This window comes from Glycine soja, chromosome 14, assembly GCF_004193775.1.
Source record: "Glycine soja cultivar W05 chromosome 14, ASM419377v2, whole genome shotgun sequence".
Classification (NCBI taxonomy): domain Eukaryota; kingdom Viridiplantae; phylum Streptophyta; class Magnoliopsida; order Fabales; family Fabaceae; genus Glycine; species Glycine soja.
This window is the reverse complement of record NC_041015.1, coordinates 6,266,140-6,410,318: the sequence shown is the minus strand read 5'-3', so window position 1 is coordinate 6,410,318 and position 144,179 is coordinate 6,266,140. Positions and strand designations below refer to the sequence as shown.

The following is a 144,179-nucleotide window of genomic DNA, read 5'->3' as shown; positions in this document are numbered from 1 at the left end:
ATATTGAGGTGTCACAGTCATCAACAACATTGGTCCGTGAGCATATGTTGGTGATACAACAAAAGAATACCTCTGTAGCACCATGGCAAGTACAATTTTCATTTCAAACAAAGCTAAGTTTTGACCCACACAATAGTTAGGGCCTAATCCGAAGGGAAAATATGGAGCTAAATGCTTTCGAGGCTCCACAAATCTCATAGGATTGAATCCAAGAGCATCTTCTCCCCATAACTTAGTACATGATGAGCTGTTGTGATAGATAAATATAGTTGTGTACCAACAGGAATCTAATTGTTCCCTAACTGTACTCTTTTAATTGTTTGCCTTGCCAATGTCCCTGGATTAGGGTAGAGTCGAAGTGTTTCTTGAAGTATCAAGTTCACCTATATTGAGTAAAAGCAGGAGCCAATATTATTATTTTCTCTAATGATTATAAAAGGGACAAAAGTTAGATCAAATTGTTTAGGCATTTTTCATATTATTCGATTTCTAATTAAAATTAGAGTTTTATTTTTATAATTTATATTGACCTTTAATGCAAGCTTTTTATTATGTAATTTATCAAAATAAAACTCGAATTCTAATTAGAAAATAATGCCCCAAAAAACCTAAGAATTTGTATATAAATTTTGAGCTTATAAAAGTATTTAGAAAATAAGACAATAATAAGGCATACACTTACAAGTTTTAGGTCATTTAATGTTTCTGAAGTTGGGGAAGTATTAGGTCCTAAAAAACTGAGTACTTCCTCACGTGCCTTGCTTTGCCATTCTTGATTTATCCCTAAAATATTAGTTAAGTGATATGATAGGAAAATGTGTATAGACATCAAAATATTAGTTAAGCAATACCATAGGAAAACAAATGTGTAGAGAGAAAGTGAAACGAAATGTAACTCCTAGCTCTCTTCAAAGTGCACCAAAGAGAGTAATTAATACACTCTATAACTACTTTCTTCAACCAACTCACACCTCACTCACATCCTAAAAACTATCCAATATTATTTTATTTTATTATTTTTATTTTTCAAAAAATTAAGAAAGGAATAGAGTGCCTTTTCCCCACTAGTAATAAATAGAAGGTTTAAATATGTATTTAGTTCTTTAAATGTGAGTCATTTTTACAATCATCCACTATCTCAACTATCCTTAACTTTTGTGTGTCATTGTTGATAAATTTGAGAGAAGACATCAACAAAGAAAGCAAGTTCTCTGAATTTTGTTCTGCTTTATGGCTGTCCTCAATCAACACTTGAACTGATTTGCAGGTTTTCTTCTCTAATCTCTTTCTTTCTCTGTTTTTCTTCGTAGGCAAAAACCTGCATGAACATATTGTTTCAGTTTATAATATTATTGTTAACATAAAAGGAAAGATGAAACAATTATACACGGTGAATTGGAGGTGGTTGGATTTTATTAGAGATGACAAAATTGATATGGTCCGATGACTCTTCAAAAAAGCCAAACGAAGCTGCAAAAAAGCTGGCCTAAAAAGAATTGGGTCAATTTGACCCTGCTTAAAGGGCCAAACGGGTCAGGCTAGACCCATAAATTCTTGGCAACAATTTTTTTTCCTTTTAAAATTTTTGTAAACTTAATAAAAAAAAAATAAAGTAGGCCAAGTGGGGCCACAAAAAATATGACAGCCATGTGAATTTCATCAGTTGGTCCAACGAGCCATGCGGAACTGACCCATTTGAGAGTTCTAGTTTTTGTCATATGATAGACACTTCTGTTTGCAAGGGAGACAAGATGGTAATGTTCTAGTAAATCAAAAATCTCTTTTCCTTCTTCATAGTTACTCCCGAAAGCGACTTTGGATATAATATCAGATGTAAGGTCGTGGAGATCTTTACTCACTTCAATCTCAAATTCATCAACACCTTTGTTCTCATCTTCCCACTTGTAAAACATTGCTTTTTGTGCTATCTATAATTTGTGGAATCCAATACTGATACAAATACATTTTAGTCACGGAAATGTTAGTTTTATAGAATTCCATCTCAAAGACTATACAACACTATAAATGGTAACTATTATGCCATAAAATCCTTGAAACTCATTGGTTGGAAAGGAATCATCGTGCAAAGTTAAAGAAAACGTTTGCCAGATAAAGGTTAAGTGAGAAGGGTTAACGTTGTATTTTCTATCACACTCTTTCTAAAGTACTTTTATCTTATTGATTAAAATCTATTAGAAGCTCTGAATCAAGAGTAAAATTTTATTAAATAAGACATGACCTATAGTTTGTTAAAAAATGTCACTAACATTTTTCAAGGTTATTTAACTTTTAACTAATAACAAATAGTTTGTTAAACAATGTGGCTAATATTTTTTAAAGTTAATTTAAACATATTTCGTATGAAAAGAAATTATTGTATAGTAAAAAATTATGTTTCACATAACATATCTATACAATTAATAAAGAAAATATCTCTTTTTTATGTCCACAAATTTTAGACAATTTTATCCTTTATCAATTTTTAAACTTCTACTTTCTCCTAATAATTATTCACTATTCTCATGTTGTAACTTTCTTTTTTTTACTTCTAAATATTTTGTTTTTCTTTCTATTTTTGTACTCCCTAGTAATATATAATAACATTTTTTTTTCAGTTTACAAGGAAGAGTATCAATCACTTATAACCTAATGATATTTTACAATAAAATAAATTCTCATAGATGTGAGTATAAAAAGATTACCTTAACCAGCTATTGCTCTATGCACAGTCCATTCCTCTCCTTCTCCATAAAACGGTTGCCGAAGGATTCGGGTCTATCCTCTCAAACCATTCACCCGTTTTCAAAAGGATCTCCTTAATCATATCCGGGTCGGATAGTACCAGCTTTGGTTTCGACCCGTGCCAATACAGAACAGTTTTCCCATACGTGCGTGACCACTTGTGATAGAATAGACACACACGCTCGAGGGTGTCGTGGCACAATGCCATTGGACGTGCGATGACCCATGGCACCTAGATGATTGAATAGGCAACTCTGGCAAGAAACACTAGAAGCAGAACAAGGATCACAAAGTAGAAGATGATGATGCATAATTGTGGTTCTTAGCTAGAGTATTGAGGAGTTAATCAACGTTTCTTAAGGTTCTGGTATAAAAATCAGTGATGATGTTATGTTTGGTACATATATCATGATTATTCCTATATTCTGAATCTTTATAATTTATATTTTGATGACACTAATTATAACTCGCATTGCATTTATTATAATTAGTGAAGTACAAATCATGTGATATAGACCATGTAGATTTATCGGGAACTCTTAGGAGGACATGTAAAGATGTTGCAATTGGCTAGTGAGGCATATGTCTTGCCATGATAATTATTAATTATTTATTATCCCCATGTCTTGACATCTTGAATTCTGATGACACAAAGCAATTCCTTTTAATTGAAAAAGACACTAATCACATATAAAAGGCCACATGGGTTAACGGAAAATCGTAAGATATGTGACAATGATGCAGTGAGTGACGACGTATCAATCCGGGTTCATAAATACAAAGATTGAAATAGCAATTTCACACACGTAAGTAATAGTTACTACTTGCTACTCTGGCATGGAAAATGTTTACATTATATCAAACATGTCTATGTGTGAGAGATGAAGGTGAGTAAATATTTAGCTTATACTTGCAGTAGCCATGGAGATATCTGGCAAGTTGGTCAAGTTGACACATGACACAATCGATGTAAGAATGACAAAGTAAATTAATACAATTACTCATGATGATAAATTCGTCTTAGAATATTTGCAGTTACAATAAAAGAAAAAAAAATCAAATAATAAAAACCTTATATATCTATTCAATTTTTAACTTAAAAATCTAACAAATTAAGTATTAATATTTGTTGATAAAAAAATATTTATGTTTTTTCCCGTATTTTATAAGATGATTGGTTCCTCACACTTTGTTACTACTAATGCATCAAATCTCTCTCCAAAAGGAAGTGAATAAATTAAGAAAAATTTTGTTTTATGCTGAAATAAGGAGAATAAAGACCACGGATGCTTAGAGCATCTTTAGTGGTGAATTTCAATTTAGGATCTTCAAACATTTTTTCATAGATTCCATAATGTCATATGTGATTTAAGATTTTTTTTATTTTTTGTTCTAATGATAAATCTCATTTTAAAATCTTAAGTCGGCTTTTGTAAACCTCAACTTTTGACAACAAGTTCATTTTTTTTTAATATTTTTAATATTTTTTCTCTCAACTCAACAACCAACACTCAACCTTAGTCTTTCCTTACTTTTTTTTTTTCACTTTCTCTTTCACTCTCCACACACTCTCATGTTTCCTCCTCCCTCTTCACATTTCTCTTTCCTCTTCTCCTCCCCTTCTTGTTTCCTCCTCTCTTCCTCTCCCTTCATGTTTCCTCCACCCCCAACCACCACCGTCCTTCCCCTTCTTTGCCCCCAACCACTACACCCCTCTTCTTCCTTTGCCCTTAACCACCATGTCCCCCTCCATTTCCTTTGTCCCCAACCACTATGAGTCCCCCCTTTTCTTTTCTTTTCTCCACACATCTCGACGTCACCACACATTATCTAAACATTGGCAAGGGTCATCCCCCATACCTCGACGCTGTGACGACCTACATCTCTTCAGATTCTATTTTTTGTTCCCTTTCCCGTTTGTTCTCACATGAAACTATTAGGGAGAGAGAGTAAAAAATATTTTATTTTGATAAATATGTAAATCTTCAAGGATCTTATAGAAGATCCCTTCTCCAAACTGGAGATCTTGACTTCTCCTTTATAGGAAGATCTGCTGAAGACAAATCTTGAGCTCAAGATCCTTGTTAAAGATTCTCTTAGATGACCAAGAAGTTATATCATTTGTCAAGGGCTCCCATATATATGCTAAACCGTACTGATTCTCTAGCTTAATTTGCATATTTATTATTATTATTATTATTATTATTATTAAGGGAGAACAAATAAAATAATTAAAAAAATACAAGTTAAATACATTTAATAAAAAAAAGTGATAGAATAAAAAAAACTAACAATATAGAAGTAGTGGAAAGTTCCACGTGGTAAGAAAATTTTGAAAATTTAAGAAGTAGTTTAAAGGTAAAATTATCCAATAAAATGTGGACACAAAATGAAAGTATCCTCTTTATTTAGACTTAAATATGTTTTTAGTTCTTCAAAGTTTCATTTTCTTTTCATTTCTCCAAATTCAAAGTTATTTTTTTAGTATGTAAAATCCATAAAATATTCTTTTTAGTCCTTGTGTATAGCACGGGCCAAATATAGAATAATAAATTTGTCACTTGCAACAACTTTTGACTATTAAAATTTTATTTTGACTATCACAATCAAGTCAATAAAAAAATTAAAAACTTATTCATCGCTTTAAAAACTGTTTTATTTTTTTATTGACTTAATTTTGACAATTCCAAATCATCAGAAAATTTTACTTTAAAGTATAAAATAGAAAATCAAATTATGGCGATAAAAAATGCCAAAAATTGTGAATTTTTTATTTCCTGTTTGACTTACACTTTGGAGAAAGACCAAAAAAAAGACTCACATTTAAAGAATTAAATACATATTTAAGCCTTTTATTTATTACTAGTGGGGAAAGGCACTCTATTCCTTTTTGAATTTTTTGAAAAATGAAAATAATAAAATAAGATAATATTGGATAGTTTTTAGGATGTGAGTGAGGTGTGCTTTGGTTGAAGAAAGTAGTTATAGAGTGTATTAGTTAATCTCTTTGGTGCACTTTGACCAGAGCTATGAGTTACATTCATTTCACTTTCTCTGTACACATTTGTTTTCCTATCATATCACTTAACTAATATTTTGATGGAAAGAGGTTATGTTATAATTGAGGGATAAAAAGTTTAAGAAGTTGAGACTAAAGGACAATTGTTAAACTTCATATCCCCTTTATTAATGGTATAGATTAGGGGAGAGAGACACTTCATCATGTCTCTATATATTTCAACTAAAATAAAAAAATATCTAAAAGTTTAAAAAGGAGTAACAACATGAGAGTAGTGAGGATATTTAAAAGTTTAAAAACTAATAAGGATAAAACATTCTAATGAAATGTGTACATCAAATGAGGATATTTCCTTTATTATTAGTATATAATTACTACTATTATGGGACAGAGGCACTACGTGTCTCTCTAAATTTTAAATAATAAATAAAACAATTAAAAATAAAAGTTAAATGCATTTAATAAAAAAGTGATAGAATAAAAAAATTAATAATATATAAGTGGTGGGAAGTTAAAGTACGTTAGAAGAAAAATTTGAAAATTTAAAAAGTGATTTAAGGATAAAATCTATCAAATGGAAGTATATCCTTTGTTATTAGTATAAATTATTACTGGGGAAAAAGGTACTTCATGACTCTTTAAATTCTTTGAAAAGTAAAAATAAAAATAATAATGAATAATTTTTAAAATGTGAGCGGGGTGTGAATTGGTTAAAGGGAGCAATTATAGGGATACAAAAAGAAATTTGAAAAGAGTTTTAGGGATAAAATGAAAAAAAAAAAGTGTATATAAAACATTATAATTCCTTTATTATTATTATTATTATTATTATTGTTCCACTGTAATGTGGTAGCAATGATGCCTATGATCATGTTGAAGAGAATATGTTGTTAAGCCTAAACGTCGAACTCGAAGAAGCAACAATGCATTGGATGGTGTGGCACCCATATGATAGTGATAGGCATATAGTACGTAGATGGGCATGAGATTAATGCAGATTGATTAAAAGAAGCAAATATGCTTGCAAAAACTTTGGTATATTTTCTATTAATTGAATTGGGGAAAAGGTGCATGCCGGGTTCCAGCATTGTTCACTGGATTGTCCAGAGTTCCTGAATGCTATATGTATATAACAATTCATTACTTTGTATAACAAAAAAATCTAGGAGGAAAAATGATTGTTGAATGGAAAAAAGATACAAAATAAATAATAGTAATATATAAAATGTTATTTTATATAGAAAACTGTTGTAAGATTTCAAATTTTTTTCACCAAAATTAGTGTTTATTTTTTTTAATAATTAACTTTCTATATAATTGAATATGAAATTGCATGTTTCAGTATAGAAAAATTATAATTGAATCAATGGTGTTTTTTAAAAATTGCAGTAAAAAAAACATGGTTTTTTATTTGATCTCTATTTTTAAAAGGATTTAATTTTATTCTCATGAGAAAATTTCCATATTATCCCTGCGTTAGTTTATTTATTTATTTTATTAGTTAAATATCCATAGATTTTGACACATTGTGCCATGATTTTGACGATGCTCGCTGTTCTTTTTTTCTTTTTTAGTTGGTGTATTTATTTATCATGTAACCTGTTTATTTATTCCTCTCATGTGACTTTGTAATACTATTTTATGCAGAGTAATACCCCTTGTACTCCATTTATTAATAAAGTTTTACTTGTAAAAATGTTAAATATCTAAGTAATTGGAGACAAAATGAAAACATAATGATATTAAATAATTAATATGAAGTTTAAAATAAATAGAGGAATAAAAACATAATTAAGTAATTAAAATTCAATTTTAATAATAAATATAAGACTTAAATACTATTTTAGTCCTTCTAAAATGAATTTTAATTTTTGTTTTTGTAATAAAAATACAATAAGTTTTTATCATTTGAAAATATAAAATCACTATTTTTTATGATTGAAAAGTTAGTAAATTTTGGTATTAGTCCTTAATTATAAAAATTATTTTATTCTTAATTTTTTTTAAATATGAAATTGTTATTTTTGCTCTCTATTAATGTTCATTGTAAGTAAATAAATAAAATTTATTTTTAAAATATTTAAAAATGAAGGTTTCACATCCTCCTAATGATACTAGGTGCATACACTAATAGGAGTCAATAGAGAATAACTTGACTTTCTATAAAGAAAATAAGCTATTAATTAATGAGTGTCACATGATAGGTAAAACCAAAAATAGTAATTTTATATTTTTAAAAATGAAGCCTATAGAAGATTTTTTCCAAGGAACAAAATTAACTAAAATTTACCCACTTTCTAGGAATAAAAGTACCCAATATGTTTATGTTTTGTGTTGAATTTAGGATCCATTTGGCCGAAAGAAAGATGAAAAGTAGAATAGTTGAAAATAAGAGAACAATACCTAAATGGAAATAAGTGAAAAATAAAGTAAAAAAATGTGTTTTAGTTTTTTATCAATAAAAAGAAATAAAAAAAATAGAGTATGGAAATAACATTGATTATTATAATATCAACAAACTTATCATATATCATATATGACAATCTAATTGATGAAAATATAAAAAAAAATACATTAAAGTGCATAGACTCATAACTTACATTTTATTAATAATTGTTAAAATATCTCTTCATAGGCTACATCAAATGGGTTGGAGTATAATATTGCAGGAAGTTTGGTGTTTTATGTACTTCCTTCGGTTTTAAATATAAAAAAAATAATCATATTTTTTTAAAATATAAGCAAATTTTAATTAATTTGATCTTATGTAATGATATTATCTCCTAAATACACTTTATTTAATTGATGTTGTGTTTTCACTAAATTTTTCTATTATTAATATCAAGTTCCAATGAAGTATAGTGTAGGTAAAAGATTATTTTTTTAAAGGAGATTGACACAATTAAATGATGTTTAACTAAATTTCTTAATAAGCATAAAAGTATTTTTTTTTATTTGAGACTATACAGATGGAGTGAAGTGTAATATTTAAATAAGTTTGGAGATTGGAGTTTAGTGTCATTCAAATAAATATGAAGGTAATATAATATAATTTACTCTAAATAAAAAAGAGCAAAGTACCTAGATTAGTTTGTTGTTATTTGCATCTCAATCCAATTTAAAATTGAAAGAGCGCACACAGAATAAAAATTGGATACCATGTAATGACATCCCATTGGCTGGTTTTGGAAGACATAGATTACCAAACAAATAACTTGAGTCATTGATAACATCAAATCAAATGGTTCACATTTTTTTGTGCTAGTCTGGTTGGATCCTTGTTGGGTTAGTTTTGTTGTTGTTATCCACATCTCAATTCAATTTAAAATTGAAAAAGTGCATGTTGAATAAAAATTGGATACCATATAATGACATCTTATTGGCTGGTTTGGAAAGACACGGATTATCAAACAAACAATTGTGGGTCGTTAATAACATCAAATCAAACCGTTCACATTTCTCTATTCTAATCGTGTTGGATCCTCCTTGGATAGTTTTTTTGTTGTTGTTGTTATCCACATCTAAATTCAATTCCAAATTGAAAGAACTCATATCGAATAAAAAATAGATACCTTAAAATGACATTCCATTGGTTGGTGTGAAAAGACACGGATCACCAAACAAAATAATTATGAGCCATTGATAACATCAAATCGAACAGTTCACATTATTTTATGCTAGTCTAGTTGGATCCTCGTAAAGGCTTCCAAAACTTTATAATGTGGAATCGTGCTAACACACTCTCCATCTACATCTTACCATCACTCTCACTTGTGATTATTCCTACCACATGAAATCCACACTATAAAATTTATCACCTCTTATTGTTCTCACCAATTAGACTATTAGGCTCTGGAAGGTTCAAGACTGACCTTCTCCACACTTTTAATTATTTTTTGTTGCGTTGATATCTTTTCTTGTTTTTAAAAATTTTGAGTTCTTTTTGTTTATGCTAGGTCCATGAGTTGGGCAACATAGCTTCGTTCATGAACCTTCTCTACAGATATACTCAAATGGAGTTTGTTGACCATGTCATCTATTTCTCTACCCTCTCCTTTATTCTTTGCCATACTCTTTGTTTCAATTATGGACACTAAACATCTTCAACGATTGTGATTTCCTTGATTAATGAAATAAGGTAAGAGTTCTAACTCGTGTTATGATAAATTAACTTATATAATAGTCATAGTTAAATGATTAATATACATCATTTATAAATTTACAAATATAATTTATTTGATAATCACCCTTATTTTTTATTCTTTATTAATCAATAAAATAAAGTTAATTATGTTTTTAATGTTTCAAATTTTATAGTTTTCCACTTGATCTTAATTCTAAACCCGATGAGGAGGAGGAACCAATTTCTTGCTCCGAGGAAGCAAGTGCCAATGTTGGTGGAAAGTGTGAAACCAGAGCCGCAACTTCTGCATCAGATGACAACATTCGAGGTCGAGCAGAAGCTGCTATCATTGACAGAGTCAACGTTGTTGAACGAGGATCTGACTTTGAGAATAAGTTTTATTATTTGGAACTTACTAAATGTTCCATGAGGATATAATTTAATTTATCGATTTTAATATGACACATACATTATATGTTTTTAGAAATTAATAAGGTGTTAAATCAAAATTGGTCATGACAAGGTATACTTGGTGGTGGTGATATATGAAAAAAATTGAGAATTTATATTTTTGTTAATTAATTTTTCCATGTTTTGATCGATTTTATTTTCTATTACAAGATAAAAAGATCTGATAAATGAATTGGAAACATTTCATGAATTTTATTTTCTTGAAATTTAATAATTAATATTAACTACTCATTATAACCATTAAGTCTTTAAAAAATAAATAATAAAATAAAAAATAGCTCAAATAATTACTTATAAACTAAATTAATATTTTCTATATATATATATATATGGATGAAATCTGTATGGGGAAATTTTATCCCTCAATTATATGTGCCAAAAAAGTAACCGAACCATACAAAAGTTGACACTTGTGATTTCATGAGCTATGACAAAAAAATTAAATTAGATTCTTTTGTATTTAAGTATTCAAAATATAAATATATATTATATAAAAAAGTAGACACATAATTCATTAAAAATTATATCTTTTTCTTAAATTAAATGAATAAATTAACTTTAATAAATCTCAAAATAGTATATCACATTTAATTACTTTTGTATAACAAAAAAAAATGTAGGAGGAAAAATGATTGATTGAATGGAAAAAAGATACAAAATAAATAATAGTAATATATAAAATGTTATTTTATATAGAAAACTGTTGTAAGATTTCAAATTGTTTTCACCAAAATTAGTCTTTATTTTTTTAATAATTAACTTTCTATATAATTGAATATGAAAGTGCATGTTTCAGTATAGAAAAATTATAATTGGATCAATGGTGTTTTTTAAAAATTGCAGTAAAAAAGATATGGTTTTTTTTATTCGATCTCTATTTTTAAAAGGATTTAGTTTTATTCTCTTGAGAAAATTTCCATATTATGCATGCGTTAGTTTATTTTTTGTTGGTTAAATATTCATAGATTTTGACACATTGTGCTATGATTTTAATAATGTTTGGTGTTTTTTTTTTCTTTTTGAGTTGGTGTATTTATTTATCATGTAACCTGTTAATTTATTCCTCTCATGTGACCTTGTAATACTATTTTATGCGGAGTAATACCCCTTGTGTTTATTAATAAAGTTTTACTTATAAAAATGTCAAATATCTAAGTAATTGGAGACAAAATAAAAACATGATGATATTAAAAAATTAATATGAAGTTTAAAATAAATAGAGGAATAAAAACATAATCAAGTAATTAAAATTCAATTTTAATAATAAATATAAGACTTAAATACTATTTTAGTCCTTCTAAAATGAATTTTAATTTTAATTTTTGTAAAAAAATATAATAAATTTTATCATTCGAAAATATAAAATCACTATTTTTTTATCATTGAAAAGTTAGTAAATTTTGGTATTAGTCCTTAATTATAAAAATTCTTTTATTCTTACATTTTTTAAATATGAAATCGTTACTTTTGCTTTCTATTAATGTTCATTGTTAAGTAAATAAATAAAAATTATTTTAAAGAAATTTAAAAACAAAAGTTTCACATGCTCATAATGATACTAGGTACATACACTAATAGAAGTCACCAGAGAATAACTTGACTTTCTATAAAGAAAATAAACTATTAATTAATGAGTGTCACATAATAAGTAAAATCAAAAATAGTAATTTTATATTTTAAAAAATGAAGCCTAAAGATTTTTCCAAAGAACAAAATTAACTAAAATTTATGTACTTTTTAGGAATAAAAGTACCCAACATGTTTATCTTTTGTATTGAATTTTGGATGCGTTTGACGGAAAGAAAAGAAAGGTGAAAAGTAGAATAGTTAAAAATAGGTACGAGAACAATATCTAAATGAAAATATGTGAGAAATAGAATAAAAAAATGTGTTTTAGTTTTTTATCAATAAAAAGATAAAAAATTAGAGTATGAAAATAAGAAACTGATTATTATAAATCAACAAACTTATCATATATCATATATGACAATCTAGTGGACGATAATATAAAAAAAATTACATTGAAGTGGATAGCCTGATGACTTATATTTTATTAATAATTGTTAAAATATCTCTTCATAGGCTAGATCAAATGGGTTGGAGTGTAATATTGCAGGAAGTTGGAGTTTTATATACTTCTTTCAGTTTTGAATACGAGAAAAATAATCACATTTTTTTCAAATATAAATAAATTTCAATTAATTTGACCTTATGCAATGATATTATTTCCTAAATACACTTTATTTAATTGATGTTGTGTTTTCACTAACTTTTTCTATCATTAATATCAAGTTCCAATGAAGTATAATATAGGTAAAAAAATTATTTTTTTAAAGGAGATTGACACAATTAAATAATGTTTAACTAAATTTCTTAATAAGCATAAAAGTATTTTTTTTTGTATTTGAGGGTAGAGAGTTTGTAGACAAAGCTCGAGGTAGAGGTGTAAATTACTCTTAAAAAATATGTTATCAAGTTTATAAAAATGGAGAGAAGTGTAATATTTAAATAAGTTTAGAGATTGGGGTTTGTGTCATTTAAATAAATATGAAGGTAATATAACATAATTTACTCTAAATAAAAAGAATGCATTACATGGACTAGTTTTGTTCTTATTCGCATCTCAATCCATTTTAAAATTGAAAGAGCGCACACATAATAAAAATTGGATACCATGTAATGACATCCCATTGGTTGGTTCGGGAAGACATAGATTACCAAACAAATAACTTGAGTCATTGATCACATCAAATCAAACGGTTTACATTTCTTTGTGCTAGTCTAGTTGGATCTTTGTTGGGTTAGTTTTGTTGTTGTTATCCACATCTCAATCCAATTTAAAATTGAAAAAATGCATGTTGAATAAAAATTGGATACCATATAATGACATCTCATTGGCTGGTTCGGAAAGACACGGATTATCAAACAAACAATCGTGAGTCATGGATGACATCAGATCGAATCATTCACATTTCTCTATGCTACTCATGTTGGATCCTCCTTCGATAGTTTTTTTGTTGTTGTTGTTCTTATCCACATCTGAATCCAATCTAAAATTGAAGAACTCATATCAAATAAAAAATAGATTCCAGAAAATGACATTCCATTGGTTGGTGTGAAAAGACACGGATCACCAAACAAAATAATTATGAGTCATTAATAATATCAAATCGAACGGTTCACGTTACTTTGTGTTAGTCTAATTGGATCCCCGTAAAGGCTTCCAAAACTTTATAATGTGGAATCGTGCTAACGCACTCTCCATCTACATCGTACCATCACTCTCAGACTTGTGATTATTCCTACCACATGAAATCCACACTATAAAATTCATCACCTCTTCTTGTTCTCACCAATTAGACTATTAGGCTCTCGGAGGTCCAAGATTGACCTTCTCCACACTTTTAATTATTTTTTGTTGTGTTGATATCTTTTCTTGTTTCTAAAAATTTTGAGTTCTTTTTGTTTATGCTAGGTCCATGAGTTGGGCAACATAACCTCGTTCATGAACCTTCTTTATAGATCTACTCAAATGGAGTTTGTTGACCATGTCTTTTATTTCTCTGTCCTCTCCTTTATTATTTGCCCTACTCTTTGTTCTAATTATGGACACTAAACATCTTCAACAACCGTGATTTCCTTGATTAATGAAATAAGGTAAGAGTTGTAACTCATGTGTTGTGATAAATTAACTTATTTAATAGTCATAGTTAAATAATAAATATACATCCTTTATAAATTTATAAATATAATTTATTTGATAATCACTCTTTTTTTTATTCTTTATTAACAAATAAAATAATAAATTATGTTTCTAATGTTTCAAATTTTATTTATTGTTTTTTGTAATTCATTAAAAACGCACTTGCAATTTAACATTTATTAACGTATGTGAATTCAACATTTTCTGTTTATAATAATAGCTTAGTGGCAATGGGAGGGTGGCGATTTCTAGCTCTAGCAATGGATTTGTGAAATGCGCTCATCTTCCTCCCACAAAAGTTGCTGAACAAATGCACTCTTCCAATAATGAGAAAACGGTGAAGTTCTCCATTTGATCTTAATACTAAACTAGATGAGGAGAAGGAGGAACCAATTTCTTGCTCCAAGGAAGCTCGTGCCAAAGTTGGTGGAGAGTGTGAAACAAAACCCGCAACTTCTGAACCAGATGACAACATTCGACTAGAAATAACTATTATTAACATAATCAATGTTGTTGATCGAGAATCTGACTCTCAGAATAGGTTTTATTTTTCGAAAATTATTAAATGCTCCATGAGAATATAATTTAATTTATCAATTTCAATATGACACATACATTATATTTTTTGGTGGTGATATATGACAAAAATAATTTGAGAATTTATATTTTTGTTAGTTCATTTTTCCGTGTTTTTATTGATTTTGTTTTCTATTATAAGAGAAAAAGATCTGATAAAAAAATTGGAAACGTTTCATGAATTTTGTTTTCTTGAAATTTAATAATTAACATTAATTACTCATTGTAATCATTAAATCTTTAAAAAATAAAAAATAACTCAAATAATTACTTTTAAACTAAATTAATATCTTCTTATATAGATATATTTGAATGAAATCTGTATGGGGAGATTTTATTGTTCAATTATATGTGCCACAAAAGTTAACCGAATCATACAAAAGTTGACACTTGTGATTTCATAAGCAATGACAAAAAATTAAATTAGATTCTTTTGTATTTAAGTATTCAAAATATAAATATATATTAGATAAAGAAGTAGACACTTAATTTCATTAAAAAATATTTTTTTTTCTTAAATTAAATGAATAAATTAACTTTAATAAATCTCAAAATAGTATATCACATTTTTTTATTTAATTTTCTCTTATTTTATTATTTATTTCTAAAATAATTAGATACATAAGTATCTATACATTACATGAGAATGGGACAATTGTAATTTATAACTAAATATTATAAAATTGAATTCTTATTAAATTAAATTCAAATAATTTATTTTATAATTAATATAATTTTATAATTAAATATTTAAATTAATTAATTTATTTATGTTTTGTCGATCTATGTGAGAGGGTGAGTAAATGTTTAACTTATAACTGGCAGTAGTGATGGAGTTATTTTGCACGTTGGTTGCATTGACACCTGACACTACCAAGGCAAGAAAGACAAAACATATTATAATTACTGGAATTCATCTTTAAAGAAAATTGATGAAACACATTTTTCATTTGCAGTTAATTACAATTAATGACTTAAACAAGCCTAAACCTTATCCATTGATTTTTCAAAAAAAAAAAAACCATCCTATCCAATTGAACCTTTCAAAGCCAAATTTGTGAGCTATAATGAAGTTTGCACCAAAAACATATTTAATTAACCCTGAATATTATCATCATCGTCATCATGTATGCTTTGTTTGAATTAAAGTACAAAATATGTTATGCTTTGTTTGGACAAAGAGATAACTTGAGAAAGATACATGCTTTCCCGGTTCTCTAGCTTTTCATGTTTAATATTATTATTGTTATTCTATTAAACGTGGTACTATTTCCGTTTTTTTATCCATCTACAAACAAATAAAATAAATTTTCTCAATCCTAATAAAATTGTTGTAAAATTTCATATTTCATCCTTTTCTCTTTCTACTCCACAATAAATATATATATATGTAAATTAATTAAAAATAAGGAAACAAGAATGTAATTGACAAAAATGCAGTATTAATATGATCAAATAAATAGGAAAATAAATTCTTTAAAAATCAGACAATTAAAAAACAACGGAGGGAGTATTAATAATGTTGCTATGTTGAAGATGCTGTTAAACCTAAACCTCGAACCCGAAGCAACGATGCATTGAATGATGTGGCACCCGTATGATAGAGATAGGCATAGTAGTTGTACATGAGATTATTGCATACTGATGATGATTGAGAAGAAATTAAGCCATTGTAGAAGGTGCAAATATGCTTGTAAAAACCTTGGTATATATACTTGTTGAATTGTGGAAAGGATGCATGTGGGTTCCAGCATTGTTCACTGGGTTGTCCAGAATTCCTGAAAATGCTGTATATAACGATGAAATAGGTTGTATAACAAAAAAATATTGTAGGAAGAAAAATGATTGATGCAATGTAAAATGATAGAAAACAAACTAATAGGAATATATAAAATGTTATTTTATATAGAGAAGTGTTGTAACATTTCAAATTGTTTTCACCAGAATTATTGTTTTTTTTTTAATAATTAACTCTCTATAATTGAATATTAAAATGCATGTTTCAGTATATAGATAAATTAAAATTGGCTCAATTGTATTTTTTAAATAACATTATTTTTTATTTGATCTCTATTTTTAAAAGAATTTAATTTATTGTCATAAGAAAAAATCCATATTATCCCTGTGTTAGTTTTTCATTTATTTTGTTAGTTAAATATCCATAGATTTTGACACAATGTGCTATGATTTTGACAATGCTTAGTATTCTTTTTTTCTTTTTTAATTAGTGCATTTATTTATTATGTAACCTGTTTATTTATTCCTCTCATCTGATCTTGTAAGACTATTTTATGCGGGGTAATTAATATCCCTTGTACTCCATTTGTTAATAAAGTTTTACTTGTAAAAAATGTTGAATAGGTAATTGGAGAAAAAATAATGATATTAAAAATTATATATAAAATAAAAAATAAATATAAGAATGAAAAGAATACTTATATAAACCACTAAAATCCAATTTTAATAATAAAAAATAAATACTATTTTAGTGGTTCTAGAATGAATGAGATTTAGTTTTAGTCTTTCTAAAAAAATCTCATAGATTTTTATGTTTTTTGAAAATTTAAAATCATTATTTTATATCCTTGAAAGTTAATAAATTTTGGTTTGGTCCTTAATTATAAAATATTTTTTAAACCTTTTTTTAATATGAAATCGTTATTTTTGCTCTCTATTATTTGTAAGTAAATAAATAACATTTATTTCAAGAATTTTAAAAAATAAAGGTGTTACGTGTTCATAATGATACTACGTACATACACCAATAGGTTACCTAGATGGTCACTTGACCTTCTATAAAAAGAAAAGCTATTAATTAATGACGGTCAAATGATAGAAAAAACCAAAAGTAGTAAATTTATATTTTTAAAAATGAAAACTAAATTTATTTTCCTAGGAACAAAATTAACTAAAATTTAGTTACTTTCTAGAAATAAAAGTATCCAACATGTTTATGCTTTGTGTTGGATTCAGGACCTCTTTAGCACTAAGAAAAAAAACAAACAAAATAGTTGAAAGTAGGTAACACAGCCATTTGTAAATGAAAATAGGTAAAAAAAAATAGAGAAAATATTTTTATGTCGGCATTTGTTATGTTAGGTAGTATTTTTTTAAATAAGATTGACACAATTAAATGATGTTTAATTAATTTTTTAATGAACATAAAAATATATATCTTTTATATTTAAAACTAGTGTAAATTTATAAACAAAGCTCCTTCCCCTTCTTTGCCTCCAACCACTACACCCCTCTTCTTCCTTTGCCTTCAATCACCATGATCCCCTCCAATTACTTTGTCCCCAACCACCATGAGTCCTCCCCCCCCCCCCCCTCCACACACTCGACGCCACCATGCATTATCTAAACGATGGCAACCACCATGAGTCCTCCCCCCCCCCCCCGCCGTTTTCCTCCACACACTCGACGCCACCATGCATTATCTAAACGATGGCAAGGGCCATCGCCCCTACCTTAGCACTGTCATGACCCCTTTTTTTGTTAGTTAAATATTGATAGATTTTGACACATTGTGCCATGATTTTAACAATGCTTGGTGTTCTTTTCTTCTTTTTGAGTTGGTGTATTTATTTATTAGGTAACCTGTTTATTTATTCCTCTCATGTGACCTTGTAATACTATTTTATGCGGAGTAATACCCCTTGTGTTTATTAATAAAGTTTTACTTGTAAAAATGTCAAATATCTAAGTAATTGGAGACAAAATGAAAACATAATGATATTAAAAAATTAATATGAAGTTTAAAATAAATGGAGGAATAAAAACATAATCAAGCAATTAAAATTCAATTTTAATAATAAATATAAGACTTAAATACTATTTTAGTCCTTCTAAAATGAATTTTAATTTTAGTTTTTGTAAAAAAAATATAATAAATTTTATCATTCAAAAATATAAAATCACTATTTTTTTATCATTGAAAAGTTAGTAAATTTTGGTATTAGTCCTTAATTATAAAAATTATTTTATTCTTATCTTTTTTAAATATGAAATCGTTATTTTTGCTCTCTATTAATGTTCAATGTAAGTAAATAAATAAAATTTATTTTTTAAAAAATAAAAATAAAGGTTTCACATGCTCATAATGATATTACATGCATACACTAATAGGAGTCACCTAGAGAATCACTTGAGCTTTTATAAAGAAAATAAGCTATTAATTAATGAGTGTCACATGATAGGTAAAACCAAAAATATTAATTTTATATTTTAAAAAATGAAGCCTAAAGAAGATTTTTTCCAAGGAACAAAATTAACTAAAATTTACGTACTTTCTAGGAATAAAAGTATCCAATATGTTTATGTTTTGTGTTGAATATAGGATTTGTTTGATTGAAAGAAAAGAAAGGTGAAAAGTAGAATAATTGAAAATAGGTAAGTGAACAATACCTAAATGGAAATAAGCAAGAAATAGAGTAAAAAAATGTGTTTTAGTTTTTTTTTTATCAATAAAAAGAAATAAAAAATTAGAGTATGGAAATAACACTGATTATTATAATTCTACAAACTTATCATATATCATATATATATATATGAGAATCTAATTGATGACAATATAAAAAAAATTACATTGAAGTGCATAGACTCATAACTTACATTTTATTAATAATTGTTAAAATATCTCTTCATAGGCTACATCAAATGGGTTGGAGTGTAATATTGCAGGAAGTTTGGAGTTTTATGTATTTCTTTCGGTTCTGAATATAAGAAAAAATAATCACATTTTTTTAAATATAAGAAAAATTCAATTAATTTGACCTTATGTAAGGATATTATCTCCTAAATACACTTTATTTAATTGATGTGTTTTCACTAATTTTTTCTATTATTAATATCAAGTTCCAATGAAGTATAGTGTAGGTAAAAAAAAATTTTTTTAAGGAGATTGACATGATTAAATGATGTTTAACTAAATTTCTTAATAAGCATACAAGTATTTTTTATATATATTTGAGACTAGAGAGTTAATAGACAAAGCTCGAGGTAGGTGTGTAAATTATTCTAAAAAAAAAATATGTTATTGAGTTTATACAAATGGAGTGAAATGTAATATTTAAATAAGTTTGGAGATTGGAGTTCAGTGTCATTCAAATAAATATCAAGGTAATATAATATAATTTACTCTAAATAAAAGAGTGGGACTAGTTTTGTTGTTATTCACATCTCAATCCAATTTAAAATCGAAAGAGCGCACACACAATAAAAATTGGATGCCACGTAATGACATTCCATTGGCTGGTTCGAGAAGACATAGATTATCAAACAAATAACTTGAGTCATTGATAACATCAAATCAAACGATTCATGTTTCTTGGTGCTGGTCCCATTGGATCCTTGTTGGATTAGTTTTATTGTTATCCACATCTCAATTCAATTTAAAATTGAAAAAGTACATGTTGAATAAAAATTGGATACCATATAATGACATCTCATTGGCTGATTCGGAAAGACACGAATTATCAAACAAACAATTGTGAGTCGTTGATAACATCAAATTGAACCGTTCATGTTTATCTATGCTAGTAGTGTTGGATCCTCGTTGGATAGTTTTGTTGTTGTTGTTATCCACATTTGAATCCAATTTAAAATTGAAAGAATTCATATCGAATAAAAAATAGATACCGTAAAATGACATTCCATTGGTTGGTGTGAAAAGACACGGATCACCAAACAAAATAATTATGAGTCGTTGATAATATCAAATCGAACGGTTCATGTTTCTTTGTGTTAGTCTAGTTGGATCCTTGTAAAGGCTTCCAAAACTTTATAATGTGGTCATGCTAACGCACTCTCCATCTACATCTTAAAATCACTCTCACACTTGTGATTATTCCTACCACATGAAATCCACACTATAAAATTTATCACCTTTTCTTGTTCTCACCAACTAGACAATTAGGCTCTTGGAGGTCCAAGACGGACCTTCTCCACACTTTTAATTATTTTTTGTTCTATTGATATCTTTTCTTATTTCTAAAAATTGAGTTCTTTTTGTTTATGCTAGGTCCATGAATTGGGCAACATAGCCTCGTTCATGAACCTTCTTTACTGATATACTCAAATGGAGTTTGTTGACCATGTCTTCTATTTCTCTGCCATCTCCTTTATTCTTTGCCATACTCTTTGTTCCAATTATGGACACTAAACATCTTCAACGATCGTGATTTCCTTGATTAATGAAATAAGGTAAGAGTTATAACTCGTGTTATAATAAATTAACTTATTTAATAGTCATAGTTAACTGATTAATATACATCATTTATAAATTTACAAATATAATTTATTTGATAATCACCCTTATTTTTTATTTTTTATTAATCAATAAAATAAAGTTAATTATGTTTTTAATGTTTCAAATTTTATAGTTTCCCACTTGATCTTAATGCTAAACCCGATGAGGAGGAGGAACCAATTTCTTGCTCCGAGGAAGCAAGTGCCAACATTGGTGGAGAGTGTGAAACCAGACCCGCAACTTCTGAACCAGACGACAACATTCGAGCAGAAGTTGCTGTTATTGACAGAACCAACGTTGTTGAACGAGGATCTACTCTGAGAATAAATTTTGTATTTGGAACTTATTAAATGCTCCATGAGGATATAATTTAATTTATCAATTTCAATATGACACATACATTATTTTTTTTAGGAATTAATAACGTGTTAAATCAAAATTGGTCATGACAAGGTATACTTGGTGGTGGTGATATATGAAAAAAATTGAGAATTTATATTTTTATTAGTTAATTTTTCCATGTTTTGATCGATTTTATTTTCTATTACAAGATAAAAAGATCTGATAAATGAATTGGGAACATTTCATGAATTTTATTTTCTTGAAATTTAATAATTAATATTAACTACTCATTATAACCATTAACTCTTTAAAAAATAAATAATCAAAATAAAAAATAACTCAAATAATTACTTATAAACTAAATTAATATCTTCTCATATATATATATATATATATATATATATATATATATATTTGGATGAAATCTGTATGGGAAATTTTATCCCTCAATTATATGTGCCAAAAAAGTAACCGAACCATACAAAAGTTAACACTTGTGATTTCATGAGCTATGACAAAAACTTCAATTAGATTCTTTTGTATTTAAGTATTCAAAATATAAATATATATTATATAAAAAAGTAGACACATAATTCATTAAAAATTATATCTTTTTCTTAAGTTAAATGAATAAATAAATTTAATAAATTTTAAAATAATATATCACAATTTTTATTCAATTTGCTTTTATGTTATTATCTATTTTTTAATTTATTCCTAAAATAATTATGTACATAAACATCTATATATTGGATAGGCATGAGAATGGAACAATTGTAATTTACAACTAAATATTACAAAATTGAATTCTTATTAAATTAAATTCAAATGATTTATTTTATAATTAATATAATGTTTTTAATTAAATATTTAAATTAATTATTTATTCATGTTTTGTCGATGTGTGTGAGATGGTGAGTAAACGTTTAACTTATAATTGGATGTAGTCATGAAATTATACGTTGATCAAGTTGACACTTGACACTATCAAGACAAAAAAGATAAAACAAAATACAATTACTCGAATTCATCTTTAAAAGAATTGATGAAACACATTTTTCATTTGCAGTTAGTTACAATTAATGACCTAAAAAAGCCTAAACCTTACTTGAGAAAATATGTTATGCTTTGTTTGGATAAAGATATAACTTGAGAAAATATATATGTATGTTTTCCCAGTTCTCTAGCTTTTCATGTTTAATGTTATTATTGCTATTCTATTAAACGTGGTACTATTTCCGTTTCTTTTTATCCATCTACAAACAAATAAAATAAATTTTCTCAATCCTGATAAAATTGTTGTAAAATTTCATATTTCATCCTTTTCTCTTTGTACTCTACAATAAATATATATATGTAAATTAATTAAAAATAAGAAAACAAGAATATAATTGACAAAAATGTAATTAATATGATCAAATAAATAGGAACATAAATTCTTTAAAAATCAGACAATTAAAAAAACGGAAGGAGTATTAATAATGTTGCTATGATGAAGATGCTGTTAAACCTAAACCTCGAACCCGAAGCAACGATGCATTGAATGATGTGGCACCCGTATGATAGAGATAGGCATAGTAGGTAACAGAGCCATTTGTAAATGAAAATAGGTTAAAGAAATAGAGTAAAAATATTATTATGTCGGCATTTGTTATGTTAGGTAATACTTTTTTAAATAAGATTATTACAATTAATGGTGTTTAATTAATTTTTTAATAAACGTAAAAATATATATTTTTATATTTAAAACTAGTGTGAAATAGGTTGTATAAAAAAAATATTGTAGGAAGAAAAATGATTGATGCAATGTAAAAGGATAGAAAACAAACTAATAGGAATATATAAAATGTTATTTTACATAGAGAAGTGTTGTAACATTTCAAATTATTTTCACCAGAATTATGTTTTTTTTTACTAGTTAACTCTCTATAATTGAATATTAAAATGCATGTTTCAGTATATAGATAAATTAAAATTGGCTCAATTGTGTTTTTTAAATAATATGATTTTTTATTTGATCTCTATTTTTAAAAGAATTTAATTTATTGTCATAAGAAAATTTCCATATTATTCCTGTGTTAGTTTTTCATTTATTTTGTTAGTTAAATATTCATAGATTTTAACATATTGTGCTATGATTTTGACAATGCTCAGTGTTTTTTTTTAATTGATGCATTTATTTATCATGGAACGTGTTTATTTATTTCTCTCTGATCTTGTAAAACTATTTTATGCTGGGTAATTAATATTCCTTGTACTTCATTTGTTAATAAAGTTTTACTTGTAAAAAATGTTGAATAGGTAATTGGAGAAAAAAATAATGATATTAAAAATTATATATAAAATAAAAAATAAAAATAAGAATGAAAAGCATAATTAAACCACTAAAATCCAATTTTAATAATAAAAATTAGAGTTAAATACTATTTTCGTCCTTCTAGAATGAATGAGATTTAGTTTTAGTCTTTCTAAAAAAATCTCTTAGATTTTTATGCTTTTTGAAAATTTAGATCATTATTTTATATCCTTGAAAGTTAGTAAATTTTGGTTTGGTCCTTAATTATAAAAGATTTTTTAAACCTTTTTTAAATATGAAATCATTATTTTTGCTCTATATCAATGTTAATTGTAAGTAAATAAATAACATTTATTTTAAGAATTTTAAAAAATAAAGATTTCATGTGTTCATATTGATACTACGTACATACACTAGTAGGTATCACCTAGATGATCACTTGACCTTCTATAAAAAAAAACTATTAATTAATGACCATCAAATGATACTAAAAACCAAAAGTAATAAATGTATATTTTTAAAAATGAAAACTAAAGATTTTTTCCTAGTAACAAAATCAACTAAAATTTAGTTACTTCCTATAAATAAAAGTACCCAACATGTTTATGCTTTGTGTTGGATTCAGGGCCTCTTTAGTTGAAAGTAGGTAGCAAGCAATTTGTAAATGAACATAGGTAAAAAAAAAATAGAGTAAAAATATTATTATGGCTTTTGTTATGTTAGGTACGTAGTATTTTTTAAATAAGATTGACATAATTAAATGATATTTAATTATTTTTTTTAATAAACGCAAAAAGATATATTTTTATATTTAAAACTAGTGTGAATTTATAGACAAAGCTCAAGGCAGCAGGGATGTACATTACTCTAAAAAGTTATGTTATTGAGTTTATAAAAATGGGGTGGAGTGTAATATTTAAAAAGTTTGAAGTTGTGTTATTTAAATAAATATGAAGGTAGTATAATATAATTTACTCTAAATAAATAAAAAGAGTGTATTAGAAGAACTAGTTTTATTGTTATTCACTTCTCAATTCAATTAAAGATGGGAAGAGCACGCGTTGAATAAGCAGGGAATACGCACGCGTTGAATAAGTAGGGAATACCATGTAATGGCATCCCATTGGATAGTTTGGAAAGACACGGATTACAAAACAAATAACTTGAGTCATTGATAACATCAAATCAAACGGTTCACATTTTTTAATTTGTACTAGTCCTATTGAATCCTCGTTGGACTATTTTTGTTATTGTTATCCACATTTCAATCAAATTTAAAATTAAAAGGATACGAATAGAATAAAAAATGAATAATGTATAATGACATCTTATTGACTGATTCAGAAAGACACGGATTATCAAACAAATGATTATGAGTCGTTGATAACATCAAATCGAACCATTCATGTTTATTTGTGTTAGTCTCGTTGTATCCTTATAAATACTTCCAAGGCTTTATAAGGTGGAATTGTCCTAACAGAGCCTCTAACTCCCCATCTACCTATTATCATCGATCACTCTCACGCCTTTGATTATTCTTATCACATAAAATTTACACAATAAAATCCATCATCTCCCCTCGTTATCATCCAATAGACTACTAGATTCATCAAAGGTCTAAGATTGATCTTGCCCACAGTTTATAATTATGTTTTATTGTGTTGTCATCTTCTCTTGTTTCTAAAATTTTTGTACTTCTTGTTTTGTTTATGGTAGATTCATGAGTCAGGCAACAAAGTTCCATTCATGGACCTTTATTAGAGATCTACTCAAATGGAAATCATTGAGCATGCTTTATATTTCTTCACCTTCTCTTTTATGCTTTGCTCTATTCTTTATTCTAGCCATGGACAACAAACATCTTCAACGACTATGATTTTCTTGATTAATTAATTAAGGTAATATTTCTAACTTTCAGAATTACATTATTAATGTACATCCTCTATAAATTTACAAATATAATTCATTTATTAATCAATCTTTTTATTCAATATTTACACATTATTAGGCTTAATTATGTTTTTAATGTTTTTAAATTAGGTGGTGTATTTTTTTTAATCCTCCCAATAAAGCACCGTTAATATTTTGTAAACATATGGCTAAGAGTATATTCAAAAACTGCAACCAACCCTGACTTTTCAACCTCCCAAGTAAAAAAAAAAGTAACTTTGTTTCATAAATATATAGTGTCTTAATTGATTATTGTGTGTGTATACATACAAGTAGATAGGTATTGCAGCAGGTGAGCTGCCACAGAAACTATCACAGGAACCTTGCTGACGGACTGAAAATAGCAGGTACGTAAAATCATGAATATATATCCAACTCTTGTTTATTTTTACAGAATTGTCCCAGTTCGTGAAAATTAATCTTTATCTACAAAACATGGTATACGTGGTTGTAGGAAGGTGGTGGTGCAACATCAATGTGCTGGAGATGAAAGATGAGCTAGTGCTTTTTAACAAAAGATTAACATCTCCGAACGTTGTAAAAGCTCACTTAGGAGCTGAGTGGGAAGCAGAACGTTGTTCAACAAAAGATGCTCTTTCCTGCTGAGTGGGTGCATAAATTAGTTTAGTGTGAGTGGCTGTATGACAAGTTTCTGGTCATGGAGGTTCTCCAAAACAACCGTGTTGGAAACGAGGTTCAACATTGTCACCAACGCTCAACTATCTTTGCACTCAAAGCTAGCTTGCTGCACTTGCTGTGATGGAATTTGTGAATGCTATATACGTAGTACTCATATCAGCTTCGAAAAATAGTGATATATAAAAAATTGTAGGAAGAAAATGATTATGTAATGGAAAACGATAGAAAATAAAATTATTGTAAAATATAAATTAAAATGTTATGTGCAAGTTTGTATCAAATATTAAGATCCCAACTCAATTCATCTCTATAAATAAATTCCATTGAGAGAAATAGGCTGCATATTTGTTCATTTCAGTTCAATATACCTATATTTGTTTCATTCCATTGAGAGAAATAGTGCAAGTTTAAGAGGATGTGTTTCTTGTCATGGTTAGAGACGTGATTTTGATGACGTTCTTAGATTCATTAAGAGTTCTTCGTGTTCATTTCCTTGATCTAATGCGTGTTATTCAGACTTCAAAGTCAAACCAATATATACATAAGCTTAAAGTGAATTAAAAGTAATTTTTTCACAATGCAATTATGATTAGCAATTTATTCTCAAACAGAAGCAACTCAATGACATTAATACATTTAATACAAGATTACCAAAATTATTGCCCCATTGCCCAGTCAAATTTCACAATTGTGCATCCTTAGGAAACACGAATTGCTCTATTTTCTGCAGATAAAAAAAAATCCAAATCATATTAATCTAGCTATTAGTGCTACTAAGCTAGAAACAAACAACTATTATGACTTCATTTTAAATGATTTATGTGCTCTTAAAGAAACTGTCTTGAAGTAGGAACATAATAATTTTGTTTTTGATATGATATAATTTATTGTGAAAGGGTTTAATATCTTTCATTTTTTCACAAATTGATTTAAAACTAAGGAATGATCCAAGCAAGGATCGAACTTGTGTCTCCTGCATTATTAATAGAACAGCTAATAGACACATTATATTGTAAACAAATAATGTCACTATATATAATAGACACAAAAATTATATAATGAGTTTTTTAATATATAAAATATATTTTTCAAATATTTTTAAAATTTAATAATGTTGTACTTTACAATGCCAAATCAACTATTAAAATTTAGTTTTTTTCATAAAAAAAGAAATACCCATTAAATCTAATGATCAACTACTAATGGTGATAGTTGAAAGACACCTAAAATTCTAAAATATATAATGTTTGAAAATAAAGTATTACATTTTTACAAAAATATCCTTAATTTAGTATAAACTCTTAATTATTAATTTTTTAAAAATTATTTACAAATTTCTGGAACTCCACAAAAGCAAGGCCTTATTTAATTTTTTATTCATTTAATTTATTTACAAAATTTGATAATTAAACAAATGATGTATTTAGATGTTTATTATAATAATTAAAAATTAAATAAACATGATATTTAATTGAATGATGCATTTTTTTTATGGAAATTGATAATTAAATAAATTTGATATTTTTTTACATATGTAAATACTTATTAAACTTATGATTTTTATTTACAATTTATATATGTAAAAAAATTAATTATTAGATAAAAGATAATCACCACAAAATTTATTATGTTATATGTACATTAAATATAAATTAAAATTTTTAGTGTTATATATAGCAATATTTTTTTTATATTAGCTCAATTAATTTGAATATTCTATTAATAATAGAGGAGGGTACAAGTTTTAATTTTAAATTGAACATTTTAATCCTTCTACTGTGTTGGTAGGTGCTCAAAACAAAAATACGGGTGGTCCTAAAAATTCTCTAACTTGTTATGTGGGTTGTGCCGTAAGTCCAATCCAAAAACACTAAACATTAATCCTTATTATTTTCTCAAAGTAAAAATGGTTACAAAGAGTTCTTCGTAATTGGAAAGCATTACCAAGAAATGTGTAACTACATAATGAAAAATATCTAGTGGCATTTATTAGTAGAAGTCAATCTTTCCTGAAACTGAAAGACCATGGTAACGAGATACATAAGAATATGATCATCTCAGTTATAAACATCACACACTTCCCTCTGTCCTAATTGGGCGATTTTCTGAACTTTGGGCAGCTTTAGGTACACAGTGCTATGCATGAAGTGATAACCTCCTTAGTCCCTAATTAATATATAGACGGATATATCTTTTCTAAAGTGATGAAAGTATATTTTAGAAGATAAAATATATAATCAGGATATGAGTTATTGGAAATCTTTTAATGCTGTCTTTGATATCTACGAAAAAAAAGGGATAAAATATATAAATATTAATTAAAAAACCAACTTAGGGTGGATGACTCCTTTATATTTGAATCCATCGAAATAAAACAAAAACATTAGTGTGATAAATTCTCAAAGTGCCACTTAAAGTTTGTAGAGGAATATTCACATCCCCATGGGCAGAGAGGCATATGCTTTCAAGTTTTAACAGCTGCATAAATTCTCTATCTATTTTATTAACACTCTTTTCGTCAATATTTTGGAGCAACATAAATTCTCTATCTTTCTTTTAAGATTCTCACGCTTTTTTGCCATCAAGAATACTTATAATATTTTCCCTTAGAAGTTCATGAAGCACACAACTAGACATCACATATTTTAGGTTCCATTGCTTCAACAAGTATTACTGTCAATACTTCTTTCCTACTATTTTTTATTTTCCAGATACTTAGGTGCTTATCTGAAAATCTCTCCCAACATTATTTTTTCACACATTAATTCTTAGATCAAACTCAGACTACATGTATAAAGATTCTGAAACTCTTCCACTCCAACTAACCCATTTAGACACAAATTTAGCCAAGCGAACTTTACATATCCAAAGTTAATACTTTATACAGCTTGAATGTGGTAAAATCCTATCTTAAACCAGTCCTTGCGACATTATATTTCTCATATATGGACTTAACAAAAGGAAAACTTGAAGGACAACAAAAATATATGGGAGAAGAAAAGACTTAGAAGTTTCTCATTATAATTTATTTCTCTCTTGTGTGCAACAACTTGAAAGCTAGAAGACTGCGAGACCAGATAGCAAAGTGATGCATAAGATTAAAAGCTAAGGAAATCTGAAACTAGTTAGAGAAAAGCCCATAACATGCAATTAACTCTGCCACTCAACTGTGGTCATTTACAACTTGATTGCCTACAAACATACCATCTCTTCTTTTAGGAAAACCTGGAGGGTCCATGGTGGAGGCCCTAAATTTCAGCTCCGAGGCTGCACGAAAATCTGGATCAACTGAAGCTGGCCTAGCATTGTGATCTGCAGACGCACCACCAAGCCTATAGGAAGTTGCAGCCCCACCGGGATACCTTGAAGGAGAGCCATACCTTCTCGGTGGAGCTCTGAGATTTCCACCTCTAAGATCCATAACTTCAGAACTTCTCGAAGAAGAGTCTGCAAAAGATCTGTCTCCAGAGCCAGATGCCAATGGCGCACTGGTGGTAGCTGACGTGGAACTAAATGGATCATCTGGTCCCCATGATGTAAGTGCTTCCTTCTTCTTGGCGAAAAAGTGCCAAGCCCCAAATAGGAAAAGTATGAAGAACAACACAGGACTAGTCCATAGCATGGTATTGAATTCCCCTTTGAAGATAGGTAGATTAGAATGATACATTCCAACATACCCACCTCCAAGACCAACAATAACAAGCTTTTCGCGGTCACTAGCTATCAAGGGTGTCACTCTTGTTTCCGCATCCAAGCTTGGGGTTGGATTATTCAAGAAGGATGATCTAAGCTCATCAAGACCTGAGGAGAAAACAGGTCGAGGCACACCAACTCTCACATAATGCGGAGATGAAACATTGTACACGAAAACCTTCTCCGGGTTAACAATCAGCAAATACTCCTTAATTGCCTGCAGAGCAAGAGGCTCATCCACATCAAACTTTTTCTTGTATCTAACCCTGCATTTGAAGTTCATCACATCTCCAAGCAACAAGACATAAATCAGATCCCCGTCTGAGGTAAACCCATAAGCCTTGGAACGCTCCGTGGCATCAAAAACATAAGTTCGAGCAACAGAGTGGTTCAAGCCTTCACATTCAGATTCCCTGATTTTCATGCCCCTTAAATCCAATGAACCTGCCCCAGTTTCTGTCAAGAACATAAGCCGTTGCTTCAAAAAAACTAGCGGCCTACTAGAGGGCGTGGCAGAGCCATGTAACGAACCATTCTCCTTAAAAACCCTGATCTTCCCACTTGTATCAGCTGACAGAATGTACTTCATCCTCCCTACATAATGAACTTCCAAGAGAGTCACCGGCAACCCATCTTCCCAGTTTTCAGGTGACAGAAACTTACCAACATTCTCCATGAAAACAGAACTATAATCCTCTCCACTAGACCCTCCCTCCCAAATTCTATGCATCAAGATTTCCCCATTTTGATGACCAGTTACCACAAAACTCTCATTCTTATAAACCGAAGTATACGAAACCATTGCTGTAATAGGGGACTCCAATGAGGTATCAAACTCAACCAACACATCCCCATTCCTCGTGAACACATACACTCTTCCCCTCTCATCACTAACCGCCACATACTTACTCAGCCCCTCGTGGTCCCTAAAAGGCAAAACATTTATACAAGTGGCCTCAGAATCCAACTTCAAAGCAGATGCAAACTGGAACCTCTCTGACCAAAAAGGTGTGTACTTTGTCACAGACGTTCCCCTAGCTCTCTCCCCATCTCGGATTTTCCCCTCAAATTCACCATCTTCAACTCCTTTACTACTTGATCTTGCATCTTCATCATCATCACCAATTTTTTTTTGAGTAAACCTACCCTTTTCTTTTGGAGGGTCAGGTAGCTTTGATTCCAATCTTGTAACTAAATCACTAAGGTTTCTCACTAACTCCTCAAGCCTATCCAACAAAACTTGCTGATTCAAATGATTAGCTATTTGGGGTTTTTCAGGATCATGTTCCTGGCATGAATCGTGGTCCAGCTTGGATTGTATAGAACATGATTCGGGGTCTAATGGGGAACTGGAAATATGAAGAGAAGAGAAAAAGAAGAGTAAAGAGAAGATAAAAAACTTGCCTTTATGCGACCACGCCATTGAATTCGAAGAAGAAAATTGGAGGGTGTGTCGAAGTTGATGGATCTGGCAATAGAAAATTTAGCAGAAATCTATGTAAGATTTGGGACAGGGTATTGACTTGGGTTGAATTAGGGCAAGCATGTGGATTAAGTAACAGAAGTGGACACAAAACCAGGTTGAGATCACTTCAGTTGTACTGTAACTAAGGATATATGAACTGGTCAGATTGCTTTGTTTGAGCTATATGTACATCAGATAATCCTTTGGATATTGACTAATTGAGGTTCTACACACTTGTTCCTGGGGAAATTTATAATCCCACATTTTTTTAAGGTAAGAATTTATAATTTGTTTAACATAAATCTTTATAATGATTTGTACTTTTTAATATAAAAAGGAAAATATTATCCTGCTTTCTTATACACGGGCCTTACTTTTCCCACTTTTTTTTTTAATCATGTAAGCATATAAAAACTATATACATTGTGAATATTTTTACAATTTTAATGTGTATATTTTTAATATCGAAAAAAAGTGTATACTTTTACAACTGATCATCTTTATAAACACGGACTATTTATTTATTTTCTGATTATGGGATTGGAAAATTTATTCTCACATTTATTATAAGATAATAAAATAATTATTATAAGATATATCACACATTCTTTTAAAATATTTGTGAATAACATTTCTATGTCATAGGAAATATATTCTCACAATTAGAAAAATAGTTGGTGAAATAAACTTTTCATAAAATTTATTTAAGCCTCATCCACTTTTTAAAAAGCTTTTACATAAAAAATCCATTTTTTTTATAAAGCCCAACTTTCATACACCAGTGAATTATAGGACACATTATCGGTTGTAAAAATATACACATTAGAGAATTTTTAATTTAGTCTAATGTTTTTTTTATATTTTAATTAATTAAATTATTTTTTAATTTTATCTTACGTGAATATATTAGGTATGTGATTTAATTGGATCAAAATAAAATAAATAAAGCATGCAAAATTGAAAAATTGATCAAAATTACAAAAAATTTAAATAAAAAACTAAAATTGCCATAGAAAAAAAAACCAAAATTATAGGAATTAAAGCTTATATTTAAGCTTAATATCTGGAAAGTGTTCAGCCTAAATCTAGTAAGTATAGTACTAAGTATCAAAGCACATACAGTCAAAAGCTTCTTTAGATTTGCTGCCAGTACCATTTCCTTATCTTTCAGAGAAGATATCAGCATATTCAACTATTTATATCTATTTTTACTTGCTTTTGATGTCTTGGATGTTGAAGCTTCCACCTATGTACAACAAGTCTGATGTTACGGGATGAATTTGTAAATCATCCATCATCACGTAAGTTTTTTCACCATATTTCTTCTTTGGAAAGAAATTACCCTCCACATGGGCAGAGTATTTCATAACTCTAAGAGGTGACAGTAAGGACATACAATTCTCTTGGCAAGAGCCACATACCTGACATCATATTTTCTTTATGTTTCTTACATTTTAAATATTAAATCATTTTTTGATGGTACGATAAATGAATAAATTAGAATTAAAATTCATTAGAATAAATAAATAAATATATGTAAAATTGAATATTGAATTAAAATAATTTATTTTAAAAAATTAAAAGATTAAATGTCTGTATTTTAAAATGAAAGAAATGAAAGGAAAGTTATATTTTAACCTAAATATAATATAGTACATGCACATTGATGCCTACACCTTTTCCCCATTTAGGCATATCCTTGAAGTGGTGTCATATAAGCATCTAATTTAAGATGACAATGGATAGGGTATTATACTATTCATTCCTATACTCAATTAAAAAAGAAAATCATACCCGTCCCATACTTGGGCAAATAGTAACTTTAATCTCATTCTCTATCAGCAAAACAACAGCGCACTTCATCATAGTTGGCCCAAAACCAGAATAGAAGTTCCAGCTCTAGAATAGTTGTGTATTGTATGATTTGTGAGCTGTATTTTGACCGCAGCTGACACCCATATGCTTTTTTTTTTTGCCATTTTTGTCCCCTAGATTCGATCCTATCCATTCTGTGTAATATTTCAGGCTATATATTCCTCTGCATAACCAATGGTTAATTAATGAAAAAGTGGTCCTTCACTCAACAATTGTCTTAGCTTTTGTCCCTTCCTTTCTTACTTTTTATTTCATGTCATGGAGCTCTACAATACTGTGTAGCGCCTAACATGGTTGACAATTGAGTCAATAACCAAGACCCTACTCAAAAATCCATCGAGTCCTTATTATGTACATCCAAATAAGAGTCCTACCTCAGTCATTGTTACTCCTGCACTGAGTGGTAACAACTACCACTCCTGGTCACGCTCAGTTAGGATGGCTCTCATATCAAAGGACAAATGGCCTTTCTCACCAGATCTATTCCTACTCCAGCTCCCACAAATCCCTTGTACTTTGTAATACACTCACTATGTCTTGGCTTTTGAATTCATTGTCTCAGTTAATATCACAAAGTGTTTTATACTTTGATCGTGCTATTAATATATGGAACGATTTTCCCAAGGAGATTTGCTTCGTATTGTAGAACTTCAAGAGGAAGTTTATGGACTCAAGCAAGGATCACACACTGTAACAGATTACTACACAAAGCTAAAGTCAATTTGGGAGGAACTCGACAATTACCGTCCCATGATTCCATGCATGCACCTGCTCAGCCAAAGTCTACCACGACCAGGATTTCATTATTCGCTTCCTTAAAGGACTTGCTGAGCATTTTTCTGTTTCTCATGGAACCACTGCCTTCAACCAATAGAGTCTTCTCTATGGTCATTCAATATGAAAGGCAACAACTACCAGGACAAGCTATTGTGGAGGAGCAAAATAGCTTTGCCAATGCTGCTGAGAAACGTCACTTTTCTAACAAAGGACAAGGAGTTTCTTATGATGGTGCTAAGGGAAATCCCACTCACAAAAGTGGAAATCAAGGCTCAAACAAAGAGTGGACACACAAGTCACACTGTGGGCGTTTGTTACAGCAAGCACGGACAACCTCCTAGGCATCCTCGCTATCCCGAAAGGCCAGGATACCATAATCATGCATCCAGTGGAGCTGCTGCCAACAACATCACTGCAAATGCAGTCCATGAAGCAACAAAAAACAATGGAAATGAGGAAGATTCATTTGGACTAAGTTTGAATGTCGCACCAGCATAATATCAACGTTTTATTGCTCTTCTCCAACAAACTGGTAACTTTAACGGGCCAAGCTCAGATGGCAACTCTCAGCCAAGTCATGTCAATCTTTCCCATGTCCCACGTAATGGGCCTTCAGGCCCAAGTATTGGTAACAATCATGTTTTAAATGTCTCCGCTTATTCCACACAATTATCAAGCACTGCCCCATGGATAATAGATTCGGGGCCACAGATCATATTGCATCTTCCTTGGATTACTTTTAAGTCTATTTTAAAATAAAACCTATACACATTGGTCTTCCTAATGGTCCTTGATTACATCACATTTGTTATCCATGATGTTCTCTATGTGCCTGAGTTTAATTTTAACCTCATATCCATTTCAAAATTAATTTTCACTCTTCCATACTCAATAACTTTTTCAATGTTTGCAATATTCAGGGAATGAGCTCCTTGAAGATATTGGCTTGCCTAAATTGTAGAGGGTCTTTATCACCTCACCATCAGCAGACATAACACAGTTACTCCAACTAGACCATCTTACATGAACAACATCACCACAACTCCAGTCACCAATTCCAACATTTGGCATTTTAGATTAGGGCATTTGTATGAAAATTGTTTAAATGTTTTGCATCAACAATTCCCCTATGTTCCAAAGTTTATCAATGAAACATGTGATGTTTGTCATTTGGCTAATCAACGAAAGCTACCATATTCTCAGTAGAGCTTCTAGGATTTTTGAACTAGTACATATGGACATATGGGGACCCTTGTCCAAAGTCTCAATACACTGTCACAACAATATTTTCTAACTATCCTTGACAATTATAGTGGTTCTACTTGGATCGTGTTACTAAAATCAAAAGGAGAAGTCCAATCACATGTACAAAATTTTGTCCATTTGATTGAAAATCAATTTGAAATTAGTGTCAAAATTATTCGTTTCAGCCTGAATTTTTCTTAAAAGATTTTCTTTTTTTGCTTCAAAGCGAATTTTGCATCAAACAAGTTGCATTGCTACCCCTAACAAAATGGGAGAGTTGAGAGGAAGTATCAAAATATTCTCAATGTAGCAAGAGCACTCATGTTTCAATCACACATCTGATGTCGAAGCAATCTCCAGTTCACCATCCAATCATCCTCAAAGTGTTTATATCCGCTTCACTTAGTTCTCACCTACTCTTGTATTTCACCATCCCATCATCAATACCTCATGTTGTTGACATCTGAGATTGAACCGAAAAGTTACCATGAAGCTCTTCTCCAATATAAATGTTGGTGAGAAGCAATGAAGATTGAGATAGAGGCCCTGGCTATGAATCAAACCTGGGAGATTATTGAAACTACTCCAAGTGCTCGACCAATTGGCTGCAAATGGGTTTACAATCAAGCATCACCTCGATGCATGGTAGTGTAGAAGCCTACTAGGCACGCGTTTGTCGCCAAGGGATTCGTTCAGATTGAGGGGTAGAATGCTTCGAAACATTTTCTCCGGTGTTCAAAATTGCAACAATTAGAATTGTTTTGGCTTTGGCTTCCATTAATCGATGGCAACTTAAACAGTTAGATGTTAGTAATTCTTTTCTCCATGGGGACCTCATGGAAGAAGTTTTATGGCTCTTCCCCATGGAGTCAATGGATCATAGTCTCAATGTTGCAAACTGCTTAAATCCTTGTATGGATTGAAGCAAGCTAATCGAACATCGTATAAGAAACTATCACTTCTTCTTGTATCATGTGGATACTGTCAAGCACATGTTGATCATAGTCTTATAATCAAGAAAGAATAGTCCAATTTTACTGCAATCATTTTTTATGTTGTTGACATTGTTCTGACTGAAAAAAATTATGTTATAGATGATTAACATCAAACAAATTCTTCTTTCTCATTTTCGAATTAAAGACCCTTGGTGTTCTGGAATTTTCTTGGTATGAAAGTGGTTGATGTGGAGGGATATCTTTGTGATGCTATATTTGAATATGGTTTGTTGGGATCAAAACCAGTTTCTACAATTGTAGATAGTTTTCAAAATGTTGTTTGGTGGTCGTCTAGTCTATTTCACCAACACCCACTGATGCTTTTGCAACACAACAGTTAAGTGTTCATTTATTTCTTGAGACAACTCAAGTTCACTCACCCTCCGGTTACTACTACTTGTACACTATACTAACCTCAACCATGTGTAAGTTGCAAGTTGCAGTGGATTACATATCTCCTCAAAGACCTTCATGTCTCTTGTTCTTGATCAGTGTTATATTGTGACACAACTAAAGCTGTCTTCCATGGAACCAAACACTTAGACATTGATTGTCATATTGTTCATCAAGGATTGATGCGACTTCTCCGAGTGTCATCCTCAAATCAGCTTGCAAGGGATATCAGAAAAACATATCACACAGACATTCAATTGGCCAAGACCAGAATAGAAGTTACAGAAGGCTCTAGAACAGTAATAATTTGTAGTTTTTTTAATTAATTTATCGAAGTAAAGTGTTGGTGACGGGAGACGTATGGGTATACACTTGTACAAGAATCAAAGGAAATAAAAAATAAGAAAGAAAGCCACAAAAACTAGAACAATTGTTGAATGAAGGACCACTTTTTCATTCATTAGTCACTGGGTGTGCAGAGGAATATATAGCCTGAAATATTACACATAATGGTTAGGATCGAATCTAGGGGACAAAAATGGCAAAAAAAAAATGCGCATGAGTGCCTGCAATAAGGGTCAAAATACAGCTCACAAATTATACAACACACTAAAATTATTCTTAAATCATCAAAACATAATTTAAAAAACATCCAAAAAAATAACCTGAAGTTTTTTATATACTAAATTTTGTATACATATGGGTGCATTTATACTTTGATATAGCTTATATTAAATTTTGTATACATATGTGTTGAAGTTTTATATACTAAATTTTATATACTATATCTTAGATAAGTAGTTGTGTTATATACTAATAAAATAGGTGTGGGGAAGACAGTGGAAACTAACCCGCCTCCCATAAGCAAACATTTATTTTACCTATTTACAGATATTTTTGCATGTACTCATAGATAGAATCTGGGTACAACTTGTGATCCTTAATCTTGATGGACAACAATTATTTAATGCTCTTGATATGACATTAACGGCTGAGAATTGAATCTCATATGTGACAAAAATTATAAATCTATAGCTCATGTAGATTCATAGGGCTATTTCAAATTATATTTGCATTAACCCATAGGATATTAATGAGAAAACAACTCAACAACAAGAAATAGGAATTTCATGTGATTCATATTCTTGAGACGTTTAATGAAAATTGCATGACTTTACTTAGTTATTTGGGTTTATCAATATAGGAAAACATGAGTAGGAAAACATGACAACATTTGGATAAGAGTGATTTCTCAACTACAAGGACATAAAAGAAGCACCAAAACAAAAATGAAGTCCAAAAGTGCGCAAGGAAGAATAGTCAAGTTGGCGTCCAATGGAGATAAATTGACACCCACTTTAAACCAACTTTAAGTTTTTGCATAGACCAACATTGACTAGTAAAGCCATAACAGGATAGCCACTTGAAAATAGGCAAGTTAGTCTATTCATGAACTGTTAGTCCAATGTTATACTTGTCATTGTCCAATGTCCACTTCATCAATAAGAGCCGCAAAAAAGAAGCAGTTGTCATATTTTAAACTTTTTTTTGGTAAATAATTTTTGTATACATAAACTTAACTTTAAAATCTAGGTATCATCCATTGTGACATAGTTTCACTATTATGATATTGCCATACTTGCAACTTTACAACAGTTTTTTGCAATTCATTATCTTTCTTTGTTAGATTATTCATTTTAGGCTTTTAAAGTCCACCTATTTTGTCAAATCTATAATTTGATTCTCCTATTTCAAAATACAAAACTTTGATCTCATGATTTAAAAAAACTAACAATTTTAATATGATCCTAAATTTTGCTTAAATTTATTTTTTACTTATTACATTTTAATTAATTAAATCATTTCTTGACGGTATCTTAAATAAATATGTTAGATTTAAGATTTAATTAGATTAAAATAAAAGAAATAAAACATAAATAAGATTAAGGATTTGATTAAAATTGTAGATTTTTCAAAGTATAAAAACCAAATATTAGAATAAAGTGACAAAAATTACGAATTTAGTAAAATAGATTGAAGAAAATTATGTTTAAACGTTAATTCTGTTACACGTCTCTTTTTTTTTTTTCCTCTCTTTTTGAAAATTTTAAGAATTAGTTAAAAAAATTGTGCTATTAGCACTTATCTTTTCAATATCAATCAATGCAAAAATTACAAACATGATAATGCGTTTATTTTAACTTTTCTGAAGTAAGAAAAAAAGGGTATAAAGTACTTTTAAATTGTTCTGTAAACTAAAGTCATTATATATATATATATATATATATATATATATATATATATATATATATATATATATATATATATATTCAAAGGCAAAATATGCCCAATGATATAAAAACTTAACACAGTAAATTAACCTATCGAGCTGTTAAATCACCAAATTGGATGTAAAGCTACGTCTCAAAGTTCCATGTAGTCGCAGCACTAAGTGTGGGAGCTTTCAATTTGTCAACCAATTCAACGGATGTTGCAATATGGAATATAAAGTTAAAAAGTTAGACAATTTGAGAATTTGTTTGAGAAACAAAAGAGATACAACATGTGTTTCATACGTATGTAAAAAAATATAATTTTACATTGTTGTTCAATTATAAATTATTATTTTAGTTACTTTAAAAAATTATTTTAAAAACTAATAAACTTATCCTATATAATAATTAAGTTGTAATTTAATGATTATATTAAATATTTTACACTTTGGTGCATAAACTTTTTTTTCTCAAAATACACACCACTCTGAACCAACATAAATAAACCACATGCAAAATTGTTACAAAGTCCCGCGTGTTCTCAGCCATGTCATAGGTAGGTTCAAACGTTGTCAGCTCCTCGTGAACATAAGTGCATGTACTTCAACTTGCAGATTTTTGAGTCAAACGCGTAATAATTAACTGAAACCTTGTTTGCAGGGTCCAACTCCGGATTGGCTTATTTATTGTGTCGTGTGTTGTTTCATTAAAATAATAATACATAATAATTATTAATATTTAATGGTAATATGATGATATTTAATTTTAAAAATCATAAAAATCATATTTTAATGGCACAGCAGAACCCTAAAGAAACCAAATCCATCCAACTCAAAGGTTCCCTCCAAAACGGTCGTATTATACTTAATTTTAAAAATCATAAAAATCATATTTTAAAGGTTCCCATCGCAACCGTGTTCATAAACTTAAACCGCAAGTCCTACACGCATGTATATTTGGATAAGGCATAAGAAATAATTTTATCTCATAAAATTATGGTGACACCGTAAAATAGTAGAAATAACTTTTCTTATTTTACGTTCACCATGAAAAATAATTGATTATTTTCTACCATTAATCTAATCCAAATACACTAGCAACAAATTGAAACTGTTTCATAACAATGTTTAATTTGTTTAGATAAATTTTTCTATTAGTAACTATATGATAAAATAATTTAAGTTGTTCTTTTAAAGTAAAATCAATTTATGTATATACTTTTTATAAAAATCTCTTACTTATCTTTTGTAAGAGCTGAAGTATTTCTAGAAATTAATTGATAGTAATTTCTCCATAGTATTAACCTCCAGGTATTCCTAGATGTATTGAGACTGGTTTTAAAGAATTCATATTTCTCAATAAAAGTTCTCATGTACACAAATTTAAAGATTGAATTCTTACTGTAGATATAAAATAATCTGTCAAGTCATGTTGATAACTTATTAATTTAATTGTATATTTTATTAGTCAATTATCATTATTTCATCACCCAAGTTTTTTTATTTATGGCATTTTATCATGCTTCCTAATTTTTCATATTTTACTGATTTGTTAAATGTGAAACGAAATGTTAACATATATATCCTTAAAAAACGAAGCCCTTTTGTTATAAATATAGTAGTAAAATAAAAAAAGTTAAATAATAAAATGCATAAAAATTACAAAACATAATTGTAAAATGCGCATGCAGAGAAAAAGGAGTCGATGAAAATAAAAGTAAAAATTAGGATGATAAAATGTGTGAAAATTAAAAAAACTTAAAACATACCTTTTCGAGACTTATGTAGTCCATGATGAAGGAGTCGGGTTTCTGGACAACGAGAGTTAACCGTTTAGCCTGGGACTGTTTTTGAAAGTGGCTTCCGTTATGGAAACCTTGAGCTTAACGTCGCTGGTGTTGACGGCGAGAGTGGCAGCAGCACCGGCGTTTTTTCCGATGTCGTAGCTGCCTTTCAAAGTAGCCTTCATGCTAAACAATGGAACGGAAACGGATGCATAAGCCAAGAGTAGAGAGAAAGAACTACAAAAGCGGAATAAATCTAGCTAAGTTATATTCACGCACCCTTTTTCTTTTTCCATCTTTTTCTCTTCCATTATTTTGCCCCTTATCTCTCTCTCTCTTTTTTTTTTTTTTTTTTCCTTTCATTATATCACGTCTTTTACTTTTTCTTTCTTTCTTTTCTTTTCTCCGACATGCATTTGTAATTGACACTTGACATTGGTGATAAAAGTAACTAGCCCAGCTGTACATGTGTCTCACCATGCATATTTGCATGGTTTTGTGTTAAGCACCGTAATATGGTTCGTGATAATTGTTGCATTTTAAGCTCATACATGGAAGCTGAAGCTGAATTTGAAAAAGTCTTGGGAGGAGTGTGTGAAACCTACCATGATGAGTTATATACAATAAAATTCTCGAAATTATTCTGTTGCCATTTAGAGGTACATATGGATTTTTGTAATTTTTCAAATATTTAATTTATTGAGTTACCCAAATATATAAATAGAGGAGGCTGTAATATAAAAATCCTTCATTCCATTGAAACTCCGCATTCCTCACTTAGAAATTCTCTCTTATACACAGTGGCTAATATTTGTGGTTTTGGTCTATTTTTCGCCTTTTTCAGCTTGATAAATCAAAGTTGTATAGATTTGACTACTGATGCAATAGTGTTGTTGCTCCGGATCTTGGCTTAGGCTAAGATCCGTATAGAGCTAATGTTCCAAACCCCCTTCATGAAGATGATAAAGACAATACTCTCAACATAAAGGTTCTCTCCACAGCTCTCGGAGAATGTTCTTATCTTCTTATCAAATACTCAACCACGCAGTGATTTAATAAAGGACAGACTAGAAGCTCCCTTATATATACATGATAGCACCAACACCAAAAATCTCTCACCTCTAGACGCAAACTTCAATTGAGAGTGTCAAAGTCCTTACAAGAGACCTAAATCAAAAAAGTCTACCTAAGGTACATTCAGTTGAGTAGAATGAAATAGAAAGAAATATAATTGAGATGAAAATTTTGAATTAAAATAAAATATAAAAGTATATGCCCGATACCAAATTTTGAAAATTTTCACTCATTTCTTAACTACCTTTCACACAACCGAACACTACCTAAGATTGTAATTAATTTACCTACTATGACAATCGATTTCTATTGCTATCCATGGAGTAAATTTGATATACCAGCTACCCTTGTATATAATTACAGCACATTTAAATCTGTTATAGGCAATAAAACTGCCAAACATGTTATTAGTGATACAACTCACTCTGCAGTTTTGGGTGCATAACTATAACTCAACATGCTATTAAACTTATTTATTTTGTTCTAGAGAAGCCTTTTTCAAATGCTAACATACAAGTTGAAAATGCAAAACAAAGTGATCCAAATAAGTTGTACACTTCAAACTTACAATGAAACAATACAGCTCCAAATAGAACAAGATATCCTTCAAAATTCAAACCATTCTCGAGTGCATGCATGGAAAAAGATCAAACAGAAAAGCTATATAGAATAACCTTTGTGAGAATAATTGAGCACATTTTATAGGCAAGCAATTACAGGTTTTTGTAATGTGAATATGAAATAGTTTAAAATCAAACGGGAAGTTGTTGGTGGACAATTAATGCCAGAGTTGCTCATAACATGATCAAAACACTTCCAAGAATATAATATTCAAAGGCAAAAATATGCCCAATGGTGACCAAAAAGCCTTCAAAACTTGACAGTAAACCTATCAAGCAATTGAACAATATATTGGAACCAATCTACATCTCAAAATTCCATGTGGTCTCAGCAACAAGTTTGGGAGCTTTAAATTCCTCGGCCAAGTTAACAGATGCTACAATCTGGAAGATAAACCTTAAAGTTAGACAATTTCTGAGAAACAAAAAGATGATAATCAGGAACAACTTAATATAATGGGGAGGGGGAGTCAACCAAATTTCATGCAGAAAAAAATTATAGCAGAATCCTCAAAAGTGAAACCTCCATGGATTAAGTTACTAATAGAAAAACAGACAAGGCATCTACAACTACAAGTCAAAATGAACAAGTTCTAACTTCTAACATTTATCCAAGTCTGTAAAATATATTTTGAAGATACAGAGAGAAAGACCACAGCACTGACAAGTAACTCGTTGTATGCCCCACATATGTAACTGATTAAGGTTAACGATTGTAAGGAATAATGATGCAAGGGAAAAATCAAGACTACCAATGAAGCATTAGTAACTTTGTCATAAGATCAAATGAGAATGAAAATAGATATCAGTACCCATTGCAACCCTTTAACAAATTCTTATCCATTTAGGATTCTAGATATATGATATGAGCCTTACATAAATAATCCAATACATCCTTTCCTTAGATTCTTAGCACCCAAGAAAGGTGAAATCATTTTCCAAACCCCCCTTGTCCCATCTTCAGGAAGCAATTTGCACCTCCTCCCACATAACCAACTTCACAAAACCTACTAGCTTCATATTTTCAAACAAAACTCCTTCCCACGATGAATGACTACATTCTCACTCTAACAGTCTTTATTCATATGCTGACTCATCAGTCAACTCAGAACCCTTCCCTTGGTAAATGAATGCTTGAAGTTTCTACTATTAAAAATCAACTATGAATGAACCCTCTAGCAAAATATAAAGCAACCAATTTTCTAACTCTAAGCATATAGGAAGATTGGTTCCACCAATGTCCAAAATTTCAAGCGTTTGTGGGAAGAGATTAAATATACACAACACACTAACAAGCAAAATGTGTCATCCAAAATCAACTCAAGCAAAACACAAAAACATGAAGAAAAAAATAATAACAATCTTAGATTTTGGATTTAGGACTAACTTAATCTCAAAAGCTAGCTCATGAAGTGAGGGAGTTGCCCCTACTTATACACATTATTTCATCCACACCACTAGTTAATTTGAGATCACCAACACACCTAACTAGACATTTGTAGGTGATCTAATAACAGTCTGATTATGGGTGGCCTGATTGGCTTACAAACAACCATTAAGGTAGACTCTGATAACATATTAGAATTAGGAATTGGACCTAACTCAACTCCCAAAGTTACCTCATGAGATGAACGCATCCTGCTTAAATAGACTATTCTGACTATATCACTAGTCAATATAGGATCTCCACCGCAATTCTATAAACTCTACCAAACAAGCTAAACTTAAACATCAAAATTATCACACAAATGTATAAACCCTACCACCATACAGGTTAAACTTAAACATCAAAATCCTCACAAAAGAAAACGCAAGTCAATCAGCCACAACTAGCATCAAAATATTGACATTCATTAGTAAACTCATTCACCTTGAAGCCAGCAGTGTGTTTGGGATTCCGCGACCACTCAACTCCCAGAACCCTGCTGGATGTCTGGTAGGAGGCCCTCAACGTGTCGTCGCCGCCGTAGACCCTCCGCGAGACGGCGAAGTCCCACGTGTTCTTGGCCACGTCATAGGCGGGCTCAAACGTGGTCAACCCCTTGTGCACATAGGTGTACTTAAGCTTGCAGTTCCCTGAGTCGAGCGCGTAATTGGCAGAAACCTTGTTCGCAGAATCATACACAAAGGTTCCATCCAAGACAGTCCTGTTGTCGCCCCTGCTGTGCGCGTAGGTCAAGTTCAACGGCCTCTCCCCAACCCTAACCGTGTTCATAAACTGAAACCGAAAGTCCTAAAAAAAAAAACAACCTCAAACAGTTTCAGAAATAATTTTTTATTTGATTTTTTTTAATCTTATAAGTAACTAGGATTTGGGAAAGTAGCGAACCTTTTTGGGAACGTTGTAGTCGACGATGAAGGAACCGGGTTTCTCGACGGCGAGGGCCAAGCCGGTGAGGCTGGGGCCGTTAATGAAAGTGGCTTCCGTTACGGAGGCTCGGAACTTGACGTCGCCGGCGTTGACGGCGATGTTGGCAAAGGCAGCGCCGTTTTTGTCGACGTCGTACTTTCCCTTCAGAGTAGCCTTCATTGTAAACAACGGATGCAGTTGCAAAGAGACAAGACAACAAGGTTGCTGCCAAAGGTCTTCAAATAGCGGAATAATAAATTACTACGCCAATGTCCACTTTTTTCTTTCTTTCTCCTGTCATTTGGGCCTCGGTACTGGGTTTGGTACTCTTAGTAATAGGCCCATTGAGAGTCAGTTTTTTTTAACGTTAGAGTCAAAGTTGGTTTTCAACCTTTTTTTTTAAAACAAATTATACTGGGACTATTAATGGAGAAATTATTTAGTATATCACCTCGACCAATCTTTAAATACTATACACAATCAAGTGTTTTCTCGTAAATTAAAAAATTTGTTTACCTTCTAACTCTTTGGCAGTATCGAAACTGGACAGAAGAATCAAGAATATCCTAATGGAGAAAGATAACAAACAAGTAACACATAAAGGTGCTCAAATTACTTGATCAAATATAGTTATTGTCTCAAATGTTTAATTGGTGCAAATGATTTGACACTCTCATTCCTTAATTAAATTCGAGAAATCAATTCTTTCTTGGAAAGAATTCATAATATTTAGGAGTATTTTATTCTTTGATGGGCAACTTAATATGAATGGAGATTAGTCAAATCAACAATTGTAGGCTGTTTATAAAAAAGTATAATTATTTTCATTAAGTTTTAGTCGATATAAAAAAATTATTTCCTTATATAGAGACTAAAACTTAAAATGTGGATAACAATAGAGATTAAGTGAATAGTGTTTTTTTCCCATTCTAATCGGGTATAAAAAAAACTCACAAAACTTGGATTTTTTTTTAAGTTAACAAATTTTGGAATAGTTTTAATATTTATTGGGTGTGACTACAGTCAACTATCTTAAAAGTGAGACACCGTGAACCACTCCTCTTTATCTGTAATAACAGATTAGAGGTCAGTTCAACTTGTTAAAAACTTGTTATACTGACTTACATTTTTTCTGTGATTAAACGTATTGACACAGACTAAAGGTAAAAAATAAATAAAAATAAATAAAAAATTATTGTTTATGGTAGAATATTTTAGTGCATGTTAAAATATAATTTCAGAAAACAAACATAGACAACAATATTAAAAAGGACACTAAAACATAATGTTCAAGTTTTATTAGTTTCATTTAAAATAAAATGGTTTATTTGGACAACTTCTGAAGGAAAAAAAATGATTAACATGTTATTACGTATTAAAAAAAAAGTGAGTAATCTACTATTACATGTAAAGATAAGTGGTCTAATTAATTACTTTTGAGATAATTGTAGAAAGTCAGACACCCACTTCTCTTGACCTGAAATAGCAAGTTACATGTCAGTTCAACTTGTTAAACACTCATTGTATTGACTTGCATTTTTCTTGTGGTTAAACATATTGACACATACTAAAGATAAAAAATAAAAATATGGAAAAAAATATAAAATTATTGTTTTATGATAGAATATTTTTAGTGCATGTTAAAATATAATTTGAAAAAACAAATATAGACAACAATATTAAGAAGGACACTAAAACATAATTCTCAAGTTTCATTTATTTTATTTAAAATAAAGTAATTCATTAGATAACTTTTGAAAAACAAAAAGTGATTAACCTGTGTTAAAAAAAGTGAGTAACATGTTATTACAGGTAAAGAGGAGTGAATCACTCCTTGCTTTTGAGATAATTCATTCATTTTCTTCATTCATAACATTAAATTTAGAAATCTTATGTAAACTTTTATTCACCCAAAAAAAAAATTGAAATCTTTCATATACAAAGAAAAATTGAACTCCTTAAGATATTACCACATTTTTTAGTGTGAAACAAATTGAGAGATATATAGATTGTCATAATTAAACCCAATTAAGTTATATTCTTTAAGGAGTGTCTGCTTTTTTATTTGTGTTTTTTATCAGCAGAAATATAAAAATAAGTATAAGAAATTTACAGTAATTTATACATATTTCTCAATCAATTAATTTAAATCCCTTAATTTTTTTTTATTGAAGTTTAGTAGACATTTCGTCAAACTCAAAGGAAAAATAAAATTCCCATTTTCTTAATGGGAACGTGTGCAACAACTTCCTAATAATTAACCACAACTTTAGTCAAATTATTTTATCTAGATTTTTAATGAAACATGTGATAAGAGAGGTATAAATCTTTACTTGTCTTTCATCTAATTCTTAAATTTAAGTATGACATCGTTAAATTTAAGGTGAACTATACACGTATTTGAATTGGTCTATTTTGAAGACATTTTCATTTTTTATTTTTTAGTTATTGAGAAAACTTTTTTTTAAGAATGAAGTTAGAGTTCTTTTTAACTAGTAGTTCTTCTTCTTCTTCTTTTTACTGTAACTAGTAGTTCTTTATTATCAGGGGAAAGAGCTTCTGAAATAGACTATTAAACTTTGTACTTGCTAATATATCTTGTGTCATTTTAAGTTGAGAAGAAGAATCTAGCTAGCTCGTTTTTAGATTGAAGAAAAGTAGACAATATTATGGATTATCTTTAACAAAAGAAAAGGGGAACTAACTATAACATGTCACGTAATATTATAATCAAGTCTTCCAAGATTTTGAAAAATACTACAAATTATAAGTTTGCAATGCAATGTACGATTACAAATGCGGAAAATCCGTAATAGTTTTTGAACTTGCCTTTGAATGGAATTATTAGATTAAGATCTGACGAGTTATATTTTATTTTAATAAATCAAACTTGTCTTTATTTAATTTAATCATATAAAATTCTTGAGTATGTAAAATGTGAATGCATGGCCGAAGGAATCCCTTTTGTCTATAATTGAATTAGTGCTAGTGTGACACTTGTCTCTCTCTTCATCTAGTTGACGAGTTTCCTGATTTCCTCTCACTTAGCCAAACCAGTAAGAGATCCTGTGACCCACTCGCTGCTGACTATTGATTGAGTGTTTTCTAAGTTTGAACATACAAAGGAAAATACAAACATTAACTGATGTTTTGAGGATATTAGTTAAGAAATTTAAATTACCCATAAAAAAAATTACTTTTCTTCTATCGGTATATTGTTTGAAGTTTGAACTAAAAATAAAATATATCCAACGGCTTGGTATTCGGTATGAAGTGGAAAATGTGATGTTTTTTAAAAGTCAAGATATTCGAGATTTGGGGGCACTTGATAATGTTGGTGTTTTATATTTTTTTATGCTGGCATTTGATGCGGCTAACTTTTGAATTTTATTGTTCAATGAGTAATCATAATATTGATTCAAACTTACTTAATTTGTAGGTCAAAACTCTAATTATCTTAATTTGATTTCATCTAGTTTTAATGTCCTTTTATGTTTGACCAATAAAGTTTAGACTAGTATCTTATGGTGACTTACATACCTTCAAAATGGCTTCCTAATTTATCCTATGCTTTATAAGAATTATGCGTAATTGACAAGTCGCTTTGTAAAGAAGGTAAAATACCACCATCATAAACGAGTAAACAATTAATTATTTATTCCTCCCATTGGAAGAAGACTTCACTCATAAATTGCTATCTTTCCTTTCTTAAAACCCAGCTCCTCAATCTTCTGAGCACTTAAATCAAACCAGGCTAATTCAGAGTCTCTTTTTCTGAAGAATATATCGCCTCTCTTCCCTGCTCCCGCAAGATAGTCAATGAATGGTAACGGCTCGACCTTGAAGAGTTTAATCCATGATTTTCACACACCAACTTCCCCCAAAATTGATGTGACAAATAGTTGTGTATATGCCATTTAGCACCATCAAGTGCCTATCAAAATATCTATAAAGAAAACTATCAGGAGTATTTTTCACGTCTGAGGGTAAGAGTGTGGGCAAAAACACCTCATTGCTCAAGTCAAATGACATCAAACATTCTTTTTTATCCCAAAAACCCATGAAACAGAACATGATAGTCATAAGACACAGACCCAACAGGACTGGGAGGAATGACCTTGAATTGTTTAGTAGCTGTGTTTCACAACACATGTCTTCCACCGAGGAGGCATTGGTAGAGACAAAAAACTCCATTAGTACTAGCAGAATTCCAAATAGTAATATACTTGACATTCACTAGAAGTGGAGAAGACCAATCTAATTTGACAATTTTCATTACAGTTGTTACAGTCATTAACAACTGTAACAGATTTTTTTATCTAAATAAATTATAATCGTAAACAATTTTTGCATTCCTTTTTCCGGTGGGTGGTGGCACCATCTTTTCAAATGGTTGAAAAATAAATAAGAGAGGAAAATCAACTATTGGGTAATGTAACTACTTGGAGTGATTTTGTTTACCGTTGCTTGATCTCTACATTGTTTTTAAACAAATGCTCATTTAGGAAAAATAAGAGATTAAAATGCTAGAAATCCATTCATCAATTACATTTTGATTATATGTTGTACAATCTTACAGCTTTATATGCTAGAACCATATATACACTCAAGCAACAAAACAATATATTATATGTTTGTTCTCTCAAGAGGGGAAAACAAGGGAATACAAGATACTAATCACAAATTACAATAACTGAATCAGAATAACCAACTACTAGTACTAGTATACCGATCTTTATATATGGTTATAGAAAACAGCGAAGTAAGACATATATATGAAAGTAAGTAACGTGAAACAACATGCAAAATTTTAATTTCCTGACAAAATCACGGATTAAGAGCGAGGAAATGAAATCAAGTGGGATCCAACGGATTTTCATCATTTTTTTCGAAAGAAACCAAATATAATATATATATATATATATAACTAAGAAAGACAAAGAGTTGATTAAACCATAAGAACTCCCATAATACTTGACCATCATCATGCACGTGAATGAACAACCCCCATGTGAAACGTGTTCCTCAGGCTCTGAAGTTGGCCCCGAAGCAGCTACCTATTCCCCAATTCTTCATCGACGACCAACTAGCTTATTCACACATGCAAAGAAGAATTAATAATGGTTAAAAATATTTTCTGTTAGTAATAAAAAAATAAATAACTGAGATCGAAAATCCCATTATAACATATATTAGCTATTTAGTAGCAGATATATACGCATGTTAACAAATATTACCTCTCCAGTAGAAATCGGCATAAGATTTGTTAAATGAAACTAGACTCTCTTTATAATAACCAGAATAATTGGATTCAAGAACGGTTTCTTCACCCTAATCTTCTACTTCCCCGGGAAGTTCCATAAAGACTCCCGTGTGTATATCCAGTGAACGCAGTGAGATCTCTTCTTAGTCCAACTCATCCAACTCTGTAAATACAAAAAAGAAAAAAAAAACATTTGACCGATGTTCCTATGACAGAGCTAGTGGCACATGTTGAATGTCGTTATCGAACTCCATTAGCTGAGTCCAGAACTGAGCCTGCTTCATCACCCAAATGCAACATGTATATGACTGCTGCCCAGCATATATACTTGAATGTTAAGAAAGAATTTCTTACACAGGAAGGTTGGCTAGAGATTTTTTTTTGTAAAAACACTAGCCTTCTTCAGTTGATAATGAGAATACTGCAATCTCATGTTTCTGGAGATGTCGATCAGCTCAATCTGAAGGAAATTATGCGGAAGCTTTAAAGAATTATTATGAGGCTATGCTACTGGAAATTGATCCCTATGATCAGGATTCACTTCATACACGGTGAGAGTTTCCTGGTTGCCCCTTGGAATAACAAAGACAATAGCAGAAGAAAAACCCTTCCAAAAATTCAAGCGCGTCGAACGTGTCATTCTGTCAAATGTGAGGATAATGTTTCTTTGTGCATTTGTGTTTAGAGGGAGCTCAGAGATCCTATATTACCATTTGTGCATTTAACCATTATCGCAATCAACGAAGGTGCGATAATGGTTCTTTGGGAGTTTTTTTCCCTCACATAACGAGACGTTTGGCGCACTGGAATTTTTTAGAGGGTTGTCTCGTCTCCCATTTTCTTCTTCAGCTATTGTCTTTGTTATTCCGAGTGGCAACCAGTAAACTCTCACTAGCAATCCTTTGGATTTAACATCCAGTTCGACAAAGAATATTGGAAATCACCATTCACCAGCAGCCTTATTCCATTCCCTGTATTTTCTGCAACATCTTGTCTATTCCGCTTTCAATTTCTGAGAATATCAAACGAGATTTCAAGATACCAAACTTTTTATGATTGGCTTGGTTCTCAAATTCTGGTTGTTAAGGAATTCCAATGGTGCATGTATTATCAGTTTTGGAATAACGATTATGAGGTTGGATGGATATTGGGAGTTGTGTAAGTACGTTGCTACAAAGGTTTATTTTTCTCATGTGGTAGTAATAGGGAATAACAGGTTACATTCCTAGAGATATTTCCTATTGATTTTGATGTTTGTATTATTAAGAAACTGGTGTTAGTAACTCTCTGTTGCCTCTTCATTTGCAATTATTTACCATGATTTTTGGGGCTAAAATCGATTTTACTTGGTATCCAAAGATGTACTTAATGTTAATATGGGAGTGTACATTTTGAAAGAGGACATCTTTTAAAAACAAATTGAAAAGAGTGTCTAAGCAATGAGGGGAGTGGAAATAGCAATAGCCCCCCCAAACAATGTTTTGTTGTCCGCCTGACCCATTCATGACGCGACTTTCCGTGTGAAGCCACCGCCAGAGTGGCAAACCATTGCCCCTATCAATCCACACACCTATAATTTACCCTATGATAATTGGCTGTGGAGTCAGCATTATTGAGTAAGATATGCTTAATTTAACTGATTCTTTTGTTTCACACTAAATTTATACCAACTTTTTTCTAACAAATACATTTATACCAACTCAATTTGAACGTAACACTGTAATTTAATCAAATATTATTGTGTATGGTAAATTGTTGATTTTATAATAATTATCTTCAAAATTATATTAATTAGTAGTTGGTAGTGTAAATTTTTTTATTAAAATTACATAAAAATTAAACTAGAAAAATTATCTTTTGTTATTAACTTTTATAAGTATTTTAAAAATTTGTATGTAGACTAATTTTTAATTAATTAACAATATAAAAATAATACATTAATAATATATCGAAATTAAAATCTTATTTTAGAAAGTTAGATTAAAAATATTTTTAATTGATTAATCATATAAAATCCTTTTACTAATATTACATGAAAAATAAACTCAAAATTATATTATTTTCAAAGTATTATACATGAACAAATTCGAAAATATGGGAGTTAAACTTAAAAAAAATATGCATGCATATAAAATGATCAAAAAAGAGTGTTATTTAGAAAGTTTGAACTTAGAAAGTGTCTACTAACAAAACTAACAAGGAATGTTTGACACTTTCTAGTTTCTATCTAATACTCTTTTTTATTAAGCTACAATTTATTAAAAAAATATCATTAAATAAAAAATGAAACTCATTAAAATTACTATTTTATAATCAATTTCAATTAATCATAGTGTCTAATACAATGTAATTGCTAGCATTCATCGTATATCTGTTCCTGAAGATTCGTACTAAAATTATACTCAATTGTTAAATAAACAGTCGTATGGTTTACACTGATTATGTATGATTAAAAGAGTAGGGTGTTGATAATAGTGTAAATTTTAATAATGAATAATTGATTGATATTGGCATAGCTACAGGTTAATAGTAGTATGAATAAATAATTGAGGAGCGGGCCATAATGCTACATCACCCACCAAATACCATTTATGTTTGTCTGTTTAATTTAGTGAAAGTGTTTTTTTTTGCTTTGGTGGAGAGTGGTGAGTAGTGACCAAAGCAAACGCACTCACTCTATTATTGAAGGGAAGATGAAAGATGAAGATGGCACACCCCAAAGTGCAGGTAAGGGACAGTACAAGTTGTGGGTGTTGGGTGCTATCATTCTTCTTGCTCTTTGGTCCATGTTCACTGCTTCTCTCACTCTCAAATGGTCAGCTGGGAACCTCAACCGTGACTTCGATTCTGCCACTCTCAACGATTTCGATGTCCTGGTATGTATGAATCTATTCTTGGTCCTCTATATGTGTGTTTGATTCAGTCTTTTTGCAAAATTGATCTTGAAATCACGTGATTCATGTTGAAATGTTTTTATTTGGTTAAATTATTCATTTGGTCTAGTTGCTTCTAAAACACTTTTGTGTGACGAGTTATCACTGTTAAAAGCTTTTTTTGCAGCGGTTTTTCATTGTTGGCAAATGGATTAAAAGCTTAACTTTTATCGATAAATAAGGGTTAAAGTTTACATATTTTTATATAAAGATTAGATTAAAGCACCATTGAAAATTTTAATTTAATCTCTAAATGTTAAAAAAATATAACAATTTTGTAGTGCCATTAATTTTATGAAATTATTTTTTCTATAATATTTAAGGATGAAATTGAAATTAAGTTGTATATTTTAAAGAATAATTTGAAATTAAATTATAAGATCTAAGGATTAATTTTTGATGTAGGTTGTTAATCAGATGCTAACATGGATATTTTTTTTTTCTGTTTTGGAATTGGGAAAAAATAGGAAGTGGAGGAGAGGGAGAAAGTGGTGAGGCGCATGTGGGATGTGTATACTCAAAGCAAGAGTGGCAGGGGAAGTGGCTTACCTCGTTTTTGGAGTGATGCTTTTCATGCGGCTTACGACCACTTGGTCAGTGATGTTCAGAGCGTCCGAGATGCTGCTGTCTCCGAAATTGCCAAGATATCCCTCCATTCTCTTCCTCTGCACCACCTCAAATCACATTCCGTAAGTTTTTTTTTTTTTTAATAGGCAAATATTAGTCATTAAGATGTTAATTTTTTTAGCAGGAAATCAAACTCGCCACTTTTCTTCTTTTTTCTTCTCTGTTAACCATCCAAAACACCCCTTATCTCCTTAATCCGAGTTGTTTGTTCTTTCTAAAACTTCTTACTCCCAACACCAAATCAGATTTTCACCGATAACTCTCCTTCCAATGAAAATCTCAACCATACATTGGATCTAATACAATGGCTCAATTCATCTCTACAAATATTGATTAATCTTATGGATTGGGATGAATTGACTTGCCAGACACAGACTTGCTTACTTGCTAAAGATAATACTCATGTTTTCTGATCAGATTGTGCAGAATATCATGGGATCACGAAAAATGAAGCAAGCAGAGAGTATTGTGAACACTACAATTAGCAGTGATCAATAACAAGATTCCTTACTTTTGCTGTTCAACTTTGGAACCCATTTAGCATTGATGTACACACTTCGCCAGACTGAAATTGATCATTTAAGAGCAGTACACATCAAAACACTTCCTCGCCCGTCTGAGTATTACTTTCCAAGTTAATAAAACTATTTTGTATAGGTTTCCACATTGGGATATATACAGCAAAATAATTGTATAAATATTATGTATCCCATCTTGTATATTACGTATTTACGCTAGCAATGTCATTGAATGAATGTTCCGAAGACAATTGCTTTCTTGGACAGTTATCAAAAACTCTGCTATAACGAATGGCACGAAGAAAATGGTCTGTGTAACATAACCTTTGCCAGGGAATAATAGCTGTGCAACATAACCTTTGCCAGGGAATAATTGTGTAACATAACCTTTGCCAGGGAATAATTAATCAGAGAATTATAATTAAACTAGACCAGTAGTCCACAATTTCTTATATTCTGTATCTTCATTATGTTTCAAATCAACCGTGATATTTTTTAAACAATTTTTATGGTTCAAACCATTAAGAAAATGTAAAGAACTTTCTGCCAGTATACTTAAGAACTAACTTGAGCCATTCAACATGATTTTCCATTAATCCTCAAATTTGTTATCCAAGACAAATTTCAACAGTTAAACATGCAAGAGTTGAATAATTACCAAAATTGAAATTATTAACAGCATTCGCAAAACAAAAAATGAACTGAAATTATTAACAGCAATCACAACACGAGAAGTTATTAAAAATGAAAAATGAACTGAAATCATCAAAAGCATTCACAACACGAAAAGTAATTAAATGATGAAAGATGAATTGAAAAACTCGTTAAGATTGACATGAGATAAAATCATTGTCAACGCAATGAAACGTCAAAACAACTACATTAGATAACAAAATTGGTTAAGCAGATCCAGTCAATACTGCTAAAGTTTCTGTATAAAAAAGAACATATAAAACACCTAAAACGGAAAAAACCATTTACAAAGTCCGACCAAAATGTATGTACATCTACGATAACAACCTCATCAACTCAATTAAATTAATCTTCTACAGACTGGATCTCACCCATCATGATCCGGTTACTCACAACGTTAAATCCCAAAACTGATGGGCTGACCTTTTTCCCCTTTTTACCTTTCTTCTTTCCACCTCCTTTAGAGGATCCTTCAGTGTAGTCCACATCCAGTATATCTGCACTAACCGATGCCGTGCCTTCCACACCATATCCAGTAACTTTCTTATCATTCCTACTCTGAAAAGCTATGTCCAAAACGTCTGACGGTAACAACTCCTTGTAATTGAGGAATTTATCAATGAATTGATGGTCAGGATCATATGATCCAAGGTTTTCTATAAGAAGCATCTCAGCTTCTGATCTAGATTGCTTCAAGCAAAATTCAAGGAAACTTGTATCTGCGATGCCACACAAAAATATAACAAGGAGTTAAAAAAAATAATTGACTGTATCTAAAGAATAAAATACTTTCAACCAAATCAGAAGATTCAAGCAAAGTGATTATCATATAGGCAGCCTAATCCATGGTGTCATATTTTAACTGTTCAATTCAAAAACCAATATCTGAATGATATACATACCTTTTGTCCCAATAAGCCTAACGCACTCATTCTCACACCAATCTCTGAAGTCCGTGGCCTCTAAAAATTTATGAAATAATTTGTCAGTATTTAAGAGGATTGTCAAAAGATCCAGACAGTGGATTATATTATGCACTCAACAAGTAGAATAAAGAAATAAATAAACTATAGCTTTTTACCAGAATGCCTTGTCATGGCATCTTTTTTCAACTTCAGCACTGATTGAGAAGAGGCAGGTGATGATGCTAAAAACCGCTCAGTTGGTTTGCCACTCACTGATTTTTGTCTTGTCAATAATCCAGGAGAATTACCTTTCAAGGGAACATTTTTCGAACCCCGGCTACCCTGGCTCACAAGCTGAGGGAAACCTGACCTGCTTAAAAGGAAAAACAAATAAATAAGCCAAAGTTCATCAACTGTCCACCAAAACTAGATGTTTGTGGAGACAAGACAACGAATACTCAACTACTGTTGGATAGGGTACACTTTATAGAGTATTCGAGTTTTATAATGAAAACCACACTTTTATAAGGGAAGTGATTACAACTACAATGCTACCACAATATTGTCAAAACAAAAATGTTTCAAGACTAGCTTATTTTGCCTTCAAAGAAAAGCTTATAGACAAAAATTCAGAACAAAAGTTCTAGTTGAGAAGTTTGACTGTAAACAGTCAAAACCAAACGTGCATATAGAAAACATACTGCTTAGTATCTTGCTTAGATTGATCCATTGGACCCCAGAACAAGTCATCGTCCCCTTTGTGCTTTGATTGAGAAGCTTGGGAATTTATCTGAATTGGAGAAGCAGCTTTAGATGGAGAGGATGCTGAAATTGACCGTGACGAAGCACTGCTCCATGTAGACTGAGGAGGCTGAGATTTCTGAGGGGGAGGCATTGGGCTCACAGGAATTGCAGAAGAGCCTTTTCTCTCCTGCTCCTTCAGAATGTCCCTTAATGAAGTTGGTTTTGGAACTCTACCAGAATCAGTAGACCATGCTGGAGAAGGAGATGGTATTGGTGGTTCTCGCTCTCCTTTCCATAGTACAAAATCTCCCAGAGAGGGTCCTGCTGGGATGGCAGGCAATTCTTCTTTCTCTTGCTGTGCTGAACAGGAGTTTTTTCCCTTTTCAATGGGGCTTGAAACTATAGGTGCCTCAGAAGATGCAACTGGCAATGAAGCTTTAGTTCCCGAACCCTTTGATTTTCCTGACTTTTTTCGGCTTCTTTTAGTATCTTTTGCCTCAATAAAATTGCCATCATCCACGGATTCTGAACGTACAGCTATATTATGTAAGGGCAATATACTATCTAGAACCTCAGCTTCTATTTCATTAGATTTCTTTAAAACTTCTTCTGCTAATAGATCATGTAGATGACTTTTCTTGCTTTTAAGATTTTGAGAAGTTTCAGATTTAACAGGATATTCTGTATTGGCTCCTTTGTGACTTTCACTAGAAACTTTCATAGAGTCTGGATTGGACACAACCCCAGCCCAGGGACTTACCAGACTCATTGAATTGACAGAAACAGCAATATTAGATACAAGCATTTCAGTCTCTGCCTTCCTCTGTTCTTCCTGTTGAATTTCTAAGAAAGATTTTGGTTTGACACCAGGAGCAGGTTTCCAAGCTCGTCCTGCAGGTACTTCAGCTTTCTGCATCACAATAGAGCTAGCTGCCTTGGCCTCACCCACATCAACTGATCCAGTGACGTTGCCAGTAACATTAGCAGACCAGCCACCAGCTTGTTGGTGATCAACTGCCTCTATGACTGCACTTCCAATCTGAGTTCCCTTAACTCTTGTTTGTTGCATGTTTGTTTCATGTAATGATTCAGCCCTGTTGGCTTCCCCCAACTCACTTAATTTTGGTATTTCAACTTCTGCCTGATTTGCTGGCTGCGAAGTGACACTCTTTAGCACTCCCTTTGTTTGATCAGAAGACTGAGATTTGGCTGATTTTTGCTTCTTAGATTTCTTCTCGGTAGCCTTTTTGGGTTCATGAGATTTAATGCTTCGTATGTCTGCTGGAGAGGGCTCGGATACTGAGATGTCTCTTCCAGAATGTTGCTCTTCATGCACAATATCCAATTTGGTCTTCACCTCCATACCAGGACCACTCACAGGTGGTAACTCAATCCTGTTAGATCCAGCTGAAGATAAGGCAATGGTGGGTGCAACACAATGTAGATGTCCAGAGTTCTCATCAGGCTTAGAAATTGAGGTCACGACAACATCAGGTGTAAAATTGCTAGGTGGCAACTGCTCCACTGAGTTAGCAGTGTAATCAGAAACAGAATGGGGTTCCAGCCCAATGTGTGGTTCCTCTCTGGGTCTGTTCTGATCAAGCAACGGAGAACTCTCAACAAGAGTTGATATGGGGAAGGTTTTGTTCTGATACTTTTCACTAATTTGTTCAGTAAGATTAGGGCCCCAATTTTCCGGACAACTATTACCACCAAATAATTGGTGAGGCAGACGTATAGAAGCTTCACTGCTTACATTACCAATTGTGTCTTGACTATCTTTCGGTGGTAAATTCAAAGAATTAGAACTATGGTCATTATGCACACTGGGAATTGGCATCTGAGAGCTCATGGGAAAGATCTCTTGTGGTGGCTGAAGTTGAGAAGGATCAACACACAAATTCCCCATGGGTATTACACCTTGCAACTGTCCAAAAGATGAATTGTTAAAAAGCTGGCTAGACTTTTCACTAATTTGTTCCGTAAGATTAGGGCCCCAATTTTCTGGACAACTATTACCACCAAATAATTGGTGAGGCAGATGTATAGAAGCTTCACTGCTTACATTACCACTTGTGTCTTGACTATCTTTCGGTGGTAAATTCAAAGAATTAGAACTATGGTCATTATGCACACTGGGAATTGGCATCTGAGAGCTCATGGGAAAGATCTCTTGTGGTGGTTGAAGTTGAGAAGGATCAACACGCAAATTCCCCAAGGGTATTACACCTTGCAACTGTCCAAAAGATGAATTGTTAAAAAGCTGGCTAGACTGTTGGTCTTGCAACACTTGTGAAAGCAGTTGTTGCTGTTGTCGCAGTAACTGCTGCTGCTCCTCCTGCTTCTGTTGCTGCTTCAGCAACAGGAGTTTATCAATCAAGGGCATCTGCTGTGCTTGAGCAGCTGCTTGAGAATGCAGTTGCAACAAGTGTTGCTGTTGCAGCATATTTAATATTTGTGGATCTTGTGATAAACCTGTAGAAAGTAGCTTCTCCGCTGTCAAAGTGTTAGACGGGTTATCAGCAGCTTGAGCCAGTAAATTGCTTAAAGACAATTGGTTTTGTATCGGCAGTCTTTGTTGAATCCCAAATGGCATTTGAGGAAAATTCTGATCATGAAGCAAGGCAATTTTATTCTGTAGGGGATCCAATGCACCTTGCAAGGGATAATTTGGCCATCCCGCAGCACCATTATTTAAGCCTGCAGACATCCTATCGGATAATCCTTGGATGATTGACATTAACTCCGAACTTTGGGACTGAGGTTGACGGGAGTTATCACTCACTGAATACAATAATTTTGAATGCAATGATGCATCTGGTACAACATCCGTTTTTGGAGCAAATGAAGCTGCTGCATCACGCCCCGGCCAATATGGGTAGGGATTGGGTAAGGACCTCTGCCGTTCAAGCGCCATCCTCTTGGCAAGCAAGTAAAGATTATTTCCACTATCAACTCCTGATGGGCCCATATTACCAGGATTACTTCCAACAAACCCTTGTAACCCTGAAATGAATACATCAAGAATAATGTTAAAAAACCTAAACATCTGAAAGCATATTACAGTGTACGAAAATGATGGGAGGTTACAAAGGGAAAAATTATCAATGGATGGAATAAATTTATATGTAAATTAACAAAAAAAAAGAGGAAAGTAACTAATAATAACAGTTAAGAACCTTCTGATAATGTCAGGTTATCAAGGGGGGGACTGTTCTTGCTACCAGACATAAGTGACTCCAGAAACCTATTTTCAGCTTCAGTATCCGAACCCTGCCTATGCCCAGAATCACTTCTCAAAATGTCAACCTCATTCAAACCAGCAAGGGTATTCCCAAAAGTACTGGAAATTTGCTGGCCAGGAACATCTGTAAAGTCATTCGCTTTTGGTGCAGAAAACCCAGGTGGTGGTCGGGCTTTAGCTCGCAAATGAGGCATAACATCACCAAGAGAAAACCATGGTGAGTCCACCGCTGAATTTTCCAGACGAACAGGTAAATCAATACCAAAATATCCAACCTCAAACCATCCAATAATATCAATTCCTTTAAATGGACCTTGGATTAGACCCTTAGGATCTTTATATAAAAGGGATAACTCCTCTGGAGCAGTCTGTGGAACTCTTCTGGTTTCAAGTTCACTGTCCAAAATGCCAGACAACTGCCTCTTAATGACAGGATCTTCGTTAGCTTGCCACTTAGCTACTTCTTTGGGGTCAGATAAATAACCCAAATTATTCTCCCACTGATTATGAGGATCTTTTGGTTGGGGTGAGTTCAGATCTGCTTTTCTGAATCTAACATCACTAATTACATCTCTGCTATCGTGAAACTGGGCGGTAGCATGTTCTCCCATCGGCATTGTTCGCCATGGAGCACCAGGATGAACAGAGCTATTTCCTTCAACGGATGAATCTCTATTGCTGGATACCTCATCAGGCACTTTGTAAGAACCTCCATCTTCACCTCTATCTGTTCATAAAATATATTAGACAATCTCGTTGTAAGTGGAGACACAGGAAATTATACTTATGAAAAGCCAAAAAGTATAGTGCAGTGGACTATCTCATGAAGAGGATTAACTCATTAAGTTGAAAGAGGAAACCAAAATAATGTGATATTTAACATGGTTAACACAGTAGAAGTGAAATAAATAAATTGGAGGTGAGAGGATCATTAGTTGAGTTTGTTTGAGACCATGCGATAATACGTACTAGACCAATAAATCTTCAGAACTGTAGACTATTAAACAATGTGTTATGGAAATGAGAATGACCTTAAAAAACCAAAGAGAAACAAGACTGTTATCGAACAATGATATAGAAAAATACCCTATTCACAGGGTTTCATTTAATTCTGCCATTACCCATTCCTTCATTATTCACCTGTTGGAGGATGACCTAAGATCCTGTATTTCTTAAATTAATTTGGGAGCCATAATTGAGTGTTTTCATTTCATATCAAGAACTTTATCAACAATTCATATAACCAACTTTCAAAGTGTCAAAAATCATGCTGCACCCAAACCTATCTGTGAGTATATAAATATATATATACTGATTGTTACATTGGAAAGGTGCACTACCAGGTTTCATTCGTCTTGTATGAGTAAAATCTGTTGAGCTCCTTCCATCTTTTGGCACCTGAGGTGCATTGCTGCTAATTATCTCCCCTTTGTCAATACCCTTTAAGACAGTCTGTTCAAACAGAAGAAAAGCGAACACTAAACCACTGGAAAAGACTTTGCATTCAGTAATTCAAAAACAAAACAAAGACACCAATTACCAGTTCCTCAGAATTTGGGGCCAGAAAAGCTAGAGGCTCCACTGGTTCATCCTGAGTAAGATTAGGTACTTGCACAAAATCATCAACTAGTTTTCTATCTGTACCCATACCAGTCATTCTGTACACATCAAGCAATTTTGTCCGATTATATTTAAAGGGGCGATTTTCTTCACGGCCACCTTCGACTTTTTCCAATGCTGTTCCTGGGTATGTGCTACTCAAAGAACTACCAAAAGAACCAGCCCGGCCATGTCCAAGACTAGAGACTGGGGGTGTATTATCCCCACGGCCACGCCCATAGGAAAATGTAGAGGCTGGTTTGTTTGGGGTCGTATGGGAAGGATCTACCCTTCCACGACTCTGTGAGTAGTTAGGTCTCCATGGCCGATAGTGATCTCCCTCCTTCTCATCCTTTCCCTGATTGGAAATGTTAAACAAACCTTTTTCCAAATATGAATCACCATCTTTGCCAGAGTCGCTCCATTTTTCACGAATGCCTTCTGGCTCCTTGTCATCAGGACCCCAGCGTGTGTTCCACTTACTTTCACGCCGCTGGTCAAAGTTAGTTTCTCGATTTCCTGAATCATTCCATCTATGGTTATCAGATGCACCACGGCGTGCTTCTGCAAAGTTCTTTGCAGACAAATTATCTGTCCGTCGATCCACTCTTCGAGAATCACCTAGGTCTTTGTCTCCATCCTTCCAACGATCCTTCCGGATGGAGGACTTAGTGTCTCTCTCCTCATCACGCCAACGGTCACGACGTCCACTTTCCGAGTCAAACATGGATGGCCTAAAGACATCCTTTTTCTTATGGGTATCAAGAACATCCTCTCCATTTCCAGATGTCTTAACAGTCTCTGAATGATGGCCAAATGGTGAGTTTGAGACCACATGGTTCTCCTGAGTAGTGAGAACAGGAAAAGGAAAAAACTTAAGCAGTTAAAAATTATTTCTGGAATATTATGGGTTCCCCTAAGTCTAATTTGCAGACAACAATTAAAAAATTAAGAACAAGTTAGCACACACCACAGATCCTGATCCAGGTTTACTCTCCCCTGGCTTTGGCAGAAGCCACTGTGGTGAGAGTGGAATGGGATTGTCAGATCCTTGGACATCTGCACAGAATGGATAGAAACTTCAGTTATTAAAAAAGAAATTGAAGATTTCAACGAATCTCAAAAAAAACCCCAATACCATTACCGTTAGTTCCAAAAATATAAAATACACAGAAAGCATATAACAGAAGAAAAACTAAACAATATATGAACATGAACCAGAACGTGACATGTATAATAAAAATAGCAATCAAAGTGCTAAAATAGGAGCAGAAATATCAGTCAGTATATCAAGCAACATGAATTAGAATCACGTGGCAGTAACCTATATTTGAAATCATGTTTTTTTACTTATTTTGGTAAAAAAAAATGAGGTGCAGAAGGGATTAACTCAAAAAACCATTTTTCCCGTTTCAACCATAACGAAACAATATCATTAACGTTAGTTCCAATATCATTAAATCCAAAGTGTTTTTTTCATGAAATGTTAAAATTGCCCAATATCATTAACGTTGGTTCCAAAAATATAAAATACACAGAAAGCATGTAACAGAAGAAAAACTAAACAATATATGAACAACATGAACCAGAATGTCACATGTATAATAAAAATCGCAATCGAAGTGCTAAAATAGGAGCAAAAATATCAGTCTTAGGCAACATGAATTAGAATCACGTGGCAGTGGCCTATACTTGAAATCATGTCTTTGTACTTAATTTGGTAAAAAAAAATTGAGGTGCAGAAGGCGGATTAACTCAAAAAACCATTTTTTCCCGTTTCAACCGTAACGAAACAATATCAGTCAATATAAAACCTGAATAGCGGATTCTGGCTAAAAAAAAAATATCGACTTCTAAAATTGGCGACGTTTACTGCAGTGTAAAACTCCAACCTCCTCAGTTCACTAATAAAAAAACCAGAAAAAACGATTTTTTTAAAAAAAATAAACAAATTAAATTTAACTTCAAAGGTAGTTCAGAAAAGAGTAGAATGCGGTACGCAAATCCCGTAGCAGCAACGAATTCGTGAATGTCACCTCCATTCTGCCGCCGCACACGAAGCAAAAACAAAACCCTAAACTCGACCTCGAAAACGAAGTGCATTTCAGTTGTTCAAACAACGGAAGAAAAAAAAAACAGGTTCGGGGAAGCTAGGGTTTAGAGAAGCAAGTGATAAACCGCAACTGAATAGAATCGAAAGAAGAAAGAAAAAAAAAAAAAAAAGCGGCGAAGGAGAAGAAGAATTGAAAAAATAAAACAATCGAAGCTGAGGCACATAAATCAGAAGATTTAAATTCATAAAGCGAGAGAGGAAGAAAAACCTTTGGAGATCTGCAATGGCGGTGTGACGGCGAGGTTGTTGGGGCGAGTATCGGAGGTGGCGCGTTGTTGAGCCATGGATGATGATCAGCGAGAGTAGGAAGGGAACGAAGCGAGTGAGCACCGTGCGAAACGTAAACCCTTTTTTGCTGTGCGAGAAAAAAATAACCAAATGGGGAAGGCCAAGGGGGGAATATAGGTTAACCCTTCAACACACTTTCATAATGTGTTTGTTAGGGTGCACGATAACCCCGTGAAAACCCATGGGCGCACGTTAGCGCACAACCCTCTGATTCTCGGGAAGAAACTAACCACGCGCTTTGGAAATGTCCCTCCGACCGTTATATTTAGGATGTCTCCGGCTCTGTTTTTTTTTTATTTTTTCGTAAAAAGTCATCAACAAAATTTAAAAGCAAGTTAGGTCTGATTTGATTAGATTTTTATTTAAAATAAAAATCAAATTAAATCAAATAAATATTTTATCTTTTGATTCAATTTAATTTTTGTGATTTTTATTGAAATATTATTTTACTAAAATTTATATATATTTTATCTTTTAAATTAAATTACATTAAAAAATTTAATAACAATCTATAAAACTTATTAATACATTAAGCTTTTTATAATAAAAATTTGTTATATTTTCATTCATTTTTAATCAAATATATCTTAAAAAAATTATCCAAAAAAAGTGTTATATATTTCATAAATTTTATATAGATAATATTATAAAATATTATAAAACTCAAATAAAATATAACATAAAATATATTACACTAAAATAATATAAGTGTTAATAACTTATAATAAGTGTTACATTAGTTTGGGTTTCAAAATTATAAATCATACCAAACCAACCTATTGATTTGAAGAGGAAAAAAATCTAAACAAACCCAAAAAAATTAATTTGATTTGATTTTCAGACTTTTTGAGCTATTTTTATTTTTATCGGTTTAAATATGAATATCTTAATTGTGTTCAAAGAACGTGTCTCTCACGCGCCTCGTGAATTACGAAAGGTTTTATGCGCTGTTGTGAATGCAATTTCCCTCGTATTTTTTCGATTAACATCATTGGATGGTGTGCGCACTTCTCCACAACCCGATTAACACGAAACGACTACATACCAAGTCGTTTCGGGTGCGGTACTGTGATTGTAGGGTGTGGTGATCATGGATTTTATTTATTTATTTAGATAATGTGAATTTGGGATATAGATATTTTTTGCTAAGACGACTTGGAGCATAGCACATGGGGTGTAGGGTAAAATCTTGATGTTGTTCTTTCTGTGTTTCTTATTTTCTCTTTTTGCGTTTACTCTGTTTTTTTTTTCTTTCAATTTTTTGTGCTGCTCCTTCACTCCAACTTGGCTTGGGCTTGTGGACAAGTAATTCATGATATTCTGATTTTGTACTTTTGGCTTTATCATGCGGCAAGCTTTGACTAATATATGTAACCGTAACTATTTCTTTTTTTTAGCGTGATCATGTTTTATTATAAATTAAAATTTACAATCAAGATTATTATATGTATATTTTAATTATAGCTCGTCCTTTAAAATAAATGGGTCCTAAAGCTAAAGATGTGGGGTGGGGGGTGCTTTGGATTTTCACTATATCAAACAGAATTAGCAAAATCAAGGGTAGCATTAATTTTCAAGCATTAGTAGTGTTTAATGCTATTAATGCAGTATTATATAAATATATTGAATTTATTACTTATTAAATATAATATGTAACTAATTGTAATATTAATATTGTATATTATATTTATTAAATATGATAAGTGTAATTCATGTTTATTAAATATATGGCATTTATTATTGGCTTTTCTACAATTAAAATGTTAGATCTTTATTCGAATGAAGATGCAGAGATTACACCTCTGAGAGATGATTTGGTTCACAGAATGAGGAACCTCCTCTGTCCAACAACAATCAAAAGTAGTAAAAGCTAATGTTGCCAATGCATGGGCAGTTTTATTTCCTCCACTTAGTAAAAGAAACTAGTGATGGAGCTGAAAAGGGAGGAAAGTTACAAAAAAGGGTAATTATTTTTATAATTTTTTAAATGAGAATAAATTTTAAATTAATACTTAAATACGGGAAAGTCCTAGAGGACATCCTCCGATTTTTTATGATCAAATCATAAATAATTGTAAGATTTTTTTTTATTGAAGTCATAAGAAAATAAATGACTTTTGATTTTTTTTAATTATAAGTTTGAAGTTATAAATTTATAACCTCAAAGTATTTTAATTTAAAAAAAAACATTTGTTAGAAGTCATAAATCAATTTACGACTTCAAAGTTTTTTTTTTAAAATTAGTTTTTAATATTAAAATTAGTTTTAATTTATAGTTTTTATTTAATACATTTTTATATTATACTATTTAATATTTTCTATATTTTTTTATTATTTTTAAGGATTGTTATTTATTTTATAAATTAGAAAAATAATAGAAACAAAAACTTAAATTTAAATAAAAAATATATTTTGGTTCATATTTTATGTTTGATCATTCTACTACTTTTAGATAGGCCTAAGAAATGTTTATTGTCTAGAACTTAAGGACATAATCGTAATAATTATCCATACAGACAAATAAGTTGACGACTAATATTATTTCTACTTTTTAATTTCATATTTATGTTTAATTTGTATTGTTCATTTTATATTAATATATTATGTTATTTTTATTTTAACAATTATTTTTATTACTAAATTATTTTTTATTGTTAACATTAAAATATTTTTATGAAGTAAAATTAATTAATATTTATTAACTCATTGTAAGTACACCAATTTGTAACACGTAGTAAAGTACTCTAAGTCTTAGTGTCGAATTCACAACTTTTGTTTGTACTTAGATTGATATAAATTCAATTTACAAGCAAGAGATAATAAATTTAAATATAAAATTTAAAGAAACTAAGAGTGAGGAATGATAATAAATTTAAAATAAAATATTACGAGATAAGATAAAAAAAAATAAAAAAGATAAGAGATTGAAGTAAAACATAAAAAATGCAGAAGATTAAATAGATAAGATAAGGAAAGTAAAAGATAAGAATGATGATAAAAAAAATAATTCAGAATGTAAATATGTTGGGGTCTAGCATGCATTATTTTTTATTTTTCTCCATCAATTTGCTGAATCTTTCCTATCCATATCTATTAGAATACTTGTTTCTTTATGTATCACGATGACAAATATATCTTACCATCTATTTCCTAAATATTTTTGCAAAGACTCAATAAATAAAATAAAATGTATGACATTCTAATTCTAGACGTTTGTTTTGATGCATTGGCATAATGCAATCACTCTATGTCTAACAATTATTTTATTAAGTTACCCCTTCGTTTGAGTTCTATTAGAAATTATCCTCTGACCGATTAATCCCTAAAGCTGATGCATGTAAGACTTTCTTGTATTTTTACTAAGGATCATCCTCTTTCGAGCGTCTAACTCATAAAGATGATGCAAGGATGAATGATATATGAAATTAAATTATGAAAGGGTAATAGAAAAGAAAACATATCTTTGCATTGATAGATATAAAACATACAATACATCAGTTGACTTTTTATGCTTGTTAGGCTCTAACTAAAAGGGTTTAGTCTCTCATTAACATGAAAGACTTTACACTTTAGGGGGTTTAGCCTCTTATTATAGATATAAAACATACAATACCTCACGTTGAAAGCGGGCTTTCTCATTTTTGGGCTTCCTCATGGGCCTTCTTCACGCTAAAGCTGAACTTTTCTGCTTAACGAGGGTGCACGCTAAGTTTAGATTACGTGCGCTAAGCGAACTGTTCAATTCTTCTAATTCTTTTTAAGGTTTTTCTTCCAATTTTTACATCAATTTTCCTCTAATAAAAAACTACAAAGATATTAATTTCTTTATTATTTCATTAAAAATTACAATCATTCTTAGTCAAAATTAACTATCAAATTAACTTCAATTTCGTAGCTATCAGTAATTTTGTACAAAATTATTATTTTACTCAATAATAACTATAAAAATTAATTTAAAAATGTTTAAAAATAATTTAACATTATTTGATAGATTTTAAGTTAATATTATTTGTTAATATTAGTAACAAAAATATTAAAACATTGATTAAAAACATTGAACTAGAAATTAAAAATTAAAACTAATTTAAATTTGTTAAAATTACAAAAAAATTAAGACTTTCAATTTGTAAATTAGTTTACAAATTCTAACAAATATTTTAAAAAAATTAAAAGACTTTGAAGTCGTAAAATAATTTAATAATGACTTCACATTAAAAATTTTAAAAAAATCAAATCGTTTACTTTTTTACAACTTCAGTAAATAAAAAAAAAATAAAAAATCGGGCAATTGTTCTAGACTTTGTCAATAGAAGTTATAGGGTATCCTACAATTTACCCTATTTGAATATTAATTTGAAATTTATCCTCATTGGGTAAATTACAAAAAAAAAGTCATATTTTGGTAACTTTCCCAAAAACAAGCAACTTCTTACACTCAGTAATGATACTAAGAAATAGCGACCTTCCTTGCACATACTTTTTCCATCATTACTACATTAATTTGATACAGGAAGTTTCAAAGTAAACTTCAGAGAGGAGTTGTAAAAGAAATTTATAATTCCTGATTAATTAATATGAGTTATATATTATATTATAATTTATATTTGTTATTTATATTTAGATAAACTTACTATAAGTGATTACTATAAGTGATTTTATTCAGTGAGCCCATTCCAAGGCCCAAATCAATACCTTTCATATGATCTGTCACCCGAAGTGTTTGAGATGTTTTAGAAAACCTTTGCAAGAAGTTGACAAGTCTTCCATCTCTTTTTTTGAAAAATCCGTTGATTTCATCCAAATCAAATGCTTTAAGCAATTATGAATAGCATAATCTTTCCCTCTTCGTTCAAATCCATCATCTTTAATTCAAGTCAGCCTCTAAAATCTAAGAGTACTCCTTCATTGGCTCTCAACGAGAAAAGAGGAGCAAACCACACCCTTTGTGCTCCATCACACGTGACCAAGGCATGGATGGTAGATTCTTCTTTGAGTCCACACAATGGGCAAAGGGGGTCCACGTCCACTTTCTTCTTTCTCAGGTTCTAGCTAACTAAAAGAATATCGAAACACACCATCCAAATGAGATTTTTACACTTTGGCATTGCTTCACCCGACCACACCCACTTCCATAAACCTCTTGGGTGCAGGTTTGATGAAGTTCCTGCAAAATGAAACTTGTTTTTGGGAAGATGATACCCAAATTTAACTGAGTATACCCCACTCGCACTGAAACTCCATAAAATATAATCATCCTCCCCCAACCAGCTTATCAAAATTGTTTTTATTTTTTGGGCCATAGCTTCATCAAACCAGGAACCTAGTGAGATTGAATTTCATGTTTTGTTCATTTCGTCCATCAGTTCCTTGGCCCACAACTCTTTATTAACCTACATATCCTTCTCTCGAGCTATTCAAACTCCTTGTAGGGCAGGAACTCAAACGTCTTTAAACACCACTATGCCCTTTTCATTTCCCACCTTCCATCTACAACCTTCCTTCATCAACCATTGGGCCCAGAATACTCGACCATGAGTAGCTTGGTTGATAACCCTTTCTAGCTTCCCAAACTGTGGAGTTTGGAAAGTATTTTGCCTTCATTATTCTAAAGAACATGGATTTATCATCTGCCATAATTTCCTGCCACTGTTTGGCCAATAAAGACATGTTGAAATCCCTCATAAACCAAAATCCAATACCATATTCCTTCTTACTCCTTGTCAATCTCCCTTATCCCATCCAGTGAATCTTCCTCCCTTCCACATTCCCCCTAATAGAATTTGGTCATCAATCTTTCAATCTTGTCACAAGTAGCATATAGGATTTGGAAACATCCCATAATGTGTGAAGGAAAAGCTTAAATCATAAACTTAATTAGAATCTCTCTTCCTTCTTTTAAAAGAGCATTCTCCTTCCATTATTTAAGTTTTTTCCAGACTCAGTCTTTAAACAAGCTAAACTTGTGAGACTTTTATCTTCTTACCATAGTAGGGAGACCCAAATACCTTTCATGATTTTCCCCTTCCTTCACATTCAACTACGCTATCAGTTCTTCAAATTTGATACTAGGCACATTTTGGCTACATAAAAGTTATGAATTGTAGATCAATGTCCGAAGGTAGATGCTGAGGTGGAGTACATGTCAAAGGTTCCCTATGCCAATGCAATCGATTGCTTGATTTATGTTATGATGTGTACTAGATCGGATTTGACACATGTTATAAGCCAATTCGGCAAGTTTATGTCTGACCTAAGAAAGTGACATTAGAACGCAATGAAGTGGATCTTGAGGCACCTAAAGGGTACAACAGATCATGATATTATGTTTGATGGTCAATAGGGTGATCCTTCAGTTATGAGATATGTGGATTCTGACTATGCTGGTGATCTAGATGATAGAAGGTTTACAGCAAGGTATGTCTTTACTTTTGGAGGTGAGCCTGTTTGTTGGAAGTCCATAATTATATCTCTTGTGGCAATGTCAACAACTGCAACAGAGTACATGATAGTAGCAGAGGCTATCAAGGAAGCTTTATGGTTAGTAGGGCTAGTGAAGGAGTTGGGCATTAAGCAAGGTGGAGTTCAGTTGCATTCTGATAGTCATAGTGTTATTGACTTGGCAAAGAATCAAGTGTATCAATCTAAAACCAAGCATAATGATGTGAGGTTCCATAAGATTAGGGAGTTAATGACATCTGGCCAGATTTTGCTCAGGATGGTTCACACTTCAGAGAATGCAATTGATATGTTAACCAATGCAATTACAATTAGGAAGTTCAAGCATTGTTTAGACTTGTTGAATTTTGCTCAGTGCTAGATGTGACGAGACACCTAACCCAGGACATTATGAAGTGAACTTCTTATTTATCTTCCACAAGGCTGAATATTCGCCATGGTGAAGATTATTGTGCATGACTCATATTTTATGGGCAGGGCAAAGTTGGAGTGGAGTGTAAGGACCACTTGTTGTTGGGTTACAAAGTGGGTGGGGTGCAAGGGCAAGACCTCTATGGAACGTGTAATATTGTACGCGGATTAAGATAAGATAATGCACATGTAAAGATATTATACACATAATGATAATGTGCGTGGGTTAAGATAATGTACACGTATATTATATATATCATGATGTAATCCCATTGTTTAGAAAAATAAGAAAAAAAATCATTTTGTTTTTGAAAACGTAGGCACACTTATCGAACCTCGTTAAATCTCTTGTGTTTGTGTGTGCATGTGATTACTCTCCTTCCCTCTGCTATTACTAACAAGGATATTACTTTTTCCGTTGCTATTTGGCATATCTTAAAAAGGCAAAATCATAAATTTTTTTAAACATGAGGTTTTCCCTTCTACTATAGTGCTGCAGAAAGTTCAGACCATGTTTAAAGAAATTCATGGTTCGAATCAAGTCCCCTCATAGAAAACTAGATTATCATTGCTCTTATATTGGGTGGCATATGTTGGTATAAATTCAATGTGGACGGATATTTGAAGGATGGTAATACAAATAACATATCATGAATTTCTTTAAACATGGTCTGAACTTATAAAGACTTATAAAATCCCTCCTTCATGAATTTATAAAGTTTAATCATGAATTTATTGGTAATACAAATAACATATCATGTCAACTTATGAGGATGTTAAATTGATAGTGACTTTAACAAGTTACTGCTAATGTGTTGTACAAATTTCAAGAATGACAGTTTGTAAAATCTCTGAATCTAAACATTTTGAAATGCAAAGGCATGACTATAAAAAAAAGTGTATTTATTTGCAATTTCATAAACATTTTTTGAGAAATTTGATGGTTTGAGGTTGGAATTTTGTAAATATTGAAAATGTATTTGACTTATATATTTTAATATCTCAGAATTTTTTATGAAGTGAGTAATATTAATAAAGTGATAAAGCCTTCAAAGTTTATATTTGAGATCAAAAGTGAAAAAAGATAAATATGAGAATGTTACAAAATACTTAAGTATAAAAAACAAATGAATGTATGACAAATTCGATTCAAATGAAAGTTATCAAAAGTTGTCAATATCATGCGGTTTAAAACAAATATTGTAATTTTATTGAGTTTGTTTAGTTAGTTTAAATTAACATGTGTCTTTATCAGATTGATCAATTGTTAGAAGCAAGAATTTGTAAATAAAACATTTTACGTTTCAATTTTAGTTGCTGAAACATTTATACAAAACATTACATAACATCTAACACATCTTACATATCAATGGCTATCAATCCAATGAGTCAAATGTGTGTTTTCAACTACACATTTCAATAACGTATTTACATTTATTGCAATTTACATTTCAAGTTCTCTACTTCTCAATTGTTTTATTCCTTCATCTTTTTTCTTATTTTAAAGTTAAATTAAAATTTTCAATTATTTATATGGCTTCGAATTACATTTTTAAAATTTGTTTTCACGAGTCATTTACTTTTTAACTCACACTTTTTTCTCTTTTTTCTTTAAATTTATGTATTTACTTTTTGGACAATTTAAATATGCTTTCAAAATTATTTTCTTATGCATTTACATTCCTTACCATTGTAGTTCTTTAATTTTAAATTACTAATTTTAATTCATTTGTACTTTAATTATAATCTTTTCTCTTTTAAATTACTAATTTTAGTTCCTTTGCACTTTATGTATAATCTTTTCTCTTAAATTAATAATTTTAATTTTAAATTTAAGTTTTTTATTTTTATTTCTTTTAGTTATATTTGACCTAAGTTATATATCTTTTTGGCTAAATTATAATTTTATTCCTCTTTCAATCTTGATTTATAGTTTTTATCTTCCTATTCTTTCGGCATTAGTCTTAAAATTTAGAAAATCAATCATTTTTGTCCGATTCTTGGTTTTTCATATGTTAACCGTTTTATTTAAATGTTGATTGATAATGTGTCAATATTGTGATGAGGTGAAACTTAACATTTAACAAATATAAAATATTATAATTAATTAAGATGTTAAAAACGATGCATTTATTTTACATTCAATGAAAAAGAAATATTGATGTCATGTGATTAATAAAATGAAATTGAAATTTCATGTTAACTTTTAATTTGTAATTTGTGTTCATGTATGTAAAAATTAGATACAAATTATGTTACAACCTACTTTCATTCCAAAATAAATTAGTGACATGATGTACAATATATAGCAATCACATTGAGCGTTTTCTTTTTCTCATATATTCTTTTTCATTTTTTAATGCCTATAGTATTTTGAGACGACTTTAGGAATTACGGATAAATGAATGAGTCATTTGGGGATATTTGTTCCATTACAGCCTAATGATCACACCAACAAAAGTTGTTATGCTATACTAATTAACTATTTCAATAAAGTATTAGGAGCAAAAGCTTTGCCAATTTTTTTCACCAATCACAAAACATGTGGTTGAGTAATTGAATATGGATAAAAATAATTTAAAAGACAAATAAGAAAATATATTTACTAAGGTAAAGGGTGAACTAAAGTTGAAACAAACATACACACATTACTCACAAACTATACCATTATTATTATACTTTTGATTCATAGGTTGGCTTTCTTGGAGCAAATTTGGCATGATCAGCATCCACAGTGGTCAATATTTGAGGTATTGACATGCCGCCAGATATAACAATTTCTGCATCACAATAAAAAAAAATGCATGTTGAAAATTATCATGATATATGCGTAGGATCATAAATTTCATAATCAAAGAAAATCACATATTAATTGGTTAACAGCTCTTATACCTATGGCTTCACGAACAGACAAATTAGGTCTTAGAATATCCTCTGGGCTGATGAGATAAATATCACCAAGGTACAAGTGATTGGTGGGAATGTAAACACAAAAAAGCTCTTTCTCATCTCTGTTCCTTAGAACCACTGAAGAAGTGATGAACCCAAGTGCATACTCACCAACACGAGGATGCTTTATGATGGCAACTTCTTTGAAAGCCTTGGAGCTTTGATCTGTCAAATAACTAAAAAAACTTAGAGTTTGCTAATTACATGAAATAAATGGCAAACAAATAGATGAATATGTTAAGAAATATACCCGGTGATATTGCTGCACTTATTTGCTTAGAGGCAGCATATATATAGCTTACAAGAGGCATTTTCTTGATGAACCATTCACCAAGGGTAAGAACTGAAGTTCCTAACCATGATGACATGAAAATTCCAACCAAAAATATGAAAGTGATGGAAGTAATAAATCCAAGACCTGTTGATTGCCCGAATTAGTTCATTATAATGTATGATTATATCTCTTACAAATAGCATAAAGAGATGAAGATGTAAATCTGAGAGTTGAACTTGAAACTCAACTTTCTACAAGGCAAAAGTTTAGAAAACGGTGAAAATATTACACGACGTTGATTTTGCAAAGGGTATAATGCATTATTTATCAAATGAAACTATCCCTAACTCAATTTTGTGAGGTATAATGATAATTTTATTTATCTTCTTCCAGCTTTTAATATATATGAAGAAAAGATATAAAATTATAGAAGCATTGTTCTTAAGAAATGAATATTCATAGCAAATAATGTCATTCTATTGTAAAATCATATTTTGACTACCCCTAAAGCATGTCCTATCTCCCACATTTATCATGTAAGTGTTGAAGATACAAATTATAAAAAATTATTGTCTCAATGATATAAGGCTCGAGTGAAATAGTTATTAAGCTTAATTTATATATCAAATTCTTATACTTTGAGGCCTTCTAAAAGTTATAAGAATTTTTTTCAAAAAAATAGCTCATGTTTATAATTAACAAGGCAAGATATTACAAAAGCTTACCAAAAATATTAATTCCTAGATGATTATATATAGGGGAGAAGAAACCGTCAACAAAGCGAATAAATCCCCATGTGACATAGAATGTTATTGCGATAGGAAGGAGGATGACACTGCAAATTACATTGAATTCCTCGTTAGAATGTTAACAAGTAATGCGTCATTAAAAGGATGACAAACAAGTAATGCGTCATTAAAAGGATGACAATCAAAATTCATAACTTTATAATGTCAATAACATCAAGGAAGATTGGATATTGATCTCCCTTAAGGTTTTTTAAAATGGCATTCACACCTCCTTTGATTAATTTGCAAAAAATGCCCACCTCCTTTCTAATTCATATACTTGAATTTTTAACCACACAAATACTAATACAATAAATCAAGGTATGCACACAAACATAAAAGTTAATTAGATCAAAAGTTTTGTTATTAACAACATAACTATCTTATGGTGCAATAAAGCAAAATAAATCACGTGATTATCAAAACAAACAAAATGTACGTACCATCCTGACATAAACTTTTTTGATGCCCAACTGCGAATCACTTTTGAAAACGCCTGAAAAGAAATGTTCATTTCAAGAAATTAAGAAAACAGGAAAAGAAAAATGGGTCATGAATATTTGTTGATTAGCATTAGATGAGGAAGGAATGAATAAAGGAAAATAAATATAAAAGAAACCTCATGGCTAGAGTGATTTTGGGTGGACGTAACGCTAGGAGATGAAGGAGCAGATGATTTGGGGCCATTTTCTGAAATGCTTGAAACGGGAATCAAGAGCTCCAGATCTCTTGATGCCATTTTTTCCTTTTCCCTGTTATTGTTTTTTTTCTCTCTCTATTTCTCTTATGGGATCACTTCAAGACTGAGGGTGATCAAAACGTCATAACAGAACACTAAATTCAACCAACAAATTCCATTTGGTCCTGCGTTGAAATCGTCGTATAAACTTTGGTGTGTTATGTGTTTGAGATTTCATTTTTTAATTATGTGGCATTAGAACTTAATTATAACAAGTTTAGCCACGTCTATGTTTTACCTTGAAGAAGAATAAATGTATAATACAGTTCTTTTTAAACCTACATTTTTGTGGTGTGCTTGAGATTTTATATTTCAATCACGTGACATCAAGACTTGTAACAAGTTTAACGTCTATTTTCTACCTTGAAGAAGAATAAATATATAATAAAGCTTTTTGAAAATGTAAAAACTTATGCTATATAATATAATATTTTGTGTTTCTAAAGACTTTATCATATATTATATTATAAGTAATGTTGTATTTTTTTTTTACAAATTTTCCTATTCTCTTAAACAATAATAAATAATAAATGAAATTCATTTAATATTTTTAAAATATAAAAAATTCAATGTTTACCGTACAATGGAAATAAGGAGAATAATTTATAGAAAAATTGGAAATATCTTACTAATTTGTGGAATTCATGAGAATTTGTGGTAATTAATAATTTCTTTAACATATTACAAATATAAGACAAATTCAATATTTATCATCACATAAAAAAGAAAATGGATTTGTAAGAAAACATTATAAGAGAATTTAATATTATGCATAGTTATATGTAAAAGGAATAAGGTGCTTCGCTGTACACATTTTTATATCCATCTTATCCATATAATTACATTTGTAAGTTACTATTTTATCCTTATAACTATCTTAACAAATCACTCACTAGCATCTATTATCTTTCTTTTTATTTTAAAAAAAAAAACAAGAAAAATCAGTTAGGCAGCTGCCTGTTTTTCGTATTACTATATAATATAAATAGATAGAATAAAGTTTTACCTTAATATTTGAAATAGTCAATTATTTTACAATTTAACTTATAATAAATTTAGTTTAAAAATATTAAACTTAAAAAAAAGAATGTAATTTATCATAATACTGTCATATTTAAGACTGAAATTATATACACATTTTTTTAAAACAAATCAATATAAAATATTGTTTTAGAGAGACAACAACTCATAATTATTATATTTTTTAATATTTAAAAGTATATTTGTAAAAATTTGTTAAATATTTTAAAAATTATTCTGTTAAAAATGAGTTTTTTAACTGTAATTTATTTAAAAACTAAACAAATAAAAGTTAATTTAAACTTACCTCATTAGCTATAAAATGTTACACACATGTAGAGAGACAACGCTATTTTTATTTTATCGTTGTATTTTAAAACATGTTAGATATTAATAATGAATTAGAAAACACTAATTTTATTTTATAAGTCATATTAGATGTGTGTATGTGTAGGCACGAATGCTCATTTATGTGTTTATGTGTGCCTCTCAAGACACAAAGAAAGAATAAAATATACTTTTTTTATATGGTCCTTAATATTTTAAAATATTAATTGTAAATATTTCATATATGATGTGAGGTTATTTATAATTTACAATTATAAATAAATTTTAGTTATATTTAATTTGTTCTTTTATTTAACTTTTTGCATATATTACATGTAATATAAGTCAGAAATTTAAAAGTATACATAAACATTATAATAAATATAATACTAAAATAACATCAATTCATTTATAAGTATATATTTGAATTTTTTTTCTATATTTTCAATTTATGTTTATAAATTTTTATTTTATTTTACACATATTATAAAGTACTTTTCGTTTATTTTTCTAGTTATTAATTTAGTGAAGTAACAAAATATTTAATTTATGTAACTTTGAACTACTTTTTTACAATAAAATTTTAGTAAAAACATTTTTTAAAAATAGAAAATTTAATATACAATTAAATTTGTAATGAAATTTTTAAATATTTTGTGTTATCATTGATATATTTTTTTAGTAATAACTTTATCAAAAGTGTAGGCAAATTGTATATTTTAGTACAACGAAAATTATGTGCTAAATTGGAAATATTGTATACTAAAAAACTATAAATTGACGAAAATGTCAATGCTTAACACATTTAACCTATGATCACTATCATATTTTCTCTCTCAAAAATTACTCTTATAAATTTAATATTGTAAGTGAAAAGTATAAAAATAATCCATGTAATACATGAGTATTGTCACTAGTATTTGCTACATATTATAAGTAAATCATAGTGATAATTTTGGTGAAAACAATTTAAAATCTTACAACCCTTATCTATATAAAATAACAATTTATATTTTACAATTATTTTATTTTCTATCGTTTTGGATTACATAAATCATTTTCTTCATACAATATTTTATATATTACTATTTTTCGAAGCTGATATGAGTACTACGTACATAAATCATTTTCTTCCTTCAAAGGGCCCTGACGTGAACAGACGCTTTCTCCAAAAACTGTCAAGATTCGCGTACTTACTTAACCATTTCTATTGTTATTTCAGGATTGATTTTCGTTGATCGGATCGAGCACATAGGGTGCGAGCCCGAAGTCAATTAATTCTCTTTGGCTGAAAGTCTGACGAAGGCCGTTTATGTTCCTGCTGAAAAAGAAAAGAGTCGCTTCCCCATCTCTCTTTGATACAGCTAGAGTTTTCACATTCACAAATTCCATCACAGCAAGCTAGCTTTGAGTGCAAAGATAGTTGAGCGTTGGTGACAATGTTGAACCTCGTTTCCAACACGGTTGTTTTGGAGAACCTCCATGACCAGAAACTTGTCATACAGCCATTCACACTAAACTAATTTATGCACCCACTCAGCAGGAAAGAGCATCTTTTGTTGAACAACGTTCTGCTTCCCACTCAGCTCCTAAGTGAGCTTTTACAACGTTCGGAGATGTTAATCTTTTGTTAAAAAGCACTAGCTCATCTTTCATCTCCAGCACATTGATGTTGCACCACCACCTTCCTACAACCACGTACACCATGTTTTGTAGATAAAGATTAATTTTCACGAACTGGGACAATTCTATAAAAATAAACAAGAGTTGGATATATATTCATGATTTTACGTACCTGCTATTTTCAGTCCGTCAGCAAGGTTCCTGTGATAGTTTCTGTGGCAGCTGACCTGCTGCAATACCTGTCTACTTGTATGTATACACACACAACAATCAATTAAGACACTATATATTTATGAAACAAAGTTACTTTTTTTTTTACTTGGGAGGTTGAAAAGTCAGGGTTGGTTGCAGTTTTTGAATATACTCTTAGCCATATGTTTACAAAATATTAACCGTGCTTTGTTGGGAGGATTAAAAAAAATACACCTCCTAATTTAAAAACATTAAAAACATAATTAAGCCTAATAATGTGTAAATATTGAATAAAAAGATTGATTAATAAATGAATTATATTTATAAATTTATAGAGGATGTACATTAATAATGTAATTCTGAAAGTTAGAAATATTACCTTAATTAATTAATCAAGAAAATCATGGTCGTTGAAGATGTTTGTTGTCCATGGCTAGAATAAAGAATAGAGCAAAGCATAAAAGAGAAGGTGAAGAAATATAAAGCATGCTCAATGATTTCCATTTGAGTAGATCTCTAATAAAGGTCCATGAATGGAACTTTGTTGCCTGACTCATGAATCTACCATAAACAAAACAAGAAGCACAAAAATTTTAGAAACAAGAAAAGATGACAACACAATAAAACATAACTATAAATTGTGGGCAAGATCAATCTTAGACCTTTGATGAATCTAGTAGTCTATTGGATGATAACAAGGGAAGATGTTGGATTTTATTGTGTAAATTTCATGTGATAAGAATAATCAAAGGCGTGAGAGTGATAGATGATAATAGGTAGATGGGGAGTTAGAGGCTCTGTTAGGACAATTCCACCTTATAAAGCCTTGGAAGTATTTATAAGGATGCAACGAGACTAACACAAATAAACATGAATGGTTCGATTTGATGTTATCAACGACTCATAATCATTTGTTTGATAATCCGTGTCTTTCTGAATCAGCCAATAAGATGTCATTATACATTATTCATTTTTTATTCTATTCGTGTCCTTTTAATTTTAAATTTGATTGAAATGTGGATAACAACAACAAAAATAGTCCAACGAGGATTCAATAGGACTAGTACAAATTAAAAAATGTGAACCGTTTGATTTGATGTTATCCATGACTCAAGTTATTTGTTTTGTAATCCGTGTCTTCCCGAACCATCCAATGGGATGTCATTACATGATATTCCCTGCATATTCAACTTCAACCCGTGTTCTTCCCATCTTTAATTGAATTGAGAAGTGAATAACAATAAAACTAGTTCTTCTAATACACTCTTTTTATTTATTTAGAGTAAATTATATTATACTGCCTTCATATTTATTTAAATAACACAACTTCAAACTTTTTAAATATTACACTCCACCCCATTTTTATAAACTCAATAACATAACTTTTTAGAGTAATGTACATCCCTACTGCCTTGAGCTTTGTCTATAAATTCACACTAGTTTTAAATATAAAAATATATTTTTTTGCGTTTATTAAAAAAAATAATTAAATATCATTTAATTATGTCAATCTTATTTAAAAAATACTACGTACCTAACATAACAAAAGCCATAATAATATTTTTACTCTATTTTTTTTTTACCTATGTTCATTTACAAATGGCTTGCTACCTACTTTCAACTAAAGAGGCCCTGAATCAAACACAAAGCATAAACATGTTGGGTACTTTTATTTATAGGAAGTAACTAAATTTTAGTTGATTTTGTTACTAGGAAAAAATCTTTAGTTTTCATTTTTTAAAATATGCATTTATTACTTTTGGTTTTTAGTATCATTTGATGGTCATTAATTAATAGTTTTTTTTTAGAAGGTCAAGTGACCATCTAGGTGATACCTACTAGTGTATGTACTTAGTATCAATATGAACACATGAAATCTTTATTTTTTAAAATTCTTAAAATAAATGTTATTTATTTACTTACAATTAACATTGATAGAGAGCAAAAATAATGATTTTATATTTAAAAAAGGTTTAAAAAATCTTTTATAATTAAGGACCAAACCAAAATTTACTAACTTTCAAGGATATAAAATAATGATCTAAATTTTCAAAAAGCATAAAAATCTAAGAGATTTTTTTAGAAAGACTAAAACTAAATCTCATTCATTCTAGAAGGACGAAAATAGTATTTAACTCTAATTTTTATTATTAAAATTGGATTTTAGTGGTTTAATTATGCTTTTCATTCTTATATTTATTTTTTATTTTATATATAATTTTTAATATCATTATTTTTTTCTCCAATTACCTATTCAACATTTTTTACAAGTAAAACTTTATTAACAAATGAAGTACAAGGAATATTAATTACCCAGCATAAAATAGTTTTACAAGATCAGAGAGAAATAAATAAACATGTTACATGATAAATAAATGCATCAATTAAAAAAAAACACTGAGCATTGTCAAAATCATAGCACAATATGTTAAAATCTATGAATATTTAACTAACAAAATAAATGAAAAACTAACACAGGAATAATATGGAAATTTTCTTATGACAATAAATTAAATTCTTTTAAAAATAGAGATCAAATAAAAAATCATATTATTTAAAAAACACAATTGAGCCAATTTTAATTTATCTATATACTGAAACATGCATTTTAATATTCAATTATAGAGAGTTAACTAGTAAAAAAAAACATAATTCTGGTGAAAACAATTTGAAATGTTACAACACTTCTCTATATAAAATAACATTTTATATATTCCTATTAGTTTGTTTTCTATCCTTTTACATTGCATCAATCATTTTTCTTCCTACAATATTTTTTTTATACAACCTATTTCACACTAGTTTTAAATATAAAAATATATATTTTTACGTTTATTAAAAAATTAATTAAACACCATTAATTGTAATAATCTTATTTAAAAAAGTATTACCTAACATAACAAATGCCGACATAATAATATTTTTACTCTATTTCTTTAACCTATTTTCATTTACAAATGGCTCTGTTACCTACTATGCCTATCTCTATCATACGGGTGCCACATCATTCAATGCATCGTTGCTTCGGGTTCGAGGTTTAGGTTTAACAGCATCTTCATCATAGCAACATTATTAATACTAGCTCCCTCCGTTTTTTTAATTGTCTGATTTTTAAAGAATTTATGTTCCTATTTATTTGATCATATTAATTACATTTTTGTCAATTATATTCTTGTTTTCTTATTTTTAATTAATTTACATATATATATTTATTGTAGAGTACAAAGAGAAAAGGATGAAATATGAAATTTTACAACAATTTTATCAGGATTGAGAAAATTTATTTTATTTGTTTGTAGATGGATAAAAAGAAACGGAAATAGTACCACGTTTAATAGAATAGCATAACATATTTTCTCAAGTTATCTCTTTATCCAAACAAAGTATAACATATTTTCTCAAGTAAGGTTTAGGCTTTTATAGGTCATTAATTGTAACTAGCTGCTAATGAAAAATGTGTTTCATCAATTTTCTTTAAAGATGAATTTGAGCAATTGTATTAATCTGCTTTATCTTTTTTGACTCGGTAGCGTCAAGTGTTAACGTGACCAACGTATAATTTCATGACTACGGCCAATTATAAGTTAAACATTTACTCACCATCTCACACACATAAACAAAACATGAATAAATTAATCAATTTAAATATTTAATTAAAAACATTATATTAATTATAAAATAAATCATTTGAATTTAATTTAATAAGAATTCAATTTTGTAATATTTAGTTGTAAATTACAATTGCCTCATTCTCATGTCTATCCAATATATAGATGTTTATGTATGTAATTATTTTAGGAATAAATTAAAAAATAGATAATAACATAAAAGCAAACTGAATAAAAATTGTGATATATTATTTTGAAATTTATTAAATTTATTTATTCATTTAATTTAAGAAAAAGATATAATTTTTAATGAATTATGTGTCTACTTTTTTATATAATATATATTTATATTTTGAATACTTAAATACAAAAGAATCTAATTTAATTTTTCGTCATAGCTCATGAAATCACAAGTGTCAACTTTTGTATGGTTCGGTTACTTTTTTGGCACATATAATTGAGGAATAAAATTTCCCCACATATATATATATATATATATATATATATATATATATATATATATATATATATATGTGTGTGTGTGTGTGTGAGAGAGAAGATATTAATTTAGTTTAAAAGTAATTATTTGAGTTATTTTTTATTTTTATTATTTATTTTTTAAAGACTTAATGGTTATAATGAGTAGTTAATATTAATTATTAAATTTCAAGAAAATAAAATTCATGAAACGTTCCCAATTCATTTATCAGATCTTTTTATCTTGTAAAATAAAATAAAATCGATCAAAATATGGAAAAATTAACTAACAAAAATATAAATTCTCAATTTTTTTTCATATATCACCACCACCAAGTATACCTTGTCATGACCAATTTTGATTTAACAAGTTATTAATTCCTAAAAAAAATAATGTATGTGTCATATTGAAATTGATAAATTAAATTATATCCTCATGAAGCATTTAATAAGTTCCAAATACAAAATTTATTCTCAGAGTAGATCCTCGTTTAACAACGTTGGTTCTGTCAATAACTGCAACTTCTGCTCGAATGTTGTCGTCTGGTTCAGAAGTTGCGGGTCTGGTTTCACACTCTCCACCAATGTTGGCACTTGCTTCCTCGGAGCAAGAAATTGGTTCCTCCTCCTCATCGGGTTTAGCATTAAGATCAAGTGGGAAACTATAAAATTTGAAACATTAAAAACATAATTAACTTTATTTTATTGATTAATAAAGAATAAAAAATAAGGGTGATTATCAAATAAATTATATTTGTAAATTTATAAATGATGTATATTAATCATTTAACTATGACTATTAAATAAATTAATTTATTATAACACGAGTTATAACTCTTATCTTATTTCATTAATCAAGGAAATCACGATCGTTGAAGATGTTTAGTGTCCATAATTGAAACAAAGAGTATGGCAAAGAATAAAGGAGATGGCAGAGAAATAGAAGACATGGTCAACAAACTCCATTTGAGTATATCAGTAAAGAAGGTTCATGAACGAGGCTATGTTACCCAATTCATGGACCTAGCATAAACAAAAAGAACTCAATTTTTAGAAATAAGAAAAGATATCAATAGAACAAAAAATAATTAAAAGTGTGGAGAAGGTCAGTCTTGGACCTCCAAGAGCCTAATAGTCTAGTTGGTGAGAACAAGAAAAGGTGATAAATTTTATAGTATGGATTTCATGTGGTAGGAATAATCACAAGTGTGAGAGTGATTTTAAGATGTAGATGGAGAGTGCGTTAGCATGACCACATTATAAAGTTTTGGAAGCCTTTACGAGGATTCAACTAGACTAACACAAAGAAACATGAACCGTTCGATTTGATATTATCAACGACTCATAATTATTTTGTTTAGTGATCCGTGTCTTTTCACACCAACCAATGGAATGTCATTTTACGGTATCTATTTTTTATTCGATATGAATTCTTTCAATTTTAAATTGGATTCAAATGTGGATAACAACAACAACAAAACTATCCAACGAGGATCCAACACTACTAGCATAGATAAACATGAACGGTTCAATTTGATGTTATCAACGACTCACAATTGTTTGTTTGATAATTCGTGTCTTTCCGAATCAGCCAATGAGATGTCATTATATGGCATCCAATTATTATTCAACATGTACTTTTTCAATTTTAAATTGAATTGAGATGTGGATAACAATCAAACTAATCCAACAAGGATCCAATGGGACCAGCACCAAGAAACATGAATCGTTTGATTTGATGTTATCAATGACTCAAGTTATTTTGTCTTCTCTAACCAGCCAATAGAATGTCATTACGTGGTATCCAATTTTTATTGTGTGTGCGCTCTTTCGATTTTAAATTGGATTGAGATGTAAATAACAACAAAACTAGTTCCACTCTTTTATTTAGAGTAAACTATATTATATTACCTTGATATTTATTTGAATGACACTGAACTCCAATCTCCAAACTTATTTAAATATTACATTTCACTCCATTTGTATAAACTCAATAACATATTTTTTTTTAGAATAATTTACACACCTACCTCGAGCTTTGTCTATTAACTCTCTGAATCAAACACAAAGCATAAACATTTCAACTAAAGAGGCCCTGAATCCAACACAAAGCATAAACATGTTGGGTACTTTTATTTATAGGAAGTAACTAAATTTTAGTTGATTTTGTTACTAGGAAAAAATCTTTAGTTTTCATTTTTAAAAATATACATTTATTACTTTTGGTTTTTAGTATCATTTGAAGGTCATTAATTAATAGTTTTTTTTTTATAGAAGGTCAAGTGACCATCTAGGTGATACCTACTAGTGGATGTACGTAGTATCATTATGAACACATGAAATCTTTATTTTTTAAAATTCTTAAAATAAATGTTATTTATTTACTTACAATTAGCATTGATAGAGAGCAAAAATAATGATTTCATATTTAAAAAAGGTTTAAAAAATCTTTTATAATTAAGGACCAAACCAAAATTTAATAACTTTCAAGGATATAAAATAATGATTTTAAATTTTCAAAAAGCATAAAACCTAAGAGATTTTTTTAGAAAGACTAAAACTAAATCACATTCATTCTAGAAGGAGTAAAATAATATTTAACTCTAGTTTTTATTGTTAAAATTGGATTTTAGTGGTTTAATTATGCTTTTCATTCTTATATTCATTTTTTATTTTATATATAATTTTTAATATCATTATTTTTTTCTCCAATTACCTATTCAACATATTTTACAAGTAAAACTTTATTAACAAATGGAGTACAAGGGATATTAATTATCCCGCATAAAATAGTCTTACAAGATCAAATGAAAAGAATAAATAAACATATTACATGATAAATAAATGCACCAATTCAAAAAGAAAAAAAAGAACACTAAGCACTGTCAAAATCATAGCACGTGTCAAAATCTATGGATATTTAACTAACAAAATAATTGAAAAACTAACGCAGGATAATATGGAAATTTTCTTACGACAATAAATTAAATTCTTTTAAAAATAGAGATCAAATAAAAAACCATATTATTTAAAAAACACAATTGAGCCAATTTTAATTTATCTATACACTGAAACATGCATTTTAATATTCAATTATAGAGAGTTAATTATTAAAAAAAACAATAATTCCGGTGAAAACAATTTGAAATGTTACAACATTTCTCTATATAAAATAACATTTTATATATTCCTATTAGTTTGTTTTCTATCCTTTTACATTGCATCAATCATTTTTCTTCCTACAATATTTTTTTGTTATACAACCTATTCCATCGTTATATACAGCATTTTCAGGAATTCTGGACAACCCAGTGAACAATGCTGGAACCCACATGCATCCTTTCCACAATTCAACAAGTATATATACCAAGGTTTTTACAAGCATATTTGCACCTTCTACAATGGCTTAATTTCTTCTCAATCATCATCAGTCTGCAATAATCTCATGTACAACTACCATGCCTATCTCTCTCATACGGGTGCCACATCATTCAATGCATCGTTGCTTCGGGTTCGAGGTTTAGGTTTAACAGCATCTTCATCATAGCAACATTATTAATACTTCCTACGTTGTTTTTTAATTGTCTGATTTTTAAAGAATTTATTTTCCTATTTATTTGATCATATTAATACTACATTTTTGTCAATTATATTCTTGTTTCCTTATTTTTAATTAATTTACATATATATATTTATTGTAGAGTAGAAAGAGAAAAGGATGAAATATGAAATTTTACAACAATTTTATCAGGATTGAGAAAATTTATTTTATTTGTTTGTAGAAGGATAAAAAGAAACGGAAATAGTACCACGTTTAATAGAATAGCAATAATAACATTAAACATGAAAAGCTAGAGAACTGGGAAAACATACATATATATTTTCTCAAGTTATATCTTTATCCAAACAAAGCATAACATATTTTCTCAAGTAAGGTTTAGGCTTTTTTAGGTCATTAATTGTAACTAACTGCAAATGAAAAATGTGTTTCATCAATTCTTTTAAAGATGAATTCGAGTAATTGTATTTTGTTTTATCTGTTTTGTCTCGACAGTGTCAAGTGTCAACTTGATCAACGTATAATTTCATGACTACAGCCAATTATAAGTTAAACGTTTACTCACCATCTCACACACATCGACAAAACATGAATAAATAAATTAATTTAAATATTTAATTAAAAACATTATATTAATTATAAAATAAATCATTTGAATTTAATTTAATAAGAATTCAATTTTGTAATATTTAGTTGTAAATTACAATTGTTCCATTCTCATGCCTATCCAATATATAGATGTTTATGTACATAATTATTTTAGGAATAAATTAAAAAATAGATAATAACATAAAAGCAAATTGAATAAAAATTGTGATATATTATTTTAAAATTTATTAAAGTTATTTATTCATTTAACTTAAGAAAAAGATATAATTTTTAATGAATTATGTGTCTACTTTTTTATATAATATATATTTATATTTTGAATACTTAAATACAAAAGAATCTAATTGAAGTTTTTGTCATAGCTCATGAAATCACAAGTGTTAACTTTTGTATGGTTCGGTTACTTTTTTGGCACATATAATTGAGGGATAAAATTTCCCCATACAGATTTCATCCAAATATATATATATATATATATATATATATATATATATATATATATGAGAAGATATTAATTTAGTTTATAAGTAATTATTTGAGTCATTTTTTATTTTTATTATTTATTTTTTAAAGAGTTAATGGTTATAATGAGTAGTTAATATTAATTATTAAATTTCAAGAAAATAAAATTCATGAAATGTTCCCAATTCATTTATCAGATCTTTTTATCTTGTAATAGAAAATAAAATCGATCAAAACATGGAAAAATTAACTAACAAAAATATAAATTCTCAATTTTTTTCATATATCACCACCACCAAGTATACCTTGTCATGACCAATTTTGATTTAACACGTTATTAATTCCTAAAAACATATAATGTATGTGTCATATTAAAATCGATAAATTAAATTATATCCTCATGTAACATTTAGTAAGTTTCAAATAACAAAACTTATTCTCAAAGTCAAATCTTCGTTCAACAACGTTGACTCTGTCAATAACAGCAACTTCTGCTCGACCTCGAATGTTGTCATCTGATGCAGAAGTTGCGGCTCTGGTTTCACACTTTCCACCAACATTGGCACTTGCTTCCTCCGAGAAAGAAATTGGTTCCTCCTCCTCATCGGGTTTAGAATTAAGATCAAGTGGAAAACTATAAAATTTGAAACATTAAAAACATAATTAACTTTATTTTATTGATTAATAAAGAATAAAAAATAAGTGTGATTATCAAATAAATTATATTTGTAAATTTATAAATGATGTATATTAATCATTTAACTATGACTATTATATAAGTTAATTTATCATAACACAAGTTAGAACTCTTACCTTATTTCATTAATCAAGGAAATCACAATCGTTGAAGATGTTTAGTGTCCATAATTGAAACAAAGAGTATGACAAAGAATAAAGGAGAGGGTAGAGAAATAGATGACATGGTCAACAAACTCCATTTGAGTATATCTGTAAAGAAGGTTCATGAACGAGGCTATGTTGCCCAACTCATGGACCTAGCATAAACAAAAAGAACTCAAAATTTTTAGAAACAAGAAAAGATATCAACCCAACAAAAAATAATTAAAAGTGTGGAGAAGGTCAGTCTTGAACCTTCGAGAGCCTAATAGTCTAATTGGTGAGAACAAGAAAAGGTGATAAATTTTATAGTGTGGATTTCATGTGGTAGGAATAATCACAAGTGAGAGTGATGGTAAGATGTAGGTGGAGAGTGTGTTAGCATGATTCCACATTATAAAGTTTTGGAAGCTTTTACGAGGATCCAACTAGACTAGCATAAAGAAATGTGAACCGTTCGATTTGATGTTATCAATGGCTCATAATTATTTTGTTTGGTTATCCGTGTCTTTTCACACCCACCAATGGAATGTCATTTTAAGGTATCTATTTTTTATTCGATATGAGTTCTTTCAATTTTGAATTGGATTTAGATGTGGATAACAACAACAACAACAAAAAAACTATCCAACGAGGATCCAACACGATTAGCATAGAGAAATGTGAACGGTTTGATTTGATGTTATTAACGACCCACAATTGTTTGTTTGATAATCCGTGTCTTTCCAAACCAGCCAATGAGATGTCATTATATGGTATCCAATTTTTATTCAACATGCACTTTTTCAATTTAAAATTGAATTGAGATGTGGATAACAACAACAAAATTAACCCAACAAGGATCCAACGAGACAAGCACAAAAAAACGTGAACCGTTTGATTTGATGTTATCAATGACTCAAGTTATTTGTTTGGTAATCCATGTCTTCCAAAACTAGCCAATGGGATGTCATTACATGGTATCCAATTTTTATTATGTGTGCGCTCTTTCAATTTTAAATTGGATTGAGATGCGAATAACAACAAACTAGTCTAGGTATTGTGCTCTTTTTTATTTAGAGTAAATTATATTATATTACCTTCATATTTATTTGAATGACACTAAACTCCAATCTCCAAACTTATTTAAATATTACAGTTCACTCCATTTGTATAAACTCAATAACATATTTTTTTAGAGTAATTTACACCCCTACTGTGAGCTTTGTCTATTAACTCTCTAGTCTCAAATATATAAAAAAAAAATACTTTTATGCTTATTAAGAAATTTAGTTAAACATCATTTAATTGTGTCAATCTCCTTTAAAAAAATAATCTTTTACCTACACTATACTTCATTGGAACTTGATATTAATAATAGAAAAATTTAGTGAAAACACAACATCAATTAAATAAAGTGTATTTAGGAGATAATATCATTACATAAGGTCAAATTAATTAAAATTTGCTTATATTTTAAAAAAATATGATTATTTTTTATATATTTAAAACCGAAGGAATTACATAAAACACCAAACTTCCTGCAATATTATACTCCAACCCATTTGATATAGCCTATGAAGAGATATTTTAACAATTATTAATAAAATGTAAGTTATGAGTCTATGCACTTTAATGTATTTTTTTTTTTATATTTTCATCAATTAGATTGTCATATATGATATATGATAAGTTTGTTGATATTATAATAATCAATGTTATTTCCATACTCTATTTTTTTTTATTTCTTTTTATTGATAAAAAACTAAAACACATTTTTTTACTTTATTTTTCACTTATTTCCATTTAGGTATTGTTCACTTACTTATTTTCAACTATTCTACTTTTCACCTTTCTTTCGGCCAAATGGATCCTAAATTCAACACAAAATATAAACATATTGGGTACTTTTATTCCTAGAAAGTACGTAAATTTTAGTTAATTCTGTTCCTTGGAAAAAATCTTCTTTAGGCTTCATTTTTAAAAATATAAAATTACTATTTTTGGTTTTACCTATCATGTGACACTCATTAATTAATAGCTTATTTTCTTTATAGAAAGTCAAGTTATTCTCTATTGACTCCTATTAGTGTATGCACCTAGTATCATTATGAGGATGTGAAACCTTCATTTTTAAATTTTTTAAAAATAAATTTTATTTATTTACTTACAATGAACATTAATAGAGAGCAAAAATAACAATTTCATATTTTAAAAAAAATTAAGAATAAAATAATTTTTATAATTAAGGACTAATACCGAAATTTACTAACTTTTCAATGATAAAAAATAGTGATTTTATATTTTCAAATGATAAAAACTTATTATATTTTTATTACAAAAACAAAAATTAAAATTCATTTTAGAAGGACTAAAATAGTATTTAAGTCTTATATTTATTATTAAAATTGAATTTTAATTACTTAATTATGTTTTTATTCTTCTATTTATTTTAAACTTCATATTAATTTTTTAATATCATTATGTTTTCATTTTATCTCCAATTACTTAGATATTTAACATTTTCACAAGTAAAACTTTATGAATAAATGGAGTACAAGGGGTATTACTCCACATAAAATAGTATTACAAGTCACATGAGAGGAATAAATAAACAGGTTACATGATAAATAAATACACCAGCTGAAAAGAAAAAAAGAACAGCACCGAGTATTGTCAAAATCATGGCACAATGTGTTCAAATCTATGGATATTTAACTAACATAATAAATAAAAAAATGAACGCAGGGATACTATAGAAATTTTCTCATGAGAATAAAATTAAATTCTTTTAAAAATAGAGATCGAATAAAAAAAAACCATGTTTTTTTTACAGCAATTTTTAAAAAACATCATTGATCCAATTATAATTTTTCTATACTGAAACATGCACTTTCATATTTAATTATATAGAAAGTTAATTATTAAAAAAAAAAAGACTAATTTTGGTGAAAACAATTTGAAATCTTACAACAGTTTTCTATATAAAATAACATTTTATATATTAATATTATTTATTTTGTATCTTTTTTCCATTCAATCAATCATTTTTCCTCCTAGATTTTTTTTGTTATACAAAGTAATGAATTGTTATATACATATAGCATTCAGGAACTCTGGACAATCCAGTGAACAATGCTGGAACCCGGCATGCACCCTTTCCCCAATTCAATTAATAGAAATATAGCAAGGTTTTTGCATTAATCTCATGCCCAACTACGTACTATATGCCTATCACTATCATATGGGTGCCACACCATCCAATGCATCGTTGCTTCTTCGAGTTCGACGTTTAGGCTTAACATATTCTCCTCAACATGATCATAGGCATCATTGCTACCACATTACAGTGGAACAATAATAATAATAATAAAGGAAATATAATGTTTTTATAAACACATTTTTTTTTCATTTTATCCCTAAAACTATATATCTTTTCAAATTTCTTTTTGTATCCCTATAATTACTCTCTTTAACCAATCCACACCCCCCACTCACATTTTAAAAACTATCCATTATTATTTTTACTTTTCAAAGAATTTAGAGAGTCATGAAGTAACTTTTAAGATAGTTGGGAAAAGATAATTTCTCAATAACAAAAATTCAAAATCCTTAACTTTTCGAAAATATCATAAAAACTCTTATAGAAATTAGTCATTAAATAAACATAAGTCACAAATATTATATATTTGGACACCTAGTGTTTCTTGAAAATTGTTGTTTAAAGATTGTATACATGCTCTGTTATGAATTCAAATATTATACATATAGGTGAAATAAGCAAAGAAACTTTCTTATATTTTCCTTACTATTTTCATAAGACCACACACGATTTTAAAAAATAAAACTAAAAATCACACATGATGACTCGCCATAACATATACTTATGTCAGTATTGCAAAGGAGGAAAGAACAAAGTATGGTGACGGTTTTGCAACTTTTGCTTACTTAGCTGATGCATCTACAATGTCCATAAATTAAGGTGCTTTATAGAAAGTGGACATGAAACCCGTGCATTATAAGTAAACTCTGGTGTGAAGTTTAATTTGTGAAATTAGACATTTTGGATTAAATTTTTATTAACTAATAATTACATTTATGAATATATATATATATATAGAGGATGTATCATATGATAATAGTCATGGGTCATTTTTATCCATTAGATTAAAATGAAATATTAAGATTAAAGCATTTTAAATTAAAATTAAAATCTCTTTTAATAATAAAATCCCTATAAATTTATCAAATATTTTAAAATTTTAAATTACGTCAAAATTATTACAACTATTATTTTGACAATCTCAAAAATTAAATAACGACATCCATGTTAGTGATGACAACAGTGATCATAACCTTAATCATAATGGTGGTAGTTGTGATAATAATGATGATTGTAATTAAAATCTTTAAATAAATTAAATCTTTAAAATATTTAATTTTCTATTTGATAAATTTTATAATAAATAAAACTTTAATTTAAATTTTAAATACTTTACTTTTAACCTTTCATTTTTATATAACGGATTAGAATGACTCACTTTATAATGTGATATGCCCCTACCTCTCTCTATATATATTACTTAAATAATGGGCCCCAAGATTTCAAACGATGATTGAACAACACACATACCTAAACCACGCTTCACAGATCACACATAAACAAAGCATCAATTTGCTTCTGATAAAGACTAAAAAAGGTGAGACTACAAATAGAGGAAGAAGATCCTCCTCCATACATGAACACTCCAAGAACCAGAACATTTCTTAGCAATTAAGAGAGAATAATTAAAACAACAAAAAGTGCCCTCCTTTATCTACTTGTTTTCTGGGTTAGGCATTTCCTCCAGCATAAAGACAACTCTTGTAACCTACAAAATTAAAAAAAAAAAAAAGAGCAAAGATTGTAAAGTGAGCAAGCCGATCAATTGGGATGATCTATCTCACTACACTAAAATCCAAGGTTTTAAAATATGACCACGATTTCGGCGACATCGTCAAGATTTTTGGGACTTCTGTAACCGCAACATGACCACAAATTATAGTCGCATCCGACCACATTTGTTTGAAATTTCTCAAATATCAAAGAACGGAATGAAACAGTGACTGCAACCTAAAACCTTGCTAAAATCAACACATTTTTTTAGCAACATAGAGTGACACATAAGCCCCATCTTCACATTATCCTTTCCCAAAATCCGCGCTATAAACAAGATTAAAACAAGACACACTGACACAGGTTTAACATTTTTAAAAAGTAGTTCGTGCAACATGACAGAACAAACTTTAAAACTATTAAGAAGTAAGATCAAATGATATTTTGTGGAATGACGTACAACATCAAAGTTTCATGCAATGCATGTATAGCGTGGTGCTGAGAGTCCTAAACTCATAACTTAAATAATCTCTTTCATAATTATTCAGTTTCTATGCTTCACACTAGAGAATAAAAAAGGTTTGAGATATGAACACATACTATGCATAGATCAAATAGGAACTTACTTGGATTATTCGTTGACAACATGGCTGTTTGCGAGAAATCACAAGTCAATGGATTCCGTCCAGCTGTTTGATACAATAGATTCATGGCATATGCAGCATGGTTTACCAAAGTGTTAGGTTCAAAACAAGCCCCTCCTTGTTGAATTGCGGTACAATCAATCCCTTGCCCACAAGCATAATCCAAATTTGCTTGTAACTGTGCATCTGCCACTCCTCCTTTTGGCACACACCATGTTGCACTATTATTTGTTTTGGTTGGACTTGAAACTGTTGGCTTTGGAGTAGAGGGAGATTTTGACACATCCGGAGTAGTCTTCAATGAAATTAAGAAACATATTATATTAAATACCACTACTAGCTAGAACAACATTAAGATGAGAACTGTGAACATTATTAAAGACTGCAAAATGGTGGCTTCATGTCCAATTAAGAGTTCTGCTTTATTTGGTGTTACAACATTAAGATGAGAACTGTGAACATTATTAAAGACTTCAAAATGGTGGCTTCATGTCCAATTAAGAGTTCTGCTTTATTTGGTGTTGGACCCGGGCCTATTGGCGCTGGAATCACTGGAGATTTTTGTGTTTGTTGACCCGGGTCTGTTGGCGCTGGAATCACTGGAGATTTTGACACATCCGGAGTCTTCAATCAAATTAAGAAATACATTGTCAAACACTACTAGACTATAAGTCTAGAGAACAGCTTCAAGATGAGAACTATGAACAAAGTGATGCTTCATCTCCGAATATCAATTTAAGTTGGTCCCTAATTAATGACAACAAATTATTACATATAATACCATCACAGTCATCACTATCAATCTTCACGTGACACATAATTGAAACTCAGGTGTCACGCGAAGATTAATAGAGACTACGGTGATTTGGGATCATGTAATAATTTCTCATTAACCAGAGTATCTAATTAGTGGCAACATAGATTAGGACTTAGGAGTATAAGATCATAATAGAATTCATTCATACCGGGGCAACCGTCGGCACGGGGCTACTAGTTTCTTGCTGTTTGGAGAGGCCAGCATCATAGATCATGGATTGATCAGGGTTGTAGAGTCCAAAGGCTCTCTCAGAAGCAGGTCCAGGCTTCAAGTCCTCATCGTACAAAGCAAAGAGGTATGTGTCCACTGATTTCCCTGGCATCAATGGGGTTCCAACCATAGATCGCAGGTGGGCAATCAGATTGCCGTTATAAGCCTTAGCATTCTCAAGACTTGGACCAGCCTCATTGCTGTCTCCTTTGTAGGGCCACCCTGTCTCCGCAACCACAATCTCAACATTCTTAAACCCCATAGCATCCAACGCAGATCGAACCGCGTCCACCTACACAGACATACTCAACAACATCAAAGATCAACATCAACATACACATTATTTGTCGCTCTACCCATCATCATCATCATCATAATATTTCATGCTTTCACCAATAAATCAAGTTTAATCCCTAAAATTAAAATAGTCACAATTAGTACCCACTTTATAAAACTTACGTTTTGTGTCTACAAAATATGATTCACTATAGTACGAATAAAATAATCAAGACACCTTTACACTCACATTTCAAAATGTTTAACAAAAGTTTATTTGGCATCTCTTTTTTTTTATTTGGGCGACTCAAGTATTTCCATCTAGGAGCTGAAACTTCAGGCACTAAGATATTTAATGGGTTAACTTATCCTAACAAATATTTAATGGGTTAACTTATCCTAACAAATATTTTTCATACACATAATCTAGGCATCAAACTCGTAGCTAAATATTTTTAGTACATAAATCCTGTTCAAGTGATGTGAGACCATTATGAGCCATAAATTCTCTATCTAAGTAAGGCAGCTGTATATCTAAGAATCAAACTCGAAACCTCTCATTAAACCAAAATAGCCCGTGCCAACATAATATACCTTTTTTTATCAATCAATCAGATATCATAGTATATATGAGTGTAAAAATACTATTAATCAAATAAAAAATGAGTATGTATGACATCTAAAATAATTAATGTAATAATCTTAAAAAGTATTTATTAATTATGAAATTGATAATTTGACTGACCTGAGCATCAAACATGTTCATGTACTTGAGGTTGGTGTTGGAGTCAACTCTGCCAGCGTTAGGCTGGAAAAGGCAAAAAGCAAGGTTATCAGCTCTGCCAGGGTCGCTTCTGTAGGCAAAGTAAGGGTAAGGGTTAATGGTAAAGGGCGAGCCCGTGGCATTGTTAAACGACAACAGCCCCTGCAAAACGGTGTCGTATTCGGGATGAAACCTTCCGGCGGAGGGTGGCTCAGAGTCCCTGAGAACCGACATGGCGTGCACGGTGGAGACCTTGATCTTGCCGCCGCCGAGAGAGGCGGCGTCGAGCGCGCCCTGCACGTTCTGGATCGCCGGCAGCATCTGGTTCACGAGGTTTTGGTCGTTCGAGGTTATCACTTCGTTGCCGACGGTTATGAGGATGATGTTGCTGGCAGGGTAGTACGGTACGACGTTGGTGTTCACCCACGTTTTCGCGAAGTTAGGGTCCGAGGCTAGCCCCGGAATGTCCCCGTTCGCCGCTCCGATCACGATTCCGATCCCCGTGTTCGCCAGAGCTTTTATTATCGCCGGGTCGGTTCCGTACAAACGCACCTTTCCGATGGCCGTCGACTGGAGCAGCTTCGCCGTCGCCGACGGCGGCGGCAGGTTGTCAGCGACTTGTCCGTAGTTCACGCCGATGAATGATTCAGAACCTGCGCGAAGTAACAATACTAACTTCACTTTCTTGTTTATCTCAATCCAGTTACGTTACTAGCAAAAAAACACAGTTACAAACCGAAAGACAGAGTATTTTTTTATTTATTTATCAAAATTAGAAGAGGATAATAGTTCAAATAGAGGAGGAAAAAAAAGTATCTTGAAGCTCAAATTTTTGGTATAATCACGAGTTGAATGATTAACAAAAAAGAAAAAAAAAATTGTAAGTACAATCTTTTTTTCCTAATAAAATTAACATTTTGAAAAAAAAAACTAACATTTATCGGTAACTTTTTCTGTATTTCTAATCAAGGATAATCCTATTCGAGCCACCAAATAGAATCGTAACAATACAAGGAAGAATTTTGATGTCTACCATAATTTTTACCTAACTCAAATGAGATTATTTTTATCTAACACAAAAAATAATATTGCAAATGGAAGCTTTGATATCAAGATTTTTGAGAATTGAAATAATGTGAAAATTGGGAGACTTGGTAAAAGAAAATAGGTGGAGAATTTGAAAAACAGAGGTTAGGCAAAGAACGTTAATGTTAAGAGATGCAAAAGTTTGAGATAAGTGTGTGTGGGATTGAAAGAAGGGTGCAAGAAGAATAAGAAAAACTCACTTGCAAGGTTAAATAATGTGAGAAAGAAAGCAAGACTTGGAAGAAGAATTGCGGAGCTTGAAAGAAAGATTATTGCCATTTGGGAACTGCACTTCTTTTGTCAGTTTTGTTTTGTGTGAAATGAAGCGGTGTCAAGCGGAAATATATAAAGGGAGAGGGAAAGGCACAGGCCAACATTCGAGGGTAAAATCGTCAACTTAAAAGGGTGAACTCTTTCATCATGCATTCAAAATCAGGAAGTATTAACGGTCACATACGTACATTATTGGTCGTAGCTGAACTCTCTAATATAATTTATTTTACATATTTTTAATGATAGAAATTATAAAATTATGAATATGGTTTATTGAATAATGAGTAAAATTCACACAATTTTCTAATTTTAATAAATTTCAATTATTAATGAAAAATATATTGTCCGGAACAATAATATTTCATCAAATATAATAATTTAAATAAGGAAGATTTAGAAACAAAATAAATATGAAAAAGTAAATAGTGTGAATGTACATGTTTTCTTTTTTCTTTTGTATCATGAAATAGACATGTTAATTTTGACTTTTGTTTACAGAAAAACTTAATTAATTATAAAAGTGAAAAAGTTAAATAAAAAAGGGAAAATGTCAATACACCAGGTTTACTAATGTGTTAACAATCTCACCCGTTGATTGAAGATTTTTGTCTGAGTAAAATTTTATTACAATGTGTTTTAGAATATATATATATATATATATATATATATATATATATATATATATATATTATAAAAAATTGAAAATATTTTGATAAATAGTGAAGATAAATAACAAAATTATTTTATTTCTTAACATATATATTTCTTTAATATGCTTTTAAAGTAATGTTACCATATTTTGCTTTACCATGGTCTGCCGAACACGTTCCAAAGTAAAGTAATGGTCGTTGAAATTTCTTTGAATATTCATTAATTTGAGTAATACATGTTTCTTGGAAGAAAATCACTTCAACTGGAATACAACCAGCTGTATATTACCAAGTGGCTTTTTCTTACGTGTTAATCAAAGAACATTCTCTCACTCGACCTGAAGTCACATAAAATGATAAAAGTGAGAACGAAATAATAAAAAAAAAGTAAAGTATTTATGAATCTGTTGGGGCCTCGTGGGAAGTGGAATGCTATTTTGCTTTGTGGAACAACTAAAGGGCAAGGAAACTCCATGAAGGTTAGCACAATCCAAGCGCCAACATTGTTTGATTTTTAGCTGAGTTAGCAAATATTCTTTTAGTGAATATGATATGATACGATACTTACGTCTACTAACAGAGACTAAGAGAGCCTGGTTGAATATAAGGCTAGAAGTGCTTTTGAGAACTTCTTTATTAAAAAATGTTCTATATTTTTAGTAGACAAGATCTCAAAAGTACTTGTGACTTGTATCCAAACAAACCATAAGCTGATGCATTCAACATGACTGAAATCGAACTCTAGTATGTATTGATAAACAAAAAGTTAAATTATAATTTTGATTTTCTTAATTTTATAAATCATTTTGATCTTCCTCATACATTATTGATAAATTGTATTGATTAATAGAACTATTAAGTTAATTATAAATTAATTAAAAACATTAATTATTAAAAACTTTAATAAAAAATTATTAATCCTAATCATTTACATCATTATATTTTTCTTCAATTTTATAAATACTTCTTTTATTTCTATTGTTCCATGTGATTCCAACGTCTCAGAAGTATCACATTAGGATTAATAATCTTTTATTAAAGTTTTTAATGCTTAATAATTTTCATCTAATTCATAATTAATTTAATAATTTTATTATCACAATTATTAATTATTAATCTATTAGGGATCAAAATTATCAATTTATAATACTAGAGGACCAAATATTATAATTAAAAATCAAAGAAATCAAAATGATAAATTTAGAAAATTTAAAGAATCAAATTTATAATTTAACCTAAATAAAACTAAGTGAATCAAAGTTAAAGATCTCTTTAATTTGATAAGAGTGAAATTTATGAGAAAATGAATAGTGATATTATACTTTTGATCAATGCACGCGTGCGTTGTAAGTAAGTTAAAGGAGCTTATAAATTTTCCAAAATTCTTACAAATTACCCTTACTATTTATTTAAATCACCAGACAACAATGTTAGTTATATTTTTAGAGTTGAAGATTTAGATTCTTAGTACAAGGTTTAAGATCTCTCATTAACAGTACTTTGTCTTCGTGTAATGATAGGTAACTTTACTCAAAGCCGAGAAATGATTTATTGTTTATAAGTGTATGTTAAAAAAAAACTTGCTTTTTTATGTAAATTTCGATCGATACTTGTGACATGCACTAAACTAACAGTATAGTATTTGGACCAATGTGAGCCACTGTAAAAATCGAGCCTAAGCTCAATTCACGATCGAGACTAAACACAAACATAAAGGTCAAAATATATTTCTAGTACTAATAATTGAACTTAACTAATGTATTAAAGCAACAGGAATTTGTTGAGTCTTTTTTTCCTCAGAAAAATTGAGAGTTATATGGGAGATGAAATAAAAGAATATGAAATGGTACTTAAAAAATTGTTGTTTACAAGAAAAATATAATGTTTTTTTCTTCAGGATTAAGCGATCAACAGTGTCTTTTAATTTATTGGATCAATGATTAATCTTTTAAGAAAATTTTACAAATGAAAGAAACTAAATATAAATTCTTCCAATAAATAAATTATTATACTAGACATGAATGTAACAAGACCTTATATCAATATGTCAACCTTATATGAGTTAAAATATAATATTTTATTTTTAAAGAATAAAAAAGTTATACAACAAAATCATTATGTATAAGAGATATGTTTGTGATACTTTATAATAATTTTCTTTTTTAATACTTTATTTATGATTGATTGAAAATCTCTCATTTTAATGAATTTTACTTGTTGAGATAAATGAGATTGTCATGTCTTCTTTTTTTACTATATAGTAATCAAATCAATTGTTTTAAGAAGTACCTCTTCGTTTTAAGAGGAACCAATCTTGTAATGGCATCCACACAGATTTGCAATTCAAAGTTTCAAACCAATGTGTTATGGGCAACCTGTTATACAACCTTTTAGCAAAACTATCAAATTCAGCACTAGCACCGTAATTCTTTCTGAAGCAACAAGTTAATGCTGCCAAGTGTCATAAGAAACAAGTCAAGTGCAATGTTTAGGTCAAATAGTGATAATAATAAATAAAAAAGGTAATGAGGACGTGTTGTGAGTGCCTGTTTCCTCTTTAGACTTGGCTCCACATTAAAGTTAACCAGAAAAATGAAATTAAAGGGGGAATTGGAGTTTTTCCCAAAGTGTGTTCCTGGACGAAGGGATGGACCACGACCTCCACTTCCGCTTAATAATTGACCCTTTTTTCTAGACTAAAAACTCTCATTTCTTAATCCAGAAGTTACCCATGAAACATAAACAAATAATTCTTATATGTATCTGAGGAAGTATGTTCCTCTTTTGTTTTCTATATATTTAACTATACTATTTAGTATAAAAAAAACTATGCTATTTTACAACTATTGCAATTAAATACTAGTATAAGTTATTTCACTGCAAACGTCAATATAATCATATAAAGTACCATGCGTAATTTTTTTTATAAAAAAATATACTCATATTTCTTAAGGTTTAATAAAATGATCTTTGACATCTGTTTTTTTTTTTTTTTACATTACTTTGATTTCTCTTAATTTATTTAACTCTTTAAAAAATCATGGGAGGTTTGAGTTAACAAAAGGGTATGTAATGTTATGTTATATAAATTAATAAATGTTTGTATATAGTTTTAAAAAATAACATTTCGTCAAAATTTTAATTGCAGAATACGGGTGTAATTGTTTTTTTTAAGTCCTTGCATTGCACTTCCTTGTTCCACTTTCACATATAACTTAAATATTTGAATTTTTAAAAAGTAAGAAATTAAAACCTCAAATTGTTTTTTATTTTTCCATGTATGGCTTTTGTGACAAAAATTCCAGTATTTCATTTTTGAAATTTATTGGAAATTAAGAAATCTCTTTCAAAAAAAATAATTAAAGGCATATAGTTCGTATATTCGATTATCATTTAATTCTTTAGCCATGCTTTTGTACATTTTTCAAAATTTAATTTTTTTTACTAAAAAAAGTCATCTCATTTCATTAATAATCAAAGCATGAATACAAAATTATAATCAAACCATGAAAATAAAAACTGACATAACATCTAGACTCTCTTGTTAGACAATAATCGACTCGACTAGCTTGTCTATGAACAAAACTCACTATAGAGTTATGAAAAGAGGAAAAACATTCCTTTCCAAAGTTAGAACTTAAATAATAAATTATATCCAATATGGATGAGTAGCAGCTTATTTTTTCCCCTTTTTTCAATTTATTTGAAAATATTTTTAATCGATTTATTTTACAACTAATTTAAAAATATTTTTTTAATCAATATTGTATAAGAATCTCATATTTGGTATTTCCAACAAAAAAGTTAAGCCTGTCACCTTTGATTCTAAAATTTCAGGGACAAGAACACCTACATCCATTGCCAAAACACATTTTTCCAATCATTCAACCTTCCTTATTCAAATATCATACCAAGGACCATACCATGTGAAATTTCCTCACCCTATTTACTGTATATTCAACTTGCCATGGGAAACGATTAAGCATATCCATATACATGGAGGCTTATCTATTTGCATGTGCAAAAAAAAAATAAAAAATAGAGAATTGAATTAGCATATAAACAGAAATATAATTTTCCATATTCTAAGTCTTGATGTGTAGCAAAGTTGTGAATTTCTCGGGTAATCAACTAGTTCTTCAAGGAAACTAATGAATCTGGATCATGCCAATCACACAATTCTATTTAACAACATCATGCAGGACTAGAGTAAAGAGCTTCCTTGGACTGCGTTAAGGGAAGCATTCGGTTTGGATTTTGGCAATTTTTACTAATGCTACATCTAACACTGTATTTTTACTAATGCGTTGGGGGGTTGAGAATTCAGGTGTGACGTACCGAATTAACACCGTGAACAGCAAAAATGTCTAGTTAGATAAATAAAATAGAACCCTAGCTAGTTGAGGAAATTGTTTTTTGTTTTTGTAAAAAAAAAACTGTTCTTTGGGGTTGAATTTTGGACTATTCATTAGTTACAATGTATAATCTAACATGAGAATAACTATGATTTGCTATTTAAACTACCCACGTTTGCTTTAAAAAAACTTTTCTAAAAAAAGCCCTTTCATGGAAACATGATTCGGTTAACAAAATATACAATAAAATTATGTTTATGTTGTGTAAGAGGAGGTGAAAAAAAAATACATAATAAAAATATGATTCAGTTGTGCATTTTGCAAACATTTTGTGTTATCTATTTTTTTTTCCACCCCTTTTACTTAATGGAAATATGTTTTCGTTGTCAATTTTTATGATTTTTTTTTCAAGATATCTTTTTTAAATCAATCAAATTAATTGTGATGTAATTTATCTTTTTAATTAAAATTGAATTCATTAGAGAAAAGTTACCATTTATAAACATAATCAAATTAGTTATTATATTAATAGTAATCAAATCAATTTATAATATTAATTTGTATCATAATTAAATTTACTTACAATTAAAAATGATAACTTATGTCATCATTAATTTAAATTTAAATGAATAAGATTATTTAATGTGTAACCTCATTAATATAACTTGTATCATAATTCATTCAAGTAAAAACGATAACTTATATCTAAATTAATTATAATTTTTCGTAAAAATATTCTAACAAAACAAAAATATGTTTTCATTGAATGAAAAGGGATTAAAAAACAATACATAATGAAAATATGATACATTGACACACTTTTAATTTGTAAAGTATTAACCATATAATAGACTAACTAAATTACATGCTCACCTCTAATGAGGAGATATTGTTGTATAATTTGAGTAAACATGATTGTTGAAAGGAATAGGTGGCAGAGATATTTTTATTAACTTGTTCAATATTGAGTTGTGAGTGCGATGGATGTAACACCCTGGACGAATCACATCGGAATAAAAGAAATTTAGAGGTTGTGCAAGTATGGACACTTAAGGATGATTTAAATGAATTAATTGGTATAAATTATACCAACAAGATGCATCTAATTTTCGATAGTCTGTCACTTAAGAACTCCACAACTAAGTGTGTTTAGCTTGGAGTAATTATGAGATGAGTGACATTCGGGGAAGTTTTCCAAAAAGCGTGAGTGAGGACAAAACACACTGAAAAGTCTTGTGTTAGTTTATGGGGACAATCATTGATCTCAGAAGCAGTCGAAGCAGATTGTCGAAATCTCGAAAAGAGTTACTTACTAAGGGATATGATCGGTGAAGGGTTTTGACCAACAAGGTGTTAAGTGAAGTGTCATCGTGTGAAGTGTCATAGATTGTGAGCTGTTGAGACATCAATAAGCATGGACAGTAAGGTAGTCACCTTTTTTTCTTAATTTTACTACTTTAGGTTTTGCTATTTTCTTAGCTATGGAGACGACATATGTTTCAATAGGAATTAGACAACTTGAATATCTTACAAGGAAGGTTGGGATGGGCTGATATTCGAGGGACTAGAAATGATAGATGGGCTTGGAAAGGTTATTTAAGTAGCATTTATATAGTAAAATCAACATACTTGACTCTCTTTGACACAAGAGATGTAAATTCTGATATTGAGTGGAAAAGTATGTGGAATAAATTGGTGTCTTCAAAAGGTTTGTCCTTTATTTGGTGTGTGGTGAGGAACCATATACCAACTAAAGATCTTTTGATTCATAAGGGAATCATTCCAGCTTCGAAGGATGTTTGTTAGTGGCGGATCCATAATTTTTTCTTAGTGGGGACAAGAAATAATTAGATATAGGGAAAATGAATAAAAAATGTAAGTGAGTGAGACCACCGTGATTCCGTGAACGCGAATAACTGAATAAGTTTAGGAATTAAATCTAATTAGATCTAGGGAAAGTGAATAAAAAAAGTGTAAGTGAGTGACAAAGTGATTTAGGATGAGAGACGGTGGTGTTTGGCCGTTTTGAGAATTAGGAGGGTTAGAGGGAGTGAGGGATGATTCACATTGTAATCAAACGTGTGTGATAAGTTACTAATTTAGTGTGTGAAATGTAACACCTTTCATTAAAATAACCAACACTAAAAACACCTCTAATTTTGATTTTTTATATCAAGAACACAATAAAAGAAAAACAATCCTAAAAGAATTATACCATGAAAGTTTTGAAAATGTATGTGTTTTACTCATCTCTTGAAGCAAGCAATTTGAGTTCTTTGTGGGGGCAATTTCCCTCACAACACATGACGTGCATCCGCCACTGATGTTTGTGGTGGGTGTTTGAAGGTTGGGGAATCTATTAGTCATCTATTTTATGAAAGTAGTTTTTCTCTCAGGTTTAGACCTCATGCTTCTAATGGCTGAGATTTTGTTCTATTTAACATAATCAGGTTTGGTTAAACTTTACCCAGTTTCAAGGCTTATTTGTTAACCATTGTGTTCCCAAAATTAAAGGTCAAGCTATATGGTTTGTTGTGATGTGGGGGATTTGGAAGACCAAAAATGCTATAAGGGCTGTTAATTCCTTGGCAAGTGCACCGATTCATCCAAGTAGTAATTAAAATGGTAAGATTGAGTGTCGAGTCCACATGGATTTGATTATATTTAGAGTTTGTATATGTTTATGTTAATAGATTGGCAAATATATCAATTTTTATCACAAGTAGTAAAGATTGAAGATTAAAATGGAAGTTCAAGTGTTGAATTCACAGAGACTTTGGTTGTACTTAAGTGATGCAAACCAATTGTTAAGCCAAAAACTTGTTAATAGATTGACAAGTGCACCAATTTGTCTCAAGTAGTAAAGTACTTGGAAGTTCGACTATCGAATCCACATGAACTTTGTTTGTACTTAGTTTGATGCACACTCAATTTGCAAGCAACAAATAAGAAATTTAAAATAAAAGATAAAAAAAGATAGGAGATAAGATAAAGATTTAAAATAAAAGATAAGAGATTTAAAGATAAAAATAGAAGATAGAAAAGATAAAAGATTTAAATTAAAAGATGATAAAGATAAAAGAGTAGAAGATAAAAAAGTAAAAGATAAAGATAATGATAAAAAAATGAATGCAGAATGTAATAACGTTGGGACCTAACATGCCTTATTTGTCTAAGATGTACGATTTTATATTTTTTGCTATCAATTTGGTGAATTTTTTCTACCCACATCTTTTAGAATAATTGTCCCTGATTTCTCACAATGACAAGCCTATCTTACCTATCTATCTCTCAAATGTCTTTGCAAAGGCTCAATAGATAAAATGCATGAAGTTCTAATTCTAGATGTTTGCTTTGATGCATGAGCATAATGCAATTACTTTATGTTTAACAATGATTTTATTAAGATATCCCTTTCTTTGAGCTCTATTAGAAATTACCCTCTTTCGAATGATTAATCCCTAAAATTGATGCAAATAAGACCTTTCTTATATTTCTACTAAGGATTACCTTTTTCGAGCGCCTAACCCCTAAAAATGATACAAGGATGAATGATACATGAAATTAAAATAAGAAAGGATAATAGGAAATAAAACACCTATTTGCATTGATAGATATGAAACATACAATATATTTTTTGACTTTTTTAGGCTTGCCAGACCCTAACTAAGGGGGTTTAACCTCTCATTTCTATAAGAGACTTTTATACTTTAGGGGGTTAATGTGGATAAAAGAAGAGGGATGGTTAGAGGAGGAGAAGGGGATAATGGACATAGAAAGAGAGTTTCCCCTATTAGAGATACTCAGGCTTATGATGTAATCATTAGAGAGTTATGAGTCTCTAGAGTGGTGTTGTCCCGGTGTGTAGGTTGTGTTATTTCTTTCTGCTTCTTACTCTTTTTATATGCCTAAGGTTCACGTGACCTCGCGCTCAGTGCGGGTTTTCGCGCTAAACGCACCTCTGGGCTTCTCTCGTGGGCCTTCTTCGCGCTAAGCATGAGTTGGCCGTTAAGTGAGGAGACACGCTGGGTCTGTTTTACGCGCTAAGCGGGCTGTACCAATCTTCAAATTTTTTTCTTCAAGTTTTTGCATCAATTTTCCTTCAAAACACTTGAAATCTTTTTCTTTTAAGTTCTGTTGATAAAAAACTACAAAGATATTAATTTCTTTATTATTTCATTAAAAACAACAATAAAGTAAAGAAATTATAATAATTGTTAGCCAAAATTGACTATCAAATTAACTCAAATTTTGCGGTTACCAATCTAATTTTAAGCAAATAATGAATTAATTTCAATATTTGTCGAATAATGATATGAAAATGTAAAATTCGACATAAATAAAGATAATTAAGCATAGTACATTAAAGAGATATAACACAAACACTCAGAGGGGTAAGTTGTCGGTTGTAGAAAAATTACGAAACGTGTTGGGACTCAGTCTATCGAAACTACTCTTGATGCAACATTAAGGATTTTTCACTATTTAATGTTATTCCGATTATTACCTTCATCCGCTAACCTACCCTAACCATGATCCCTCATGTGAAAGAGTCTAAATTACCTAATTTTACTCCTAATCCCTTAAGAGCTACATCAAATAATTTGCTTTAAGAATAAATATGCATAAATAAGATTAAATAATATCATTCTATCTCTAGACATGAATTATCTAGATGCTCTTTTCAAGTTCTTAGGATACAAATATTTTCCAATGTATAAACCCTATAACACTACATGAATAAAGGTGATCAAACTATAAACATGATAATAAGCACAAAAAAGAGACAATAATATCAAAATAACATTAAACAAATAGTTAGAATCATTACATCAAGAGTGTTTGGTTGCTGAGCTCCCAACAATGGGTGGTTTAGTCTCTCATTGTCATGAGAGACTTACAAATGCGAAAAGGAAACAGAAGTATGAAAGAGAATGAAAAAAATGAAGGAAAGGGTCCCCAAGTGAGTGGGTTTTCTCCATTCTCTCGTGCCCTAGCTCTCCAATTTGGTCCCCAACTGCTTTCGTTTTCTTTTTTCTTAAAATGCAACACATTCATATTTTTTTTTCAAAATTGACTGTGCGCTAAGCGAGATGGCACGCTGAGTGCAGCGCAAAAAGCCCAGTTGGCTTAAGTGACCACGCACTAAGCCGCATGGTGCGCGCTTAGCACACTTGCGCGTGACAACTGACTTCCCATGTGAATTCTTGCCCTAAGTGAGCTTCTTGGGCTGAGCGGTCTTGATGTGCTGAGCGAGGTTGTTGCGCTGAGTGTGATTCTCTAGCTCTTTAATCCTCTTTCATGTCTCTTGTTGTATCTCTATAAAAAGTTTTCAACCAAAAACACTATAAATTTACTAACTTTAGCATCTACTAGGTAAAAAATCAAAAGAAACTAAAGTCCTAATATTTAGACACAAAAGAAACAATAAAAAAGAGACAAATTAGATAATTACTATGTGATTTAAATACACAAACTACGTAGCATAACAATTATCAGGGATAAGACCTAGTATTGAAAAATTGCTGAACACGATCAAGTATCTATTTGGTGCTTGCTGAAGGCAATGAAAAAAGGATTTGTGTATTCTGTTTGTAATTGACTAGTTGATCCCTTAATTTGTTTGAAGGCAAGTGCAATCAATTGATTATTATGTTGTTGTTGTTTTTTCTGGTCCTAATTTTGTTTGCTGGTGTGGTTTTTGCGTGTGAATGTTGAAGGCAAACACACTGGTTCAAAGCATTTTCAGACATGAGGTGGTTTTTGGTTACTGTATTGTTGATTACCAAGTGCCAAGGTTGTTTTTTAGATGCTGTTTTTAATAGCTAGAACTATTTTGTTTCATTAGCTGTCATAGGGGATGTAATTTTTATATCTCACTTCGCATTTGGTTGAAGCTTTTTGGGAGGCTTGTCAGGGGTTACTCATTGTACTTATCTCTTGTATTTTCTGTTATGATTTTGGAACACACCTTGTGGGCCAAATCGTTTTAATAATATTTTTTGCCTTATAATAAAAAGGTTTTGCTATTTTCCAACCTAACTTTTTTTTAACTTGACAAATAATTTATTGATTGGTTGGCTTAAATGTGATTTATTGAGTCCATCACTCTATAAGAATATCTCTATTTATTGGTATATTATTTTTTATTTTTATGCTTTTACAATTAGAGTTGTCAAAATTAGCTTGACCCGATGAACTATATGGGCAAACAAGGCTTGACAAATGTTAGTCTAAAAACCATTGGACCTATTAGGTCTTATATTAATATATTTTTTCTTATAAAATAATATAAATTTAGATTAAAATAATAAATGGTCCAATTTTGTCCTAACCAACAAATACCAAGTATTGAAAAACACAACTCATAAGAGATTAGGGCCAGATTAGCCCATTTAGCATCTTTAAGTTTCTAACACGGCCGTTACTTCCTGCCCCCTTTCCGAAATATAAATTTTTTGTTCCTTCTTGTGATTCCAGAAGCCAAAAATAGGGTGCATTCCATAATTTAATTTTACATTTCGGATTGACCATTTTCAGAAGTCATAAAAGAGGTGTTGGAAGCAACCTGGGAGGTGAGGAAACAATAGCCTTCTAACACTAAGATGATATATGGTAATTAACAATGGGCAGTTGCTTCTTGTACCACCAGATTTGCTTCTTGCACCCTAATCTGGAATGCAGATTAGATTTGGATTAGTCTTTCAGTAATGTAAAAATTTCCATTTTGGATTACATTCCAGAAAGATTAATCCATAATGTAAAAATGTATTCTAGATTAAGCTTTCGAGAAGATAAAAAAGTTGCAAGGAACAAATTCGTAGGGACAAGAAGCAATTGCCCTAAGAATATAATATCATATTCATGAAACTTATTTATTTTTTTTGAACGACAAAAGATGTATTTATATATATGTAGTTAAGGATATGCACCATAAAATAGAATGTCCAGTGAGATACTATACATGTTAGAGCCAAAAATCATCGTCAATGGATCTATTTCAATTGATTAAGCAGAAGGTGTGTATTATTATAAATCCTCTTATATTATTTTCGATTCCCACGAATAAAAAAAAACAATAATCAACAATTGAAAGTAATCCCTTGAACCAGAAGAACAGAATGTCCCTCGTATATTCGTGAAACTTAGGAGAGAAAATCATTCTACATTTTTTTTTTGGCAAAAACAAAATGGTCTAAAGCCCAACGAACAGAATCAGCCCGTGGACCTATCCGAAAACCCAATTACGAAATTCCAAAACGACACATAAAACACGTGTCAAGCAAAAATATCTACGTCATCGAGAACCTTCTCTTTCTTTTCTCTGTGACCGCAAATACCCAACCAACCAACAACAGGCACGCATTCATTTTTGGCGCACCATCCAACTCATCCAATTCGAACCGTTTGATCCATTCGTTGCCAACCAATCACAACCGTTGATCATCTCCAAATTCCCCTATATAATATGATCGCAACGCATCTCAATTTCCATTGCATTTCAACGTTGCCGCGTGTATCGTACTCGTCGCATTTTCCGTGTCTCATCAAACCCTGGTTATGATCGGTCAAACGCAAAGTTTGTTCTTATTTCGCCGATCGAACCTCGATCTGGTTCTTAGGGATGATTTTCGTTGGAGGTAAGCGAAATTTCCGATTAATTTGACCGTGAAACTGTACGAGTTTCCGATTGCAGTTATTCTTATTTGAATTTCATTCAATCGGCTATGATATTTGTGTTTGAAGGTTTCGGCGGCACCGGTGATTATCGTACGTGATCTTTCTGCGGTGGATGTTGATGGTCTCGTGTCGAAAGACTCGAATCAGAGTAATTAACGCCAGATTCGCTGTGTAATTTAGAATTTATTGGTAAAATAATCCTTTAGGAGTTTATATTTTATATGGTTATTCGATATTCGATCTGATTGGTTGAAGTCAAGGTTTTAAATAACGGGTTGCAATTGCGACCGCATAGGTGGCATGTGGCATTTGTCTGCGATTTGCCGCGATATCAATAAACGCGAGGAAACTGCAATGCGACTCGCAACCGATACTTAAAACCTTGGTTGAAGTGTGGTGGTTATGGTTGATACTTGCGAGAGAGGAGTGTCTGTGAGAGGTATATATACAGCAAGAATGCAAGATAGTTGTTCTGTTTTTTTTTGTTATTGTTAATGGACCTTTGCCATGTCAGGTGCGCTTGCATGGCGGGTCCGAAAAGCGCTAATAAAAATTAATATTGTTTTTTGTTTTGGGGAGGGAAGGTTTCGGGGGTGTTTTTTTTTCTTTTTGGCCCCGATTCTCTTCTCTCTCTATGGTGTTGTTGTGTTTTTTCCTTTCCTTTCTTTTCCTTTCTCTCTTCTATGTCCTGTGAATTTTTCTATACTCTAGTTCGCGTCGTAAGGGCTCAACAACATGACAAAGAATTGGCAACTCGGCAAGGTACATATTACATAGTGCTGAACGTACGCTTTAATTTATTTTAATTTCGTTGTTTACAATTTAATTCAATTTTTCAATATAATGGTGCCTCACATGTAAATAAATTATAATTGGCTTTATAGTTTCGTAATTTAAACAAAAAGGCAATCGCTACAATTGACTGCATGTTTTAGATATTTGTTCACAGTATGGTGTTATGGTTTCGTAAGTAAAATGGTTTATTTACTCGTATGTATACAGTTTAATGTTTTTGTGATTAGAATTGAATTGAAAGTCGCTTACTATTAAATGATTCGTTAAATAATCGTAATCACTATACAATCTCCTTCAAAAGAGATCAATGTAGCTAGCTCGCTCTTGACTGTATGATGGTTTACACCCATGTATACTGTGACCTATTTTATATTTTCAGGATTTGGATTGAATTTGAAGCTTCTTACAATTAAATGACTCGTTCAATATAATTGTAGTCAGGATACAAATCTACTTCGTTCACCATAATTTTGATTGATTTAATTAACTATTATGTTCACTATAATTTTGATTAATTTAATTAACTATTAATCTTTGAGAATAGCAATAATTTTTAATATTGGTTTCGAGTTTTTAACTTGTTCAATAAGAAGTTGCAAGTTTTATTTATGTTCAGCATACATTTGCTATTTATCAACCTATATCTGTATTTTAAATCAGATGTAGAATTGTGCCTGTATTTTAGGGTTGATTGATGTTTTGCTGCCATTGTAATATGTAGCTTTTAGTTGCACCTGTACTTGGTTCTTTTGGGGATATGTGGGAGTTTGATGTATTATATATAAAATGTGCCATGGATAGCTTATGTGGCAATGAGAGTACAGATGGCTGTAAATAACTGCATGTAGTGTAGCTTCAAGATTCCTTCCAGTTTTCTGTTTTGGATCATCATCAGATTTGGCCTTTTTTCAAGAATTGTGCAACTGTATTACATATTCGTTGAGTTTAGATGTCTGAAGAAGGAGCGAGATATCTGCCAGATGATGAAATAATGCATCCTTATGTTTCGCAAAGAAGCAGGGAAGGACATTATGACTCTCTGCTTGAGGTAATTCGTTTTGACCTTGAATATTTTATGGCTGTGGGTAGTGTTATATTGCACGCGTAATTGCATTTTGCTCTTTGCTCATGATGGATTTTTTTGTTTGGGATTATTAGCATAATGTTTAAAACACCATGTACTATCTTTGATTTTCTCTTGAAACTTTGGTAGTTCTTTTCCTTGAGCCTATTTTATTGCTTAGTCGATGATAGTGGTATATTTTGATTGGGTTGGTCCTTAACTATGGGTAATTGACTGAAATTTCTTCTGACATAATTTATGCTGTGTTTGCAGGTTTATGTTAATTGTCCTTCACTTGAAGGAAATTTAATTTAAGTGATGTACTGTTTGATCAAGAGATTTGGCTTTGCTGCATCATCATCAAACGATTGTGCTATGCCCTGTCCTGTAATAATCTACTTCGATAGTCTTGGGTAGATGTTTTTGTAGCCTTGATCGTTGTTATTGAAATTCATCCTCATTTTCTGTAGTTCTTGGGAACAAAGTATTTATCACTGGTTTGTGTTCTTCTCTACTTTTTACTTTGATAATGTTGAAACAGTTTCCGGAAACAGTCTCTTTGCATATGCAAGGGTAAGGTTGTGTACAATATCCCTCCCCCATACCTTCGCATAGCGAAGAGTCTCTGGGCAATGGGGTACGAATTTTATTTTTTTTAATGTTGAAACAGTTTGTCCAGGTCTCTTTCTATAAAGTTTTCTATTTTGTAGACTATTTGGAGTAGTTTGACTATGGCAAGCGCACTTAAAATTGGTTCTCAATTTTGGGTTTTGTAATTTGCCTATCAAATATTGTTGCAAGAGGTGGAGGATCATCAGCTTTGACTTCTTGGTTTTTAAGTTAATGGAATGATTTTTTTTTTGATGCGATAACTAATTAATTCTTTGGGAGGATCAGAATATCCGCAATGCTATATACTTTTGGGGCCGAAATGGGAAGATTGATTTAGAGTTATTAGAGACGATGGTGTTATGGCTTTTTTCTAGGCTGTATGAAAAATTTGTCGGAGATGGTATACATTATATTGAAGTAGTTCAATCATTTTTTCTGTAAGTTCTCTGCATTTTTTTCTGAAGCATAAATCCATTCTTAATGTGGATTTTCACCATTTTAATGTTAAAAACAGGACTACACAATAATAAAGAGAAACATGTTTTTAGGTGTGTTTTTGGTCTGGTATTCTGGGTTTAATGTTTAGAATTGTTTTGGCAAGTTACTCTAGTAAGCTTCTAATTTTATTTTCTAAATTCATTTGAAGTTTTTTATTTATAAGCTACAAGCTATTAGATTTCTTTATTCATTTTAATCTTTATTAATTTACTAAAATTCTTTTGTACTTTTAGTTCAATCAACTAGCATACGATTCAGGTTTTTAGCTCTTACTGTACTTTTTAGTTTAGCAGTTTTTGTTTAAATTTGGTCCAAAATAAGCTTTTGTTTAGATTTTCCAGCTTTTACCTTTGGTTTATAAGTTTTGGTAAACTTGTAAGTCTTCGTCTAGGTTGTGTGAAACTAAGCCTTAAATACAACACATTCAAGGATACGTTAGATTTTTTTATTTAGAAATTATTTCGTTCATATTTTACATTTAATTTTTTTTAATTGTAGCTAATTTCACCAAATATTTTAGGCTTAATTACAGCTAGTTTTGTAAGTTTGACAAATACTAATAAGTGTCTCAAGGACATTAGTTGAAGAACTTAAAATAAATTTTTTTTAAAAGGTGAAAAATTATACTGTTTGTAATTTCTTTTATGCTCTCGTGATTTACACAAATATTTTTTTCTTAACATCCTATAAGTTTTTAGTTTTGCCAAACTCAGTCTTAAGTGCAACAAATTAAAGGATATGATGGATTCACAAGCTCGAATTGGAATGAGCGCCCAACAGCAGTTGCGTTTGGGAGGTTGGTGGTTCGATTCCACCTGGATCCGCTTCCAAAACTTAAAATAATTAATATGTAACATTGGTAGAAATTGCATTGATAAGAAATTGAGAGAAAGTTATGAACAATTGGGTGTGGTCTGTTATATTAATCTTTTGATCTATATTTGTGTGGTCTGTTAAATGTTCATATTTTGATATGATACGGTTTTTTTTTTTTTTTTCCTTCTGAGATGAAGCTCTATTGCACGAACAGCTGAAGGGGTTTGCCAAGTGGGCCATATGTCAAAGTTGGGTAACCCTATAGGAGTACTATGTCCATCTCGTGAGAAGATACTCAGCAATTCTGAGCACTGGATTTGAAGTTCTTGTTGGTTGGTTGGTGCAGGTGCAGTGGTAGGGTGTTATTACAATCTGTCCTCGACCAGTGATTCTTTCAGATTTTCCGGCTATGCTTTGCTTCATAGGTTAAACTTCTTGAGAAACCGATGCTCTACTATCAAAATATTTGTGAGGAATCCGATTCCCTCTCTACAGTGTTAAGCAGTTAACTGAAGATTGTCTCTTCCTCCCATCAGTGTTACACATTAGTCAATTCGCATCAAGTCTCTTCAAGACCAGGGCGGCATTAAGGTTGATATTGATATCAAAAAGAAATTCATGTTTTAATTATATGTTGAAAATAAAATTTGGGATTAAACTATAAGTTTTTAGGACTGTACAATTTAGTGCATAAACAAAAGATCAACACATGTAGATTAAAAGTTTTTCTGTTTCTTGAATCTCTTCATACGGTTTTTTTTTTAAAGGAATATACTTATGGCATTTCATTAAGAACTAAATCAATACAAGAAGGAACATGCTGGAAATACTAAAGGCAAGAATAAGATGTTGCTACCCTAGCTAAGCTATGAGCCCACAACATTGGCTTGTCTAAGTGGAAGATTTGATTGCTTAATAGTAACTGGCGACATTGCATAAGCAAAGCACCTGCTTCATACATGTCAGTTGTGTTGCTGCAAAATCTGTTTATTAAGATTTTACAATCGGACTCAAAGGAGACTTCAGTTAGGCAAATATTCAGAAACATGACTATTGCTTTCCAACTAGCTGTTTTTGCATTAATTGCTATTCCATTTATTTTATTGTTTACTGTACCTACCTGTTGTATTTGCTTCTCCTGAAGGTTGGTCGAATAACAAACATGTTGTATTTTCCGCCATGAAAAACGGGCCATAGCTGTCCCTGATACGAGCACTAATACCTGTGCAGTTTGCCAAGTCGAAGAAGGAGGCATCTACATTGCATTTGAGCGAACCTGTTGGTGGAGGTAACCACTGGACACGATTATGAACTTGTTGATCAATGCTTTGTGTAACAGAAAATTCTCTTGCTCTCACCCAGTCCTGTTAGAACATATTACTTTTGGGATCTTTTGCTTCCAAATAATCTGCCAGTCACCATCGGATTTGAGATGGTCAGTGTTTATAATTTTCTCCATGATAACTTGATAAGCAGACTTCACCCTGTAAGAACCATTACTCGAATATGTCCATATCAGCTTATCATTATGAACTTGTGGAATGAGAGGAGTACGCCTTACCCTTTGAGCCACATTAGGAGTGAACAAGGGATCCACAAGATTTATGTTCCAGGTTTTTGATTCGTGCAAGATTTACATTCATTCGATTTAGTTACAAACAGAAAAAAAAAAAGGTTCAGGTCCTTACTTGATTGAGAAATTCATTTTAGAGGGGAAATAAAGAATTATACATATTGATAAGAGAAATAAGAGTAAATTTTACAGGAATTAATTGCTTCCTATTTGTATTTAAAGCTGGTCCCATATATGACATAAGGTCGGCAGATTTTAATATTACAGGGATCCATGTTTGGTGAGATACTCCTAAAGGGGGGGTTTGAACTTTGAAGTTCCAAACAAAGCAACTATTTGTTGTTTTTAAAAATCATGATGAGTTTAACTCATCATCAATCTAAACATTTGCTTTATCGTATCGTTTTACTTTTTCTTACAATACATCTGATTAAAAATAAAAGTATAGGTAGGAATAAAATCTAAAAAAAAATTGTTTATGAAATATTGTTATACAACCAAATGAAAACATTAGCATAGGTAGGAATGGATATATTTTGTATATTCATGAATATTGATGTGTTTATAAATACGTGTTAAATGGTGGTGGATCAAGTGGATGAAATTAAAAAATCCGTGATGTTCTAGTCCAAGTTTATTGATATAGTGGGACAGTTGGACTATGAACATTCTTTTCCTTTCCATGGTATTTTTGTGTAAATATGCAGAAAAGTTGGCTTAAAAGTAAGAAGACAACGCAAAGCAACCGGCACAGCACAGGAGTTCAAAAGATTGACCTTTAATCTATGGAGGTACATCATGCTACCCTGTGGTGGATATTGTACCAAAAAAGTGGAGATTTTTATAGACAAAATACACTTAAACTAAAAGTTAGATTAAATAACATATTAAAAGTATAACATTTTTTTACATTTTCATTTAATTATAAATTATAATAAAAATAAATTTATAATTTTTTATCATAACTACATTAAAAATCATATAAAAAAATAATTTTTAATTAGTAAATAGTATAAAAATATTTGTACTGATTATTCAAAAACTCATAAAGTTATATTATTTGTTTTACAATAAAGAAAGATAAATATAAAATCAAATTGTTCATATGAAAATGATAAAATATTATATGCAGAATTTAATTTTAATATACTGTTAATATAATGATTTTTCCACTATTAATCAATTAAAAATTATTTTAAATATATTTTTTTAAAAATTCTTATAAAAGTTGAAATCTCACTATACATGTCAATCTTACCATAACAATCTCACTATAAAAATTCTAATAAATTGTGCAAAAAAAATTATAGTATCAGTATATTTAAATTAAATTCTTATATAAATAATATTTTTTATTATATCTTCCGGTTGGAATTTTTCTCCCAATTTCGCATGTAGATTGAAGGTGGAAGTGTCATGATATATACAATCAAATTCACCTAACTTTTTTTTATTGTTCTTTTAAGAAGTGGCCGACTAGCAAGGGCATATCATCTAATGATGATCTAACAACTACGCAAATTTCACAATTTAGGGAAATTTCGTCACAAACGATCAGCCAAAATAAAATAGAGAAATAAGTTTTATGAAATTAAGATGTGTTGATGAAATTAAAAGAAAAGATAATTCGTGACATATCAATGTATCATAACTAGTTCTTTTTTCTTTCGGAAACCTATCAATCAATATCTATCATAGCACCCTACAATCATATAGTTAATATGGCGTCAACCTGAGAAATATATTGTTTCTGAATAGTCAAAAAACTAAAAACGTACAATGAACTCTATCTAGAAAGTGGGGGAGGAAAAAAGGTGAAGGATATGCGCAAGTTAAAGTCATTAATTGTCCAAAGTAAAAATTATTTAATTTTATCAAATGTACATTCCCTTTAACTAGAGATCCATAAATAGGCACCCCACATGTCTTCACACGTTAGGACAGTAAGACTTTCCTCAATTGTACATTTTGGCTAGCTAAGAACCTAGAGGTATATAGAGCCGAATTTATTCATTACCTTTTCATTTTTTTATTGATTAGATAAGAATATTAAATACATTGAATAAAAAAATTAAGACATTAAATATATATTTTTATTTATATTTTTAGAAAACATTAAAAATTGTGGGAGAATTTGTAAAAGAGATATCTCCTCTTTTATTTTTGTTTACTGAATTTAGCAGAGCTGAATTATCAGTAAAAAAATTATATTATCAATTAATAAAAATAGTTCTTATATATTTTTAAAGGTAATTATTATATAAGTTAACAAATTACTTTTGATTAGGTAATAATATAAAAAAATTAAGCTATTTTATACCCGATGGGAGAGAGATAAAAGAAAAAAAAAAAGACAAGTGTTATGATGTAATAAATAATTATGAATGTTGGTTAGGTATTTTAAAAGTGTAGACATTTCTGTATCATTACTTAAATATAAATGTAATAAATAATAATATGATAGTTAAGGAAGAAGAAAAAAAATAACAAAGAAAATTACGAGGTAAAGAAAATGGAAAAAATAAAACTAAAAACATTCTAATTATTAATATTAGTGAATAAAGAAAATTATGAGGTAAAGAAAATGGAAAAAGAGAAAAACAAAGACTATCTATTTTATTTTATATAATTTATTCTTTTGTTGCTGTCATAGTGTCGTTGGTTCTGTTTTCACACGCATGACACACTTCACTTCTCTCCTCACTTTCGGGTCAGTCTTCTGAAGATCTTTTGGGGGGTTGTGAATTTGTGTCTTCCTGGCTCCCAACCCACACGCAACGCAACCATAGAATGGAATGAATGAAGGCAAAGCTTATACTTATAATGTTGATAAATATTTGTGTTTTAATTTAAAATTTATAAATATATTAATTCTATTTTATAAAATAAAATATTTATTTTAGATTTTCTTAAGATTTTGTTTTAATGAGTCAAACTAGTTTGTTATATTTGTTGTGACAAGTGTAGGTTGGTTTTCCAACGGTCATATTTCTAACGGTCATATTTTGTTGTTGCAAAATGTCTATATATTCTCTTTCCTCCTTTCTACAAAGATGACAGAGCTACAGCTACAGTCTCATCCCTTTCTCCCAAAGTTTTCTATTCCTTTTCTTATAAAATAATTTATTTCTTGAGAGTAAGAGCATTGATGTTCATAAGGTTTGGGGATCCTTTCGCTGCACACGATCGGAACCAACGGGTTGTCGTATCTTGGGAGAGGAGCGCAATCAGAATTTCTTACCCGTGCAGTGGGGGCGTTTTCTCTCTAAGGATAGCGTTTACGCGCTTCAACCCAGGCTATATCTTTCTTCCCTTAATTTTTTTTTCTTGTGCTTATTGTATGTTATAATGAATTATTCGTGCGTTGTCAATTAAATTTAATTTGCTACTGCTATTTCGTTTATTTAATTCAAGACTGTGCATCTTCTTCATATTTATTTTCCTTCATTTTTATTTTATTTTCCAACAGTCTTAGAGAGAAAAATGTTTTAGAGAGAAAATGTTTTAGACTTTCTTCTTGCATAGTCTTTTCTACAGTAGCATGATGTTGTATCAAAATATCTATAATGGATATGATTGAGTTCCTTTTTAGTAAGTCTGAAAAATTAATGGATGAAGACACAATGTATTATGCTTTATTAAAAATGTTTTTATTATATTATTTAATTCCTGAAATTTTAAATTAGTATGAGATTGTTGAAAAATATTTTCTTTGTGAATTATATTTTTGTTTAAGATAAAATGCTTTTAGAATTAGTTTATGTGAAAAACTAAAAATATCTCACTACTTCCATTCCTGCCTTAGGAAGTTATCTTTTACTTGATCAAATGATCCTGTGAACACAGGTCTTTAAAATCAAGACATTTGTTGTTAGGTTTTTTAATTTTTATTGTTTAACGTTATTATTATTACTGTAAATATTTTGTTGTTACATGTTGACTGATTGTCTCTTTATATATAACTCATTGATAAAAATAAGTCTGTGAAAATATAACACATAAAAATAATAAAATAAACACTTTGGTGAAACTTTATATTTTGCATGTCGTATTCTTAAAAGAGTACATTATAAACAAAAAAAAATCTTTATGAGTTATGGAGAAAAAGAGAACCAAATCTGAAATATCTTAAAGTGTGGGGGTGTGTGGTAAATGTTAATATCCCTATTAATAAGAAAAGGAAAATTGAAAAAAAAAAATATTAATTATATTTTGTTGGATATTTTCTACATAATACTACTTATAGATTATTAGTTATTAATTCAGAAGTATCTGAAATTTCTAATGGTACTATTATGGAGTCTAGAGATGTGACTTTCTTTGAAAATATTTTTTTCTTGAAAAATAAATTATTAAATCTTTGTATGGTTTGAAACAAGCTCCAAAGCATTGACACAAAAGTTTGATTAAGTTATTCTTTTGTATGATTTTCAAATTAATGATAGTGATAAATGTGTGTATGTGAAACAATTTGATGATAATGGATGCGTCATTTTATGTTTGTATCTGGATGACATATTGATATTTGGTAGTAATATGTATTTCATAAATGATGTGAAGTTTTTCTTGTTTAGAAATTTTAATATGAAAGACCTTGGTTGTGTAGATGTGATTTTGGGTATTAAGCTTATAGAAAAAAAAATGATGGTATGATTTTTTATCCAATCTTATTATGTTGAAAAGCTATATATTAAAGAAGTTTAATTATTTTGATGTGAAACATGTTTCTACTCCTTATGACTCATCCATCAAGTTAAAGAAAAATTTGAGTAAAGGATTTTCTTCACATATTCTCAAAGTATCGGTTCTTTATTGCATTTGACAAACTTCTCTAGGCTTGTCTGATATTGCATATGCAGTTGGTAGATTGGAAAGTAATTGAGAGATTTAATGATACAAACTTGAAGTTCTTATTTTGATGAAATAAAATTGACAAGTGGTTATGTCTTTGCTTTAGATGGTTGTGTAGTATCATGAAAATCTACTAGACAAATTATTATTTCACATGAAAGCAAAAATTATTGCTTTAAATACTGCTACTAGTGAGACCGAATTTCTTAAAATATATTATGTGATTTGTCATTGTTGAATAAGTCTATACTTCCAATTCCAATGCATTGTGATAATCAAATTGTTATATCTAAAGGGACTAGCAAAATTTTAATGAAAAAAAGAAGACACTTAAGAGTGAGACATAAGTCTATAAGAAATTTGATTTCTCATGGTGTCATTTCTCTTGACTTTGTCAGGTCAGAAAATAATATTGTGGATCCGCTTACAAAAAGGTTGACATGTCAACAAGTACTTGAGTCGTCGAGGGGAATGGGATTAAAGACCATTATTTAGTTACAACAATGGACACCCGTCTCCGTGTGATTGGTGATCCCATGAATGGAGTTCAACGGGTAACAACGAAATTGTTTGTTGACTAAAGTACACCAAAATGAAATTTGACGGAGCTGTTCCGTTTCTCATTCCTATGACGAGGTGTATTATAAATTGTGGCAATATTAAGGTTGAGGTATTTATATATGTGTATTTTTGATAAAAAAAACAAAATACCTCTTAATGAATCCGATGACAATTATTGTAGGGGTGAGGGTCACAACTCACTCTTTGAGGATTCACCTAGTGAGTGTGGTGGTGGGGCCGCCACTGTGAGATATGGGCTAATCTCTAAAGGACACTCACGAAACAAGATACAAGCGCAAGGCCGTGTAACGTGCTACCACTGATTAGAACCTAATTGAACGCCAATATTGTAGGGGTTGTGTACTAAAGTCCGGTTAAAGAATATGTAGTTCAAGACAATCAAGTCACTACATTTTTCTCGGATGGAAGTTCATAAACACTAGGTATAAGGCTCAAACCCGGAAGGTTCCTTATACCGAAATACAATATCACATGCTCTTTCTCTTATGTTTTTATACAAATTATCTTTTAGAAAATATATTTTAAAATTTTAAATTATGTGGGGGAATGTTGATAAATATTTGTGTTTTAATTTAAAATTTATAAATATATTAATTCTATTTTATAAAATAAAATATTTATTTTAGATTTTCTTAAGATTTTGTTTTAATGAGTCAAACTAGTTTGTTATATTTGTTGTGACAAGTGTAGGTTGGTTTTCCAACGGTCATATTTCTAACGGTCATATTTTGTTGTTGCAAAATGTCTATATATTCTCTTTCCTCCTTTCTACAAAGATGACAGAGCTACAGCTACAGTCTCATCCCTTTCTCCCAAAGTTTTCTATTCCTTTTCTTATAAAATAATTTATTTCTTGAGAGTAAGAGCATTGATGTTCATAAGGTTTGGGGATCCTTTCGCTGCACACGATCGGAACCAACGGGTTGTCGTATCTTGGGAGAGGAGCGCAATCAGAATTTCTTACCCGTGCAGTGGGGGCGTTTTCTCTCTAAGGATAGCGTTTACGCGCTTCAACCCAGGCTATATCTTTCTTCCCTTAATTTTTTTTTCTTGTGCTTATTGTATGTTATAATGAATTATTCGTGCGTTGTCAATTAAATTTAATTTGCTACTGCTATTTCGTTTATTTAATTCAAGACTGTGCATCTTCTTCATATTTATTTTCCTTCATTTTTATTTTATTTTCCAACATATAAAAGGTTCTCTTTATGTTGGTGTCACTGTGTTTATGTTATGTTCTTTCTATATATGGATCTGCTGTCATAAGAAGAAAAAAACTTCAACTCCTTACTCAACAATTCTTGTTTGTGTAATTTATATCTTGTTAGTATATCCTTGTTGTGGGTTTTGTGTGGATTTTCTTCTGCTAATACTTGTTTGTTTTTCACTCTTAGAGAGATAGAAATTGGTTGTGAAAAACAGAAGCACTTTGTTTCTAAGTAAAAGGAATCTTCAGCTGCCATGTTTCATCGCTGGAGCAATTCTCATCAACAGGATCAGGGAAGCAGCGAGCTTTATGCTGAATCCAAGGTGTGTTGTTTTTTTGTTTGTTTGTTTGGGTGGTATTATGTTTTGTTTCGGAAAAAGTCTAGGCGAGTCAGGTCTCGGAACAGGTTTCACAGCTCGAAGAGCGCTTAGAGTTTGGTAATGTTATGTTAAATTGTTAAGTAAGGATCTTTTTGCTGATTGTGCATGTTAAAAATTCTACAAGCAGATTAAAGAGCTGAAGGGTGTTATCGGACCCTTATCTGGACGCAGTTTGACGTATTGCACTGATGCATGTTTTAAGAGATATTTGGAAGCTCGAAACTGGAACGTAGACAAGTCCAAGAAGATGTTGGAGGAGACACTCAGGTGGAGATCAACCTATAAGCCAGAGGAAATTCGCTGGGTAAGTTGTGGCTTAGGTACTCGTTTTAGATACTTTGGTGCATAGATATGGTCTGAAATACTATAATAAGGTTAATATGTCATTTTTCAGCATGAGGTTGCAATGGAAGGAGAGACTGGGAAATTGTATAGAGCAAGTTTTCATGATAGACAAGGAAGGACTGTTCTTATTTTGAGACCTGGAATGCAGGTATCGTGGTTTGGATTTGGAGAAATTTTGTTAATTGGTTTAAGGTTAAACCATTCAGTATGTGCCTATAGTTGTTCTCATTTTAAGTTTTAATCCATATACGAGAAACCTAAGTTTTAGTCCCCTACATATGCATAAAAGTTAAAATTTTGATCCTCCCCATTTTAATCCATATCTTGAATAAGGACTAAAACTTAAAATGATGACACTTATAGGGACCAAATGATTAGTTTAACCTTGGCTTAAGTTTAACTATTGTTTCTTAGAGCATGATGAATATAGAATCTGAAACATTTTCGTGTACTGAGTGCAGAACACTACTTCAATGGAGAATCAGTTGCGGCATCTTGTGTATCTTTTGGAAAATGCCATGCTTAATCTTCCACCGGGTCAAGAACAAATGTCATGGTTGATAGACTTCACTGGGTGGTCAATAACCAACAATGTGCCCCTTAAATTAGCCAGAGAGACCATCAACATTTTGCAGAATCACTACCCTGAGAGGCTTGCCATAGCATTTCTTTACAACCCCCCTCGAGTTTTTGAAGCTTTTTGGAAGGTTTGTTTGCTTTGATCTTAGTCATGTCATGAAATTTCTGGCACAATTGGGAATTTTAATAGCGATTCCGTTCTTAAGCACACTGAAATTACATGTTATGCTTCTATTGATGCAGATAGTCAAGTACTTCTTGGACAACAAGACATTTCAGAAGGTGAAGTTTGTCTACCCGAATAATAAAGATAGTGTGCAGGTCATGAAGTCCTATTTTGATGAGGAAAATCTGCCCAAAGAACTAGGTGGAAAAAGCATAATGAGTTATAACCATGAGGAGTTCTCCAGATTAATGGTTCAGGATGATTTGAAGTGTGCAGCATTTTGGGGATCTGATGGGAAGCTCTCAAACCACATTGTCAACGGGAATTCTGCATCAGTTCTAAAATGAAGCTCTCATAATGTTTGGATTACCGTTTGCAGGTGGTGAATCTATATTGAAAGTACGTAGGGAGAAGCATGCTTTTGTTACTTTTGAGTTAATAACTTTGGAAGGATTGGAACGGTAATCCAAACATACACTTGGTTTTAGTGGAGATGGTATGGATACTAATCATTGTAAAGCCATTAGCTCCTGGCAAATTAGAACTAGGGGTGCATCCCCAGTTTAATTAATTACTGCAAAGAGGGATTTATAATACAGTTATCATTTATATACTGCATCACTATTCCATCCTGATATGGTGAAACTTGTTCCTAAGCTAGCAGATATATATATATCAAGCTGAGGAACTATTGAAAACTTGACAATGACAATGTTGCTGTTTAAAAAATAAACTACCTCTTCAACTTTAAAAATTAAAAGCCATTTCTGGTAGCAACATTTTTTGACCATTTACATGAACACGCTTTTATTTGCTACTTACAACCTACACAATCAATCACACAATGGATGTCAACCCATGATGATGACAAAATTTGACACTTATGCCATCCTTTGAAACAAGAACATTCTTTAAAGGCTTATGAGGGGGGGGGGGGGGATACCACTGATGAGCATATAAGTTCAAACTCTTAAGGGTTATATGAACCTCCTCTTAAAATTACGAATAGTTGCTTGGTATGAGCGTCCTAACAAGCTAACCCCTATACCAACTCCTACAAAGATGCCAAGCCCAATTCCAACACCAACTCTAACCCCAGCATTAAACCATGATAGTTCACCATCTTCCCCATCTACATATACTGTTCTTGGCCAATACATGCTGTTGTAATCCTCTTCTTGTTCCAGTTTGAAGCTTCTACAGTCAACTACCTACAAAGCAAAAGAAGGGAAGGTTATAGACAAAAACACATACTAATAATCTTAAATACATCGAAATTTCACTGCCATAATTTATTATCACTAGCTATGAAATTGAGATGCAATACCAGGGCAAATTAGGGGGAAAATAATTCTCATGGCACAATCAAATTAGCAAACATATATCAAAAGATCTGTTCAAATGAAATTATTACTACATCCAAAGAAAATCAAGGCATAGAGCAATGCATGTATACTTCCCCAAGTAAATGTTGCAAAGAAGATGAAACCGTTAATGAAAAATCTAGCTCTGAATGCCGATACTCAGAATTAATATGTTTGTGTCATAAAAGAAAGGGAAGACCAAATGTTTCAGTGTAATTTGACAATCTTTTTTTTCAATCCAATTTAGAAACTCCAACCATGTAGATGTATAAAAATGAGGTTGGAAAAGAAGATGGAATATTAGTTCAAAATGAGTCATTATAAAAAAAGACATCATGTTTTTTGCTAAATTAATCTTAGTCTCTCATCTTATTTTTGGTTTTAGTAGGATCTCATAAGTTGAAAAAGTTTTATTTTGGTCCCTCAAATGTCCCAGTTGAACTTAAGTCCTTTTGTCAATTTTATGTATCAGTGATGTTAATTTTTGTTGATGAGGGAAATGCCCTTATGATGTGGCATCTCTTATAGTTTGCCATGTGTCACTACATTGATCAAATTAGTGTGGTAAACTGATAGAAAGATCAATTTAGTCTAGCAAACACTTTAAAGTATCAAAGTGAATCTTTAAAACTTAGAGACCAAATTGAAAAAAAAAAAAAGAAGACGAGATGAAAATGGTATTTTTGCCTCTTTTTTTTTGCCAACTCATCCGGAGAAAGCTTAGCAATCCTCCCCACTGTAAAGTGTAAAACTGCAGATTATGAGTCACTCTAAACTTTGAATGGTATTCATACAGATTCAGATTCATATCTCAGAGAGACAAAATTTGACAAATTGAAACAAATAAAAGGGATGAACATGAGAGGTATAATTATATTCAATCATCCATCCACTATGCAAAGGTGACATATGACAGAAGTATTTAATGCTTATTGAAATCATGGTTATTTGAAAATTAAAACCTTTTGTCTCCTCGGTGTTTCGAGAATGAACTGTAACCATTATCTTACATTTCATGTTTACTTTTTCCAAATGAACAGCAAATAAGCACACATACAGATGCACAGAGGCTACCTACCGAGATTGTGGCCCCCCTAAAAATTGTCCTTAGGGAAGAACCTGCTTTGTAATGTAGGGGACATTGGAGAATACGAAACAGAAAAATAATGAGGTAAATTAGTAGCTCCCCGTAAATAACAAAATACAGTGTGTTGTGACTTGTGCCTGCACATACTGCAATGCCACTTCTTGGATATGATACTATTATTCAGTAGTTGGGACCAATCTAAAAAGTGGTAGCGAACATAGAGGGACCAAATCATAGATAGCATAATATAGAATTTGTATTATACAGCAAAGTTGTCTTAGTCATAGAACATTTATGTGAAATTTCCGGATTATCCAGGGAACTAGTTATAGTTATATGAAATCTTAATCCAAGAAAAACTCATCCCTTCATATCCCTAATGGACTAAATCCAAAGATTCAAGCATCAGAACAACATGCCAAAAAATCATGCCAATTTTTTTTACCTGCAAATCAAGTCCATGATCAGAAACATCTTTCTGGCACTCAGTTGTTTCATATTCTGGAATGGAATCCAAGGCGCATTTCCTGTTATGCTTCTTCCGGCAATTGAGTTGCAGTGTCTTAGTTAAGATAATAGGTGTTCCTGAGAAGCAACCAGCAACATAAACCTCAATTTCAGGACAAGGTAATTCGGGCACAGCAACATGTTTCCTCTTGAAAAAGCCACAACCAGGTGACATTTCTGTTTGACAAATCATACTCCATCTCTTCACACAACTTCTTGATCCACCAACAAAACCATTGCTATTAGACATCTCCAGAACCCCAGAGAGAATGCAATGCTCTTTATCATAAACCTCAAATTTCATGCTCCCGGTAAAACGTATACTATCAGTGTTCACAAAGGTAGCTTCCTCGGATTTCTTATCCACTCTATCCCTTCTCAGAACTGAAGACTCTTCTCCATCAGAGTAAATGCTTCTCCTAACACCGTTCACCTCTAAAAGGGTATCAGGACTAAGAGGAATATGATTGAGAGAGAGAAACTCTGGGGTGGATTCATCAACCTGAATGCCACACACTCTCACATAAAACACTCTTAGATCAAACCAAGGTGATGATGATATCATGGTGCAGGGTTTATAAGGAGAGTATTTAATGATCTGAAGGCTTTTGTTACCAGCTTCTCCATTGCATGATAAATCATAAGGTCCTTCCATATTCATATCCACTCACTCAATCACTGGAATCCTCTGGTGTGGTATAATTGATAAATTGAAAGCATCCTGGGAAGTAGAAGAACCTCCAAAGCCTACATCAGATTCCCAATTGAAACCTGCTTCACAAATCACAATCAACAAAGTACTTGGAATTCTCAGATAATTGAATCAACAAATCTTGTACAAAATATAAGAAAAATCGCACATATGACATTAACATAACATGGTATAAAACTATAAATTAAAATTTAAAGAAACATAGGCAAAATAAATAAATGAAAGGAAGGGAAAGAAGAAAGAGAACTTGAGTGAAGGTGGAAATCAAATCATGTCACGAGGAAAAAAACAGCAACCCTTGAGTTACAACAAAAAGAGGAAGAAAGAGGGCGATGAAGTCTGAAACTAAAGAGCTTATATATCTCTTTAACTAACATACACGTCATAGTTTGTCACTAGGAGCCAAATCTGAATGAATGTGTGTATTTGTAAGATGGTGCACAACCACAAACAAATTAAAATCCCTCTTTTTCCGCAAATAAACTCTAACCATGAAAAATATTTCATCCACAATCTCAGATTATGATATGATATGATGCCATGCCACTTAAACACAAACCACTCATGTTTTATATTATGCAATCAAATTCTAAAACCAAAGTACCTTTCAGATCGTTGATGTTGTCCACCTTTTGATACAATACATCTATCTCCTGCCCCGTAGTCGTGACAGGTTTGCTATTTGCAATAATAATAACAACCTCGTGATCTTTACAAAGCATATAATATAATAGTATCTCTAGAATAGATTATGAAAGTATATAGTATATACTTGTAAGAGTAGGATATTTTTTGTACAAAAAATAAGAATATTATTATATATATATATATATATTCATATTATTAATACAAAATATTTATTAGTAATAATTAATTTTTGTTAAAAAATCTTCCGGGTCATTTTTAATAAAAAAAATTCTTTTCATCTTATTCATGATTTTCAAATTTGAAATCTTACTATAAAAAAAAAAACTCAGATCACCGAGTTCATGTTATATTATTTTATATTATGCTATTGGATCTGTCTTTTTCTTGAGCTAATTTTACAAATTGAAGGAATTATTCAAATATCTAACAACGTGATGGATCATGGAGTATTAGATTGCAAGGAAATGGTTTTCTGACCAGGATGCTTCATCTTATCCGATAATCAGATAGATACGAAGAATTTGCATTTACGAATTACGAGGTCGGTGTGTCTAAAGCCAAAGTGATGTGATTGTCAAGTCTTTTGAAGTGTTTAACCTATTTTTTTGGTACAAATCAGGTTTAACCTATCTAAATTTAGGATAATTTGATCATGATGAGATAATCTTTATAAAAAAATTTGATAAATTATTTTTGGTAAAAGAAATTAATTATATTTTTTATTTATAAGACTTAAATCTAAATATTGTTTAAGAAAATCGACCTTAGGTTTAAATCATTAATTTAAGTGTATTTAATGTTTTTTAAAAAGTGTATTTTAATGTTTAATATGTGACGTTCTTGGAAAAATCATCGCGTCTAATATTTTAAAAAAATTGTTTCTATTATTGAAGGACTTTTTTAAATTACCAGGATCTTTTATTATTAAACAACGTTTTATCTTTTATTATATATTTTTAAGTTCTCAATATAAGTGATTTTTATTTTTATATTTTAATTTATTGGCAAGAGATTTAATTGTTAACTTGATTTCGAAGCTAAAGGATGTATTTTCCACCAAAAAAACATATTTTTATAAAAAAAATAGTTTTCCTAACGAAGCATTCATTATTTTCTTTTTTCAAAACTCACATAGTACACGCAAAAGACATTGGCTAGTTCTGTGGTACTTATTAGCAATTTTTTGAAGAAAACATTTGGTGAGATTTTGACAAATAGAGCCGTTCTCTAGATTTTTCTACATAAATTATTCTTTTTTTTTTCTTTTTAATAAACATGATATTATGTCCATGTTTTAATCTTCTTTTTATCTGTCTGAAATTTTCTGTTTGGATTGATAAATGCATGGACTCTGGGAACTTTCTTTCATTTGTTTTTTGTCAACTATCGGTTGCATTTTAGGGGGGAAAATGTGGTTGTTGGATTTTCACTTTGACCTACGGAAAGCCCAATAGCCAACCAACCAACCATTGCTGCGGAATCCTTGAGCCCAGCTATTCATACATCCTTTTTCCTCTTCACACCACCCCTTTTTTTAAAATTCCTATTCCATTAAACCTTTCTTCTTCCCCACGCCCCTACTCTCTTCTTCCCCACCAAAACTTCCATCCCTTTGCCTCTTCTTCTTCTACCTTCATTCTCACAAGCTCGAACTCTTTACCCCACTTTATCCCTACCTTGGCGGTTTTTTTGCTGGTGAGTCTTCTTTGCTCTTTCATTTTTCCCCACTTTTTACTGATTCAACATAACTAGCTTTCGTTGTGTGTCAAAGATCAAATACACAATAAATTTTTATTTTTTTTAATGAACTACATGTATTATCCACAAAAGGTAATCTTACTTGAGTTGAGTAAATTATTATAGATAGCAAAACTCCTCCTGCGAATATTTATTACAATGTAATACATTATATTGTTAACATACAGACTTACAAAATCTATATTAATACTTTAATTTTTTTATTATATAAAAGACTTTATTAATGATGACTAATTTAATGTTTAATTTTGTATATATGATTTTTTTTTGTATTACATATACACATGACATGTATTTGGTGAGAGAAGTAAAATTTGACCATATATTTTAAAATTATGGTTAAGACTTAAAGATTATGTTAAACAAAAATAATTTTAACTATATAATTGTATGACCAAAATTATCTTTTTCTCACATTTCATATTCTTACTAGATATGTTTCTTATATATGTAGCAACTTCCACCTCCCTTTGATCATTTAGGATAATAAAATAACATGTTAATTAAGAGAGATACTATTAACACATTCATTTTTACATACTTTAATTTCTATTTATTGTTAATTGAAATTTATTAAAAATATAAAATTATATATAAAGAGATGATGTATTATATGAGAATGACTAATCTCAACCTTTAGATTAAATTGAAAAACTAAGATTAAAATATTTTAAATTCAAATTAAAATCTCATTTAATAATAAATTTTCTAAAATATTTACAAACCATAAAATCAACTATTTTACATATTTGATTTATCACATCCTAAAATTTCTCAAACACATTATCATCATGACCATTGTCGTTGTCATTATCATTTCTGTCACAACTGACATGATTAGTGTTTCAACCACTGTTATAGTCGTCAACCATTGTCGCTATCAACATAATTATTACCATTATTACTATTATTATCACCATCGTGATGATCACCAATAATACCATGTTATCAATAACATGGTCATTATTGTTGTCATTGTCACCATCGACGATCATGGTGGTGATTGTGGTAGTAGCAGTCATGATAATGATTGTGGTAATGATTTTAATGTAAATTAAATCTTTAAGATATTTAATTTTCTATTTAGTAAATCTTAGTGATTTTATGGTTAATGAGATTTTAAATTGAATTTAAAATATTTTAATTCTAGTCTTTTATTTTAATTTAATCACTATTAGATATTTAATTATTACCATTCTCGTTATCGCATAATCTTTTTTATATATATCGTACCTCCTATATATCTATATATTTATTACGCTTCTCTCACAAAATTTTAGCTACTACTAATAAAGATATTTTAGAATGTATATTATCACACTGCTAACTAATTATCGGAGGCATGTCAAAGAAAGACAAGTGAGAAGAAAAATGAATAAAATTCTTATGAAAAACATTATATATAAAAAGATCATTTTTATAAATAGATTAGCTTTTTGTTTCGTTGAGTTGCCACTTCTGATGATAGAAATAATCGCATCTATCATGATTCATGGATGGTCCAAGTCTTTCAAGTTGTGAGTTGTGTGGTGTATTCTTCCATGACCATCTTATTTTTCAAAAGAATAAAATAAAATAAGAGAAAGGAAATGTTTCAAATCAGGACTAGTACTTAGCTTACTTTTTTAATCGATAGATCGACAATTATTCAAAAGAACTAACTTTGAAAAATGAGTTTTTGATATTCCTTCTTCAGTAGTATTTTTTTTTATTTGATAAAATTTTATGTAACTTTTACTACATAATTTGAACTTATTCAGTAATAGAACTCTGATTAAAAAAACCAGTAATAGAACTCATTACTCATGTTAAAAAAAATTAATGATTTAAATTCATTTTGAATTTGATGGAAAAAAAGGTTCACTAAAAAAATAGAAAGGAACATTATACACAGTTAATTCTATAACATTTTTCTTACTATCACTGTTAAATACATAACTAAATAACTAGGAATGAATAACAAAAATCGAACCCGATCTTGGTAAAGAGAAATTTTATCATTAGATTATATCCGCGTTTTTAAATGTACTTGATATGTTATTTTATTTGTATAGATATTAACGTGATACTCCGAGATATAATTCAAAAATAAATATATATAATAGATTATATTTATATAAATATAATTTATTATGATAGATATTATCTTCTAAATAAAATATTTTATATTAATAGAAAATTACAACTAATAAGATTTTTCTAATCCTTCCTTACTGAAAAAAGAAAGTAAAAAATTATTTTTCCTTTCCACATTCCACATTCCACAGTGACTAGAAGATTGGATCTAGCATAATAAGAAGAATAGAACAAACAAACAAGCCTTCCACAGTAAAAAGGAGGGAGGGGACAAGTCCTTCGTGTAAAATAACACTCAAAACTTAGCACACACTAAGTTGATTCATCTATAAATCATGCACTTGCTACTGACAACAATTAAATATAAAACAGATTTGAAAGTTACAAAGGTACTATCCGGTTTTAAATATGTAAAGAAAAAAATATATTCACGCAAATCATGAAATTTAATTAATCACATTTAATTTTATAAATATTAATTAAAAATAAATTTTTAGCTTATCTTTACTGAAACTTAATATTAAGAATAAAAAAGAATCATATAGGAACTAAAACATCAATGAAAATATTTCAAAAATAATAAAATTAAATAAGATAAAATTAATTAAAATATATATATATTTGAGAAGAAAAAAACATCTTCTTATATTCAGACTGAGGAAGTAAAAGTAAAACAGTTTGGCACATGGTCTATGATCAAGGGGTTTGACATTTTGTTAAGGGTTGGGGTTTATCAAAGGAATTTATGGTGGGCATAGCCTACTCATTCATGACTCAGGTTGTAATGTTTGTGCCAAAGATTAATGAGATGCGGCTGTACGTTGAGACTACTAAAAGCTCAACCCACAGTTTATGCATCAAAGCTTTTTGAGTTGGCCCAGTTTAATAATAAAACTATCTAAAACTATACAACCATGTCATTGGAACTGGGGAATCTTGAAAACTGTTACAGCTGATTTTTTCTTTTTAAGATATTCATTGGTGATGCAACCCCTTGCTTTAGATTAACTTTTTATTATTTAATACTAATATTTATATAATTTTTGTTCTGAGGATATCTTTGGCTTGTCACGTGGCTCATGACATGTAATAGCTATTTAACTAAATTTTCCTCTATCTGTCATTACATAAGACATTTCATGCCTACAAGTATATATTTTAATCTCATTAATGATTTCTCACACTCTCTGACTTTGGGATCAAAGTATCTGTAAAGAAGATGTGTGCTGGTCTTGTTGCTCACTGAAACAAGGAGCATTGCTAGAATTTGATGGAATCCAAGCAGCTTGAATGAGAGCAGTTTATTGTTTCGTGATGCTTCGGCCTTAACATTAATACTAACATGAAAAATGTATGCATAAATTGTAGCAAACATTTCAAGCTTTCAAGTGCTCAACCTAACTTCAGAATATATGGTCTCATCACAAAGTCCAATCAAAACCGTGAGAAACCTCCTCCACTCAATCAATGCTTAAAAAACGTGATGAATCCAGAAAATGAGTAGAGGGGATGAATTGGGATTTGAGTATTTTGATGAATAATGGGATTGGTTGTTCATTTTAAAGTCCTAAATTGTGAAGATTGCAATTTTACGCCCTCTTCCCGTGAGTTATCTATTTAATTCAACCAAATATCTAAACAATAGTCTTTTTTTCGAAAGAAACCACATACATTTTCTACAAAAGAAAATTATGATCAAAATAGATAGAATCATTGTAAATACACAAAACTCAATCTTAGTTAAACTGAAATATTCTCAAATCGTTTCAATTAATTCATGTGTTTTAATTTGCAGTAACTAATCCGCTAAAACTGCAATTTAAAAGAATCAATGATAAAACAACTTAAAAGCCTATATTGAACGCAAATTAGAAATCGTTATCAGCTTGAAAAGGTATGTAATCCGTTTTCCTTCCATCAAATACCAATACTTAGTTGTGTAAAATCCCATAAGTATGATTAAAAAAATAATAGATTACACTTAATATGTTGAAATTAAATATACTATTGTAATAAAAAAAGAAATTAAATATACTAGAACGATGAAGTATTGATGTACTATTAATTTCTGAGTATTATGACTAAATTAAAAATTAAGAAACATAATAAAATATCATTCATCGAAGTGATTGATCTGTATAAATTAATTCAGCAAATTTATGCTAGATAGTTGTACCTCTTTTTGCATAAAATCCAAATGCACATGGAAGGGGCAAGATTTTCTTCGGATTCGTATTTTAATGGTCATGATGAATCGGTCCCACGAAATATAACACAAGTTGGGCTATGATAGGATTAGCCCCTACTAATTGCTCCCTTCCTCCTACAGGAAAAGTCCCCACCCTTCCCCCAAATAAAAAGTCCATTATCATGGGACATTGGAACTCCTTCTGGAATTGTAATTTATGATAAAATTTAAATATTTTTTTTTGTTATAATTTAATATTTTTTTTATATTTGTAAGAAAAATTTATTCTTTACAGATTATATTTATTGTGTTTTTAGTCTTTAAAATATTTTAAATAACATTTTGAATGATAAAAAGATATTATTTAAAATGTTATAAAAATAAAAAAACTAAAATAAATATAATTTATAAGGACTAAAAATATAAAAATGTTTTACAAGAAAAAAAAACATACACACTAAATTGCAAGTACTGTTTAAGTCTTATGATAAATTACACACCAACTATGCGATATTTGTCCTAGGCACTAGGCAACTTATACATAATATAAGAGATTAAAATGAATTGAACTGTTTCAGTTCGAGCGGTTAATATTCGATTAAATAGTGCATGTGTGGAACTAACCATTTGTGCACATATAAAGTTAAATTTTTGAAATAGACATATATGGAGAATATGAATTGAATAAGGAGTATCAGCTTAAAAAAGATGAATACATATTTCAAAATGGAAAACTTTTAACCTCGGAAACATGGTCATTCCTATGCATTAACTGTCACAGTTCATTGATGATAAAGAAAATTATTTCGACCTTTCAACCGAGGATTGGACCACATGCAGTTGATCGCGTAGTAGATCCTTTATAAGGTTTAGCCCCTCTCCTAGATTGTTCTACACTGGTCGATCTGGTAACCATGGCTGAAGAACTCTTGTATGTTTATACTGGGAGAGGTGTCATATCATAAAAAGTTTGTGAGCCTTTGATTAAATTATTGGACTCGTGTGACAGCAGAGTTGTCATATCATAAAGAAGTTGTGCCACTTTTTAACAGATTTAATTTAGTCTTCATTATTTGTATGTTAAGATTTTGTAACATAGATTTACTTCACCCACATAAAAAATGCCATCTAATTAGAGATATAACCACACACACAAGAGAGGGTGTTCAAAATGTTGTTCCTAACATTTCTCTTAACATTGAGCTTGAACTTAAAAGACAAGTTTTGGAAACAAAAGTTTTCTCTTAAAGTAGATGAAAGACATAGTATATGTATTGTTATTTTAAAGAGACTAGAGGAATACGATTTAAAGTGATAATGAAAGAATATGTCATATCATAATTTTTTAAGATTAATTATCTAGAATAAATTATATAAAATAGTGGAGAAATTAACAAGGGTGTTACACATAAGATATAAATGGGTTGTCTAAAATGGGGAAAGACATTGGAGATGGTTTGTGATTATAAAGTATGTATCAAGCTCAAAGATAAGTTTAGTGTGCAATTATACATTCAACGTTATACTTTTGGATTTTAAAAGGAAAAAAATGAGAGAAAGGTGAGATTCACAAATAAGGATGAGATGGATGTATGACGATATAAGAAAGAATAAAATATAGCAGGATTATATATGAGAAATAATTATGTAACATTGATTGAGAAAAAAATGACAACAAATAGGATAAGGACCAAAACCTAATTAACTTATATGTGCGCATAGAGACTAAAACTTACAATTTTTCATATATAAGAGAAAAATTGTAAAATGAAAACAACTATAAAAACTAAAATTATGAATTAAATCTTGAATAAATGTTGCATATACACAATACTTATAACTCTATGACCTAAACAATTAGACCATTGTTATAGGCAATGTCAAAAAACACCCCGTACTTTAAGCAATAGTTTTTATTACCGCGATACCATAACATAACGTTCCTCTAAAAAAAATAAGTTATTACAACGTGGGCATCATATATTTTACACAATAGTTTTTATTACTGTGTGACCATAAGTAGAAAAATCGCTGTCCATAGAAAAACGCAATGACCACTTAAAGTCGTTACCAAACCATCGTCTACACTTTTAGTGACGTTTTTTTTTTTTGTAATTTTTTTACCACCATTTTTAACTCGACAATTATATAATATAGAAAAGATGCCAACACGTTTGCATATACGACTGAGTCTTCATAAGCGTACCGCGTACTGAAAGATTGCTTGTCTGTATGTTTATCTCCATAATAATCTTTGATTACAAAGCAAAAAATATCGTTTTTGTCGTAATTATATATCTTCGGGGGGGCTTTAAGCCATTATTCAAAAAGTACACAATTAGTGGTCCTCTCTTGCACGAGCTGGACTTTTCCTAAACATTATAAAAAGATGTTATTTGCACATACACCACATTTTTGTTTTATTATTTTTTCACTTTCTTAATTAGTTAAATAATTAAAAAGTGTGTTAATTATTTTATTGGTCAAATTAAAAGAAAGAGTACAGGCCTAACAACAAAGTACTTGTACATGGAAACATATATTTACCCTATTAACAGTGGGCTAATAATAGATTAATAGTATAACTAGAACCATTTTTAAATAATTTTATTTTAAGGACAGTCGATTAGTGATGCCAAAAACCACCAGGCTCTTTATGACTCATTTTGACAAATCCTGAGTGTATATAAGCAAAATACGAAGTTTCGTTAGATGTTATTAGAAAGGTGCTTCTCCTTCAGTTATGTATCTGAATAAGAGTGTCAAAAGCCAACACACAGTGTCATAGATCACTAATTTGGTCCCGCAAAACAAACCACACCACACACACTCGTGTGTTTTTTCTGTCATCGGTTTATCATTTGCGCCATTCAAGTTGCCACAGAAAACATCTTAATTTTTTCCCCACTTATAATGTTCCATTTGACTAATGCCCACAACCCAGAACAGTAAAGTACTCCCCTCACTCGTGCAAGCAGAAATTATTGAATAATGTTAGTTGGTGGATGGAGGAGAGAGATAAAAAATAAAAAAAGAAAAGAGATATGAAGTGTTATATGGACCAACTCTCGACTTGATGGATTGATCTTGTCTTACGTATGAAAAAATTTCATTAAGAGAAGTTAATTCTTAAAATAAATCTTAATATCATAAGAAATTAATCTTTAATATTCTGTCTAAAAATTTCTTGATTCACACACACAAAAAACAAAAATCCCTACTTGATCCATCCAGAATATCAAATTCGTTCTCATATAGACTATGCTTACTAAATCTACAACGCGGTATGAAGCCGATGTTAATAACAAGTAACAAAATATGTAGCAGGTTTAATTTCCAACTAGCATGGCACGCAAATTGTGTGCGTCTAATGGTTTGTCACTTCATCCATGTGTAACAATAACAGTCCAATGGCTTTTCCCGTCAAATATTTACCATATGAAGTCAAACTCAACGATCAAGTATGATATCTTTCATGCTTTTCATCTTTCTCATACCCTTATTCACTAAGGCATTGGAATCCCTACAACATATACGTTGTCACCTCTAGGTCTACTGCTTGAACACATCCACAACATAGCTAATCCCAAAGTGCGATATCTCCACCAAACAAAAAGTAATAGGTATTATATGTGATGTGACGAGAAAGATAGAAAAAAATAAGTTGTAAGAGAATGAGATTTATGCTTATAATTATTCAAAACTATTATTACTATATGGTAAAAAAAACGTTATTTTATGTCATCTCGTCTAATTTATACATAACACATAATTAACTTTTTGTTAATTTACAAAAGAATTATTAAAATTTAAATATGTGTCATATATACAGATTGTTTGAGACAAGTGACAGATCCATGTATGATTGAGGTGGTACAAATGTATCCTTAACTTCGAGAAAATATAAATATATATCCAGGTGTTGTTATCCTTTTACCCCATCTCCTATTTTGAACCCCTTGCTTTCAAATTTTTAGCCATTGTCAAATTTTGTGTTTTATAATTGGCTATTTTTTTTCTTAAGTTTTGTTCTCTTTTTATCTCACTAAGTATTTTTTAATGCTTTATTCAATTGAAATATTGAAGATTTTAATTATTCCATTTTCAATTTACTGTACTTTATTTTAATATTTAAGTCTTTAATTTCATTTTCATGATAATAATATTTTTTTAAATAAATTTTCTCAACTAACTCTAGTCCTAATCTGCCACTATTTGCGATTATATATTATACCCCAGACAAGTAATAATTTCTCCCTCCAAATGTTAAAACACTCAATCTTCTTCTCACGTTCCATTAAATTACAAGGCAAAGCTACTCTTTTAATTAGCTATGTAAGCTTAGTAGCATACAAACCCAGTGATCCACAGATTTATCAGAACCCCGATTCTCTTATCAATTTTTGGATAGCTAGTCTGATCACTTTAATAGGTTAGAAATAAGTTAAAGGAGTATTAATTAGGAGGATCATAAGTTAGTTCATTACAATATTTTGGCCAAAGAAGTCTCACATAAGTTGAAAATCCGATGACTCAGTCTCTCACACTATTATAAGTATGCCTACAAAATACAGATTCTAATGAGCTGCATTGCTCGTGTGTGGTGCTATGCCCTCATACTAAGAGTCTGTTTGAGAAAAAGTTAGTTGAATGTAATTTATGTTTTCACAAAAGTAACGTCACTTCTATTTTTTGTTGTTTTGAAATACGTAAATTTTCTTTTGATTGACAGTACTGTGACATATTTTAACAGATAAAAAAAAAACAAAAATAGAAGTTTTGATCCTTTTACAAAAATACTTCCACCTCAAATATATTTTTTCACTAAATTTTCAAAACATGCACTTAATTACAAGACTCACATACAAGTGACTAGTAGTACCATTTTACATTGCTCATGGATGGATGATTGAAGATAGAATTCACAGTCAAAGTGAAAATGGTAAGAAAAAAAAAGGGTGATGATGCTCACACAAAAGCTGCAGAAGAGTAAGGACGCGAAACCCGGGAAGCAACACAAGTGGTCAGACTGGAACACTGCGTGTGAGTAGTACAACACACACACACACCAAATCTGGCTACGTTACCCCTCGTAAAAACCCCACATGCCCTTTTCCCATCACCTCTTTGGTCCACACCCCCTAACCATGGTTATGCTTATTACTTTTCCACTCTCACCACACTTCCTTTTGGGTTAGTTTTCTTTTCTTTAGTTTAGTTTAGTCAAGGCTACTCTTCTCATTTCATCTTTGCTCCCCCCTCTCCTCTGCACACACTGTCTACTACACTACTCTACTTTCTTCTACTAGCATAAGCAATTAAGCATATAGCTACTTCTTTTCTTTTTCTCTCTTTTGTTTTCTTTTCTTTCTGATGTGTGTACTGTGGTAGAAAGAAAATATGAAAGTAACGTGTAAATTAGAATGACACTAGGCGGAACGAATGGACAAAAAAGGAAAGTGAAAGATGATGCTATGAATGGTTTATTTAATTGGCACCCGAATGAAGACTTATAGTCATTTGTTTTTTATTCCACTATAGTTTACAAGGGGTCTTGATTTTATAGCGTTTCCAGAACCCGGATTCTGGTCAAAGATATTGGTCTTCTTGCAAAATAAAAATAAATAAATAAAATAAAGAGAGAGAGAGAGAGAGGAGAAAGTGCGTGATGTTAGTATATGTATGTGGGTGTGTGTATTTTGCATTAGAAACAGAATCATCTTTTTTTTCTTCCTATCCTATCTAGTGAAAATGAATTGAAGGGCTAAAGCATGAAAGATTTGATATTGATCTCTTGGAATTTGAAAGTTTAGAAATTGGAAAATAGTAGTGAGAGTATTGATGATGGGCAAGAAGAAGCCACAAAAAACTAAGGAACTTTCTGTGGCAATAGCTGAAGCATCATCAACAATAGATGAGAAAGAGCAACATGAAGTTCAAGTTCAACCTCAACCTCAAGCTCCTCGAAAGAGAGGTAGACCTCGTAAGATTGTTTTAAAGTTGGAAGAAAGTGAAGAGGAAAAGGCACAAGTGATAGAGCAAGGAGGAGCACAAGGCACAGAGAGTTCAATGGAAAAAGGTACAACCAACGAGGAAGAAGGAACATCATCGGCATGCATGAGGGTTACAACAAAACAAGAAGAGATACAACTTCCAAAAGTGGAGCCATCGAGAAGCAGAGCTAGGAGGAAAAGCAAACCCAGAAAGAGCAGTTAATTAATTATATATATAATCATTGCTCCTTTTTTCTCTTCTCTTTTTATAATTTCTTTCTTTCCCTTCTACTTTTTTCATGAAGCAATTAATTCTAGGTTGGTTCCTTTGGTCTTGCCATGTTTTTTTATTTCGGTGAATATTGGTATTTAAAACTGATATTGTTGTTGTTGGGGAACACAAGTGTCAATAGAAACACTTGAAGTTTTTATTGGTTTAGTTCTTTGGTGTAAGTGGTTTATCTTATCTTTGCGTGGACGATATGTACTGTGTTATGGTTGGTTCCATTAGTTCAATTACTCGTTTCTTTAGTTCAACTTGAATATTACTAGTATTATCCATTGCTTCATTCACACGCAGAAAAGAAAGTTAATCAAGATGTTCTTATTAGGATAAACGATAATACTTATCTTATTGGGTATTTTCTTAATCTTCCAAACCAAAGCTTCTCTTTTGCTCTCATTTCCCCCCCTCTTTATAAGCTATTCCATCATCAGTTTGATGCTTGCATATTAATATCTAACTTTTTTGTTGTGTTTTGTTTGTTGCTTGAAAGTATAGTTGTTTATAAACGATAATAGTATTGGGCATGTTCTTAATATTCTATAACTATCTTTTTTCTGTGTTTTACCCCTCTTTATACTATACCATCATGGCATCACTAGCTTGATATTTGCCTACCGATTGATTATGTGGATTTATATAGTTTGATATTGGGTATTTTCTTAGATATTCCAAAGCTCTTTTATTTCCCATATACCTTAACCATCATCAACTTGATGTTTGATATTACTTAATTATATGAATATATATAGTTCGACTGCTACTATTTCTAATTGTCTCTTGATGAATTCTATTTCTAGTTCTAGAAATTGAAGGTTATTGTTGTATTTTATTTTTCTCTCCCTCTGATTATTATTCTTAGCTGTAATCTACCTTCAGTTCATTGATTGCAAACGATTAAACGAATGGGAGAGTGGGGAAAAGCGAAAGGAACAATAGGACGAAGAGGTGAATATAACAAATGGAATGAAAAGAATCAAACAATAAAGGTCAACTCAAACAGGTAAGGTTTACCTGTGTAATCCGAAAGCTAATAGGGACAGTTATTAGTTATAACAATGACTCATTATTATTAGTATAATATAACAGTAATTTCACGCGTCTTTTTTTTTTAATCTACACAAATCTGGCATGAGACTTCAGAAAATTATACACATTTTTTTTTATGTTTTTAAAATATATTTAAATTTAATGTTATTATTATTGTTATGGATCAGTTGGATTAAATGATTTTGTGCATTAAATCATAGGTGACTTAATTGAAATAATTTTATTAGATTTTTGAAACTTATAATTATTCGTTTGACTTATGAATTTCTTGGAATAATATTAAAATAAGATTGATTCAATGATTCCATTGATCATATACTATTCATTTGGACATATAAATTTATCGAGATAACTTAAGTTTTTAATTTTTTTTTTAATAAAAATTGTCTCATTTAAAGTTGGAATATAACATTTAAAAAAAATACTCATTCAATTGAGAGGAGATGTATCTAATTTTCTTAAACATTAGAAAAAGTTTGTATCATTTTTTTAAATATATATATATATATATAATTTTTTTAAAATCCGATAAAGGTTCGTCGAATTTACTCTATTTTATATTAACTTTAACATTGATGAAAGTTAAAAGTTTCACGTTAAAGAGAGTTAGAGTTAGGGCTATGTATCTGACTTCTCCCATCAATTGAATTCAATGTTCACTCATGGTTTCTCTTATATTACAAAAATAAATAAATAAATAGAGGGTGATTGAGTGAGAGTGAGAAATTGTGCGCGTGGTGAATTAGCAGAGAAAGTCACGTTCCAATGAAGAATGTAGTAGCCGCCTCAACGCAACAATGAATGATAAGGATTGTTCCACTACGTCGGACGTGAACACCACTTTCTTGTGTGCGAATTGCTTAATTCAAAGATAATTATGCTGGAATTAAAACAATTATGACTATTAAAGTTTTTTTTTAGTATTTAATGCATATTAAGGGTTTAAACTCAAAATCACTAAATAATCTTAAATCAATCCCTGCATGTGCATAATCATAAATAGTTAATAAAAATAAGAACAACAAGCATTTTTTTTTAATCGCAGTCATTCCTCTAATTTGGCTTAAAACAAAACGTCTTCATTATTGTTGGATATCAGGTGTGTATCACCTATCTTCTAATATGGTACCTTGTTGCAACTTGCACAATATTATAGTTTGAAGGATTTTACGTGGGTTATGCTGAAAGCACTTAGTAAATTGAAGAACAAGAAATAAAAAGTAAAATTCATTAACTAGTATAAGCAATTCTTTTATTATTTAACCAATCCCTTTGAGACACATCAGGAAGGTTCATTGTCTATTCAACTTTTTTTTTCTTTCTCTTGGACGATATCAATTATGATGATTAAGAATGATTGCCATCATTTATGCTATATTTTGATGGCTAATTACTAAGCTTGCATTTTCTGTTGGCAAAAGGGCTTTTTCCCCTTAAAGAAGGATCGAGTAGTTTGTATTTCTCAAACCTATAGTTGGTCCATTGAATCAATGACAGATTCCGTCCATGGCCTACAACTGGTTTTCATTACTTTCCATCTTAATCTTCTTAAGTGACGTGTAACATTTTTCTCCTTTAATTTTACATGGCAAATTAATGTGGCAACATTGAAGCCGAAGTTCAACATTTGGAAGTCCAAAAGAAAAATAAAATAAAATTGCATAGGGTGACTTAGTGCAATGCTTTCAGTAAGGGAACGAATTAAAGCTAGACGTGAAAAAACAGGTAGAACCCTAGAATTCAATCTCAAAAGCATTAACTATCTTGACGTTGCGTGTGATCAGTGATGATGTAAACTTTTTAAAACATTTAATTTTTTTTAGGTTTCATTTTAAAATATTTAATAAAAATTAAAATAATTGACCTGTCTAAGCAATCTTATAACAATCGGGTAACGATGTCGTTTTATAAAACGCAAGCATGCATACTACTTCTTCATAGCAAGGTCAACCATTCAGTGACAATCAGAAGATTCAGATGATGGCTATCGTAGTCTAATCATTTGTTTATTCTTGTTCTAACGTTCATATCTTTTAGCGTTTGATTAGTTCTTTTAATTAATTTATAATTTAATTGACTAATTGCGGATAATTTTAATGGAACAACTCTCGCGAGTTTCTAAATATAAGTTCATCTTTATTTGAATGAGAATGTACGTAGAAGCTATTTTTAATAGTATTTTAAGAGTTTTCTTATATTAATGTGTTTTTATCGATGAAGTTTAGTTCGATTGGTTGAGTATGATGCATGAATTAATATTATAAATATTTTAACATCATCTTTGATTCTCACAAATAAAAAAAAAGAGTGTTTTAAAAAATTATTAACTTATCAACTGATTTATGTTTAAATTTTAACATTGGATATATAATAAATTATGTTAAGAAAAAATTATTCATCTTATGTGTTAATTATGTATATGAATACTTCATATTAATATCATAATTAAAAATGTTATTATTATTATTTCATCAAATATTTTATCTAATCTTATATACTAATTATGTATCTCTTTCAATCTACCTTATAAACCTTTATTTCTAAATCAAATTTTAATATTTTTAAAAAAATTATCAATAGTTAATAACTTTGTATTACATTTATTTTTTTAACGTAAATCCAAAATATATTTATATTAAAAATATTTATATTTATATTGTACAATACACAGGTTAAAATACTAGTTTTATATAATTTCTCATAACATTAATTTTATTATTTTAAACAATTTAATTAAATTTTTACTCTAACGCAGTCAGTAAAAAGATCTTAAATAAACCATAATTGTACGCTTCTATAGCTGTGCAAAAATTTAAAGAAAAACCAATTAAAAATTTTGTGGGACCGATTAAATTTTTTTTGCTGTTACTTGCACGTAATGCTCGCACGTGTTTCACTTGAATTGCTCTCCAACCATGTATATTTGCTTGAAAAATAATATATAAATCATTCTTTATATTTATTTTAGAGGAAATCATTTTCCATTTTATACATCTAATTAATATCTTTTTTATTTCTTTCTATCACATTATAAATTTTATTATCCTTATAATTTTTTCTCTCTTTTTACGTATTGGATAACACATTAGGTGTCTATCAAATATTTTTCATATTTGCTATTAGAATTGCTCTTGTAGTTTTTACTTTTTACAAGAGCAACCTCCACTGGAAGGACTTTCATAAGTTTATTTGAACAAAACAAAAATGCAAGATAAAAAGTTTATAACAATTTTTAAAACATTACATGGAGTAACATTTATACTTAAAAAATTATTCAATACGTTTATAATTTTAACCTTAGTAATTTAATAAAATCTCTCATTTATCCCTTCCTCTAATATATTATTTTTTTCAATATAACTTTTCCTTTGATATTACATTATTTATTTTAATTGTTACACGTATACTATTTATTTTATTTTTCTAATAAATTATTTGGTATTTCAATAAAAAAATGATAAAAGCTCAAAATTAACTAAAACCTAAAACTATAGTTACATAAAAATATATTTATCTATAGGAATA

The 144,179-nt window shown here is 30.3% G+C and overlaps 9 protein-coding genes and 8 long non-coding RNA genes across 29 annotated transcripts; 8 read left to right on the top strand and 9 right to left on the bottom strand.

Annotated features, from left to right (window-relative positions):
* Positions 1-9,310: 9,310 nt before the first annotated feature.
* LOC114383191 lies at positions 9,311-10,348 on the top strand. The gene is made up of 2 exons (XR_003660419.1): positions 9,311-9,899; positions 10,079-10,348. It is a non-coding gene; the product is annotated as an uncharacterized LOC114383191 (long non-coding RNA).
* A 3,136-nt stretch (positions 10,349-13,484) lies between these two features.
* LOC114383260 lies at positions 13,485-14,693 on the top strand. The gene is made up of 2 exons (XR_003660442.1): positions 13,485-14,012; positions 14,279-14,693. It is a non-coding gene; the product is annotated as an uncharacterized LOC114383260 (long non-coding RNA).
* Positions 14,694-20,472: 5,779 nt separating this feature from the next.
* LOC114383295 lies at positions 20,473-21,378 on the top strand. Its single transcript, XR_003660455.1, has 2 exons — positions 20,473-20,838; positions 21,018-21,378. It is a non-coding gene; the product is annotated as an uncharacterized LOC114383295 (long non-coding RNA).
* Positions 21,379-25,000: 3,622 nt separating this feature from the next.
* LOC114383085 lies at positions 25,001-26,453 on the top strand. Of its 2 annotated transcripts, XR_003660398.1 has the most exons (4): positions 25,001-25,137; positions 25,239-25,420; positions 25,749-25,819; positions 25,927-26,444. It is a non-coding gene; the product is annotated as an uncharacterized LOC114383085 (long non-coding RNA). The 2 variants fall into 2 exon arrangements; XR_003660397.1 differs by having other exon boundaries at positions 25,239-25,819; positions 25,927-26,453.
* A 2,644-nt stretch (positions 26,454-29,097) lies between these two features.
* Positions 29,098-31,523, bottom strand: LOC114384830 (uncharacterized membrane protein At1g75140-like). The gene has a single exon (XM_028344627.1). It carries the CDS (start codon positions 31,225-31,227, stop codon positions 29,275-29,277), a length of 1,953 nt encoding a protein of 650 aa, XP_028200428.1. The 5' UTR covers positions 31,228-31,523; the 3' UTR covers positions 29,098-29,274.
* Positions 31,524-36,846: 5,323 nt separating this feature from the next.
* LOC114383229 lies at positions 36,847-40,868 on the bottom strand. Its single transcript, XR_003660429.1, has 2 exons — positions 40,596-40,868; positions 36,847-37,046 (listed from the first exon to the last, which is right to left on the bottom strand). It is a non-coding gene; the product is annotated as an uncharacterized LOC114383229 (long non-coding RNA).
* A 1,460-nt stretch (positions 40,869-42,328) lies between these two features.
* LOC114383011 (outer envelope pore protein 24, chloroplastic-like) lies at positions 42,329-44,892 on the bottom strand. Its single transcript, XM_028342582.1, has 3 exons — positions 44,634-44,892; positions 44,175-44,537; positions 42,329-42,688 (listed from the first exon to the last, which is right to left on the bottom strand). Exons 1-3 carry the CDS (start codon positions 44,832-44,834, stop codon positions 42,608-42,610), a joined length of 645 nt encoding a protein of 214 aa, XP_028198383.1. The 5' UTR covers positions 44,835-44,892; the 3' UTR covers positions 42,329-42,607.
* A 7,614-nt stretch (positions 44,893-52,506) lies between these two features.
* On the top strand, positions 52,507-54,365 carry LOC114383136. 2 transcript variants are annotated; one of them, XM_028342736.1, is made up of 3 exons: positions 52,507-52,793; positions 53,318-53,539; positions 53,904-54,365. In XM_028342736.1, the coding sequence occupies exons 1-3, from the start codon at positions 52,611-52,613 to the stop codon at positions 53,973-53,975; spliced, it is 477 nt and encodes a 158-aa protein (XP_028198537.1). In that variant the 5' UTR covers positions 52,507-52,610; the 3' UTR covers positions 53,976-54,365. The 2 variants fall into 2 exon arrangements, with proteins under 2 accessions (XP_028198537.1, XP_028198536.1); XM_028342735.1 differs by having other exon boundaries at positions 53,895-54,365.
* A 428-nt stretch (positions 54,366-54,793) lies between these two features.
* LOC114384861 lies at positions 54,794-63,710 on the bottom strand. Of its 3 annotated transcripts, none has more exons than XM_028344675.1 (9): positions 63,502-63,710; positions 62,151-62,239; positions 61,122-62,024; positions 60,904-61,033; positions 59,517-60,308; positions 56,295-59,343; positions 55,770-55,966; positions 55,591-55,650; positions 54,794-55,407 (listed from the first exon to the last, which is right to left on the bottom strand). In XM_028344675.1, exons 1-9 carry the CDS (start codon positions 63,575-63,577, stop codon positions 55,034-55,036), a joined length of 5,670 nt encoding a protein of 1,889 aa, XP_028200476.1. In that variant the 5' UTR covers positions 63,578-63,710; the 3' UTR covers positions 54,794-55,033. The 3 variants fall into 3 exon arrangements, with proteins under 3 accessions (XP_028200476.1, XP_028200478.1, XP_028200477.1); XM_028344677.1 differs by having other exon boundaries at positions 60,922-61,033; XM_028344676.1 differs by having other exon boundaries at positions 55,770-55,963; positions 63,502-63,709.
* Positions 63,711-73,115: 9,405 nt separating this feature from the next.
* On the bottom strand, positions 73,116-75,198 carry LOC114385272 (protein LIKE COV 3-like). Its single transcript, XM_028345288.1, has 6 exons — positions 75,079-75,198; positions 74,903-74,955; positions 74,397-74,506; positions 73,648-73,815; positions 73,341-73,562; positions 73,116-73,228 (listed from the first exon to the last, which is right to left on the bottom strand). Exons 1-6 carry the CDS (start codon positions 75,196-75,198, stop codon positions 73,122-73,124), a joined length of 780 nt encoding a protein of 259 aa, XP_028201089.1. The 3' UTR covers positions 73,116-73,121.
* A 2,336-nt stretch (positions 75,199-77,534) lies between these two features.
* On the bottom strand, positions 77,535-79,157 carry LOC114383113. The gene is made up of 4 exons (XR_003660407.1): positions 79,023-79,157; positions 78,740-78,921; positions 78,341-78,411; positions 77,535-78,233 (listed from the first exon to the last, which is right to left on the bottom strand). It is a non-coding gene; the product is annotated as an uncharacterized LOC114383113 (long non-coding RNA).
* An 8,164-nt stretch (positions 79,158-87,321) lies between these two features.
* Positions 87,322-89,241, bottom strand: LOC114383160. Its single transcript, XR_003660413.1, has 2 exons — positions 87,889-89,241; positions 87,322-87,709 (listed from the first exon to the last, which is right to left on the bottom strand). It is a non-coding gene; the product is annotated as an uncharacterized LOC114383160 (long non-coding RNA).
* Positions 89,242-92,494: 3,253 nt separating this feature from the next.
* Positions 92,495-96,888, bottom strand: LOC114384868 (glucan endo-1,3-beta-glucosidase 7-like). 2 transcript variants are annotated; one of them, XR_003660807.1, is made up of 5 exons: positions 96,764-96,888; positions 95,460-96,130; positions 94,377-94,730; positions 93,394-94,035; positions 92,495-92,762 (listed from the first exon to the last, which is right to left on the bottom strand). XR_003660807.1 is itself a non-coding variant. In XM_028344686.1 (5 exons), the coding sequence occupies exons 1-5, from the start codon at positions 96,840-96,842 to the stop codon at positions 92,725-92,727; spliced, it is 1,455 nt and encodes a 484-aa protein (XP_028200487.1). In that variant the 5' UTR covers positions 96,843-96,888; the 3' UTR covers positions 92,495-92,724. The 2 variants fall into 2 exon arrangements, 1 of the variants encoding a protein (XP_028200487.1); XM_028344686.1 differs by having other exon boundaries at positions 93,394-93,706.
* A 12,431-nt stretch (positions 96,889-109,319) lies between these two features.
* On the top strand, positions 109,320-112,538 carry LOC114384255. 2 transcript variants are annotated; one of them, XR_003660635.1, is made up of 4 exons: positions 109,320-109,481; positions 109,588-111,364; positions 111,653-111,876; positions 112,090-112,538. It is a non-coding gene; the product is annotated as an uncharacterized LOC114384255 (long non-coding RNA). The 2 variants fall into 2 exon arrangements; XR_003660634.1 differs by lacking the exon at positions 112,090-112,538 and having other exon boundaries at positions 111,653-111,930.
* A 5,004-nt stretch (positions 112,539-117,542) lies between these two features.
* LOC114383337 (phosphatidylinositol transfer protein 3-like) lies at positions 117,543-123,623 on the top strand. 4 transcript variants are annotated; one of them, XM_028342991.1, is made up of 6 exons: positions 117,543-117,702; positions 121,703-121,841; positions 122,026-122,202; positions 122,293-122,391; positions 122,705-122,950; positions 123,066-123,623. In XM_028342991.1, the coding sequence occupies exons 2-6, from the start codon at positions 121,773-121,775 to the stop codon at positions 123,333-123,335; spliced, it is 861 nt and encodes a 286-aa protein (XP_028198792.1). In that variant the 5' UTR covers positions 117,543-117,702; positions 121,703-121,772; the 3' UTR covers positions 123,336-123,623. The 4 variants fall into 4 exon arrangements, with proteins under 4 accessions (XP_028198792.1, XP_028198794.1, XP_028198793.1 ...); XM_028342993.1 differs by lacking the exon at positions 117,543-117,702 and adding an exon at positions 121,500-121,510 and having other exon boundaries at positions 121,706-121,841; XM_028342992.1 differs by lacking the exon at positions 117,543-117,702 and adding an exon at positions 121,533-121,634 and having other exon boundaries at positions 121,706-121,841.
* Positions 123,624-123,694: 71 nt separating this feature from the next.
* Positions 123,695-127,385, bottom strand: LOC114383336 (uncharacterized protein At1g01500-like). Of its 4 annotated transcripts, none has more exons than XM_028342988.1 (3): positions 127,263-127,385; positions 125,885-126,717; positions 123,695-124,199 (listed from the first exon to the last, which is right to left on the bottom strand). In XM_028342988.1, the coding sequence occupies exons 2-3, from the start codon at positions 126,605-126,607 to the stop codon at positions 123,966-123,968; spliced, it is 957 nt and encodes a 318-aa protein (XP_028198789.1). In that variant the 5' UTR covers positions 126,608-126,717; positions 127,263-127,385; the 3' UTR covers positions 123,695-123,965. The 4 variants fall into 4 exon arrangements, with proteins under 4 accessions (XP_028198789.1, XP_028198788.1, XP_028198790.1 ...); XM_028342987.1 differs by lacking the exon at positions 127,263-127,385 and adding an exon at positions 126,906-127,071; XM_028342989.1 differs by lacking the exon at positions 127,263-127,385 and adding an exon at positions 126,906-127,042 and having other exon boundaries at positions 125,885-126,720.
* Positions 127,386-138,546: 11,161 nt separating this feature from the next.
* Positions 138,547-139,864, top strand: LOC114383436. The gene has a single exon (XM_028343113.1). It carries the CDS (start codon positions 139,170-139,172, stop codon positions 139,542-139,544), a length of 375 nt encoding a protein of 124 aa, XP_028198914.1. The 5' UTR covers positions 138,547-139,169; the 3' UTR covers positions 139,545-139,864.
* The last annotated feature ends 4,315 nt before the right edge of the window (positions 139,865-144,179 follow it).

Coding starts and splice junctions, on each gene's coding strand:
- LOC114385272 (XM_028345288.1), bottom strand. CDS start 75,198: ATGGCATCAAGAGATCTGGAGCTCTTGATTCCCGTTTCAAGCATTTCA. Junction 74,956..75,078: donor AAAATCACTCTAGCCATGAG/GTTTCTTTTATA, acceptor ATTTCTTTTCAG/GCGTTTTCAAAAGTGATTCG. Junction 73,229..73,340: donor GTCTGTTCGTGAAGCCATAG/GTATAAGAGCTG, acceptor ATTGTGATGCAG/AAATTGTTATATCTGGCGGC.
- LOC114384830 (XM_028344627.1), bottom strand. CDS start 31,227: ATGGCGTGGTCGCATAAAGGCAAGTTTTTTATCTTCTCTTTACTCTTC.
- LOC114383436 (XM_028343113.1), top strand. CDS start 139,170: ATGATGGGCAAGAAGAAGCCACAAAAAACTAAGGAACTTTCTGTGGCA.
- LOC114384861 (XM_028344675.1), bottom strand. CDS start 63,577: ATGGCTCAACAACGCGCCACCTCCGATACTCGCCCCAACAACCTCGCC. Junction 60,309..60,903: donor TGGTAGTGCACCTTTCCAAT/GTAACAATCAGT, acceptor TTTTATGAACAG/ATAGAGGTGAAGATGGAGGT. Junction 55,408..55,590: donor TAGGCTTATTGGGACAAAAG/GTATGTATATCA, acceptor GTGGCATCGCAG/ATACAAGTTTCCTTGAATTT.
- LOC114383336 (XM_028342988.1), bottom strand. CDS start 126,607: ATGAATATGGAAGGACCTTATGATTTATCATGCAATGGAGAAGCTGGT. Junction 124,200..125,884: donor ATCATGGACTTGATTTGCAG/GTAAAAAAAATT, acceptor TTTGCTTTGTAG/GTAGTTGACTGTAGAAGCTT.
- LOC114383011 (XM_028342582.1), bottom strand. CDS start 44,834: ATGAAGGCTACTCTGAAGGGAAAGTACGACGTCGACAAAAACGGCGCT. Junction 44,538..44,633: donor ACTACAACGTTCCCAAAAAG/GTTCGCTACTTT, acceptor TTTTTTTTTTAG/GACTTTCGGTTTCAGTTTAT. Junction 42,689..44,174: donor AACACACTGCTGGCTTCAAG/GTGAATGAGTTT, acceptor TTTATCTTCCAG/ATTGTAGCATCTGTTAACTT.
- LOC114384868 (XM_028344686.1), bottom strand. CDS start 96,842: ATGGCAATAATCTTTCTTTCAAGCTCCGCAATTCTTCTTCCAAGTCTT. Junction 96,131..96,763: donor CACATTATTTAACCTTGCAA/GTGAGTTTTTCT, acceptor TACTTCGCGCAG/GTTCTGAATCATTCATCGGC. Junction 93,707..94,376: donor CCGTGCCGACGGTTGCCCCG/GTATGAATGAAT, acceptor ATTTCATTGAAG/ACTACTCCGGATGTGTCAAA.
- LOC114383136 (XM_028342735.1), top strand. CDS start 52,611: ATGAAAGATGAAGATGGCACACCCCAAAGTGCAGGTAAGGGACAGTAC. Junction 52,794..53,317: donor TCAACGATTTCGATGTCCTG/GTATGTATGAAT, acceptor GGGAAAAAATAG/GAAGTGGAGGAGAGGGAGAA. Junction 53,540..53,894: donor ACCACCTCAAATCACATTCC/GTAAGTTTTTTT, acceptor TTTTCTGATCAG/ATTGTGCAGAATATCATGGG.
- LOC114383337 (XM_028342991.1), top strand. CDS start 121,773: ATGTTTCATCGCTGGAGCAATTCTCATCAACAGGATCAGGGAAGCAGC. Junction 121,842..122,025: donor AGCTTTATGCTGAATCCAAG/GTGTGTTGTTTT, acceptor TTCTACAAGCAG/ATTAAAGAGCTGAAGGGTGT. Junction 122,203..122,292: donor AGCCAGAGGAAATTCGCTGG/GTAAGTTGTGGC, acceptor GTCATTTTTCAG/CATGAGGTTGCAATGGAAGG.